This window comes from Podarcis tiliguerta (assembly GCF_965153285.1).
Source record: "Podarcis tiliguerta genome assembly, chromosome: 16".
In the NCBI taxonomy this organism is placed as follows: Eukaryota; Metazoa; Chordata; class Lepidosauria; order Squamata; family Lacertidae; genus Podarcis; species Podarcis tiliguerta.
This window is the reverse complement of record NC_139549.1, coordinates 6,042,137-6,185,582: the sequence shown is the minus strand read 5'-3', so window position 1 is coordinate 6,185,582 and position 143,446 is coordinate 6,042,137. Positions and strand designations below refer to the sequence as shown.

Sequence of the window (143,446 nt, the reverse complement as noted above, 5' to 3'; positions counted from 1 at the left end):
TGTCTCTGCCTAACTCTGGGACGCAGATGACACTGTGGTGTAAACCACTGAGCCTTGGGCTTGCCGATCAGAAGGTCGGTGGTTCAAATCCCTGCAGTGGGGTGATCTCCCATTGTTCGGTCCTAGCTTCGGTCAAAGTGCAAGTAGATAAATAGGTACCACTCCGGCGGGAAGGTAAACACCATTTCCATGCGCTGCTCTGGTTTTGCCAGAAGCAGCTTAGTCATGCTGGCCACATGACCCGGAAAAACTGTCCTTGGACAAACGTCAGCTCCCTCGGCCAGTAAAACAAGATGTGTGCCACAACCCCAGAGTCATCTGCGACTGGACTTAACTGTCAGGGGTCCTTTACCTTTACCTTTAACTCTGAAATGACTCCTACAATGAAATTCTGGAATCATGGCTTTGCAGGGTGTTGTTGGTTCATTCTGTACTTCACAAAACTCTTCCTTGCGGGAAGGTGCATTGCTCAATGGAAGTGCCCCTGCTCTGCATGCAGAAGGTCCCTGGTTCAATCCCTGGCATGTCCAGGTAGGACACAGAGAAAAATCTATGTCTGAAACCCTGGGGAACTGATAGCTGATAGCAGTTATTGTGGAGACAATACTAAGCTAAATGGGTTACAGCAGTGATTCCCAAATGTTTGGGGACACCGCTTCCTTGATTCAAGAAACTCATTCCTGGTGCTCCCTTTAAGGTAAAGGTAAAGGTACCCCTGCCCGTACGGGCCAGTCTTGACAGACTCTAGGGTTGTGCGCCCATCTCACTCAAGAGGCCGGGGGCCAGCGCTGTCCGCAGACACTTCCGGGTCACGTGGCCAGCGTGACATCGCTGCTCTGGCAAGCCAGAGCCGCACACGGAAACGCCGTTTACCTTCCCGTTAGTAAGCGGTCCCTATTTATCTACTTGCACCCGAGAGTGCTTTCAAACTGCGAGGTTGGCAGGCGCTGGGACCGAACAACGGGAGCGCACCCCACCGCAGGGATTCGAACCGCCGACCTTTCGATCGGCAAGCCCTAGGCACTGAGGCTTTAACCCACAGCGCCACCTGCGTCCCTTTAGTACCCAATAAAAATCATTATTCAAAAAGCAGTTTCTCCAGCTCATGAAATAAGATAGCAAAATGAAAGTCAAAACAGCGACAATCTATTGCACATTAATTCAATTAATTCAATTTATTTTAATTCATTTTTTTTAATGAACTAGCTTTTCAAAAATCAGATAGTTATTTACATTTCCAAGGGCAGGGTATAAATTCTATTGATAACAGTCAATAATAAGACACATTTCTTTTTTTAAAGTATATTTTTATTGGAGATTTCTTAGTTTACAAAAATATGTGCAATGTCTCTTTTTTCAAGTTATGTCAAGATCAGTTTCATTTGTTGCTAGACATTAGTGTTATCTACATTGTTAGGTTAGGTTTAAGAAAAGAGGAGGAAAGAGGGAGAGGGGGAACGGTGAGTGGGGTGGAGTCAGGTGGCAATGCTTCTGTTCTTGTACTTAGTGTAGGTGTGGGTTTTTGTCTCAGTGTCACTTGTGTGGATTCTCTTACTCACGTGGTGTAGTGGTTAAGAGTGGTGGACTCATAATCTGGTGAACTGGGTTCGTTTCCCTGCTCCTCCACATGCAGCTGCTGGGTGACCTTGGACTAGTCACACTTCTTCGAAGTGTCTCAGCCTCACTCACCTCACAGAGTGTTTGTTGTGGGGGAGAAAGGGAAAGGAGATTGTTAGCCACTTTAAGACTCCTTAAGGAGAGTGAAAAGTGGGATATCAAGTCCAAACTCCTCCCTCTCCCCTTGCCCTCCTCCACCTCCACCTCCTCCACCTCTTCTTCTTCTTCTTCTTCTTCTTCTTCTTCTTCTTCTTCTTCCTTTCTTTCTTTCTTTGGTGGTGAAAGGGGTTGGGGTAGCCTAGGGTGTGGTTGGTTGTCTTTTGTTTGCTGTAATGAGATTTGTTTTTGTGTGTGAATGGTGTGTGTGTGTGTGTGTGTGTGTGTGTGTGTGTGGATCAGGTTAGCCAGATTGATTCATATGGTGTCTGAGGATTCCTAATACGACACATTTCTGTATTATTGCCGCTGTTGTTGTTGTCATTGTCATTGGAGGCCAGCCTATTAGGGTAAATTGGGCAGTGCCCCATCAACCCTGTTTGCCTTCAGTCTTATTTACATGCAGTTTTTACACTGTAATGTGGATTTTGCTCTTCCTTGAGTCCTGATAGCTATAATTTTTAAAAATTCCCCATGAGCTTGTGTCCATCACATCACATCCACAACTGGGCTGCAGAAGGTGACCTGGTATTTTATGATGACTGATAACTGGGAAACACTGGCCTGCGAGCGCTCCAGTTGGAGAACAGCCTTTACCAAAGGTGTCACGGGCTTTGAAGACGCTCAAACTCAGGACGCAAGGGAGAAACGTACTAAGAGGAAGGCACGCGTGGCAAATCCACACCGTGATCAACTCCCACCACATGTCCCAACTGTGGAAGGATGTGTGGATCCAGAATTGGCCTCCAGAGTAACTTACGAACTTATTGTTAAAACTGTGTATTTTATGATGATGTGTAACATTTTTCGGAGACCCCATTAGTGGAATCTTTCAAGGCGTTGGAGGTGGCATTTATAAGTGGTCCATGTTTCACAAGCATACAGTAAGGTTGGTAGTACAATAGCTTTGTAAATAAGCATTTTGGTTTCCTTGCGAATGTCCTGGTCCTCAAACACTCTGCACTCAGGAGAAAGCTCCTGAGCCAGCCTAACAACATATGGGGGACTCAAGGTTGAAGAACACTGCTTTAACAAATAGAAAATCCCCCAACCTGATTTAAAGAAGAAGAAGGAACAAACACAAGCACCATCGACTGCAAAAATGGATGAGTGAATCGAAATCGTCCGAAGACCACAAAAATGAGTGGCACGTGTAAAAGGAGAGGGACATTTTGCAAAGGAGAAAACAAATTGCAGGAAGGTCTGATTGCTTTTGAAAGTGCAAGATGAGGTGGCAAGGGTTCTTTACAATCAAATGGTCTATACATTTTATGAAAGAATGAACTCAAAATAAAGAAATAAAAATATTTATTTTCTGAGAAAACTGATGCTACTAGACCCTGGAGGCACAATACCATCCCTGGATATGTTTCCCAATGATTTACAGAAGCAGAACTTTAGTTCTGCTACTAGTTGCGAAACCAGTTCTCAACAGGAAACCTGCGCCACGAATCCGAAGAGCATAAAGTTTGCAGTGAGTAAGGTCAGGTTGAGTCAGACAGCTAATAGAGTACACACTGAAAAAAAGGAGTATGTGAAAATTGCAAAACAAGGAAATGCAAAATATCCATTGAGCTCAGTCCCCAATATTAGCCTGAAAAGATAATGAGTCCTTCAAATCTCACATGTATCATATATACATACACACACACACACACACACACACACACACAGACACACACACATACACACTTACTTTATTTTTAAAAATATATTGACTTAATGTTGTTTATTTGTATTTAAAACTGTTTAAATGTATCTGATTTATTATTATTTAATTGATCATTATTTGTTTGTTTATTTTATTGCATTTATATCCTACCCTCATTAATTAATCCCCACAACAGCCTTATGACATAGGTTAGGCTGAGAAGCAGTGACTAGCTCAAGGTAACCAAGGGAGCTTCATGGCCAAACAGGGATTTGAACCCTCGACTCCCAGGTCCTAGTCTAACCTCCTCAACACAGTGGCTAATTAGATCCAAAAAAGTAATATTTGGGCAGATACCCAAAGCATTACAACAGATTGAAAGCAGCACAACACTGGAAGTATATATATATATATAATATATCAAATATATAAAAGGATGTCACATAGAGGAGGGAGAAAGGTTGTTTTCTGCTGCTCCAGAGAAGCGGACACGGAGCAATGGATCCAAACTACAAGAAAGAAGATTCCACCTAAACATTAGGAAGAGCTTCCTGACAGTAAGAGCTGTTCGACAGTGGAATTTGCTGCCAAGGAGTCTCCTTCTTTGGAGGTCTTTAAGCAGAGGCTTGACAACCATATGTCAAGAGTGCTCTGATGGTGTTTCCTGCTTGGCAGGGGGTTGGAGTCGATGGCCCTTGTGGTCTCTTCCAACTCTATGATTCTATGATTCTATGATTCTATGGACATTATACTTAAGCACAGAATTAGAAAATGTAATGAAAAGACCCATTTTTTCACGAACCTATTACATTGCTTTCTAGGTATTATTTTGTAATAGGTAAAAGTAATCATTACTGCTATGACCAGGGTTTTCTTCTTTCCCCAAATCATTCACATATAGTAGGTGATACATTTTCCCAGTTGTTAGCAGTTGATTCTATCTATTTGTTAGGGGTGGGGATCACTGCAGTATTCAACATCCATTGCCTTAACACTGTCCTTTGTATATAAAGACAGTGGTACATCGGGTAAAAGGTAAAGGGTAAAGGGACCCCTGACCATTAGGTCCAGTCGTGACTAACACTGGGGTTGCGGCGCTCAGCTCGCTTTATTAGCCGAGGGAGCCGGCGTACAGCTTCTGGGTCATTTTGAGGGAGCCGGCGTACAGCTTCCGGGTCATTTCGAACTGCTAGGTTGGCAGAAGCAGGGACCAAGCAATGGAAGCTCACCCTGTCACGGGATTCAAACTGCCAACCTTCTGATTGGCAAGTACTAGGTTCTGTGGTTTAACCCACAGCGCCACCCGCGTCCCTGGTACATCGGGTACCAAGAACTAAATTCTTTCCAGAGGTCTGTTCTTAACCTGAAATTGTTCTTAACCTGAAGCACCACTTTAGCTAATGAGACCTCCGGCTGCCCCCGCACCGCCGACGCCCAATTTCTGTTCTCATCCTGAAGCAAAGTTCTTAACCCAAGGTACTATTTCTGGGTTAGCGGAGTCTGTAACCTGAAGAGTCTGTAACCAGAGGTACCACTGTACATAAAAAAGCAGGTGACATGTTCCTTTTGGTGACAGCTGACTTGACCTCAGGTGGAGCGAGAACATCACACACAGGTGCTCTGATGATACAGTGAACCTGTGAATATCTTCCCAAGCCTATGGATGTTGGAGGAATGTGAGATTCCAAATGAAAAACTCAAAAAGAGGAAGAAAGGTGCCCTGAAGTCTTTGAGGTGTTGATCTCATCTTCTCCTATTGACTTATAAAAATGTACACACATTGCTAATTGGAACACTTAGATTAAAAGGAATGACCTCTAGCAAGAGAGCTCAGATGGTGTAACCATCTAGCGAGCAATCTTGCGCTGTTGAGTCACAATGGTGACGTTCAGCCGCATGGGTCCAATGAAACGGTCTATTCCCTTCTTTCGAGCATTTGAATTCATGAAGCCGTCCTTCTCAAGTGCCCTCTGGTGTGTGCTTGACATGAGGTTTACAATGTGATGAGCCTCAAATGCCTCTAATTATAGACCTTGGGAAAAGTCTCTTGAGGTGGAAGCTGTGAACGAACACGACGAACATGGGATTGGGAGATGGAAAGCGCAGCACATAGACATGTGCTTTGGGTAGTAATGAAGAACGTCTCCATTCATTGGCGGTGCCTCATTTCCTAGGGGCTGGGTGCTTAGTCCTGTATAAAAAGATCTTCCATTCCCAAGCTCTTCACTCGTTCCCTTGAATCTCCATTGTGCTTCCAAGTTCCGACTGCAGTACAAGGTAAGTTCGAATTTAATTGCCGGTTATTTAGATAGCATTAAACCTCTTACAGAAACCATATACATAATTAGAGTTATTGGGTAGATTTACGGGAACTACCTGCAGGACAAGATCCATCAGGTTTTCTTCGTTACTACTTTATTCCACTTCATTCCTTACAGAGATTTTTTTTTTTTTTGCAGTAGAAGGAATGAATTTGCAAAGAAATCCCTTTTCAGAATTTCATTCCTAATTGTAAATTGTTCTTCAGATATTATGACATTTAGCTTATTTGACTAAATGGTCACTTAATGCTGGATATCTCTTGTTGGCATTACAGACTAATAGACTTCAAGTTTCTATAGTCTATTGAGTTCTGTCTTAGCATGTTGATATGCGTTGGGCTCTCAGGCCACAGCTGAAATTACCATGGGGCTGTCAAGTATGGTTCCTGTAACTAATAATTTTCAGGAATTTGGAATATAATTGAAGGCATAACAAGAAGAGAAAAATGTATTGTGTGTTTCTCCATGCATGTATGGATGTGAGGACTGCATGGTTTGATTACTGAAACCAACTCTTCACTTTTTTCCAGCTCCACTCCATCAAAATGGCCTGTTGTCAAAACAAGTCTCAATGCTGTTCCAAGTGTGGCTGCTCCCCCTGCTGCTGTTCACAGAGTCAGAGCTGTTCCAAGTGTGGCTGTTCCCCCTGCTGCTGCCACAAGGCTAAATGCTGTTCCAAGTGTGGCTGCTCCCCCTGTTGCTGCCAAAAGTCCTCCTGCTGTTCCAAGTGTGGCTGTTCCCCTTGCTGCTGCCACAAGGCTAAATGCTGTTCCAAGTGTGGCTGTTCCCCCTGCTGCTGCCAAAAGTCCTCCTGCTGTTCCAAGTGTGGCTGTTCCCCTTGCTGCTGCCACAAGGCTAAATGCTGTTCCAAGTGTGGCTGTTCCCCCTGCTGCTGCCAAAAGTCTCAATGTTGTTCCAAGTGTGGCTGTTCCCCCTGCTGCTGCCAGAAGTCCTCCTGCTGTTCCAAATGTGGCTGTTCCCCTTGCTGCTGCTGCCACAAGGCTAAATGCTGTTCCAAGTGTGGCTGTTCCCCCTGCTGTTGTCAAAAGTCCTCCTGCTGTTCCAAGTGTGGCTGCTCTCCATGCTGCTGTTCCCAGTCTTGCTGTTCTCGATGTGGGTGCTCTCCTTGCTGTTGTCGCAAGTTGACCTGCTGCTCCAGGTGTGGCTGCTCCCCCTGCTGTTGCTCTTCCCAGTCCCGCTACTGCTGCCCCCGCTGCTGCAACCAGTCCTGCTGCTCTCCGTGCTGCTGTTCCCGTTGTCGTCGCAGCCCCTGCTGCCGCTGCAATCAGTGCGGCTGTTCCCCCTGCTGCTGTTGCAACCAGAGTTGCTGTGTCCCCTGCTGCTGCGGCCAGACCTGCTGCTCTACTTATCAGTACAAGTGCTGAACTCTTTAGAAACTGCTAACGGGGCCCTGGGTTTAAACAACAACAAGAAGAAGAAGAACAAGAAGAACAACATGTCAGGCCAGATCTGGGCAGGAAAACCCAGCATTCTGGTTGCTAGCTCAACACTCAGAATATAGGGATGAACGTCATCATAAATACAATACTTAAAGACATGCTGGTTACCTTCCCGTTGAGTGAGATGCCTCAACCTTTGTCACTGCCTCCTTCGTGTGAATTTAAGATTCTTCTCTTCAGAACATGTTGAAAACCTCTAAAAGTGCCTTGATATGTTCATGAAATATATATGGTGTTCTATGTTTTCCTTTCGGTGTATTGGGTGTATTTTCTCTCTCTAGCTCTTCCTTATGTCCACTAATAAAATTCTGCATTCCTGGCAGTGTCTTGTCTTGTTGATCATTGGCCTAACCCAGCCAGCTCTTTTTATCTTCTGGTTTAAAAGCTACCTTCCTGATCTGAAAGTTTTCTACATTCAGTGCAACATTCCCTCGTGGTTGCTAGCAGATCATGCATTTAGCAGGAGCCCAGATGCAGGAAGGTCCAACCCTGCATACTCAATGCACCTCTCAGTTTGATGATTATTGCTTTATTTTACCCTGCTATTCATCTAACTATCTCATGATAGTGCACAGGATTCCTCATTTTATCTGTGGTAGAGAAATCAAGGTGATCTTTGAATACGGGTTTCCCCAGTTTATGGTAAATATTCTAGATATTAATATACCCCTAAGGTCTTTACAACATAAAATATACATCCATGTGTGGGTGTGGGTGTCTAAAGGTATCATCACACACCCTCCATTGGAAGATTTGTAGTGCTGGATTTGCCTGGTATCAGGGTTGGATAGGGGAGCAAAAATGAAGGCAGGTTGCACAACAGCTCAATCCACAGTATTGGGGCTATTGCAGGGGTCAGCAAACTTTTCCAGCAGGGGGCCAGTCCACTGTCCCTCAGACCTTGGGGGGGGACGGACGACGACTATATTTTGAAGGGGGAAAAATGAATGAATTCCTATGCCCCACAAATAACCCAGAGATGCATTTTCAATAAAAGCACACATTCTACTCATGTAAAAACATGAGGATTCCTGAACCATCCGTGGGCTGGATTTAGAAGGCGATTGGGCCGGATCCGGGCCCCGGGCCTAGGTTTGCCTACCCATGGGCTATTGGGTAATGAGATAGGAAATTATTCGGTGATTTTGGAACAGGGTTGGAAAGGGACAGTTTTTTAAAAAAATACAAGAAAAAATAACAGAGATGAGAACAATATATGTTAACCAAAAATCATGTACAATGGAGCTTTGCCCAACTCCCTCCTTGCTATTCTGAAACCTTGTTTAAAAGCACCAGTTTGCTGTTCAGCAAAGGTTTCAGTAGAAAGTCTCTCCAGACACCTTTGCCACTTACTGGGTGGGTTCCACCACCAACTGTCCCTTGGCTTGCCAACAGAGACTGTTCCACCACACCTGCCTTCTATTACTTTTTAAAAAATATATTATTAGTTTTACATATAATCACATTACGTAACATTATATCCTCTTCTTATAACTCTTTGGCTCAACTCAGCCTGCCAACTTCCCTCCCTCCCACCTAATGGTTTACAAAATTATATTTTGCATCCTTGCATTTCACTTCCTCTCATATTCTTGTTATATCATTAAATTACTCCACCCGAATAAGTAACAATTTCATCTTACAAATCTTCAGATAAGCCTGCTAGTGATGTTAACTGCTTACAGTTGTCTTTCAAATATAATATCAATTTATTCCAGTCTTTTTGGAATATTCAATATTGCTGGTTCTGGATTCTTCCCATCAGTTTTGCCAATTCTACAAAGTCCATCAATTTCAACTGCCACTCTTCTTTTGTTGGTACTTTCCATTTTGGAGCTAACAAAATTCTTGCCGCAGTTGTTGCATATAAGAACAATTTTTTATCTTGTCTCTCGGTATCTCTTTACACACTATACCCAGTAAAAAAGCTTCTGGTTTTTTAACAAAAGCCTTCTATTTCTCCTTCATCCCAGGCCTTCTTGTCCTTACCACCCTTTCTTACCAACTTCCTCAGTAGCTATAAGCTTCAGTTTTGAGCTTTCCAGTGAAGAATCTGTTCTACAGCACTCCATGATCCTAGTTATGGTCATGACTCATTATCGTGCTCTAGCTGACCAACATACCCCAGGTATTTGTCATTCAACCGTACTGTAGGATGAGCATCAAGTGTTGGCCACGTAACCAATGTGTTCACCTCATAATCCTTCAGTGGAATTTGGTTTATGGGCTGGCAATATAACTCTGGAATAGGTTCTTTGATGTGTTGCTCAAATAACTAAAGCATTGGCCATTCAAGTCTGTGGTAGTGCCTGGGTTATGTGTTCACCACCACGTAATCAAAGAGTTGGTCATATACATTTTAATGAAGTGGTCAGGGAGAAACAGATGTAACTGGGTGGAAGGAAGGGAAAGTTTCAGTAGACACCAAGCAGGGTGCATAGCAAAACATTTGGGTGACAGACATTGGCTGTTCAAAAGTAGTCTTCTTCAGATTAGACCCATTGACTTTAATCGGCCTAAGTTATTCATGTCTATTAGTTTCAACAGGAATACTCTGAGTAGGACTGACATAGAGTATAACCCACTGGATTGCTGCTGACAAAGGCCTACTCAAAGTAAACCCATTGAAATGAATTGACTTAATTTAGCAATATTGATTAATTTCAGTATGTCTGCTTGAAGTGGGAGTAACATTGGATACTGCCCACTAATTCAGAACTCCAAAATTACTTTGATCTTTTGTTGATCTGGCTTTTTCAGGCTCATACATTGGTAGTAATAGTAGTAGTAGTACAATTTATTTCCTTCCCTTCACGCTAAGATCCCAAGGTGACTAACAACAATTAGAACATAGCCCTCTATGCACTGGCTTAAAAAAAACAGGAAAAAAGGAGTGTGATAAAAATCACTATAAGTTTTTTTTGTGATTCAATGATTTAATGTATTTTAAAAAATATATATATTTGATTTTCAAGTTTATACTTTTCAATAATTTTACAGTCATTTTAACATTTCAAGACTTGACTTCTTTCCCCCTCTTTCTGCAGTTTTTAAAATATATTTTTAATATCTTCTGCATATCCAAATTAATTTGTTCATTTATTCATCTACTTTAAATATATACTCTTATGAAACTGCAGGTTATAACAATAATCCTGCCAATGTTCTTATCTGTTTACAATTTATCTGTAAATATTCAATAAACCATTTCTATTCTTTTATAAAAAGTTTGTTACCTTGATTTCTGGTTATTTCTCCAGTTATTTAAAACATCTTTTTCAATTCATTAACCTTACTACAAGACCACCACATGATAAAAAGAGCATTCTTTCTCTCTACATTTCCAGCACTTATTTGATTTAGATTTATACATTTTTGCCAATTTACTCGGTGTTAGATACCATCAATATATCATTTTCATATAGTTATCTCTTTAAACCATAACATGCTATAACTTTTCTATCCATATTCCACAATGATTCCCATGCTTCCATGTCTATATCATGACCAATATCTATTGCCCAATGTATCATTGAGGATTTTACTTGCTTATCATTTGTCTCCTATTCCAATAATATTTTATACATTTTAGACAGTACTTTTACATTACATTCCAATAGGTCTCTCTTGAGTTATGATATTTGTCCCCCAAAGCATCATATCCCATCTTTCTTAAATACTTCATTCAAATGAGGATATTGTATCCACATGGAGACCCATTGAAGTTGATAGAAGTAACTAATTTAGCAGGGGTAGATATGGCTAATATCTTCTTCTTCTTCTTTGGTGATCACTCATAGCTGAGTAAGATTGTCTTCCACAAACACGGTTTTAACAATAAGTCCGTAAGTTACTGTGGAGGCCAATTCTGGATCCACACATCCTTCCACAGTTGGGACATGTGGTGGGAGTTGATCACGGTGAGGATTTGCCAAGCGTGCCTTCCTCTTAGTACGTTTCTCCCTTGCGTCCTGAGTTTGAGCATCTTCAAAGCCCGTGACACCTTTGGTAAAGGCTGTTCTCCAACTGGAGCGCTCACAGGCCAGTGTTTCCCAGTTGTTGGTGTTTATACTACATTTTTTTTAGATTTGCCTTGAGACAGTCTTTAAACCTATTTTGTTGACCACCAGCATTACACTTTCCATTTTTAAGTTCAGAATAGAGTAGTTGCTTTATGTGGCACCATGAGCAAGGACAAAATCTGGTGCCCACTTCTAAATATTTCTTCTTTTCACAACAATTCATTCGTTTATTATTTTGCAACTCTCTTGGCTTGGCCCTGTTCAGAGGAGCCACCTAGACAGCACTAGATTCAGCACTGGACTTAGATTCTTTGATTTCCACAGTTCTGCTTTCTACATAACTTGTAGTTGTCTACAATCCTAGGTGTTCATCACGTAACCAAAGGTTCAGGAACATAACCCCTACAGTAGCTTCTTAAACCTACATTGAACATGCTCTTTGCTCTTATACAGAGGGAAGAGATGAGACAGCAGGAAAAACAAAATTCTGTTGCATTAAGTGGTCTGAAATTTGTGTTATTGGATGGATCTACATGCTCTCCATAAAGAAGCTGGACCATAAAGAAGGCTGATCGCCGAAGAATTGACACTTTTGAATTCTGGTGCTGGAGGAGACTCTTGAGAGTCCCATGGACTGCAAGAAGATCAAATGCATCCATTCTGAAGGAAATCAGTCCTGAGTGCTCCCTGGAAGGACAGATCCTGAAGCTGAGGCTCCAAGACTTTGGCCACCTCATGAGAAGAGAAGACTCCGTGGAAAAGACCCTGATGTTGGGAAAGATGGAGGACACAAGGAGAAGGGGGCGGCAGAGGATGAGATGGTTAGACAGTGTTCTCGAAGCTACAAACATGAATCTGACCAAACTGCGGGTGGCAGTGGAAGACAGGAGTGCCTGGCGTGCTCTGGTCCAGGGGGTCATGAAGAGTCGGGCACGACTGAACGACTAAACAACAACAACATGCTCTCCATTCTCACCCAGAAGGAAGAGATTAAAAATGCCACATAGATTTCTGAAAGCAGATGAGGACATGAGTCTTTTGGTAGCAGCTGACATTTTCTTGTATGATGCAGAACGTGACACAGGCCCTCTGATGGTACAGCGAGAAACACAAAATTCTGCTGCTGGAAATCACAGGAGTGGAGGGTATTATTGTGCTTGAATCCTGCTTGCACACTTCCCATGGGCAGATCTGATTGACTACTGTGAGAATAGCATGGTGGGCTAGATGAGCCATTGAGTTGATCCAGTATATTCTTCTTACATTTTTATGGTATCATTTGGGGGAGGGGGTGTTACGATATTCTGTTCCACCTTAAGAGGAACAGGCTGTTGTGTGTCACATGCCTGTTTACACTCCAGCACAGCTTGCTGGGAACTTCCATTTGTGTATAGCTTTTGCTTATGCTGCTTGCTCTTGGACACGAAAGGGAAAAGACATGTTTTTCCTTTGTCCTGATGCTGAATAAACTGCTTGTAAATATGCTTTACACAGCCTCTATCTGCCCTTCTGTTGCGAAGAGTCTTTTACTCTGCTGGCTTGTATGCTCAGCTTCTGAAGACTTCTGAAGCTCAAGTCGCAGTTACATGCTGATCCAAGGACCACAGATCGCCTGGCAACCGGTCGGTGGGCTGGAGCGAGCTGGGGGCATGCCAAATGCCCCCACTTCCTTGGAAGCATCCCATCGGGGGGAAGGGCGCAGAAGAGGAGTGAAAAAAATACCCTGATGTCTTTGAGATGTTGATCTCACCTTCCCCTTTGACTTACAAAACTGAATATGTATTGCGAATCACAGCACCTAGATTAAAAGGAATTTATGAGCTCCAGCAATGAAGCTTAGATGGAATAACAAACTATTGAGCAATCCTGCGCTGTTGTGTCATGCCATATGGATCCAATGAGAAGGTCCATTCCATTCTTGCCAGTGTTGCTATTCAAGAAACCACCCTTTTGAAGTAACCTCAACAGAGTGTGTGCGATGTGAGGATAATAGCGTGATAAGCTTCAAATGCTGCCTAATTACAGACCTTGGGAAATTGCTGTCATCGTGGAAGATGTGAATAAACTCTACGAATATGTGATTGGTAGATAGTGCATGCAACACATAGACATGTGCTTTAGGTAGCAATGAAGCATGAGTTCATTCATTGATGGTGCTTCCTTGATGGTGCTCTTGGAGCTCTATAAAAGGATCCTCTGTCTCTGAGCTCTTTACTCGTTGACTTGAATCTCCATTGAGCTGACAAGTTCTGACTGCTGTACAAGGTAAGTTCAATTCAACTGCTGGGAAGCTGAAAATTTAGGTAGCATATAATGTCTTCCAGAACCCCAGTCCTGAAATTTTTGCTATTGGGTGGATCTACCAAAAATACTTGAAGGATCAGATCCATCAGGTTGTCTACTTTACTGATAGAATATGGGTTATTCCTTCAGCTAGGAATGTTCTTTGCTGCGATTGAGAACCATACATTTCTGATGGCAACTATTTAAATCTTCTGAGACTGTTCAGATAGTTTCTGAATATTGACCTAATACTGGATAGGCCAGATGTTTTCTATAGATGATAGTTGGCAAACAATCTTATATTTTATGAGAAAAAGTTACAGAGCTCACATATAATGGTGTGGCTTAGTTAGTTAGTTAGTTAGTTAGTTAACTGATGAAAAGGGTATTTCATGCCTGAAAACATATAATGGTTGGTATGCAATATTATTTGAATGGATTTGACAGCAACTATCCATATCTGAAGGCTACTTAAATAATATGGAACATATTGAAAGTGTTAAGTTGCTCAGGTTTCAAATTCAGAGGGAGTGAGGAGGGAATCACATTCAAACGATGGATTTTGATTGCATATTAAAAACGCAAGTGATAAACTTTGGGAATGTTCAGTAAAGATGAATTATGTGTTCCATTTCTACCTTCAGTTGAAAAAGCTAAAATATTATACGGGCATAATTAATTTAATTATAAATTATTTAATAATAGAATGAACAATTATAAGATAATAAAAATAAGGGTGAACCATAATGAAAGGGTCCCGAACAGAGAAGCACTCTAGGTAAATCATGACTTCCAAGTTGTACACATACTGAACAATGCATGGATGAGAACATATCATTGATGATTACAATAAATCCTTATTTGTTTCTTTCAGCTTTACTCCCTCAAAATGTCCTGTTGTGGAGGCCAGAGTTCCCGCTGTTCCAAGTGCGGCTGCTCCCTCTGCTGCTGCCAAAGTCATCAAGTCTGTTCCAGATGTGGCTGCTCTCCCTGCTGCTGCCACAAGCGCAGCTGCTGTTCTAGATGTGGCTGTTCTCCCTGCTGCTGCCAAAGCCGTCAAGCCTGTTCCAGATGTGGCTGCTCCCCCTGCTGCTGCCACAGGCGTCAAGCCTGTTCCAGATGTGGCTGCTCTCCCTGCTGCTGCCACAGGCGTCAAGCCTGTTCCAGATGTGGCTGCTCCCCATGTTGTTGCTCTAGCCGGGGCTATTGCAACCAGTCTCGCTATACTTGCCAGCAGTACAAGTACTGAGCACTTTAGAAATTGTTACCTGGGCTCTGGATCTGAAGCTTGATAGCAGTACTAACACCCAGAAGTGAATGCCAGCTTGCTGTTTGCCAGCTCAAAACCTGAGATCAAGGTCAAAAAATATGTATTTAATGCGTGCTTGTTGCCTTCCTGAGTTAACCTCATTGGGGTTGATGCTTCTAGTTTCATTCTCGCAACCTTCAGTAATCTGGAATTCTTCTCTTCAATCAGTCTCAAAAATCCAGATGAAAGAGTCTTTTTTCTTGAAATACTTTCATTTTCTCCATGGTGTCTGGGATATGAATGAATAAATCTGAATTCATGGTAATGCCTTGTGCTGTTGGTCTGGTCTGTCTTCCTTGTAATCACCATCCATCCATTCACCACCATCGTTGCTTATTAAAATTGTATATTGCCCTTCATTCAAAGATCAAAGGGTACTTCACAACATAAAAACACAAACTGAAAACACAAAATACATAATAAAACAAAGAAGAGTAAAACAATGCGATAACACACACACACTCAGAGAGAGAGGGAGAGGGAGAGAGAGAGAGAGAGAGAGAGAGATTCAAAAGGCCGTAGAATGTTAATGAACCAAACATCTGGTTAAAGAGATATTATCATTTTTTAAATTTCAGTGGGTCTCCTCTTTGTTGTCAACTGAGTCTCACCAACTCAGGAAATGATCAGCAATGCTCCTTGTACTGTTGGTCTGGTCTGTTTCCCATGAAATCACCACCTATTCATCATCATCATCATCATCATCATCATCATCATCAATTAATAAATTTGTATACTGCCGTTCATCCAATTCACAACATAAAAACACGAAATGAAAGACAAAATACACAATAAAACAAAGACAAAAGCAAAAGAAACTGATACTTGCCTCTGACAAACACATTTAAAAGGACATAGAATGTTAATCAGCCAAACACCTGGTTAAAGAGATCATCATCACCATCACCATCATCATAATTTATTATATCTACCCCGCCCATCTGGTTGGGTTTCCCCATCCACTCTGGGCGGCTTCCAACAGAACAGTAAAATACAATAGCCTGTTAAACATTAAAAACTTCCCTAAACAGATACTGTCATTTGTTAAATTTCAGTGGGTGTCTTTGGGGAATAACTTAGACCATATTCATGCAATATGTCTGATACACTCTGGTGCTATTTTGATAGTCATTGCTTCCCTCAAAGAAACCTGGGAGCTGTCACTTGTTATGGGTGCTGAGAGTTGTCAGGTCAGGAGACCTCTGTTCCCCTCCCAGAACTTCAATTCTCAGGGGAGTTTAACAATCCACTTTCCTGGGGAACTCAAGGAATTATAGCTCCTGGAGTGGAATAGGCTGTCCCATGACAAATCCCAGCACCCTTAAGAAATGACAGCTCTCAGAATTCTAGGGGGAACCTATGACTGCTAAAGATGTATCACAGTACTTGAAAAATATGGTTTGAATGTGGCCTTGGTTGAATACGATACAAAGGTCTTGCCGTGACTGTGAAATGGGATGACATTGGATGTCAGGGTTGGTTTATGAATGGGTGGAGAAACCTTCTCCAGCCAAATGGCTGCATTCCAGCTTGGGCAATTAATAAAACACAACTCTGGTGCCCTTCTGTGTACATAGGTCCCTGCTAATGCAACTCTGCCATTCCAGTTGGGGCAAAATTCCAATAAAAACATTAAACAGAAAACTTTTAAAAACACACACACACACACACACACACACACACCATACTCATATTCTGATATTTCAACTTGGAAAGACAATGGGAGATATTTTTCTAAATTCCCCCATACTCTGGCCAATCAGTTCTTTGCACTCATCAGCCAATTCCATCCCAATGCTGTGGCTATGGCAAAACCTCTCAACAAAGAAGGAGGAGGGAGAGAGAACCGGAATAAAGGGAAGCCACACAACTTTCCTCCTTGCAGAAAAGCAACTGTGACAAACACTTCTGAACCAAGATAAATCACTTACGTATTAATAACTTTATATTTTTATAAAGTTATGTATATACACCACTATTCATAAAAGAAATCACAGCAGTTCTCAAATGTACATAATACCATACAAAAAAAACCATATAGAAAGTCAAGCTGAGAGATCAGCAAACTCTTGTGGAAAGATTTATTCCTAATTGCCAGCCTCAGCCTGACAGAATAGAGAAGACTTCAGGAGGTGTTTAAAAGTTGAAACAGAAGGTTCCTGCTGAACTGGGCAGATAACACTAAAGGTTTGGTTTCCTGTTGTCAAGTAAGTCTTGCCAACTCAGGAAAAGAGCAACAATGCTCTCTCTACAGATGATCTTGGTGACTGAGATGAGATACCAGGGTTCAGATGGTCTCTGGACCTCAGCTGTACAGGGCTTTGTAAAGTAACACAAGGACCTTGAACCTGCCTTAGGGGTAGATGGGCAGCCAGTGAATATGCTGTGAGAATGGTATTACGAGATGCCTCCATGAGCCAGATGCCTCCATCGGCAATGTAGCGGGCACAATCTGCACCAGCTGAAGTTTCCAACCCAGGCCAAAAGGGCAGCACCACGTACAACAAGTGAGGTGGAATTAAATAACCTTTTAACCAGGGTGAAAGAGGAGAGCGCAAAATATAGTTTGAAGCTCAACATCAAAAAAACGAAGATCATGGCCACTGGTCCCATCACCTCCTGGCAAAAAAGGGGGAAGAAATGGAGGTAGTGAGAGATTTTACTTTCTTGGGTTCCATGATCGCTGCAGATGGTGACAGCAGCCACAAAATTAAAAGACACCTGCTTCTTGGGAGAAAAGCAATGGCAAACCTAGACAGCATCTTAAAAAGCAGAGACATCACCTTGCCAACAAAGGTCCATATACTTAAAGCTATGGTTTCCCCAGTAGTGATGTATGGAAGTGGGAGCTGGACCATAAAGAAGGCTGATTGCCAAAGAATTGATGCTTTTGAATTCTGGTGCTGGAGGAGACTCTTGAGAGTCCCATGGACTGCAAGAAGATCCAACCTCTCCATTCTTAAGGAAATCAGCCCTGAGTGCTCACTGGAAGGACACATCCTGAAGCTGAGGCTCCAGTATTTTGGCCACCTCATGAGAAGAGAAGACTCCCTGGAAAAGACCCTGATGTTGGGAAAGATGGAGGGCACAAGGAGAAGGGGATGACAGAGTACCAGATGGTTGGATAGTGTTCATGAGTTTGACCAAATTGCGGGGGGGGGGGGGGGGAGTGGAAGACAGGAGTGCCTGGCGTGCTCTGGTCCAGGGGGTCATGAAGAGTCGGACACGACTAAATTACTAAACAACAACAGCAACAATGACTTCCACTTGGGCAATGAAATTCCCCCCCTAACCACCCCTGTGTGTGACCAGCACCATCCTCAGATCTGCTCCACAGGTTGGGGAAAACCCCTGAAAATGTAAATAAACCCCCAGAAGAAGCAGAATGGCTGGTAATGATGGAAGTTAGAGTCCAGGAACACCTGGAGGACCACAGGTACCCTAAGCATGACAAACTGGAGGTGGGGGGCATCTTCTGCATATCTCAACATTTCAAAGGTAGTCAGAAAAAGAATTGTTTGTTTACTATGCTGCTAAGGCTCCAGAACTGAAGGTTTTAACCAGAACAATGAAAACGCTTGCTGAAAGGCTACACCATATTGTTACAATCCAATTCTTTTCACATATAAAGTCATGAGTTCCTAGATTTCACACATAACTTCCAGCTCACCTTCTGAGCATGGGTGTTAGGTGTGATAACCATGAGGTATTGCATCACAAGCACATCATTGGATCTTAGCCAGAGGGTTTGAGGTAGTACTGATGACAGTACTTGCGTAGAAGATTACTAAATTCAGGCTTGGCTTCATCTAACCAAAGTCCATCCGGTACAGAGTTCTGTTTTCAATAGAGGACAACAAGGTGCAAATATGTAGAACATGAAAGACACACACCCTTTCTTCTTGTTTGCCCATCCTCCTCCTTCTCAGAGATACACAACATTTGGGACAGTTTAGTGTAGAAGAAAGCTGTGATAGAGGTGACATGGCATTAAAAATGTAAAGGTAAAGGTAAAGGTACCCCGACCATTAGGTCCAGTCATGACCGACTCTGGGGTTGCGGCGCTGATCTCACTTTACTGGCCAAGGGAGCCGGTGTACAGCTTCCAGGTCATGTGGCCAGCAGGACTAACCCGCTTCTAGCGAATCAGAGCAGCCCACGGAAACACAGTTTACCTTCCCGCCGGAGCAGTACCTATTTATCTACTTGCACTTTGTGCTTAAAACTGCTAGGTTGGCAGGAGGTGGGACTGAGCAACAGGAGCTCAGCCCATCACGGGGATTTGAACCACCGACCTTCTGATCGGCAAGTCCTAGGCTCAGTGGTTTAACCAGCAGTGCCACCCGCGTTTATACATTGCATGGAGAAAGCCAATAGGGAAACTCATTTTCTCCTTCTCTTGTAATTCTAGTACTTGTGGACATCCAATAAGGCTGAATGTTGGAAGAGTCAGGCCAGATACAAGCATTTCTTCAAACTACACATAGTTAAACTATGGAATTCATTCGCACAGGAGGCAGTGATGGCCACCAACTTGGGTGGCTTTAAGAGAGGATTGGCCAGTAGCCATGATGGCACTGCTGTGCCTCCACAATTCAGGGCAGCAGTGCTTCTGAATGCCAGATTCTAGACACAACAGGAGGGGTGAGTCACTCAGGTGTTCAGATCCTGATGGTGAGCTACCAATTGGGAGATTGGGCTGGTTATTGTGAGAACAGGAAGCTGGACTGGATGAGCCATTGTTCTGCTACAGTAGTCTCTTCTGATGGGGAGAACCTGTGGGCAGCTGTTCTTGGGTTTCAATTCCCCACAGCTCCAGCCAGAAGGACTTCTCTTGTCCACTCCTTGCATTAATGTATTCATTCAAGTTGAGTGAAAATTTGGAAAAAGCTGGGGCCGTGTGTGAAATGCAGGACTGATTCATGTGCAGTCTGAGCAACCAGTCAGGCTGCTGTCAGCAACTTTCTAGGCCAGTTGTTGAGGAACGTACAATGACAAGGAATGTTCTTACCATCTGCTTTTTATTCAGTATTACAGAGAGAGGGGGGGCTTTAGAACCCAGCTTCTTGAATTATGGTGTTGTCCTAACTGAATCTCCCCCCTACCCCCGTCTTCCCACTTCCTCATTCATAGTATTCATCACCTCTACTACTGGTGCTGATGAGTGCCCTCTGTCTTTGAGCTCTTTGCTCTCCTACTTTCAAGGCTTGCTGGGTTCTGGGAGAGCGGGGTCTGGAATGCTTTCTAAGGACACAGTGTCTGTCAGCTGTCACTCCCTGGTTGTTGTTGTTGTTCTTCTTCTTCCTCCTCCTCCTCCTCCTCCTCCTCGTCTCTCATTATTCCCCAACTTTTCACCTTATCTGCCTATGAGCTGTGACCTCCCTCAAACCTCTGTTGTAATTCTGAACTATCTCCCTCTTCTCTGGAAGGGTCAGGTTGGGGAGGGGGTCTCCACCACTCCTCCTCTGCCCAGTCCCCAACACCTATCTTCTATCTTTGTGGACCGCCACAGCACTAAATCACAAGCACAGCACTAAATTCAGTGCTGGACTTAGAATCTTTGATTTGCATAGGTCTGTTCTCTATATATCTTAGTTGGCTACAATCCTATGTGTACTCATGTAACCCAAGCATTGGACATATAACCAATACAGCTAAGCCAACATTGACATGCTCGCCATCCTTACCCAGAGAGAAGCGGTTAAAAATGTCAGGTAGAATTGTGAAGGCAGATAAAGACACAAGTCTTTTGTTAATGGTTGGCTTTTCCTTGTAAGATGCGGAACAAGGCACAGGTCCTCTAATGAGACAGTGAGAAAGACAAAATTCTGTTGCTGGAGCCCAAAGGAGCAGAGGGTATTATTGTGATTGAATCCTGCTTCCACTTTTCCCATGGACATCTGGTTGACCACTGTGAGAACAGGATAGTGGACTAGATGAGCCATTGAGTTGATCCAGTAGACTCTGTTTATGTTCTTATGGTATCATTTGGGGGGTGAGGGGATGGCTCACAACAGAGGAGGTAAAAATACCCTGACGTCTTTGAGATGTTGATCTCGTCTTTCCCTTTTGACCAATCAGAATGGACACATCTAGCTAACCGCAGCAAATAGATTAAAATGAATTTCTGAGTCTAAGCCATGAAGCTCAGGCGGAATAACAAACCACTGAGCAATCCTGCGCTGTTGAGTCATGGGGACGGATCCGATGAGAAGGTCCATTCCATTCTTGCCAGTGTTGCTATTCAAGAAACCACACTTCTGAAGTTACCTCCACAGAGTGTGTGCGATGTGAGGATTATAGTGTGATAAGCATCAAATGCTGCCTAATTACAGACCTTGGGGAAATGGTGTCATAGTGAAAGATGTGGATAAACTCAATGAATATGTGATTGGTGGAAGCAACACATAGACATGTGCTTTGAGTAGCGATGAAGCATGAGTTCATTCATTGGTGGTGCTTCATTTTCGAGGAGGCAGGGCTCTTGGAGATCTACAAAAGGAGCATCTGTCTCTGAGCTCTTCACTCGTTGACTTGAATCTCCATTGAGCTGACAAGTTCTGGCTGCTGTACAAGGTAAGTTCAATTCAACTGATGGGAAGCTGATAATTTAGGTAGCATATAATGTCTTCCAGAACCCCAGTCCTGAAATTTGTGTTATTGGATGGATCCACTAATAATACTTGAAGGATCAGATCTGCTTGATTTTTGATGCGCTCTTTGCTGTGGTCGAAAACCATCCATTTCCCATGGCAACCATTCAAATCTTCTGAAACTGTTCAGATAATTTCTGAATATTGACCTAATACTGGATAGACAAACTCAAGGAAGTGTGAAATCCATGGGATTGTTCTGAGGGCTTTGTTCTGGATCTAGTCAGATTTTGAGCTTAAACGAGCAGATTAAAGTTGATACTGGACTTGTCCTAATTGGGTTGAAGTATCCTTGGATTGCTCCATATGCAATTGGATCCACCCAGAGCAATCTAGAGCTGAAAAGCGGGGAGAGGAGAGAAGGATGGGCAGCATGTAGAGAAAGACATGAGGGCCACCCCTGTGACCCTCCTTTCTAGAGATGGTTTCTATAGACGACAGTTGACAAACAATCTTACATTTTATGAGAAACGGTTACTGAGCTCACATGCACTGCTTATGTATTCATTCATTTTGGTAAAGCGTGTTCTCCTTCAGGGAGAGCACGTGTTGCGGTGGGGTCTACTGAGCCACCCCTCTGTTACCAGGCAGGGTCTCTAAAGATGGCCTGGGGCAGTGATTTGTTCACTGGGTTGCTGGGGTAAAAGTTATGTTGCAATTTTGGTGGGAGGGGTAAAAGGTTTTAATACTCTGCACGCAGCCTTGTACTTTCTCATTTGCTGTGTGCAACGGATCACCCGCCCTCCCACCCTAGGGTAAGGGGTTGTTGCGTTGACCTTGCGATTGCCTGTCATGGGGTCGTCTGCCTTTGAGCAGGGGCCTGGTAGGAATTTTTCCACCTGGCAAATTGGCTGGCTGGGTGGTTTTTGCCTACTGCGTAGCAAATCGTCACAACTTGTAAGGTTGTGGTTAGGCATTGGTTATAAATTGGTGGAGGAGGGGTTAGGATAGGCTGTGCCTGCCCCTCCATGGTTGCTGCGGAAAGGGAATTCCGTTAAAGGAATCCTGGGGCTTCCCATATTTTCGTCCAATCCCTGGAATGGGACTAGGGCCGGCAAGTCTTCGGGGAGCAGGCGACTGAGAGTTGAGGGTCTGTGTCTCAGCTCCAATTCCTCCCCGACTTGCTTTCCCCCACACTGTCTTTCGGTGGTGCCCGGAAGTCAGTTCTGTCCCCAGGTGGGGGGACAGATAGTCTTAACCAATGCCTAAACAACCACTCACGGTTTGTAATTGAATAAAGTTGTGGCCAAAATCATGCCAAAAAATCTTAAACAAAAATTACGTGTCTGTTGTGAGTTATTTGGTGGGTGGATTGGGGACCTCGACACGCAAATAATGGGAAATGGCATTGCATGCCTGAAAACATTAGATGGTTGGTGTGCAACATGATTTAAATGCATCTGAAAGCAAGTGGACATATCTGAAGGCTGCTTAAATAATATGGAACAGACTGAAAGTGTTAAGTTGCCCAGGTTTCATATTCAGAGGGAGTGGGGAGGGAATCACATTCAAACTATGGATTTTGATTGCGTATTAAAATCTTAAGTGGTGAGATTTGAGGATACCTGAATAAGAATGAATTATACATTCCAATTTGACATTCATCTGAAGAAGCTAAAATATCATATAGACATAAATAACGCTGAACAGAAAAGCACTTTAGGAAAATCATGACTTCCAAGATGCACATTGAACAATGCATATTGAACATACCGTGGTTTGATTACACCAAAGCCTTATTTGTTTCTTTTAGCTTCATTACTTCAAAATGTCCTGTTGTGGAGGCCAGAGTTCCCGCTGTTCTAAGTGTGGCTGCTCCCCCTGCTGCTGCCAAAGCCGTCAAGTCTGTTCCAGATGTGGCTGCTCTCCCTGCTGCTGCAACAGGCGTAGCTGCTGTTCCAGATGTGGCCGCTCTCCCTGCTGCTGCCAAAGCCGTCAAGTCTGTTCCAGATGTGGCTGCTCTCCCTGCTGCTGCCACAGGCGTCAAGTCTGTTCCAGATGTGGCCGCTCTCCCTGCTGCTGCCAAAGCCGTCAAGTCTGTTCCAGATGTGGCTGCTCTCCCTGCTGCTGCCACAGGCGCAGCTGCTGTTCCAGATGTGGCTGCTCCCCATGTTGTTGCTCTAGCCGGGGCTATTGCAACCAGTCTCGCTATACTTGCCAGCAGTACAAGTTTTGAGCACTTTAGAAATTGTTACCTGGACTCTGGATCTGAAGATTGATAGCAATCCTAATACCCAGAAGCGAATGCCAGCTTGCTGTTTGCCAGCTCAAAACCTGAGACATTGAGATCAATGTCAAAAAAATATATATTTAATGCCTGCTTGTTGCCTTCCTGAGTTCACCTCATTGAGGTTCATGCTTCTAGCTTCATTCCCGCAACCTTCAGGAAACTGGATTTTTTCTCTTCAATCAGTCTCAAAAATCCAGATGAAAGAGTCTTTTTCTTGAAATGGATGATGCTTTCATTTTCCCCATGGTGTCTGGGATATGAATGAATAAATCTGAATTCATGGCAATGCCTTGTGCTGTTGATCTGGTCTGTCTTCCTTGTAATCACCATCCATCCATCCATCCATCCATCCATCCATCCATCCATTCACCACCACCATCATTTATTAAATTTGAATACTGCCCTTCATTCAAAGATCAAAGGGTAGTTCACAACATAAAAACACAAACGGAAAACACATAATTCATAATAAAACAAAGAAGAGTAAAACAATGTGATAACACACACACACTCAGAGAGAGAGAGAGAGAGAGAGAGAGAGAGAGAGAGAGAGAGATTCAAAAGGCCGTAGAATGTTAATCAACCAAACGTCTGGTTAAAGAGATATTATAGGTTTTTTTTAATTTCAGTGGGTCTCCTCTTTGTTGTCAACGGAGTTTTGCCAACTCAGGAAATGACCAACATTGCTCCTTGAACTGTTGGTCTGGTCTGTTTCCCATGAAATCACCACCTATACATCATCATCATCATCATCATCATCATCAATTAATAAATTTGTATACTGCCGTTCATCCAATTCACAACAAAAAAACACAAAATGAAACACAAAATACACAATAAAACAAAGACCAAAGCAAAAGAAACTGATAATCCCCTCTGACAAACACATTTAAAGGACATAGAATATTAATCAGCCAAACACCTGGTTAAAGAGATATTGTCATTTGTTAAATTTCAGTGGGTGTCTCTAGGAATAACTTAGACCACATTCATGCAATATGTCTGAAACACTCTGGTGCTATTTTGATAGTCATTGCTTCCCTCAAAGAAACCTAGGAGCTGTCATTTGTTATGGGTGCTGAGAGTTGTCAGGAGACCTCTGTTCCCCTCCCAGAACTTCAATTCTCAGGGGAGTTTAACAATCCATTTTCCTGGGGAACTCAAGGAATTATAGCTCCTGGAGTGGAATAGGCTGTCATGACAACTCCCAGAACCCTTAAGAAATGACAGCTCCCAGAATTCTAGGGGGAACCCATGACTGCTAAAGATGTATCACAGTACTTGAAAAATATGGTTTGAATGTGGCCTTGGTTGAATACGATACAAAGGTCTTGCCGTGACTGTGAAATGGGATGACATTGGATGTCAGGGTTGGTTTATGAATGGGTGGAGAAACCTTCTCCAGCCCAATGGCTGCATTCCAGCCTGGGCAATTAATAAAACACAGCTCTGGTGCCCTTCTGTGTACATAGGTTCCTGCTGATGCAACTCTGCCATTCCAGCATAAGTTGGGGCAAAACTCCAATAAAAACATTAAACAGAAAACTTTTTTTAAAAAAATCACCCCCCCATACTCATATTCTGATATTTCAACTTGGAAAGACAATGGGAGGTATTTTTTCTAAATTCCCCCATAATTTGGCCAATCAATTATTTGCACTCATCAGCCAATTCCATTCATTTTTTTAAAAAAAAATAATTTTTATTAAGTTTCCATTTACCAAATTAAACATATCAAACCAATTAATCCAAATTATAACAATACACATCATATAATCCAATTATTTCCCAATTGAAATTTTTTGTGGTGGGTGCCCATGCTTCTTCATCGGCAGGAGTCCAATCCTTGAATATTTCTGCTGCTTTAATATTTACAATGATATTTTCGGTCCCTCTTCTCAGTCCTTGTTGTTACTCATTTTCCTTTTCATTCACCTCTAAATTATCTCCGCAAGTGGGTTAAAAAAGCAGTTATTTATATTTCTGTGCGGATTCTGTATTGCTCTCTCATGAATCACTCTCATCCAATACTCCAGGTGTTTCCACTCGAGCGGGCAATCACCATCTTGCCGTTCCGATGAAATACAGTCTAAAAGCCCGCTCGTTAACTTTCCAGACCTGCTGCATCATAAATTAGTCTTTTCCAGGAGGGCTGCCCCTTCCAGTTCACAATCCCATCCAGATAACAAATATTCGGCTCGCCCTCCCTAAGACCAAACTCCCTGCAACAGATGTCTGTCCTTCTGTATCAAATATCAATTCTTGCTGCGTCACAAAGAGAGCCTTTGTTTTTCCAAGTCCTTCACAGAATAAAACCTTTCAATTCATATTATTTTCCCCCACGCAGCTCATTTTTAACCCCATTTTCCGATTACTTATTGTGATGGATCTTCTGAGGGGGAGGGTTATTAGGTAATCACATGAAACAAGAAATAAAAATTCATTCCCCCCCCCCTTTCATTCCGTTGCCTTCCACATACCAGCATGTCTGTAGTACTTTGATGTAATCTTCCGTCTCAATCTTCTTCCTTTCAGTGGCCAAATTATTAGCAGATAAAACCTCCTGCCTCTCTCGAAGCATGTGTGTTAGCTTTCTCCAATTTTTTCCTTTTAAGTAACACAACTAGTTTCGCTCCTGGAAGCAGCTTCGGAAGAGTGCCAAGACCCGCCGAGGGTTCTGCAACCAGTGCCTCGCACCCCCTCCTTCTTCCGAACTTGGGGGTGATTTATGGCAACCACGGGTGAAAACTGCGTCTTTCCATTCCCTGGAGAGACGAGGGAGACTGATTTACTCCTCATAATCAGCCTCAAATTACCTCATGCGGGCTGGATAGATGTTAATATCCGCCATTTTCCAAGGCGCCCCTAGCGGCCCCCAGCCAATTCCAATCAAATGCTGTGGCTATGGCAAAACTTCTCAACAAAGGAGGAGGAGGGAGAGAGAGAACTGGAATAAAGGGAGGCCACACAACTTTCCTCCTTGTTCTGAAGCAACTGTGACAAACACTTCTGAACCAAGATGAAACACCTATTTTTAACTTTATATTTTTATAAAATTATGTATATGCACCACTATTTATAAAAAATATCACAGCAGTTCACAAATGTACATAATACTATACAAAAAAACCATATAGTCAAGCTGAGAGATCAGCAAACTCTTGTGGAAATATGTATTCCTAATTGCCAGCCTCAGCCTGACAAAATAGAGAAGACTTCAGGAGGTGTTTAAAAGTTGAAACAGAAGGTTCCTGCTGAACTGGGCAGATGACACTAAAGGTTTGGTTTCCTGTTGTCAAGTAAGTCTTGCCAACTCAGGAAAAGAGCAACAATCCTCTTCCTACAGATGATCTTGGTGACTGAGCTGAGATACCAGGGTTCAGATGGTCTCTGCACCTCAGCTGTACAGGGCTTTGTAAAGTAACACAAGGACCCTGAACCTGCCTCAGGGGTAGATGGGCAGCCAGTGAATAGCTTTAACAATGGTATTACAAGATGCCTCCATGAGCCAGATGCCTCCATCAGCAATGTAGCTGGCACAATCTGCACCAGCTGAAGTTTCCAACCCAGCCCAAAAGGGCAGCACCACATACAGCACATTGCAGTTTTCCAGCCTTGAGGTTACACACATGTGGTCATGTTTTCAGTTAGTTAGGAGCAAATGGCAGTATTCAACTAAATAATTGCATAGGTATAATGACTTCCACTTGGGCAATGAAACTTTCCCCCTAACCACCCCTGTGTGTGACCCGCACCATCCTCAAATCTGCTCCACAGGTTGGGGAAAACCCCTGAAAATATACATAACCCCCCAGAAAAAGCAAAACGACTGGTAATGTTGGGAGTTAGAGTCCAGCAACACCTGGAGGACTCCCAGGTCCTCTAAGCATGACAAACAGGGGGTGGGGGACATTTTCTGCATATTTCAAACATTTCAAAGGTAGTCAGAAAAATAATTGTTTGTTTACTATGCTGCTAAGGCTTCAGGAGTGAAGGTTTTAATCAAAACAATGAAAATGCTTGCTGAAAGGCTACATCATTTTGTTACAATCCAATTCTTTTCACATATAAAGTCATGAGTTCCTAGATTTCACACATAACTTCCAACTCATCTTCTGAGCATGGGTGTTAGGTGTGATAACCATGAGGTCTTGCATCACAAGCACATCACTGCATCTTAGCCAGAGGGTTTGAGGTAGTACTGATGACAGTACTTGCGTAGAAGAGCAATTACTAAAATCAGGCTTGGCTTCATCTAACCAAAGTCCATCCGGTACAAAGTTCTGTTTTCAGTAGAGGACAGCAAGGTACAAATAAGCAGAACATGAAAGACAAACACCCTTTCTTCTTGTTTGCCCATCCTCCTCCTTCTCAGAGATACACAACATTTGGGACAGTTTAATGTAGAGGAAAGCTGCGATAGAGGTGACATGGCATTACAAGTTTATAAAATTATACGTTGCATGGAGAAATCCAATAGGGAAAATCATTTCCCCCTTCTCTCATAATTCTACTACTTGTGGACATCCAATAAGGCTGAATGTTGGAAGATTCAGCACAGATACAACCATTTCTTCAAACCACACATAGTTAAACTATGGAATTCATTCGCACAGGAGGCAGTGATGGCCACCAAATAGGGTGGCTTTAAAGGAGGATTGGCCAGTAGCCATGATGGCGCTGCTGTGCCTCCACAATTCAGGGCAGCAGTGCTTCTGAATGCCAGATTCTGGACAAAACAGGAGGGGAGAGTCACTCCGGTGTTCAGGTCCTGATGGTGAGCTACCAATTGGGAGATTTGGTTGGTTATTGTGAGAACAGGAAGCTGGACTGGATGAGCCATTGCCCTGCTCCAGTAGCCTCTTCTGAAGGAGTGAACAGCTGTTGTTGGGTTTCAATTCCCCGCAGCTCCAGCCAGGAGGACTTCCCTTGTCCACACAATATACATTAATGTATTCATTCAAGTTGAGTGAAAATTTGGAAAAGGCTGGGGCCATGTGTGAAATGCAGGACTGATTCTTGTGCAATCTGAGCAACCTATTGTCAGGCTGCTGTCAGTAACTTTCATGGCCGGTTGTTGAGGAACGTACAAAGACAAGGAATGTTCTTACCATCTGCTTTTTATTCAGTATTACAGAGAGAGAGAAAGAGAGAGAGAGGCTTTAGAACCCAGCCTCTTGAATTATGGTGTTGTCCTGAGTGAATCTCCCCCCTACCCCCGTCTTCCCACTTCCTTATTTGTCATCTTCATCACCTCTTCTACAGAGTGCCCTCTGTCTTTGAGCTCTTTGCTCTCCTACTTTTAAGGCTTGCTGGGTTCTGGGAGAACAGGGTCTGGAATGCTTTCTAAGGACACAGTGTCTGTCAGCTGTCACTCCCTGGGTCGTCGTCTTCTTCTTCTTCTTCTTCTTCTTCTTCTTCTTCTTCTTCTTCTTCTTCTTCTTCCTCCTCCTCCTCCTCCTCCTCCTCCTCCTCCTCCTCGTCTCTCATTATTCCCCAACTTTTCACCTTATCTGCCTATGAGCTGTGACCTCCCTCAAGCCTCTGTTGTAATTCTGAACTATCTTCCTCTTCTCTGGAAGGGTCAGGTTGGGGAGGGGGTCTCCACCATTCCTCCTCTGCCCAGTCCCTGACACCTATCATCTATCCTTGTGGGCCATGTGCATGGGAATCACCAGCACAGCACTAAATTCAGTGCTGGACTTAGAATCTTTGATTTGTGTAGGTCTGTTCTCTATATATCTTAGTTGGCTACCATCCTATGTGTACTCATGTAACCCAAGCATTGGACATACAGTGGTGCCTCGCAAGACGAAAAGAATCCGTTCCGCGAGTCTTTTCGTCTTGCAGTTTTTTCCTCTTGCGAAGCATGCCCATTAGCGGATTAGCGCTATTAGCGCTATTAGCAGTTTAAGGGCTATAAACGGCTATTAAAGGCTTAAGGGATTAGCGGATTAGCTGCTAAAAGGCTATTAGCAGTTTAGCGCTTTAGAAAAAGGGGTTAGGGAGCGGAAAAAAACCTCAAAAATCACAAGATATTTTCGTCTTGCGAAGCAAGCCCATAGGGAAATTCGTCCTGCGAAGCACCTCTGAAAACGGAAAACCCTTTCGTCTTGCGGGTTTTCCGTCTTGCAAGGCATTCGTCTTGCGGGGCACCACTGTATAACCAATACAGCTAAGCCAACATTGACATGCTCTCCATCCTTACCCAGAGAGAAGCGATTAAAAATGCCAGGTAGAATTGTGAAGGCAGATAAAGACACGAGTCTTTTGTTAATGGTTGGCTTCTTCTTGTAAGATGCGGAACAAGGCACAGGCCCTCTAATGAGACAGTGAGAAAGACAAAATTGTGTTGCTGAAGCCCAAAGGAGCAGAGGGTATTATTGTGATTGAATCCTGCTTCCACTTTTCCCATGGACATCTGGTTGACCACTGTGAGAACAGGATAGTGGACTAGATGAGCCATTGAGTTGATCCAGTAGACTCTGTTTATGTTCTTATGGTATCGTCTGGGGGGGGTGAGGGGATGGCTCAGAACAGAGGAGGGGATAAATACCCTGATGTCCTTGAGATGTTGATCTCATCTTTCCTTTTTGACCTATCAGAATGGACACGTCTAGCTAACCGCAGCAAATAGATTAAAATGAATTTCTGAGTCTAAGCAATGAAGCTCAGGCAGAATAACAAACTACTGAGCAATCCTGCGCTGTTGAGTCATGGGGATGGATCAAATGAGATGGTCCATTCCATTCTTGCCAGTGTGGCTATTCAAGAAACCACACTTCTGAAGTTACCTCCACAGAGTGTGTGCGATGTGAGGATTATAGTGTGATAAGCATCAAATGCTGCCTAATTACAGACCTTGGGGAAATGCTGTCATAGTGAAAGATGTGGATAAACTCAACGAATATGTGATTGGTGGATGCAACACATAGACATGTGCTTTGAGTAGCGATGAAGCATGAGTTCATTCATTGGTGGTGCTTCATTTTCGAGGAGGGAGGGCTCTTGGAGCTCTACAAAAGGAACATCTGTCTCTGAGCTCTTCACTCGTTGACTTGAATCTCCATTGAGCTGACAAGTTCTGGCTGCTGTACAAGGTAAGTTCAATTCAACTGATGGGAAGCTGATAATTTAGGTAGCATATAATGTCTTCTAGAACCCCAGTCCTGAAATTTGTGTTATTGGATGGATCCACTAATAATACTTGAAGGATCAGATCCATCAGGCTGTCTGCTTTACTGCTTGATTTTTGATGTGTTCTTTGCTGTGGTCGAGAACCATACATTTCCGATGGCAACCATTTAAATCTTCTGAGACTGTTCAGATAATTTCTGAATACTGACCTAATACTGGATAGACAAACTCAAGGAAGTGTGAAAGAGAGCCAGTGTGGTGTAGTGGTTAAGAGCGGTAGTCACGTAATCTGGGTAACCGGGTTCGCGTCTCCGCTCCTCCACATGCAGCTGCTGGGTGACCTTGGGCTAGTCACACTTCGTTGAAGTCTCTCAGCCCCACTCACCTCACAGAGTGTTTGTTGTGGGAGAGGAAGGGAAAGGAGAATGTTAGCCGCTTTGAGACTCCTTAAAGGGAGTGAAAAGCGGGATATCAAATCCAAACTCTTCTTCTTCTTCTGAAATCCATGGGATCGTTCTGAGTGCTTTGTTCTGGATCTAGTCAGATTTTGAGCTTAAACGAGCAGATTAAAGTTGATACTGGACTTGTCCTAATTGGGTTGAAGTATCCTTGCTTTGCTCCATATGCAGTTGGATCCACCCAGAGCAATCTAGAGCCGAAAAGCGGGGAGAGGAGAGAAGGATGGGCAGCATGTAGAGAAAGACACGAGGGCCACCTCTGTGACCCTCCTTTCTAGAGATGGTTTCTATAGACGACAGTTGACAAACAATCTTACATTTTATGAGAAAAAGTTACTGAGCTCACATGCACTGCTTATGTATTCATTCATTTTCGTAAATAATGGGAAAGGGCGTTGCATGCCTGAAAACATTAGATGGTTGGTGTGCAACATTATTTAAATGCATCTGAAAGCAAGTGGACATATCTGAAGGCTGCTTAAATCATATGGAACAGACTGAAAGTGTTAAGTTGCCCAGGTTTCATATTCAGAGGGTGGGGGGGGGGGAATCACATTCAAACTATGGATTTTGACTGCGTATTAAAATCTTAAGTGGTGAGATTTGAGGATACTGAATAAGAATGAATTATACATTCCAATTTGACATTCATCTGAAGAAGCTAAAATATAATATAGACATAAATAACGCTGAACAGAAAAGCACTTTAGGAAAATCATGACTTCCAAGATGCACATTGAACAATGCATATTGAACATACCGTGGTTTGATTACACCAAAGCCTTATTTGTTTCTTTTAGCTTCATTACTTCAAAATGTCCTGTTGTGGAGGCCAGAGTTCCCGCTGTTCTAAGTGTGGCTGCTCCCCCTGCTGCTGCCAAAGCCGTCAAGTCTGTTCCAGATGTGGCTGCTCTCCCTGCTGCTGCCACAGGCGTAGCTGCTGTTCCAGATGTGGCCGCTCTCCCTGCTGCTGCCAAAGCCATCAAGTCTGTTCCAGGTGTGGCTGCTCTCCCTGCTGCTGCCAAAGCCGTAGCTGCTGTTCCAGATGTGGCCGCTCTCCCTGCTGTTGCCAAAGCCGTCAAGTCTGTTCCAGATGTGGCTGCTCTCCCTGCTGCTGCCACAGGCGTAGCTGCTGTTCCAGATGTGGCTGCTCCCCCTGCTGCTGCCACAGGCGTCAAGCCTGTTCCAGATGTGGCTGCTCCCCATGTTGTTGCTCTAGCCAGGGCTATTGCAACCAGTCTCGCTATACTTGCCAGCAGTACAAGTTCTGAGCACTTTAGAAATTGTTACCTGGGCTCTGGATTTGAAGATTGATAACAATCCTAATACCCATAAGTGGATGCCAGCTTGCTGTTTGCCAGCTCAAAACCTGAGACATTGAGATCAATGTCAAAAAATGTATATTTAATACCTGCTTGTTGCCTTCCTAAGTTAACCTCATTGAGGTTGATGCTTCTAGCTTCATTCCCGCAACCTTCAGGAAACTGGAATTTTTCTCTTCAGTCAGTCTCAAAAATCCAGATGAAAGAGTCTTTTTCTTGAAATGGACGATGCTTTCATTTTCTCCATGGTGTCTGGGATATGAATGAATAAATCTGAATTCATGGTAATGCCTTGTGCTGTTGGTCTGGTCTGTCTTCCTTGTAATCACCATCCATCCATCCATTCACCACCACCATCATTTATTAAATTTGTATACTGCCCTTCATTCAAAGATCAAAGGGTACTTCACAACATAAAAACACAAACGGAAAACACAAAATACATAATAAAACAAAGAAGAGTAAAACAATGTGATAACACACACACACTCAGAGAGATAGAAAGATAGAGATAGAGATAGAGAGAGAGAGAGAGAGAGAGAGAGAGAGAGAGAGAGAGATTCAAAAGGCCGTAGAATGTTAATCAACCAAACATCTTGTTAAAGAGATATTATCGGTTTTTTAATTTCAGTGGGTCTCCTCTTTGTTGTCAACTGAGTTTTGCCAACTCAGGAAATGATCAGCAATGCTCCTTGTACTGTTGGTCTGGTCTGTTTCTCATGAAACCCCCACCTATTCATCATCATCATCATCATCATCATCAATTAATAAATTAATAAACTGCCGTTCATTCAATTCACAACATAAAAACACAAAATGAAACACAAAATACACAATGAAACAAAGACCAAAGTGAAAGAAACTTATAATCCCCTCTGACAAACACATTTAAAGGACATAGAATATTAATCAGCCAAACACCTGGTTAAAGAGATATTGTCATTTGTTAAATTTCAGTGGGTGTCTCTAGGAATAACGTAGACCACATTCATGCAATATGTCTGAAACACTCTGGTGCTATTTTGATAGTCATTGCTTCCCTCAAAGATATCTGGGAGCTGTCATTTGTTAACGGTGCTGAGAGTTGTCAGGAGACCTCTGTTCCCTTCTCAGAGATTTCATTCCCAGGGGAGCTTAACAATCCATTTTCCTGGGGAACTCAAGGAATTGTAGCTCCTGGAGGGGAATAGGCTGTCCCATAACAACTCCCAGCACCCTTAAGAAGTGACAGCTCCCAGAATTCTAGGGGGAACCCATGACTGCTAAAGATGTATCACAGTACTTGAAAAATATGGTTTGAATGTGGCCTTGGTTGAATACGATACAAAGGTCTTGCCGTGACTGTGAAATGGGATGACATTGGATGTCAGGGTTGGTTTATGAATGGGTGGAGAATCCTTCTCCAGCCCAATGGCTGCATTCCAGCCTGGGCAATTCATAAAACACAGCTCTGGTGCCCTTCTGTGTACATTTGTTGTTGTTTAGTTGTTTAGTTGTGTCCGAGTCTTCGTGACCCCATGGACCAGAGTACGCCAGGCACTCCTGTCTTCCACTGCCTCCTCCTGCTAATGTAACTCTGCCATTCCAGTGGAAGTTGGGGCAGAACTCCAATAAAAACATTAAACGGAAAACTTTTTTTAAAAAAAATAATCACATCCCCCTCATACTCATATTCTGATATTTCAACTTTGAAGACAATGGGAGCTATTTTTTCTAAATTCCCCCATAATCTGGCTAATCAATTATTTGCACTCATCAGCCAATTCCATCCCAATGCTGTGGCTATGGCAAAACTTCTCAACAAAGAAAGAGGAGGGAGAGAGAACCAGAATAAAGAAAGGCCGAACAACTTTCCTCCTTGTAGAGAAGCAACTGTGACAAACACTTCTGAACCAAGATAAAACACTTACCGTACGTATTAATAACTTTATATTTTTATAAAGTTATGTATATACACCACTATTCATAAAAGAAATCACTGTAGTTCAGAAATGTACATAATACCATACAAAAAAACTATATAGAAAGTCAAGCTGAGAGGTCAGCAAACTCTTGTGGAAATATGTATTCCTAATTGCCAGCCTCAGCCTGACAAAATAGAAAAGACTTCAGGAGGTGTTTAAAAGTTGAAACAGAAGGTTCCTGCTGAACTGGGCAGATAACACTAAAGGTTTGGTTTCCTGTTGTCAAGTAAGTCTTGCCAGCTCAGGAAGAGAGCAACAATGCTCTTCCTACAGATGATCTTGGTGTCTGAGCTGAGATACCAGGGTTCAGGTGGTCTCTGGACCTCAGCTGTACAGGGCTTTGTATATTAACACAAGGACCTTGAACCTGCCTCAGGGGTAGATGGACAGCCAGTGAATACGCTTTAACAATCGTATTATGAGATGCCACCATGAGCCAGATGCCCTCATGGGCAATGTAGCTGGCACATTCTGCACCAGTTGAAGTTTCCAACCCAGCCCAAAAGGGCAGCACCACATACAGCACATTGCAGTTTTCCAGCCTTGAGGTTACACACATGTGGTAATGTTTTCAGTTAGTTAGGAGCAAATGGCTGTATTCAACTAAATAATTGCATAGGTATAATGACTTCCACTTGGGCAATGAAACTTTCCCCCTAACCACCCCTGTGTGTGACCCACACCATCCTCAAATCTGCTCCACAGGTTGGGGAAAACCCCTGAAAATATACATAACCTCCCAGAAAAAGCAAAACGACTGGTAATGATGGGAGTTAGAGTCCAGCAACACCTGGAGGACCGCAGGTCCTCTAAGCATGACAAACAGGAGGTGGGGGACGTCTTCTGCATATTTCAAACATTTCAAAGGTAGTCAGAAAAATAATTGTTTGTTTACTATGCTGCTAAGGCTCCAGGAGTGAAGGTTTTAACCAGAACAATGAAAATGCTTGCTGAAAGGCTACATCATTTTGTTACAATCCAATTCTTTTCACATATAAAGTCATGAGTTCCTAGATTTCACACATAACTTCCAGCTCATCTTCTGAGCATGGGTGTTAGGTGTGATAACCATGAGGTCTTGCATCACAAGCATATCACTGCATCTTAGCCAGAGGGTTTGAGGTAGTACTGATGACAGTACTTGCGTAGAAGAGCAATTACTAAAATCAGGCTTGGCTTCATCTAACCAAAGTCCATCCGGTACAGAGTTCTGTTTTCAGTAGAGGACAGCAAGGTGCAAATAAGCAGAACATGAAAGACACACACCCTTTCTTCTTGTTTGCCCATCCTCCTCCTTCTCAGAGATACACAACATTTGGGACAGTTTAGTGTAGAGGAAAGCTGAGATAGAGGTGACATGGCATTAGAAAGGTAAAGGTAAAGGTAAAGGTACCCTGACCATTAGTTCCAGTCATGAACGACGCTGGGGTTGCGGTGCTCATCTCACTTTACTGGCCAAGGGAGCCGGCGTACAGCTTCCAGGTCATGTGGCCAGCATGACTAAGCCACGTCTGGCAAACCAGAGCAGCGCACAGAAGCGCCGTTTACCTTCCCTCCAGAGCGGTACCTATTTATCTACTTGTACTTTGTGATTTCAAACTTCTAGGTTGGCAGGAGCAGGGACCGAGCAACAGGAGCTCACCCCGTTGCGGGGATTCGAACGACCGACCTTCTGATTGGCAAGTCCTAGGCTCAGTGGTTTAACCCACAGCGCCACCCGCGTTTATGTATTGGAGAAAGCCAATAGGGAAAATCGTTTTCTCCTTCTCTCGTAATTCTACTACTTATGGCCATCTAATAAGGCTGAATGTTGGAAGATTCAGGGTCGATACTACCTTTTCCTCAAACCACACATAGTTAAACTATGGAATTCATTTGCATAGGAGGCAGTGATGGCCACCAACTTTAAGAGAGGATTGGCCAGTAGTCATGATGGCATTGCTGTGCCTCCACAATTCAGGGCAGCAGTGCTTCTGAATGCCAGATTCTGGACACAACAGGAGGGGAGAGTCACTCCGGTGTTCAGGTCCTGATGGTGAGCTACCAATTGGGAGATTTGGTTGGTTATTGTGAGAACAGGAAGCTGGACTGGATGAGCCATTGCCCTGCTCCAGTAGCCTCTTCTGAAGGAGTGAACCTGTGGACAGCTGTTGTTGGGTTTCAATTCCCCGCAGCTCCAGCCAGAAGGACTTCCCTTGTCCACACAATATACATTAAGGTATTCATTCAAGTTGAGTGAAAATTTGGAAAAGGCTGGGGCCATGTGTGAAATGCAGGACTGATTCTTGTGCAATCTGAGCAACCTTTTCTCCGGCTCCTGTCAGTAACTTTCATGGCCGGTTGTTGAGGAACGTACAAAGACAAGGAATGTTCCTACCATCTGCTTTTTATTCAGTATTACAAAGAGAGAGAGAGGCTTTAGAACCCAGCCTCTTGAATTATGGTGTTGTCCTGAGTGAATCACCCCCCTACCCCCGTCTTCCCACTTCCTCATTCATAATATTCATCACCTCTACTACTGGTGCTGATGAGTGCCCTCTGTCTTTGAGCTCTTTGCTCTCCTACTTTTAAGGCTTGCCGGGTTCTGGGAGAACGGGGTCTGGAATGCTTTCTAAGGACACAGTGTCTGTCAGCTGTCACTCCCTGGGTCGTCGTCTTCTTCTTCTTCTTCTTCTTCTTCTTCTTCTTCTTCTTCTTCTTCTTCCTCCTCCTCCTCCTCCTCCTCCTCCTCGTCTCTCATTATTCCCCAACTTCTCACCTTATCTGCCTATGAGCTGTGACCTCCCTCAAGCCTCTGTTGTAATTCTGAACTATCTTCCTCTTCTCTGGAAGGGTCAGGCTGGGGAGGGGGTCTCCACCATTCCTCCTCTGCCCAGTCCCTGGCACCTATCATCTATCTTTGTGGCCCATGTGCAAGGGAATCACCAGCACAGCACTAAATTCAGTGCTGGACTTAGAATCTTTGAATTGTGTAGGTCTGTCCTCTATATAACGTAGTTGGCTACAATCCTATGTGTACTCATGTAACCCAAGCATTGGACATATAACCAATACAGCTAAGCCAACATTGACATGCTCGCTATCCTTACCCAGAGAGAAGCGATTAAAAATGCCAGGTAGAATTGTGAAGGCAGATAAAGACACGAGACTTTTGTTAATGGTTGGCTTTTCCTTGTAAGATGCGGAACAAGGCACAGATCCTCTAATGAGACAGTGAGAAAGACAAAATTCTGTTGCTGGAGCCCAAAGGAGCAGAGGGTATTATTGTGATTGAATCCTGCTTCCACTTTTCCCATGGGCATCTGGTTGACCACTGTGAGAACAGGATAGTGGACTAGATGAGCCATTGAGTTGATCCAGTAGACTCTGTTTATGTTCTTATGGTATCATTTGGGGGGTGAGGGGATGGCTCAGAACAGAGGAGGGAAAAAATACCCTGATGTCTTTGAGATGTTGATCTCATCTTTCCTTTTTGACCTATGAAAATGGACACATCTAGCTAACCGCAGCAAATAGATTAAAATGAATTTCTGAGTCTAAGCCATGAAGCTCAGGCGGAATAACAAACCGCTGAGCAATCCTGCGCTGTTGAGTCATGGCGATGGATCAAATGCGAAGGTCCATTCCATTCTTGCCAGTGTGGCTATTCAAGAAACCACACTTCTGAAGTTACCTCCACAGAGTGTGTGCGATGTGAGGATTATAGTGTGATAAGCATCAAATGCTGCTTAATTACAGACCTTGGGGAAATGCTGTCATAGTGAAAGATGTGGATAAATGCAACGAATATGTGATTGGTGGATGCAACACATAGACATGTGCTTTGAGTAGCGATGAAGCATGAGTTCATTCATTGGTGGTGCTTCATTTTCGAGGAGGCAGGGCTCTTGGAGCTCTACAAAAGGAACATCTGTCTCTGAGCTCTTCACTCGTTGACTTGAATCTCCATTGAGCTGACAGGTTCTGGCTGCTGTACAAGGTAAGTTCAATTCAACTGCTGGGAAGCTGATAATTTAGGTAGCATATAATGTCTTCTAGAACCCCAGTCTTGAAATTTGTGTTATTGGATGGATCCACTAATAATACTTGAAGGATCAAATCCATCAGGCTATCTGCTTTACTGCTTGATTTTTTATGTGCTCTTTGCTGTGGTCGAGAACCATACATTTCCAGTGGCAACCATTTAAATCTTCTGAGCCTGTTCAGATAATTTCTGAATATTGACCTAATACTGGATAGGCAAAGGGACGCGGGTGGTGCTGTGGGTTAAACCACAGAGCCTAGGACTTTCTGATCAGAAGGTCGGCAGTTCAAATTCCCATGACTGGGTGAGCTCCCATTGCTCGCTCCCTGCTCCTGCCAACCTAGCAGTTCAAAAGCACATCAAAGTGCAAGTAGATAAATAGGTACCGCTCCGGCGGGAAGGTAAACGGCATTTCCGTGTGCTGCTCTGGTTCGCCAGAAGTGGCTTAGTCATGTTGGCCACATGACCCGGAAGCTGTATGTCGGGTCCCTCGGACAGTAAAGTGAGATGAGTGCCGCAACCCCGGAGTCGGTCACGACTGGACCTAACGGTCAGGGGTCCCTTTACCTTTACTGGATAGGCAAACTCAAGGAAGTGTGAAATCCCTGGGATCGTTCTGAGGGCTTTGTTCTGGACCTAGTTAGATTTTGAGCTTAAGCCAGAAGCGGCTTAGTCATGTTGGCCACATGACCCGGAAGCTGTATGTCGGGTCCCTCGGACAGTAAAGTGAGATGAGTGCCGGAACCCCGGAGTCGGTCACGACTGGACCTAAAGGTCAGGGGTCCCTTTAACTTTACTTGATAGGCAAACTCAAGGAAGTGTGAAATCCCTGGGATCGTTCTGAGGGCTTTTGAGCTTTCAGATTTTCAGCTTAAACGAGCAGATTAAAGTTGATACGGGACTTCTCCTAATTGGGTTGAAGTATCCTTGGATTGCTCCATATGCAATTGGATCCACCCAGAACAATCTGGAGTTGAAAGGCGGGGAGAGGAGAGAAGGATTTGCAGCATGTAGAGAAAGACACGAGGGCCACCTCTGTGATCCTCCTTTCTAGAGATGGTTTCTATAGACAGTTGACAAACAATCTTACATTTTATGAGAAAAAGTTACTGAGCTCACATGCACTGCTTATGTATTCATTCATTTTGGTAAATAATGGGAAAGGGCATTGCATGCCTGAAGACATTAGATGGTTGGTGTGCAACATTATTTAAATGCATCTGAAAGCAAGTGGACATATCTGAAGGCTGCTTAAATAATATGGAACAGACTGAAAGTGTTAAGTTGCCCAGGTTTCATATTCAGAGGGTGGGGGGGGGGGAATCACATTCAAACTATGGATTTTCATTGCGTATTAAAATCTTAAGTGGTGAGATTTGAGGATACTGAATAAGAATGAATTATACATTCCAATTTGACATTCATATGAAGAAGCTAAAATATAATATAGACATAAATAACGCTGAACAGAAAAGCACTTTAGGAAAATCATGACTTCCAAGATCCACATTGAACAATGCATATTGAACATACCGTGGTTTGATTACACCAAAGCCTTATTTGTTTCTTTTAGCTTCATTAATTCAAAATGTCCTGTTGTGGAGGCCAGAGTTCCCGCTGTTCTAAGTGTGGCTGCTCCCCCTGCTGCTGCCAAAGCCGTCAAGTCTGTTCCAGATGTGGCTGCTCTCCCTGCTGCTGCCAAAGCCGTAGCTGCTGTTCCAGATGTGGCTGCTCTCCCTGCTGCTGCCAAAGCCGTAGCTGCTGTTCCAGATGTGGTCGCTCTCCCTGCTGCTGCCAAAGCCGTCAAGTCTGTTCCAGATGTGGCTGCTCTCCCTGCTGCTGCCACAGGCGCAGCTGTTGTTCCAGATGTGGCTGCTCTCCCTGCTGCTGCCACAGGCGCAGCTGCTGTTCCAGATGTGGCTGCTCCCCATGTTGTTGCTCTAGCCGCGGCTATTGCAACCAGTCTCGCTATACTTGCCAGCAGTACAAGTACTGAGCACTTTAGAAATTGTTACCTGGGCTCTGGATCTGAAGATTGATAGCAATCCTAGTACCCAGAAGTGAATGCCAACTTGCTGTTTGCCAGCTCAAAACCTGTGACATTGAGATCAATGTCAAAAAATATATATATTTAATGCCTGCTTGTTGCCTTCCTGAGTTAACCTCATTGAGGTTGATGCTTCTAGCTTCATTCCCGCAACCTTCAGTAATCTGGAATTCTTCCCTTCAATCAGTCTCAAAAATCCAGATGAAAGAGTATTTTTCTTGAAATGGATGATGCTTTCATTTTCTCCATGGTGTCTGGGATATGAATGAATAAATCTGAATTCATGGTAATGCCTTGTGCTGTTGGTCTGGTCTGTCTTCCTTGTAATCACCATCCATCCATCCATTCACCACCACCATCGTTTATTAAATTTGTATACTGCCCTTCATTCAAAGATCACAAGGTAGTTCACAACATAAAAACACAATTTGAAAACGCAAAATACACAATAAAACAAATACAAAAGCAAAGCAAAGTGATAACACACACACGACACACACACACACACACACACACACACACATTTTAAAAGCCATAGACGGTTAATCAATCAAAGATCTGGTTAAAGAGATATTGTCATTTATTCAGTTTCAGTGGTTCTCCTCTTTGTTGTCATCCAAGTCTCGCCAACTCAGGAAATTACCAACAGTGCTCCTACAGATGATTTCAGTGACTGAGCCGAGATATAAGGGTTCAGGTGGTCCCTAAGGCACCTCAGCTGTTCTTGTTGTCATTCATCGAAAACAATGGAGTGTGCTTCTTGGGCTGAAGTCAAACCATTATTTTAGCAACACATATGTGACCTCTCCAGGGTGCAAGCCTGGGCAGTTTGTATGGATATCCAGAGCTGCCCAGACAACAAACCTCCCTCATGTGGTCCAAAGCACATCAATATGCTTGGCATCAGCTTAGCTTCAGGAGTTCCCAGAAGGAGCTGTAGAGATTTCCATCCAACCTCTTATGGACTCTGGATTTGCGTAGGGTTTACTCTTTAGCCTTTTCTTCTGCAAAAGCAAAACAAAATGACTAGTAGTGATGGGAGTTAGAGTCCAGCAACATCTGGAGGACCACAGGTCCCCTACACATGACAAATGGGGGTGGGTGGGATTTATTGCCTGTTTCAAACATTTCAAAGGTAGTCAGGAAAAGAGTTGTTTGTTCACCAGGTTAAGGCTCAAGGAGTGAAGGTTTTAGCCAGAACATCTTATTCCTACAATCCAATTCTTTTCACATATAAAGTCACGGGTTCCTAGATTTCACACATAACATCTGAAGTCATGTTGCGTAAATAATATATTTATCCGCTGCAGTATCACTTGGAGTGCTTTTCTGGTCATCATATACCAGCTCACCTTCTGAGCATGGGTGTTAGATGTGATAAGCATGAGATATTGCATCACAAACACGTCATTGGATCTCAGGCAGAGTGTTTGAGGTAGTACTGATGACACTAATTGCCTACACGAGCAATTACTGAAATTAGGCTTGGCTTCATGTAACCAAAGTCCATCCATATGTTTGGCATCAGCTTGGCTTCAGGACTTCCCAGAAGGAGCTGTAGAGAATGCCATTCAGCCTCTTACGGACTTATTCTGGATTTGTGTAGGGTTTACTTTTTAGCCTTTTCTTCTGCAAAAGATATCCCAGAAAGCAGTAGAGGATCAGGATCAGAGTTTCCCTTCTCATACATAAGCTACCTTCCCAGGTTGTTGAGATCCATCTACCCCCACTTCTTTCTACAACACATGCAGAAACCACCTTCTTGACCCTTGGACCCACTATTTGTCTCATCTGCTCAATCTACTGGAGCCTGTCTTCACATGCAGGGGAAGCCCCTAACTCACTGAGGGTTTGAGACTTAATGGCTACTCTCACCTGGTTGAGCTGGCCAGTCAAAGCCTTGCCTGGGTTGCTGCCACATGCTAAAGAGTTTCTAGGAGCCACAGGTGAGAGCTAAGTACAGGGTGGGGACCAAAGGGGTGCCCCCTTCCCTAACACTCCATACACCCCAGGTGTTCAGGACTTTGTATTTTAATGTGAGGACCTTGAACCTGGCTCACTGGTAGACGGGCAGCCAGTGAATATGCTTTAGCAATGGTATCACATGTTAGTCAGATGCCTCCATCAGCCACATGCTCCCATCAGGCATCAGGCCAGCACATTCTGCACCAGTTTAAGCTTCCAAACCAGGCCAAAAGGGCTGCCCCACATAGAGCTCATTGCAGTAGTCCAGCTTTGAGGTTACAAACACATGGACTAAAGTGGCCCGGCTATAACTGTTTTAAGTAAGTTAGGAGCAAGCACCAGTATTCAACTAAATAATTGCATACGCATAATTACTTCCACTTGGGCAATGAAACTTTCCCCCTAACCACCCCTGTGTGTGACCTGCACCATCCTCAAATCTGCTCCACAGGTTGGGGAAAACCCCTGAAAATATACATAAACCCCCAGAAAAAGCAAAACGACTGGTAATGATGGGAATTAGAGTCCAGCAACATCTGGAGGACCACAGGTCCCCTACACATGACAAATGGGGGGTGGCATTTATTGCATGTTTCAAACATTTCAAAGGTAGTCAGAAAAAGAGTTGTTTGTTCACCAGGTTAAGGATCAAGGAGTGAAGGTTTCAGCCAGAACAATGAAAACACTGGCTGAAAGGCCACATCGTATTGCTACAATCCAAAATCATGCTGCATAAATACTATATTTATCTGCCACAATATCACTTGGAGTGTTTTTCTGGTCATAGGTGTTAGATGTTGTAAGCATTAGATATTGCATCACAAGCACATCATTGGATCTCAGCCAGAGTGTTTGAGATAGTACTGATGAAAGTATTTGCGTAGATGAGCAATTAATTAAATCAGGCTTGGGTTCATGTAATCAAAGTCTATCCAGTTTATAATATCATGCATTGTGCAAAGAAAGCCAATAAAGTTTTCCTACCTCTTTCATCATACTAGAACTCGTGGACATTCAGTAATGAATGTCGGATGACTTAGGAGAGATTCAAGCATTTCTTCCAACCACACATAGTCAAACTATGGAACTCGTTCCCACAGGATACAGCGATGGCCACCAACTTGGGTGGCTTCAACAGAGGATTTGAAAGAAATGTGGAGGATAAGGCTACTGATGGCTTCTAGGCATGATAGCTATGCTGTGTGCTCCCACAGAAGGCAGCAGTGCTTCTAAGTGCCAGTTGCTGGAAATTACAGGAGGGGAGTACCTGGAGTACTGTGTCCAGTTCTGGGCACCACAGTTCAAGAAGGACACTGACAAACTGGAACGTGTCCAGAGGAGGGCAACCAAAATGGTCAAAGGCCTGGAAACGATGCCTTATGAGGAACGGCTAAGGGAGCTGGGCATGTTTAGCCTGGAGAAGAGGAGGTTAAGGGGTGATATGATAGCCATGTTCAAATATATGAAGGGATGTCACATGGAGGAGGGAGAAAGGTTGTTTTCTGCTGCTCCAGAGAAGCGGACACGGAGCAATGGATCCAAACTACAAAAAAGAAGATTCCACCTAAACATTAGGAAGAACTTCCTGACAGTAAGAGCTGTTCGACAGTGGAATTTGCTGCCAAGGAGTGTGGTGGAGTCTCCTTCTTTGGAGGTCTTTAAGCAGAGGCTTGACAACCATATGTCAGGAGTGCTCTGATGGTGTTTCCTGCTTGGCAGGGGGTTGGACTCAATGGCCCTTGTGGTCTCTTCCAACTCTATGATTCTAGGATTCTATGGGAGAGTCACTTGTGCTAAAATCCTGCTTGTGAGCTTCCTATTGGGGCATCTGGTTGGCCACTGTGAGAACAGGAGGCTGGACTAGATGGGTCATGGTTCTGATCCAACAGCCTCTTCTTATGTGGGGAACCTGTGGACAGATGTTGTTGGACTCCAATTTCCTGCAGCTCCAGCCAACATGACCAAGAAAGATGGGAGTTGGAGTCCAACAGCATTTGAGGATCACATCCCTGCTTATCAGCACAATCTGAGGTCAACACTTTGCTGAAGACAGGGCTATTCTAATGTCTTTGGATAGTTTTTATTAAATTTTCTGTTTTATAATTTTTTTAAAAAAATAATGTTTATTGAAAGATTTTATGTTACAAAAAACATTACAACCATACTAGCACTAAATATAATCGAGAAATAAAAATTACCTACATCAATATTTAGTTTGTTATTTGTTATTTACCGTCTTATTTCCTCCCAAACATTCCATACAAAAACACACGTATGTACAGACACACACACACACACACACAATGATAATAATGAAAGTAAATATTTTCCCCTTTTATCTTACAAAATCTTTTCTTCAACTTAGACTTCCTGTCAAGTCCCTTCGCATATGTTTTATCTTACAATCGAATGCACACAAAACAATAAACCTTTCTATATAAATTTTCCAATATATTCTGAAAACATAATAAATCCTTAATTGTTGTCCACCTCCTTTTAGTTCCTTTATCACTCAAATGCTAGCATGGAGTCAAAGCTATTATTGTATTTTTTAACATATCTACTATAACTATCCTATTTTTCCACAAATTTTTGCTTTCAGTTCCTTCTGAGTTTGCTAGTCAATTGAGCCGTCTCCACCAAATCCTGTAATTTGATTTGCCTATCTGTTATTTTTGAAGCCTCGTGATCTTTCCATCCCTTGGCCACAAGTATTTGAGCCGCTGCAGTTGCATACAAGAATACCCCTCTTAGATTTTTTGGAATCTCTTTATCTAAAATACTTAATAGAAATGCCTCCGGTTTTTTAGTAAAAGTTATCCTCATCAACTTTTTAAATTCATCGTATATCCCCCCCCCCCAAATCTTAATCCTTTCACACGTCCACCACATGTGGCTCGTGTCACCGTTATTTCCTCCACATCTCCAACAAGCATTTGCCAATTTTTTATACATTCTTGATACAGTGGTGCCCCGCAAGACGAATGCCTCGCAAGACGGAAAACCCGCAAGACGAAAGGGTTTTCCGTCTGCAGAGGCACTTCACAAGACGAATTTTCCTATGGGCTTGCTTCGCAAGACGAAAAATGACGAAAAAAAACGAATTTTTTTTTTGCTCCAAAACCCCTTATTCTGAATCGCTAAGCTGCTAAAATCATTTTAGCAGCAAAACCGCTAATCCCCCCCCTAAAAAAGCCGTTTTTAGCCCTTTTTTAGCCAATGGCGCTAATAGCGCTACTACGTCAATGGGCTTGCTTCGCAAGACGAAAAAACTGCAAGACGAAAAGACTCCCGGAACGGATTCTTTTCGTCTTGCGAGGCACCACTGTAATCTGTTTTACAATTTAAAGTACAGTGGTACCTCAGTTTACGAACTTGATTTGTTCTGGAAGTCCGTTCTTAAACCAAAGCCATTCTTAAACTGAGGCACGCTTTCCCTAATAAGGCCTCCCACCACCAGTGTCCTTCCACCGTTCGGCTTCCATTCGTAGACCGAGGTAAAGTTTGCTAACCGGAACACTTCTTCTGGTTTTGCAGAGTTCATATACCGAATAGTTTGCAAACAGGGCTGTTCTTAAACCGAGGTACTGCTGTACTCATTTTTACATCCTTAAGATATCAATGACTTCCCATCTTCTCTTTACTTGGTCCTTTTTACATATCATAAATCCCTGCATATTTTGGTTCTTCTAATGTTCTTATACTGCCTTTGAACTTGGCAGTTCCATTTAGACCTCACTAATAGATATTGATAGATGTTTGCACCTCCATTAATTTTTCTCCCTTTTTTTCCCCACCAGCTAGTTCAGTTGCCATTGCCACGTCACCTGGAAGGAGTTCTAATATGGATTCTGCTCTCCTTTGCATCCTAATTGCTGTTATTCTTTAAGATGACATTTCCCAATGGTCAGATCATGCACTCGTGTTGCAATATGTCCATCTCATCACGCCTACTACCAGCCTTCAGAAGGTGAGATGGCATTTTATGATGCTCCAAATGATGAGGCAGAAGATAGGTTGCTCAGATTCCACATGAATCACTGCTGCATTTCATACATGGCCCCAGCCAGGTGTTTCCAGGTGTTCATCCGATTTGAATGAATGCATATGTGCATGGAATGGACCTGGGGTCCCCAAACTGAAGGCCCATGGGCCGGATAAGGTCCGAGGGACTACTTTATCTGGCAACCCCCGCCACCCGCTGCCTCCACCCGCTCTTACCCGTGCTGCGCTGCATGGCTGCCCACTTCTGGATCGGAGAAGCACTGGAAATAGCTTGTGCATATGCATAAGCATTATTTTCACATGCGCAAGTGTTATTTCCAGTGCACATCCGGGTCAGAGGAGGCCCATGCACATGCGCACAAGCTATTTCTGGTGCTCCTCCAACCCTCTGGGGGGGGGGAATAGATTGTAATCCCCAAAAAGGGACACACACTTCAGGGTTTGACGCGGTTGTAATCCAAAACAGTTGCAAACCAAGGTACCACTGTAGTCCACAGGTTTTGTGAACTAATTCAGTGAAGTCAACTACGTTGTTTATTCCAAGCACTGCGTCATCCACAAGAGACTTCAGTTGATGGGCACCATTGAGCAACTCACCTGATGTTATACTGCATCATTCTTACATACTTCTCTAAGTGTGTTCCACTTTGATGTCAAAATCATCAGTGTATTAAACCGGGATAGCATTAATCACCCACATTTTTAATTAATGAGAGATATTTAATGAGATATATTGATCAAGCCAAGTATCTTAAACTGGAAGGTGGCAAACCAGAGAGGATATGAGCCTTTCATCAAGAATTAGTGGCTTTTTGGAGCTACTTCACTTCCTCTAGGAAGTGTTTGCTGTGCCATATAAAAGGTCCCTGGTCCACAGGCTCTCCACTCATCCGTTAGAACTTCTTGAGCACTTCCAAAGTTGGCCAAGGTAAGCTGATTTTGCTGATCTCTTTTGATGCAAGGAAAATATATATTTGATGGAATTTGGTCGTCCCTTCATTCCTTCATACATTCCTTCATTGTCAGCCAGTGTGGTGTAGTGGTTAAGAGCGGTAGTCATGTAATCTGGGTAACCGGGTTCGCGTCTCCGCTCCTCCACATGCAGCTGCTGGGTGACCTTGGGCCAGTCACAGTCTCTCAGCCCCACTCACCTCACAGAGTGTTTGTTGTGGGGGAGGAAGGGAAAGGAGAATGTTAGCCGCTTTGAGACTCCTTAAAGGGAGTGAAAGGTGGGATATCAAATCCAAACTCTTCTTCTTCTTCTTCTTCTTCTTTTTGCAAATTCTTAAATTCATGTTGTCTCCTCTGGGAAAGCAAGTGATTTTTCAGTGTTCACTATTTGTTGTCGAGAGGGAGGCTGTCCCTCAGCTCTGTCTCAGTTCCATTTTGTCCCATACCAGGGCCAAAAATAATCTTGTTGAAAGAATAGGTCAAGTATGGAGAACCTGTGTCCCTCCAGGTACTATTAGATTCCCACCATCCCTGAGAGCATTGGAATATAGGGGCCAATGCTTTTGCTACTCATAGTAGACTCATCCAGAGTTACAGACATGCCTAACTTGGGTCCATTTGTTTCAGTGGACTGAGTTGGGTGTAACCCTGGGATTTTATTTTTATTACATTCATATCTCACCTTTCATCCAAGTAGCCCAAGTTGACATACATAGTTTTCCCTCTCCCCATTTTATCCACACTGATACAATGTCTAGACCAGCTTCATGACTGAGTGGGGACAAGAACACTAGTCTTCTAGGTCTTAGTCCAACAGTCTACCCACCCCACCCCACTGACTCTTGGAATTATTATTATTATTATTATTATTATTATTATTATTATTATTATTTCTACCTCACCCATCTGGCTGGGTTTCCCCAGCCACTCTGGGCAGCTTCCAACAAAGTATTAAAATACAGTGATCTGTTAAACATTAAAAGCTTCCCTAAACAGGAATGCCTTCAGATGTCTTCTATAAGTCTGGTAGTCGTTCTTCTCTTTGACATCTGGTGGGAGGGCGTTCCACAGGGCGGGTGCCACTACTGAAAAGGCCCTCTGCCTGGTTCCATGTAACTTGGAAGAAGAAAGGGTAGCTGCTTTGAAACAGGAACAAACTCTTGGGACAAGCTATATGGGCAGGAATTAAAGATTTCTCTGTGGTTGCTTGAACTTTGAGATGGAGGCAAGGGCAACATGTCAAGACATAGAACTAGTGGTCAGGGGAATTGAATGAGTCACTTGGGGATTTAGCGGAGAGTAATAGCACCCTGAAGGGACACGGGTGGCGCTGTGGTCTAAACCACAGAGCCTAGGGCTTGCAGATCAGAAGGTCGGCGGTTCGAATCCCCGCGATGGGGTGAGCTCCCGTTGTTCGGTCCCTGCTCCTGCCAACCTAGCAGTTCGAAAGCACGTCAAAGTGCAAGTAGATAAATAGGTACCGCTCCGGCGGGAAGGTAAACAGTGTTTCTGTGCGCTGCTCTGGTTCGCTAGAAGCGGCTTAGTCATGCTGGCCACATGACCTGGAAGCTGTACGCCGGCTCCCTCGGCCAATAAAGCGAGATGAGCGCCGCAACCCCAAAGTCGGTCACAACTGGACCTAATGGTCAGGGGTCCAGTTACCTTTACCTAATAGCACCCTGCTTGGCCTAATTCAACTCTCTGTAACTCTCCTTCCCAATCTTTCTTTCCAGGTTTACCCTTCTCCTCTCTAAAGATGAGCTGTTGTCGCTGCTGCAGAGGTCGTGGTTGCTGCTGTTGCCGGAGGCCCAGTCCAAGACTGGTCTATTATGTCAGCAGACCCAACCAATGCTGTTGGGTCACCCGGTATTCCTATTCTTCCTGCTGCGCTCCTAGGGCTCAACTCCCCATCCGGCAGTGTTGCCCCCCAGTGAAGAAATGCTAAAGGAACTCCATCAGCAGTCCTGTATGTCTCAGTCTCAGCAGCTGAGAGTAGAAGGGCATAATTTGCATTCCCAGTTTGACTACTTTCTGGATTATCTGCTGTACCACATTAGATGCCTGAAGCCTTTTCCCCGCCTCCACACTCTAATTGCATTATGTTCTTCCCTTCTCGTGTTATATAATTGCGGGTCATTGTTTTTCTCCGTGTCGTTGTTAGCCTGACTTACAGTTCTTTAGTGATTCCTTTCTTTGCATGTATTCTACACTTAAAGGCTGAAACTGTCATTCCATAGGAAACTGTAGTTCTTTTGCAAGACGGCCCTAGCTTTCTTCACCAGAGAAACCTCGGCAACCTCAACAAACTCCACTTCCCAACATTATCCATAGAACCTCATAGTATAAAACCAGCAGAGGTTCATAGCATAGCCAAAATGGCACCATACAGTTCGTGTTGGACTACAACACCCATCATCCTTTAACCATGCTGGATGGGACTAATGAGAGCAACAACATCTGGTGTGCACCAAATCCAGCCACATCTGATCGGCATTATGCTGGCTACAGACATACTCAGTGTTTCAATCTCCTAATGCAGCAACAATAAAACTTCCGAAATTATGTATGTTCCACTTGTCTTCTGTTTTATTTCCCCTGAATCTCTTGTTTCCATCACAGTTCCTAGATGCTACAATGCACATAGTCTCTTGGGCTTGGCCATAGGCCTTTGGCTTTGTCAGGACTGTCCCTGCCATTAGGCAGTGAGGAAGCTGCCTCAGACAACAGAGGGTGAAGGTGTGTGAGGTGGGCAGACATCCCACCTGACATTTGTCAGCTTCTGCAGGTAGAATTGGGTGGGTGGGTGGCTACTTCTCTTATCCTGACAAATGGAATTCCATCTCCAAGCACACATTTTTATGCTCTAGAGCAGGGGTCCCCAAACTAAGGCCTGTGTGTCAGAGAAGGCCCAAGGGACTTGTTTATCTGGCCCGCAGTGACCCCCACTGCCCACTGCCACAGCCCACTCTTACCGGCACTGTTATGTACTGAGTTGAATAGGATCCAAACTGCAGCAGTCTGATTGGTCCTAGAACAATAGGATTCAGAATGCAGCAGTCTGATTGGTCCTAGAACAATGCAGCAGTATGATTGGTTGGCAGGAACCACCCAATCATGCTCCAGAAAGAAGTGAATCCACAACCTGATTTGCTTACAGTAGAATTCCGGAATTAGCCAATCATGTGCAGCCCATTGTGTAAATAATGTATATAAAGCAGATACTTTGAGGGGACATTCACTCATTCCTCCTCACAACTATGAGCTGAATAAAGAGCATGAAATCACTTTGCGACTCTGAGTATATTTCAGGCACTGCGCTGCACGGCTGCCCACTTCCGGGTTGGAGGAGCACCGGAAATAGCTTGTGCACATGCACAAGTGTTATTTGCGCATGCACAGCCGTTATTTGCACATGTGCAGGCATTATTTCCGGTGCACATCTGGGTCGGAGGAGGCCCGTGCACATGCGCACAAGCTATTTCCAGAGCTCCTCCAACCCAGAAATGCAGTGGAAATAGCATGTGCGCACGCATGTGTGCACACGTATGGGCACACGCTCCCCCACCCTCCGGCCCGCCATGTGATCTGTGCCGGAGACACTGGCTGAGGCACGGTAGGTTTTCTGGCCCCTGCTCTAGAGGAGTTGTTAAAACACAACTCACCAGCCTCCAGATCCATTGCACTTCTAGCCGAGAGGGATGACAGTGTCCTACTTTGCTGTGTGGCAAACATGTTGCAAAACAAGGTGGCGTTCAGGCTGGACACAAGGCAAGGCAGGATATAGGTCAGCCTAGATGCAGGCTTGTGGAAAGGGAAACACAGAGCTCTGAAGTTGTTCCACTGAAGAATAAGCTGAAACTGAGCCCTTGCTCATTAGGTACAGATGAAATGTGAGCACCACCACACATGGTGCGAGATTCTGCTCTACTTAAAGGGGCAAAGCTTCTGTCTGCGACACATTAAGGATGGTCCAGGTCTTCTAGCATCTTCTAAAATGGAGTCCTTAGAAGCCACATTCTTGAGCTGGGCTTGCAGAGAACACTGGCATCACAGCCAGCTGAGCAAGAGGAATCCAACTCCTGGTCCCAGACAGAGTCATAGCAGTGGCACAGCTCAGGCGTTCTCTTCTAATGGGAGGCATAGCAGAAAGCCAGTGGCACCTGGTGCTGCCCATTGGGACTAGTAGGACAGAGAGGCCACCAGGAGTAGGAGGAGCTAGAGGGAATGACAGGAAGTGTCACGCTCTGTGTGATGGTAAGGCAACAAAAATATTTTCAGAGTTGCTGAGGGCTGAGAAAGGTTGGTGATGCAGTGCCCCATTTGCCCTGATGGATTCAATACCACATATCAGTGTCTAGACTGTACACAGGGCTGGCACCAGGTGGTGGGTGGTAGGGAGTGGCGAGTGGAGATGAGGCTTTGGAGGCAAAGTGAGAATGAAGTAGCCACCACAGGCATCAAACTTAGGTTATCACAGAAGGACAGGAGGGGGAAACCCGGTTGGTTATTTAATTACGAATGGGGGAGGAATTTAATCTTTCTGCAGAAATTTTCAATACTAATTCTTCCCCTTTAATTCTTTTTTGGAGCGGGGAGGAGAGAAAGGGCTCTTTATTGTTTAGATTTATACAAGACTAGAGATATACAATTGAGAAGATAAGCATCAGGGTTTGGTGCTCCAGGAAATTTGAGCGATGTCAACAACCTCATTATCAAGGAGGAACACCACAACATCGCAAAACATTTTTAATGTGTTTGCTCAGACTGTGCAACTGTTTGAAAGGGAAGGTTCAGGTTCGACAGCCAAACCTTTGTTGCTTAGTCCAAGAGTGGGGAACCTCAGGCTTGGAGGGCAAATGCAACCCCCAGGCCTCTCCATATTTAGTTTTAAGATATATTTATATGCCGCTATGTCATAAAAAAAATATATCGAAGCTTTCTATAGCAATGAAGCATAAAACACTGCCATAAAAACCACATAAAGATTAAAAACTGACACCCATGAACCATTGTGGAAGGATGTTTCCTAAATTGCCTGGTGTAATGACCGCTCCCCACATCAAATGGGGGGTGCCTTTTGCGTGGTTGCACACACACACACACACCGGATCCCAGTGCGGCTCCTGGTCATTCAGGCTGGCTTCATCCTCCCCGGGCTGGATACCTGGAGGTCTCTGCCAACCTTAGCCAATCGCCCAATCCTGCCCGGGGAGGCGTTGCCAGGGGATCGACCAGGTAAGGGGAGGGACCACCCTGCCCACACAACAGAAGGTGAATCTTACCTGCAAAGCGTCAGTTGGCTCCAGAGCTGCTCCCACCCTGCCCTCCCTCAGTTAAGTCCTCTCTTGCAGGTTAACCTCTTCTCCACAGGTACGCGGGTGCTGCTACATCATGGTCACTGTTGAAGGGCCGGAAAGGAATTTTCCTGCATTGGCAGGTTTTGCCTTTCCTGTAGCAAAACGTCACAACTTTGGCGGTTTCAGGCCTTGGGCGGAATCCTTTAGTCTATCTTCCTAAAAAGGGGGGGGCGTGAAGTAGTGACCCACACCCCCTTGCAGCTGTGACCCTAGGGTTCCCCATTAAAGGGGTCTTGAGGGGAGGCATTGGCCATAAGCCGAGAGGTTGTCATTGCTCTCCCCCCCAGTGGCGGTGAAATGGAGGGTGGACTCTCTGCTTGAACATATGTTCTCCAGAGCCAGCCCAATCCCTACACATTCTGGATATGTGTTCTGGTGTTCCCCAGATCCCCAGCTGGGGACTGGGAAAGATAAACGCCCAATGCCTGAGCCAAGGTCTCCCTACATCTGAAATTTAAGAAAGTTGTGCCCAATTTTAATCCTATAGCACGTTGTCAGGGGTTGCCTGGGGGTTGGGGGGACTCTGCCTGTCCATGTAATAGTAAAGTTTTCAGCTTGTATTTAAAGTTGGCACAGAAGGCACCTGCTGAATATCTATGGCAGAGCATTACACAGGAACGGGTGAGTAAAACTAAAGGCTTGGGTTTCTTGTTGTTGTCAAATGAGAGCCACCAGCTTGGTGAATGGCAATCTCAATGATTGAGCTGGAATATAAGGGTTTAGGTCAGGGGTCAGCAAACCTTTTCAGCAGGGGGCCAGTCCACTGTCCCTCAGACCTTGTGGGGGGCTGGACTATACAGTGATACCTCAGGTTAAGTCCTTAAATCATTCTAGAGGTCCGTCTTAACCTGAAACTGTTTTCCACCTGAAGCACCACTTTAGCTAATGGGGCCTCCTGCTGCCAACGCATCACCGGAGCACGATTTCTGTTCTCATCCTGAAGCAAAGTTCTTAACCCGAGGTACTATTTCTGGGTTAGCGGAGTCTGTAACCTGAAGCGTATGAAACCTGAAGCGTATGTAACCCGAGGTACCACTGTATTATTTTTGGGGGGGGGGGATGAATGAATTCCTTTGCCCCACAAATAACCCAGAGATGCATTTTAAATAAAAGAACACATTCTACTCACGCAAAAATATGCTGATTCCCAGATCATCTGCGGGCCGGATTTAGAAGGTGATTGGGCTGGATCCGGCCCCCGGGCCTTGGTTTGCCTACCCATGGCTTAGGTGATCTTCCCCACACTCCTAGCTGAAACTACCTTCACTGTCAGAAGCAACATGGTTCTGAAAACCAGTAGCTGGAAGTAGCAGGAGGGGAGAGTTCTCTTGAGCATAAGTTCTGCTTGCATAGTTCCCCTGGTTGGCCACTGTGAGAACAGGATGCTGGACTGGGTAGACTATTGAAAAATCCATCAAAGTACTTCTTATGTTCCTATGCAGCTCAAGACCAGGTAACTTGAGAGACAGCCTTTCCCATTATACACCCAGTAGATCGCTGTGATATGTGGGAGAATCTTTCCTGCAAGTTGCAAACACCTCAAAAGCCCTCTCAGCAGTAACCTGGAGCAGGGCTTTGAGAGTGGCTGCTGTAGAACAGCATTCCTGGCAAGACGCAACAGGCACCCCTTTTCTGTACTTCCTGGAAACAGTTAAAGATGCTTTTGTTCCAACAGGTTTTCCCAGCTGGATAAATGGGTCTCCACCATGACCTTGTATGGTCTTCTTTTTAAATACGCTTGTTGTTTTGCATTTCTAATCACCTTACGTGCAAATCGCCCTGAGTCAGTGGTTTAGAAGATGATTAATAAATTAATTGCAAGAATAATAGGAATGAGAATATTCTTAGGAAACCATTGTGGGGGAGAAATGAGAGAGACTCACAAATGACAGGCTACAAGAATATCAAGTCATCATATAAGTTTATTGAACTATGATTGAAAGGACCCCAGGCACCAAGAAGAAAATGGGAACACCGCGCCTGACCTTAAAAAGGCTCCCCCTTTCACAGAAAAGATTAAAGGGAGGGGAAGAAGGAGAGATAGAGAGAGAGAGAAGGGGGGAGGTTCAAAGCTTTAGGTGCTTAATTCAGCAGGGCGACTCTGTCAAAGATGTAAATTCCACCTGGCAGCTTCTGTCGAGACTGCATTCCTTAGCATTTCTTGGAGCAACATCCTTTGGTACTGCAGCATGGAGGACAGCAGGGGGCGCAGCAGGTTTGGCAGCAAGGGATGCTACAACAGGACTGGCCGCAGCCCTTGGAACAGCCACAGGAGGACTGACAGCAGCCCTTGGAACTGCCACAGCAGGACTGACAGCAGCCTTTGGAACTGCCACAGCAGGACTGGCAGCAGCCCTTGGAACTGCCACAGCAAGACTGACCGCAGCCCTTGGAACTGCCACAGCAGGACTGGCAGCAGCCCTTGGAACTGCCACAGCAGGACTGGCAGCAGCCCTTGGAACTGCCACAGCAGGACTGGCCACAGCAGGACTGACTGCAGCAAGGGGTGCAGCAGGATTGAGAGCAGCAAGGGACGCAACAGGACTGGCCACAGCAGGACTGGCCACAGCAAGGCACAGCGCAGCAATCGTTACAGCCCATGTTTTACGGAGTGGAGGTGAAGCTGAAATGGAATAAAAAAAGGCATTGCATATATTAGGGGCAAGCTCCCTGGTGTTTTTTTTATGGATAACCATTTCTTGCATGGTTTTCCCAGGGTGTTGCAAATACTCTCCAAGACCCCCACACATACCCAACACAATTTGCTTTTTTTTTTTTTGTTCCTCTTACTGCTCCATCTTTGGCATTTATTTATATGTTAAAGAAATGGAATGGAGATTCTTATTGACTTACACACAGTCCAGTCAATCAGGGATCATATGGGCAACACAATGACAATACAAACCTTTTCATTTTGAAGAAAGGCCAAAGAAGAACAATCAGAAGAACAAGAAGAACAAGTTTTTTGCCACATTTTTCAGGTCCCCAAGTTGTTGTGAAACTCAAAGGGAGAGTTTAGCAGGGTTCCCCCCCCCCATTCTTTTCATTAAAACATGCTTCGTATTCCAGCTCAAGCTTACAAAAAACAAGCAAGCTTCACCTGCATCTTTCTTCACCTGCAGTAGCAATCTTTTTCTAGTGGGTAGGCTACATATTTGAAACCTTTAATGTGTCACGAGCAGTCATGTTTCAGTAGCTTTGCAGGACTGGTTTGCAAGGCATACTCAGACTACCATGGTATTGTTGGCATACTCAAAGATGAGCGTTTTATCATTAAGTAAGTATAAGGTATACCCCCTAGTGAAGTAGAATGCACAGTAAATTGCTAGCAATATTTTTTCCCAACCAACATAACCACTCTACTGGTAGCATTTATAATTTAGGGCAAGGGTGGGGAGCCAGTGGCTTCCAGATATTGTCAGACCACAACTCCCATAATCCTGGCCACTCGTCATGCTGGCTGGGGCTGATGGGAGTTGTAGTTCCGCAATATCTGGCTACAGATTCTTCACCCCATCCTCAGTGCTCTATAACTGCCACCTAATTTTTTTTTAGAGCAATTGATGAAAGTGGAAACCAAAACATATTGCTATAATAATTTTTAAAATTCTGTTCTATTGGTAGTAAAATTAATAAAAGGTAAAGATAAAGACCCCTGGACGGTTAAGTCCAGTCAAAGGCGACTGTGGGGTTGTGGCGCTCATCTCGTTTTCAGGCCGCGGGAGCCGGCATGTGTCCACAGACAGCTTTCTGGGTTATGTGGCCAGCAAGACTATACTGCTTCTGGCACAATGGGACACCCATCACGGAAACCTGAGCACACGGAAATGCCACAGCGCCGCAGCGGTACCTATTTATCTACTTGCACTGGCATGCTTTCGAACTGCTAGGTTGGCAGGAGCTGGGACAGAGCAACGGGAGCTCACCCCGTCGCGGGGATTCAAACCACCGACCTTCTGATTGGCAAGCCCCAGAGGCTCGGTGGCTTAGACCACAGCGTCACCCGCATCATTGTATAATAAATGTATGTTTTTGGTGATCACCTGTATCCTGCCAGGATCCTGAACAATCTTGTCTGAAGTGATGTTTGGTGCTTTCATTTTCCCAACCCCCCCTCCTGTTATAATGAGACTACTCAATATTGTTAACAAAATTCACATAGGGGTTGTTTGGTCATGGGAAGTTGCCTTCTATGGTCAAATTCCCCACCATTGTAGATCTCCTTTGCTACCAAGCAAAGCTCCTACCAATTTGATGCATTTAACTATGTCTCATCTGAAGTAGTCTCAGAAAGGAAGTTTGCTGACCATTTTGTAAATTCTTTTTCAATCTTCTCCTGAACCGTAGGAGAATCTGAGTCCTTTTCTGGAGAATATATGGCGATGTGGCCTCCCCATTTTTGCTAGGGTGGGTGCAGTTTTGGACCCACTGCTCAACTAGGGCAGATCCACACCATAAACACATTCAGAGCACATGGCTTCCTTCAAGGAATCCTGGGAACTATAGTTCACTAAGGGTGCTGAGAGTTGTAGCACTGTGAGGGGGAAATCAAAGTTCCCTGTATTATTTGGGGGAAGTCATGTGCTTTAAATTGTGTTTCAAATGTGCTCAAAACGTGGATCTGCAGTTTAATGTTGTAATTTACCATTTTTAAAAAATCAATAAAGATTTTGTATCCAGTCTGCTTTGTTTGCAGTTGGTTAGACAACAATGTACAATCATCTTGAATTCATCCAGATTTGCTTGTGGGGGTTTTTTATACCTATTCTCACTTGTTACTTCTTCATTCCACACTTTTCTCAGGTTCTGATGGTCATTTTTACCCAGTGGCGTAGCGTGGGGGGTGCAGGGGGGCCGGCCGCACCGGCCGCAACATCTGGGGGGGGCACGCTCGCACTCGCAGCTCTCTGCCCCTACCTGGCTCACTCACTCTCTCTCACTGCAGTGCTGGCTGTGCGGATCCGATCCGAGCCACCGGGTCGCCGCCCACTGTGGTGGGGAGGGTGCTAGGCATGCGGTGTGGTGCGGAGAGAGAGCGAGGGACTATCTGGGGGAGGGACAGTGCAGCGGGGGGGCACTAATTACTTGCCTTGCCCCGAGTCTGACCATTGGCCCTTGTATTCCCTACATTGAGTGGCTGTGGCTCTCCAGGGTTTCATAACTGGGGACTATTCCCAGTCCCACTTGAATATACTAGAGACTGAACCTGGGACCTTCTGCATACAAATTACTTGCCTTGCCCCGGGTGCTGACAACCCACGCTATGCCACTGTTTTTACCATTTTTACCATTCTTAGCAGAAGCAATAGGCTTGGCCCCTTCCTATTTTGGTCTCTGGGTCTTAGCCCCCTGGTTCCCTCATCCATCCCAACAAACTAACGGTGGATTTTCAGTGGCTGAGAATTCCACACATGCACAGAATGGGTTGTAGGAATCCAACACTGGCTTTGCTCAGAATAGACCCACGGAAATAAATGACCACAGCTAACTTAAGGGCATTTATTTAAATAGGTCTTCTCTGAGTAGGGCTGAAACAGAACACTGGGCATTTCACCATTCAGAAACTACATGGAGAAGTTCAGAAATTCACTTTCATTCAGAAGGACTTTGTACCGGAGACACTTTTGTAAGAAAAACAAGAAAATAGGAATGAACAGTTCTCAAAATGGGAGGGTAAAGTTGGAGGACTCACCCCACACTTAATTTTTGCTCTGTGCTTTCAAGGTACCATTCCACGCTTTCCTTGTCTGTGTCCAAAAGCCTTTGTTTTGCCCCCTCCCACCTTTCCCAGGAAAACCCGCTATTTTAATGCTGAATTGGAACAAATGAGAATTTGGGTTTTCTGCAGATTGCCATTTGCTCTGATTCAGCCCTAAATCTCAGCAGCATAAGAGTCTTAGCATTCACACTGATGTTATTCTCCCTGCGATGTAATGATGCAAAAGTCTCAAGAGTTTTCTCACTTTCTACCAACCATCTTACGTTCTATCAATGGTTATCAATTCACAATCAATGTGATATCGTGAACAACAACACACTTTATCAGTTGGCCACAGGTGCATCAAAAACCAATTACAAGACCCAAAGCTCACCATTTCCAACATGAACAGAGTTAAAATATAGGGTTGGTATATCTAAATTGAGGACAAAAGCAAATTGAGATACAATTAAATTAATGAAATCCCTTAATGGATTTCTGAAAGAGAAATAGGAAATCTCCCAACTGATTCCATTCTTGTTAGATGTCAGCAATGAACAAAAGCAGCAAACTTTTTAAATATCATTTAAAAAAGAAACTTAATTTTAAGTGAGAGTTTGCATCCTACAGAAGGTCATTAGTTCATAACCAATGGAGGACAGGAACACTGGAAGGTGCCTTATACTGAGTCTGACCATTGGCCCTTGTATTCCCTACATTGAGTGGCTGTGGCTCTCCAGGGTTTCATAACTGGGGACTATTCCCAGTCCCACTTGAATATACTAGAGACTGAACCTGGGACCTTCTGCATACAAAGCAGTGGCTCTACCTGCGAGTTGCAAGAGCCAGCTTGGTATAGTGGTTAAGAGCGGTAGACCCATAATCTGGTGAACCGGGTTCGATTCCCTGCTCCTCCACATGCAGCTGCTGGGTGACCTTGGGCTAGTTACACGTCTCTGAAGTCTCTCGGCCCCACTCACCTCACAGAGTGTTTGTTGTAGAGGAGGAAGGGAAAGGAGATTGTTAGCCACTTTGAGACTCCTTCGGGTAGTGATAAAGTGGGATATCAAATCCAAACTCTTCTTCTTCTACTACTGTACTTCTCCAGCAGAGAACAGACTGGTCATTAACTTTAGCACCCACTTACACAACAGTCTCATAATATGAAGGAATAGCTTCCATTCTGTCAAAGGTTATTCCTACCCTCTCTTTTTCCAAGTCATAAGAATCGATAGAACTTCTCTTACCTTACTGGGAGTGGTCAGTGGAAGGACAATGAAGTCAAGTGAATGAAGGGCTGAGGAGCTGGAGTCCTTTTATATAACTCTGGGAGCTCTTTCCGAAGGAAGTGAGACAGCTTCAAAGCATGCCCAGTTCCTCTGGCCATCAAAATGCATTTACATCCCGTGTGCCAACATCCGGTCCGTGATCCTTCTTGGTCCTCACTGTATTTGTGATGAACAAAGTCTATTTGTGGTCTATTATTAAACTTAGTTTCGTCTAATAACACTGTAATTTGCTCATGTGTCCGAGAGGCACTCAGAGGATTAATTTAAAAGGGAGAATATCAAGGATGCTGGACATTTTACTAAGCTGTCTTCCGGGATCTGATGACGACAGACCCGGATTCACGAGCCGGAAGGTCTCATCTTATGCTTATCCCACTGGAGACATACGGGTTTAATGTTACTATTGGCCTCCCATCAAATCACAGAATCCATGTGACATATAGTACTAAGTATGCTTACTGAGGAAGACATTTGGCACCCAGCAAAGTCAGGTGGGCTACCTAAGATACCAGTGAGGCTTCAGTGGCACTGGTGACCTTAAAATAATAACCCTGATCTTATGACGATGGATCCCAAGAATGGTTTGAAGCAGGGAATGGTCACTCAAGGACCAGATACAGCTTCCCAAAGCATTACCATCACCAAATTTCTGCCTGTATGGGGTGCATGTGATGTTGGCCATACTCAGGGCACATACACTGAAATGAATGGACATGACTCACTTGGATGAATTATTTTAATAGGTCTGCTCTGATTTGGTCTTAGTTGGATACATTCCCATTGGTTTAGCTCAGTGACTTCTGTTTGATTCATACCTGTAATGGTTCTAGGGGTTGCTCGTGCGTAAGCTGGTGCAAACACCTGGCTGGATTGCCTGAGTGAACCTTTTCTGTCCGGACAGCCACTCACCCGTGGCTGTCTCAATCGCTGGCAGAATCCGTCAGTGGGCATTTCTTAAACTTCTTCCAGCAAAGAAGCTCTTTGACACCTAGTCTTCTCCTACTCTCTCTGCGCTAAAGCCTTCTGCGCAAGGAGGGTGTAGGCAGCAGAGGACCTCTACTCTCCCCAGTGGTCCCCGGCAAGGAGTCATGGGACCGCCTCGCCGCTTCCCCCATCTGCCCCCCTTCTCCACTGGTGCTACGCTGATTCTCTTCCCCAGAAGATGGGCTGCCTCTTCCAATCCCGGGACGCTCTCCGGAATCCCTCTGGATAGATAATTCTGTTTCTAATTTGTGTCGATTTCATTTGTGTCCGTAAGTAACTTCCAGCATTGTTCTGATTTTTGTTGTTGTTTAAAACCACACGCACCCAAATTGCATTATTTTCAACACACTTTTCCTCAAAAAGATGCATTTTTGTATGCATCTTAAGCTAAAACATATGTGGTGGATTCATCAAAGTCATTGCAATTGTGCAATGAAACTCTGCTTCCACACACACCAAATTTGCTCCACTAGGATCAGACAGCTGGTTCACCTTGTATCCTGAAATGACTTCTGGTCAAAGGTGGGAACCATAGGGTTGCTATTAGCAGATGTTGGCTTTAATCATATGCCACAGCACAGCGCCCTTTTAATGAAATGATGTGAGCGCTGGCAAGGAACACAGCAACAGACAACATAGAGGATGAACATCTGCCTCAGGAGCTACTCAACACCTGTCATTCCTAAGTGGTGCCTCATTGCCCAGGGAGGGCCAAAGGGAACTTGAGAAAAAGAGCTTGCAATGGAGACGTCTTCATTCACTCATTGCCCTAATTAGATCTTAGATCTGGGATAACTGCTGCCCTCCAGAGTTTTGGACACCATTGGTCATGCTGGCTGTTCCCTGCTTCTGATCTAACTAGCCCATAAGACCATTGGGTCAGGAGTCTGAAATGACTTCTCTGCACCATTGCATCCATCAATACTGTCTACCCTAAAGATGGGGAACCTGTGTCCCTCTAGAGATTGTTCGACTCCTGACACCCATCAAACTTCACCATTGGCTTTGCCGACTGGGGTTGATGGTATCTGCAGTTCAACTATATATGAAGGGACACAGGTTCCCCAACCCTAACACAAAGAACTCTATCCTTCCATAAGACCATTCAGAATCTAAAGTCACTTTCCCGTACCACTGCCTCCATCAGTACTGTTTACTCAGATGATGAGGAAACTGTGGCCTTCCAGAGGTTGGAAACATTGACAAAAAATAATTTTTGAGCAATTTGCTATATCACAAAGCACATCTCACTGGTTAAATGCACATTTGTCCATAAAATAGTTACAGCTTTTTATTGCATGCCCAGGCAGAGACCCCTGACCCCAAGAGCCACCTAGAAGAAATGAATGGTTATGGGATTAAATTGGCCACAACTTTATTTAAGCCTACAGATGTAGGAAGACCTTGGCTTAGGCATTGGGTGTGTATCCCTCCCAGTCCCCAGCCAGGGATCTGGGGCACGTCAGGGTAATCAGGTCTGTCTGGGAAGTGGGCGGCTCTGGAAAATGTTTGTTTACACAGAGTGCCCGCCCCCATTTTATCGCAATACTGGGGAGTGCACTGACAACCTTTCAGCATATGGCCAGTGACTCCCCTCCGACTCAGCCAACGGAATGCTCTCAGGTAGGCTCCACCCCTTTTAACTACACAAAGAGCTCCGCCTCCCCCCGCCACAGATAGGTTCATTAGAACTGAGTTTGGTGGGAACCTCAAAGGGCTGTAACTTAGGGACATGGACCAAGAACTTCTGCTGTTGTCTCAGGAAACGGGGTGCTGCTCGCAGCCACGCAAAGGGTGCCCTCCGGTTGATGGGAGAGCGGTCATTACAGTGGGTCCCTTCCAACTCTACAATTCTATGATCCTATGATTATTTTAAAGTCAGACTTGAAATTGGTGTGTGTTTAGTCATATACAAAGTCGAAGAAGATGGCTGCCAAGCTTGAGCTCCACGTCAGTATTGTGTTATTTGTGCTATTTTAGTAGTGTTTTATTATTGTTTTAAGTGATAAGGAAGATTATTAGCTGAAGGAAACCTGCTGTGAACTTTTACTGCAGCTGAGTGAGTATAACTCCCTAAGGGAAAAGAACGTGACTAGAGAGAAATCCTTGGGAGGAAAGAAAAATCGCTTACCTGATAAGGGCCTGGAGAGGCCTTGGAACCTCTCCTTATTACTGAAAACTGCCTTGCGGAGAGCCCTGCGACAGAGCTAATGATCCTAGTTTAGCTTATTAAGTTTTTAACTCAAAGTTTTAAGGTACTGAGACCCTGAAAGAAGATATATATATATATATATATATATATATATATATATATATATCCTTTTTAAGTCTCTTGATTATTACCGGGGGAGCACCAGAGCCTCTGCGTTTAGTGTTTAGTGTATATTATATTTCTTATGGGAAACCTATGACCACTGGAAATAATTGGTAGGGAGTCAAAAGTTTTTTCTAGAAATAAAATCCTCAGGCTCTGGATGGAGGTTAGAAGCTCATCTGACGCCCATTCATTTGTTCTTCTCAACATAATCCTTTTCAAAGCAATCCTATAAATGACTCCTTTGGACAGGAGGCAGAATGACAGGGTTAACTACTGTTGAATATCTTTAATCACATACATTTAAAAATGAAGGATGTCTACACAGTCAAGCATGCACGCTGGATGACGGTGCGGTAGAGGCCAACCATTGAGGATTAAGGGAGACGTCAGCATTCTTGAGTCATGCCTCATTGCTGGGGGAAGGTTCTACAGAGCCATATAAAAAGGCCCACCCCCAGCAGTTCTTCACACAATCATTGGATCCAAAAGACACACCGACTCCTCCTGCTGAACAAGGTAAGTCAATGAGCAGAGTTTGCTCATTGTTGTTGCTTTCTTGACCACAGGGGAGCTAAGGTCTCCCAACGACTCTGATCTTGCAAAGGCACTAGCTCGCACCATTGATTTTATGCTTGGGAACCATTCTGGGCCTCTTGCCACATTATGAGCAGACTATCCCAGGGTTTAGATAAGGTAAAAAGGTAAAGGGCCCCTGGATGGTTGTTGTTTAGTCGTTTAGTTGTGTCCGACTTTTCGTGACCCCATGGACCAGAGCACGCCAAGCCCTCCTGTCTTCCACTGCCTCCCGCAGTTTGGTCAAACTCATGCTGGTAGCTTTGAGAACACTGTCCAACCATCTCGTCCTCTGTCCTCCCTTTCTCCTTGTGCCCTCAATCAGGGTCTTTTCCAGGGAGTCTTCTCTTCTCCAAAATATTGGAGCCTCAGCTTCAGGATCTGTCCTTCCAGTGAGCACTCAGGGCTGATTTCCTTAAGAAATGGATGGACTTAACCTGGATGGTTAAGTCCAATCAAAGGCGACTATGGGGTTGTGGGACTCATCTCGCTTTCAGGCCAAGGGAGCCGACGTTTGTCCACAGACAGCTTTCCGGGCCATGTGGCCAGCATGACTAAACCACTTCTGATGCAACGGAACACTGTGATGTAAACCAGAGCGCATGAAAATGCCGTTTACCTTCCTGTCGCAGCAGTACCTATTTATCTCCTTGGACTGGCGTGCTTTCGAACTGCTAGGTTGGCAGGAGCTGGGACAGAGCAATGGGAGTTCACCGCATTGTGGAGATTCAAACTGTTGACCTTCTCATCGGCAAACCCAAGAGGCTCAGTGGTTTAGACACCCGCGTCCAAGGGTTTATAACAAAGCAGCATTCCAAACTCTGTCTATCCCGTATTATTCCTCAAGTAAAACCTTGAAGATGTAAAGCCACAGAGACTTCAGATCTAAACTTCACTAAGAGCACTGCTGAGCATAGAAACATTAAGTCCAAATCCTACTTTTGCCAGTCTCCACAATGCAGGGCACTGACATGTAGATAGTTTAAGGTGTCTGAGGATGATGTGGTTGGTTCAAGGGCAATGTCTTCTTCCCTTTCAGCGCTGTCTACCTTCCCCACTGCAAATATGTCGTGCTGTTCCCAGTGTGGCTGCTCTCCCTGCTGCTGCAAGCCGTCCTGCTGTTCCCCCTGCTGCTGCTGCTCCCCCTGCTGTGGCTGCTCCCCCTGCTGCTGTGGTCAGTCTTGCTGCAGCGGCTGCTGTGGAGGACAGTCCTCCTGCTGCTGTCCCCCCTGCTGTGGGTCTTCCTGCTGCGGTTCCACATGCTGCTATCCCAAGCAATGCAGGTGCTGAAGGACCCCAGTGGATGCTCTGAAGGCAAGCAGGTGTCTATGGCTTGTGGTCCAAAGCCACCACCATTACCAACACTATCAGCATGATAGCACTGGTTTCAGTGACCTATGGCTGACTCCTTGCTGAGCTCAGTATCTCAAATCTGTACCTTCCTCCCCCTCCCCATACACTGTAGATTCCTCTCATCTTTCTTTACCCTTCACAATGAAATTCCCCAAGGTATTTCTAACGGTGTCCTCATGACCACCTCAATGAGTGGGATGCTCACTTTTCTGCCTCTTCTTTTCTCCTTCCTAACTCCTCTATTGTTGTAGCATGTACTTGCCCGCATGACAATGAATAAAATGCTAAACTATCATACATAGTCTTATTTTAATTTGTTGCATGCATACAAATCTCCAAAAGTGTGCCTGCGAACTCAAGTGCAAAAAATATTGGGTATTAAGGTGGAGAAGTAAGTGAAATACAGTGGTACCTTGGTTTATGAACTTTATCCGTTCCAGAAGTCCATTCTTAAACCAAAGTGTTCTTAAACCAAGGCGTGCTTTCCCATAGCAGAGGGGGACTCAATTTACAAATGGAACACACTCAACAGAAAGCGGAACATGTTCTGCTTCCAAGGCAAAGTTCACAAACCAAAACACCTACTTCCAGGTTTGCAGCATTCTTAATCCAAATTGTTCATAAACTAGACTGTTCTTAAACCAAAGTACCACTGTATTTGGATAACAAATAAGAATGCTAATCTGATCCAGAACAATTAAGTGGTTGTGTGGAGTAAGATTAGACAAGATATGGATACATGGGGAAGGATGAAACTCTCTTTATTGGGTAGGATTTTGGTGGTAAAAATTAAGGGTGGGGAGATCTTCCAACAGTTCAATGTGCATAAGGAGTGTATGCTTTAGATGCAGGCCATACCAGTTCCAATGTATTGCATATTCAACTTGAGGGATCCAGGACCTGGGTTCTTGAAGAGCTGCTCCTAGCTGACATAAATGATGCTGGGCTAAATGGACAAACAATGTGAATGTGCTGCGAAGGAGCTTTGTATGGTCTTTCACACTTATGATATGTATTGAGGGTCCTAAGGCCGGATGGGGATTCCTCTTCAGCTTTCTGCAGGTTCAGAACCCTACGGTCAGGAAGGCAGAAAGAAGGAGGAACGTGTGGCTCAACTGAGGGTGGGGCAAGTGGTCGATGTTGAAAATAAAACTGGTTGGCTTATAGGTTGTATGTCTGTATTTATGTGTATTTATGTATGTAGCAGAGTTATAAAGCTTGAAATCAGGAGCTTCTTGGAGCCACTCCCATCACGTTTTCCCACATCAATTGCATTGCTAAAAAGGTAAAATAAAATACTCCTATTTGTAAAATTGACAACGAATTTAACAATCTGTTACTAATTCCTTTATATCTCCAAACCTCCTTAGTTTTAAATCCTGATCTATTTAATTTAATAATTATTTATAATTTGCCCAATCATTTCTCATATTCCTTTTTTTAAAAACCAATATCACTTCAAGTGGAGAAAGCCACCATGGTATTTTGTGTTCCAATATTTTTTTTGTATTTATCCCATACCTCATACACCGGTTTACTTGTAACACGGTTCAGAAAGACTTTATGAACTTTAACCTTGTCATACCACAAATAAGCGTGCCCATTGGGTGTAAATTTATGACTAAGAGATGAATGACTCAGATTGGCCAGGGGCTGAGGCTTATAGGCTTGTTGGGTTATATCCAATATTAGATGGCTCAGAGTAGATCTATGACTAACTTTGGATCATTAGATTCCAAATGCTTTACTTTGTGTAGAACAGAGTTGAATATGACCTATTGGTTCCCTAAATCATTTGGTTGAATCTAGAGGGCTGTAGGGCCCTCAGGAATGGGAAATATTCAGTGGCTGGTCAGCCCTGTGCATATTTATGGGCATGGAATCAGAGGTGTAGTGTCAGGTTTGGTAAGTCTCTCCCAAACAAGACACAACCTTCTGGCAGTTTTATTACTTTCAGATTTATTCAGCAATTACAGTAAAAGCTCTGCAAACATCCGCCTTGTCTAGCATCCATTCCGGCGTCCATTCCGGCTGAATCGAACACCTGGGAAGAATCAAACTCTGGAGATGAAGGATTGACAGTACAAAGGGAGCCAGAGTCTGACTCTAGAAGTGAAAGATTACAGCCACAGACAGAGCAGGAGTGGGTTACTTTGATGCCCCTTTACCAAGAGTTCCTAAACTTGGAGAGCTCACAGGCAGAGGGAGGGGAGGAGATAGAAGTCATTGAGGGGGTTGCTATGCAACCAGGAGGGAGACAGTGTTTGGAGGAATTGTCGTTTGGTAACCGGCGGGGGGCAGTTCACCCACCTTCTCCTTGAACCAGAAGAGCTGAAAGGGTTAAGATGTGATGGAAGTACAAAAGAGGAAGGACTGGACTTTGGCGCCCTACATGTTGCTACAGGGGCGGAGAATCAGAGTGACCAACTCTTAGCTAATGGCAGCAGGCCCAGAGCTGCTCTCCGGATGTAAATTGTAAATAAACGTACATAAAACTGCCAGAGACTCATTAATTCTTATTGGAGCTTGCTTGCCCGCCTGAGATCAGTGTGTTGAATTGTTTCTTTAAATGTAAAGGTTCATCATTGTTTCACCCGATGTGTATATCTTTAAGGGCCAGAGCAAGGGCCAGAGCAAAATAACGAGATCCAGCTTTATAGCTGTGAAACATAGCAGGTGCTGCTGAGTTGCATTGATTAAGCTGTGTCGGGAATTGGCTGCAGTATATAAGGAGCAGCACCTAGCTCTGCCATTACCCTGGGGGATGGGTTGGTGGTTGGGTCGTGTTTGTTTGTAGATGTATTTAGTGTATAAGGAGTTTTTGTTTTTCTTATTAAAACCTTGTTTGAGTTATTTTTGAGTCCCTTTTTAATGCATGGTCTCCCCAGCAAGCTCTCTGCAGCGCTACCGTACTGCAAAAAGCCAACACAGTGTTTGTGTGGATATGTGTGGAAACCAGCCTCCTGAATATAGATAACATTTGCATCCATTGTTCTGCTCACTTTTGTCTCTGGGGCTGCCCATGTGACCTCAGAGATTTTGCTCAGAAGAGAATGAAGACCCCTTGGTTGCAACCTTCTGCATTACTTCATGAGCTACTGCAATTTCCCACGTGTCAAGGTGAAAGAAGGCAAGAAGATGACATAGATGCTTTGGGATTTTTATTACTTGTTGTGAATTCGGTTAGATTTTGTATCTGCAGAGGAGCGATTCAAAGAGAAGAAAGGAAAGAGAGATGATCCTATGATAAAGAGAACTCATGTGGCATGCCTCCTGAAAGGACAACAAAGTAAAGAGGAGAAGAATTTAGGGTTCAACAAGGAGGCAGGTGCAAATGTAACACTTAGGCACTGGTGGATTCGAGGCATCAGGCAGTGCTGATGAGGCAGAAGGTCTCAAGACTGAATTTCTTCAGCACCGGCCTCTTTGCCTAGGGTAGCAGCAAGAGGAACCGCCACTGCTGCAGCCACCTTGGCTAGGGTAGCAGCAAGATGAACCGCCACTGCAGGAGCCTCCTTGCCTAGGGCAGCAGCAAGAGGAACCGCCACTGCTGCAGCCACCTTGGCTAGGGTAGCAGCAAGAGGAACCGCCACTGCTGGAGCCTCCTTGCCTAGGGCAGCAGCAAGAGGAACCACCACTGCTGCAGCCACCTTGGCTAGGGTAGCAGCAAGAGGAAGCACCACTGCTGGAGCCTCCTTGCCTAGTGCAGCAGCAAGAGGAACCGCCACTTCTGGAGCCACCTTGCCTAGGGCAGCAGCAAGAGGAACGACCACTGCTGGAGTCTCCCTGCCTAGGGCAGCAGCAAGAGGAACGACCACTGCTGGAGCCACTACTACCAGAACCACAGCAGGGGCAGCAGCAACAGGGGCAGCAAGGACAGCAGCAGCAGCAAGGACAGCAGCAGCAGCAAGGACAATAGCTGCAGCAGCAGGGGGAGCAGCCACAACAGGAGCAGCACGACATCTCAGCAATGGAGAAGGAAGGCAGAGCTGAAAGAAATGAAGGGATTCTCCATTAAGCAAACAGAACATCCTCAGGCATATTGGAAACACATTAGATACACGTTCTGCATTAGGTAGACCAATAGAGACATGATTTTCAAATATTGCCCTCCCATCTCAGCGATCCTAGAAGTGCATTTTTTGTTATTACACTTTTGCCTGGGTTCTTTTTTTATATATTTATTTTTAATTGATACACCAAAAACGAAAAAGACAAGACAAAAAAATACAAACAAAACAGCGCTAAAGACAATCTTAGTTACAAATCAATGAAGCAAAAAGTCGTCCTTGGAATATAGACTCAACCTCCTGTCCATTCCTTATTTCAATTATCTATTATTTGTTGCCAATACACGTTTTTATCTAATTATTGAATTATCTTAGATTTCGGATCTTAAATCTACTACTAAAGTTATTAAAACGCTGCGACAGAGTATAAGCTACTGTAGTTGTTTTCCAAATAAACTTCGAAGACTTCCCATTTTGAGATCAATTCCTGTTTTGATTTGTTTCTTGTTTTTTCTGATAAACTATCTAACTTCACTTTTGCTTGGGTTCAATATTATCCTGGCTACATTATCTCTACCTTTCTACTTGATTGTTCGCAGGCAATCTAGAGCATTGTAGCTTTATTTGTTCAATTTTTATTCATTAAATTTGTATACCCCCTTCATCATCTGAAAACGACAGGGTGGTTCACAGCATAAAAATACAAAATGGGGGGGGGGGGGCGATACATAACAAAACAGAAACAATCAAATAACTTCCATGCAACAAACCTGTTTAAGAGGCCATAAAATGTTTAATCAGCCAAAGGCCTGGCTACAGTAGAGAAATGTTTTCACCTGGTCCCTTAAGATATGTAATGAAGGCATCAAGCTATTGCTTAGGGCCCCGCTCTCTTGGCCCCCCCCCCAAAAAAAAATTTAAAGGAACAAACAACTGGATGTACATTTCCAAAATAAAATAAAACCTACATACAGCAACAGTGTTTTGTGTTGTGTAGGCTCCTATGATGTAAGTCATGGGCCTCGCCTGCTAACCTGCTTCCTAAAATATCACTGGTTTGCTCCTTTCTATATATAGGGTGCCTATATTCTGCATGGACTGGTTGCATGGCAACACATGCAAATGGGTTTAGATACCTATTAGGTCCATAAATTACCATATAGCATATATTCAACACAAAAAACAGCGACAGCTGGACATATAAAGGGCCCCATTACCTGCAGTAGCTTAGGGCCTCATCAAACCTAAATCTGGCACTGAGATAGTCCCTGAGGTGCTGCAGTCCTGAGAGATTTAAAGGTTTATACGTCAAAGCCAGAACTTTGAAATGGACCCAGAAACTAACTGGTAGTCAGTGCAGTTGGGCCAGGATTGATGTAATATACTCAAACCACCTTGTTCCAATGAGGAACCTGATGTAAGTCTTGGATTAGAATTGGAATCTATACAATTATGCTTCCCTCTACATCTCCTCAAAGGGCAAAATATCAAGATATCAAAATATCAAGAAGGACACTGATAATAGTCAGGCTGTGCAAAAGCAGAGTTGCAAGAATACTATCTCAATAACCTTTGCTTCCCCTCAAATAAGGACACAGCAGAAATGAACAAAACTGGAATAGGGCTTACCTGTAGTAGAGTTTGTTGTGATTATCAGATCCAACGAGTGAGTGAATAACTCCTGGATTGCGGATCTTTTATAGAGATCTGTGCATCCTTTCCCAAGTGATGAGGCACCACACAAGAATGACGAGGTCTCCAAATATTGTCCTCCACAACACCATCATCCAGTGCGTAATCCTGGACTGTGTTCCTACCCTTCATTTTTGAGTGCATGTGATTAAAGCTATTTTGCAGTAACTAACACTGTGATTCTCCATCCTGTCCAAAGGGGGCATTTATAGGGCAGCCTTAAAGAACAATTATGTCGAGATGAATGGAGTTTGTATGCATTTGTCCCTGAGATCCAGAGCCTAAGGATTTTGTTTTGTTTTGTTTTGTTTAAGATTATGACCTTATTTTTTTACTACCCTCCGTAGCATAATAAAGCACTTGGGATGATGACTCCAGGCCAGTCTTGTTTAAGGTTTACCTCTTTTTTTCTTCATAATTTGTGGAGGTAGAGGAAAAGGAGGGGTCTCTGAAGTTCAGCGTGAGTTCTGGCGTGAGGGGAGATTCTTTTTCTAAGTGACGCATTGGAGGTTGATGGCGTATGGTGACAATTTTTTCTCAGCGATTCAGGAACAGGGAACCACATGACTGTGGGGCTAATTAGGTGTTCCAATTCAGCCCATGGGGCCTCCACCCCCCAACTGCACCCACCTGCCCCACACATGACCTCAAAATCAAGAGGAAGCACAGCTGTCGAAACAAAATCAGAAGCCTTTGGGCTTACAATGGTTCCTAGGCCAGAGTTGCTTGAGATAATCTTGGTTCATCTGATGAGTGATGACAGCAAGCCTGTGGTACATAAGCTGATTGATGATTCATGCAGGGATGCCAACTTGAATAAAATGTTGGGGGGGGGGTAAGCCCTGCCCTGCATAATCAATCACATGACACGGTGCTTGGACACTATTTGAATGGCAAAGCACATCAACTTTGGGGGGCGGCCCCCTCAAATATTTTATTGGGGGCCTGAAGACCTCTAGGAGTTGGCTCCTATAGATTCAAGGATGGAAGAATATATCAGTTGGATTGCCCTCTGTTTCTCTATTTTTCTAATCTTATGTTCATTTCCACATCTCTCTCATGAACCTTAATCAGTGAATTTCTATCCACAATCACAAATCTGCAAATTCCTTTTATTATTGGTCTTTCTCTCTCTCTCTCCTAGATTACCATATCCATTCCTACCCACACATTTCTTAACAGGAGAAATGCACTGCAAGACACAGAGAAATGTGAATTTCAAGGGACGGCTGCATTTTGATTCATGTACCCTTTGAGGAAGAGGAAATGTGGCAGTTTTGTCTTTAAATCTGCATTTAAACTTCATTATTTCTGTTCTGCACACACTTCTTTGTCCTTCACCATAACAAAACAAGAGGCATTTTTGGACCCTTAAGTGGCTTAATGACAGCAAGCCTGAGATACAGTGGGCTCTGAACCAAGGATGGCTGCCTGTCAACTTCAAGTTCTACCCCGATCTAACTTTTTACAATCTTTTTTCCAGTTCTCCGCATTCCTACATCAGTTTGTTTCTTTTTTTCTTTTATTTAAGTTCTTGGTGAATTCATCATCAAATTTATCCTAATATACACATTTTGGGGAAAGAATCCCTAACTAATACAATTATTTTTGTATGTTATTTTAATGAAAACTTTAGCCTTGTATGTGCATTTTTTGTACATGTTTATTTACTGGAGCACTGCACTGCAACATTCAGAGAGGCACACATTTTGAAGAGCGGCTGTGTTTCAAGTCACATATTGCTTCCTGAAGGGAAGCAATTTGATGGCTTTCCCTTTAAATGTGAACTGAATTAAATTTCTCCCCCATTGCCCACCCCTCTCTATCCTATTATGTATTAGATACGGTCAAAGACCACCTCACATAACATAACTAAACAAAAACAGCATTCATAAAGATAAAATATACAATTGGAGCAGATTGCAGCAATAGCTCATGAGTTAAAATTGAGATATATACATACACCCATACAACTGAGATTTGGGCTACCATAAAAAAATTGACCCTGAAGTGCCCCAAAAGGCAACTTCAGCATTTCCCTAGTAAACTATTTTATTCTAGAGGATGATCTGTGCCTACAAATCTGGGCACAGAATCTGGCTACCAGCCAGGTTGTCTTATGATCTTTGCCTAAGAGGAGAGAATGAAGTTTAGACTTGTCTGAAAGATTGGTGAGCCTCTTCAACAAAGGATCAATGGTGTCTCTATGGATAAAAAGGACACCTCAAAATATATGTTCTGGGCTTCCTATTTCCCCTAATGGGCAGGCACAAAGTCTCTGTGCGTATGGGACCTTTCTATAGGAGCCTTCCAGAACCGGTGAGGGCAAGGCCAAGCTTCTAGCAAGCGTAAAAGCCCTTCTTGCGTTTCTGGATGTGAGGAAATAGAGATATGTTGCTGGAGTGGCTATATATCTCCTGTTTTCTATGATTTTATAACCAGGGACCCTTGTATAGTCCTGTTGTCTCTCTATGTCCATGATTCTTTGCCTAACCACGGATCTAGCTTATCCTATTATGTATTTATTTATGACTGGAGAAACATTAGATAAAAACCAGCATATATGCTGCTCCCCATGCGGCTAAACATTTATGTATGATATCTATTTCTGAGTGCTCTGCAGCTGGTTCACAGGCAAGATCTTGCTTTCCTTCAGTTCTGCCTTTCTTCCCCATCACAAAGATGCCATGCTGTTCCAGGTGTAGCTGCTCTCCCTGTTGCTGTGGTGGCTGCTGCAAGCTGCTGTCCCTCCCTGCTGTGGTTCTGGTTATTGGGGCTGCTCCAAATGCTGCTATCCCGAGCAATGCAAGTGCTGAAGAACCCCGAGGGATGCTCTCAGTGCAAACAGGGAGCTGTCAGCTTGACAAATTACCCCACACCACCACCTCCACTATCAGTGCTTGCCGACTTCTGACACTCATTAATTTCCCAAGTTCAGTGCCTTAAGCATTGCACCTGCCTCCTTTGATGAGCAGCAATTTCTTCTCACCGTCTCCTTAGTTCCCTTTGATGTGCTTGAGAAGGAGAATTGCTTGTCGTACATCTGAAAGGCTCATCATTTTGGAAGATGCAGCACTCTCTCTTCCCTTTCATGTGTTTGAGTACCTCTCTTGTTTACTAAAAGTATAGATGGCAGATATATACAAAAATCCAAACCACAGTGCACAGAGTTGTTGTATTCCTCTGCTGTAAGATGGAGGTAGGTGATATAAATCAATGAATGAATATTATTATTTTCATGTGGAAAGTAACACCATCAAGCACTGGCTTCTAAAGGGCTGTTGGGCTGGGCAAGGCCAATAGCCAAATCCTTGGCTAGTAACCTTTCATTGCACATAAAATAAGAAGAAAGTGTTCTAGGTCAGTGGCAGAGCACATGATCTTCCAGGTTCATTCTCCAGAAACTCTGCTTGGATCATTCCATGATATATTAGCAGATGTGGATCTTGGCAGATCCATCTTAGCAGATGGATGATTCCATGACATCTTAGCAGGGAAGAAGTCCCTCCATCTGATATCTTGGAGAGCTACTCTTGGAGAGCTGTGAGAGACTTCATGGGTTCTACTGCTTACCCAACATTTAGTTTCCTCAACTGAAGACTGTTAATTGAATTGAATTGGAGACTAGAACATATGGCTTTATTTACACATATATACTACCTCAGCCCCTTCATGGATCACTGCCTTGTCGTGGCGAAGGGGCTCGAATAACTCAGAGAAGCTATGAGCTATGCCGTGCAGGGCCACCCAAGATGGACAGGTAATAGCCGAGAGTTTAGACTAAATGTGATCCACCTGGAGAAGGAACTGGCAAGCCACTCCAGTATTTTGCCAAGAAAACTCCATGGACATAAAAAAGGAGAAGCTTTGAGAAGAAAGTGAGAGTTTCCAAGACATGCTATGGTTCATGGGGTCACGGAGAGTTGACCATGACTAAGACGACTAAACAACAACTACTACTACCTCAGCATGGGATTGCGGGGCACACAGCATTAACACTCCACAGGTCTTGTCTCTCTATCATCTTGATCCTTCTGGGATAGTTTATTCACCTTTGGTCCCCACCCCGCACTCAGCTCCCATTTATGTCTCCTAGAAGCTGTCAGTGTGTGACAACAGCCACATTCCATGAATGGCAAAGATTGGCCAGCTAAACCAAGTGAGTGTTTCCAATGAGGCTCAAACCCTCAGTGAGTTAGGGACTTCTCCTGCATGCAGAAACAGGCTCTGGCACTTTGAGTGGGCCCAATGGACAAGAAGGCAGTTTTTGTATGTCCTCTGGAGAGAAGTGTTGGGCAGATGGTGTTCTCCAACCTGAAAGGTGGCCCATCTAGGAGAAGATAAGCCACATGACCTGTGCAAGAGCACAGCTGCCCCAAACTGGATGGACAGTTAAGGGGTATGTATTATGTTTACAATGCATGTGCTCTGCCACTGGGCTACAGCCCTTACTCAATACTGTATGTGCAAATGGATATACGCAAAGGGAGAGAAATTGAAATTGACGTATCTTCCTATCTCTTGACCATAATCTAGTCCACCGCACCGTAGCCTTGTTGCCATCAGTAATCTGCTGATCTGAGATGACTTCAAGGCTCTCTTGCCCAGGGTCAACTGGAACTCCCTTAAGGCTTCTTATTGTGCTTTGGCAGGTGCATTTTGACCTGACTCTGGTGTCATGTGTGCGACACATATATGCGATTGGAGAGAAAGGCCCCTTGAGCTGAATTGGAACCCATAGTTGATCTAATTAGGCCCATGGCCCAGTGGTTCTCCACTCTGGAATTACAGAGAAAAATGTTGCTGTCACAATGAGTAATCAGCTTCCTATGGATTACTTTTTTAAAAAAACAAAAAAACCCGCACACCCAAAAAATCCAGGAGATCACCCCAGTTTCAGAGACCTCTCTTTTTGCTCCATCCCCACAAATCATAAGGAAAACACTAAAGGCTTTTACAAGATTGGCTTTAAATCGTTATAAAAAGTACTTTTTATATATCTTACACAGGGCAATAAAGCAAAAAAAAGGTAATAATCTTATAAAACAAAACTCTTAGGCTTTGTCTCTCAGGGAGAAATGCACATGGCGTCTGTTATCCTCAACATAATTGGGTTTTTAAAAAATAAAACACTATAAATTTTTGTGTTTTACCATGTGTTTTGATGCTGTGAACTGCACTAGGATCTACAGATGAAGAGTGGTCTCCAGATTTAAAAAATAAATAATAAAGGCCTCCCCCTTTGGGACAGGATGGAGAATTACAGTGCTACTACTGCACAATAACTTTAATAACATACATTCCGAAATGAAGGATATGAACACAATCAAGGATTACGCACCGGATGATGGTGTTGTGGAGGACAGCACATGAAGACCTCGTCATTCTTGTGTAGTGCCTCATCACTTGGGAAAGGATGCACAGATCTCTATAAAAAGACCCGCAACCCAGGAGTCCTTCACTCACTCATTGGATCCAACATCCACAACAAACTCTGCTACTGAATAAGGTGAGCTCCGTTCCAGTGCTTATTCATTCTGGGTCTGTCCTTGTTTGTAGGGAAGTGAAGGTCTCGAGGAGGTACTCTTGCAACTCTGGTTTTGCATTTGCACTGCCTTTCTGATTATCGCCTTCTTGGTAAGAAATATTACCAAGAAATATTACCAAATATTACCATATTCTTGGTAAGAAATATTACCAAATATTACCAATATTATCTTACACAGGGATACCTGAGGAGATGTAGCTTGAGGAAAGCCTAATTGTATGGATGCAAATTTTGATCTCTCTTGAATGCAAAGAATCTAATGTCTCAAGAAGGTCTTTCGGACACACATCGTTTTATCCAAAATGTGCATTTATTCACACAAATTGAGCTTGCCTTAAGGCTTGGATACAGCTTTTAGGACTGGAAATAATGCTGAATATTGTCTTGCGAAGAATCTAAAGTAGTCCATTTTCTCTCTCCTGACCAAGCATGCCATTTGATGCATTATAGGACTTTATGGGCTCAGAGACAATCCTCTCAGATACACTACGCTCAGATCTAATGAAGTGTCAAAAGAAGCTCTGATGAGTTCTCTTTAAGTGTTACATCACTTGATGCAATGTGTAGTGAAGATACATACTGGAATATTACTCACCCTTTAAACACTTACATTAATGAGAGAACCAGCATGATCTGTGGCTCTCGGCAGACAATAGAGTTCACGAAAGACCTGCTGTGCTATTGCTGAAATGGCTCTGGGCAGCCAGCCTGAGCAGAGATTGACACCCAGCGCTCTGGATTGTCACAGGCAATCAAGTAAAAGGGCAGAGGTGCACAGGGCAATATCACAGCTAAGCAGAATTGCAACATGAGCAATCAAAATGCACTTGTAGGCTCACCGGGAATGAAAGCATGTCTCTGCTGGTCTTCCTAAAGCAGGGCATGCATCTCATGTGCTTTTTAATACGCCTGAGGATCCTGCGGTTGCTTAATGGGAAACCCCTTGATTTCTTTCAGCTCCGCCTTCCCTCTTCGTTGCCAAGATGTCGTGCTCTTCCAATTGCTGCTGCTGTCCCTGCTCCTCCAATTGCTGCTGCTGTCCTTGCTGCTGCAAGTGCTGCAGCTGCCCGTGCTGTTGCTGCTGCCCATGCTGCTGTTGCTCCCACTGCTGTGGTTCTGGTTCCAGCGGTTCCAGTGGTTGCAGTGGCTCTTGTGGTTCCAGTGGCTCTTGCGGTTCCAGCGGCTCTTGTGGCAGCTCTCGTGGATCTTGTGGATCTTGCCGTTCTTGTGGTTCCCAGGGCTCTGGTGGCTCCGGTTCCAGTTGCTGCTATCCCAAGCAATGCTGGTGCTGAGGAACCTCTGAAGTGTTGAGCGCTGCTATCTCCTTGGTGCTGGCCGACGTCTTCGATTCACCCATCTTTGTGCCTTGCGTTCACACCTGCCTCCACTGATCAGGCCTGGTTTCTTCTCACATCCTCTTTATTCCACTCCGTCGTCCTTCCAGGAGGCATGCCTGTTGCGTAATCTTTCTCATATTTGGTGGATGGGATGATCTCCTTTTTTCCTTTCCTCTCTTTGAATAGCTGTGGATACAAAATATAAATGTATACATGGAAGCTAATAAAAAAATCCAAAGCATATACATCGTCTTCTTGCTTTCTTTCACCTCAATATGCAGGAGATTGCAGTAGCCCCATCAGTTAAAGCAGAAGTTTGGAACCTTGGCGGCTTCCTTCTCTTCTGGGCAAAATTCCCGAGGTCCTATGGTGGGCACTTAATTCAATTCAGTGGAATGCTCTCCTCAGGGAAGCTCACCTGGGGCCTTCGTTACATATCTTTAGGCACCAGAGGGGGTGGAAATCCTCTTCTCCCAGGCCTTTGGCTAATTAAACAATATATGGTCTTTTAAACTGTAGAAGGGGTTGGTTGGTTGGTTGGTTGGTTGGTTGGTTGGTTGGTTGGTTTTTTTGGATACCATGTTGCATATCGTTGTGTTTTTCTATTGTAACTCACTCCATGATCCTCAGATGAAGGGTGGTACTGTATAGAAACAATAAGAGCAAGAGCAAGAACAACAACAACAACTCTATACATATCCACACACCCTTTCTCTATTCTCCACTGAGGTATGATCAGAGTTAAAGAAAACATTCCACCCATGCGAAAACATCAATTGTGGGCTGAAAGGGATGTAATTTGGGGGAAGAGGATGTTTGGGTGGAGGAATTGTGAGGAGAGACTCCTGGTGTCCAACTAGAGAGGCCTAGATCAGCCTTTCTCAACCTGTGGGTTCCCAGATGTTGTTGAACTACAACTCCCATCACCCCAGCCAGCAAGGCCAGAGTTCAGGGATGATGGGAGTTGTAGTCCAACAATATCTGGGGACCCACAAGTTGAGAACCGCTGGCCTAGATGGTCTGACATTATCCATCTAGGTTCACCAGTGCTAACAGATCTCAAGCCCTGATATCTCCAGCTGAAGGACATGTACCCTGCTTGAGTCATTTGTGGAATACCACTTACCTCCATCTGCGCATAAAATATTGGGGAAAGGACATAGCTCCGTGGGTGAGCACATCCATGGCACACAATAGACTAGCATGTAGGTATGGACTACATGCAAAGCAAACATGTGTTGGCTGTACACATTGAGCTGTAGCAGCTTCCTTCTGTTGGCCACACATTAAGGGAAGAAATAAACCAAGTCTATAGTTCACTATTTTATTGGTTGTCATGCAGGCAGTTACATTCTACAACAGCAGAAGAATTAGAAGCGAAACAGAGAGAGTAAATAGAGAGTCACACACATTGAGATGGTCAAGATGGCATTATTTGAAATGCCTTGTTAGAGATGGGTCATGAGAGAACATGCAAGTGAATTAAACAGAGAAGACAAGAGGAAGACAGAAGTTAGGATGTAATAAGGAAGTTATAGAAAGAGAATCTGAGAATTCATCAAGTAGAGTGCAAGGAGTCAACCAGCAGCCCTTGAACCCGGAGCTCATGTGTGGCAAGATGATTCCTGGGACCATCAGTTGTAGACTCCTGTTTCCATGGAAGGCTTCCATTGAGGTTATTCAACACTTGCACTGCTTAGGATAGCAACCACAGCAGGAAGAGCCGCAACAACCAGAACTGCAACAGGGGGAAGAGCAGCACTGCTTGCAACAGCAGGGGGAGCAGCAACACTGCTTGCAACAGCCGCAACCGCAGCAGGGAGAACAGCAACACTGCTTGCAACAGCCACAACCGCAGCAGGGAGAACAGCAACACTGCTTGCAACAGCCACAACTGCAGCAGGGGGAACAGCAACACTGCTTGCAACAACAGGGGGAGCAGCCACACTTGGAACAGCACGACATCTTTGTGGTGGAGGTGGAGAGGTGTGTTGGAGCTTCAGGAAATTAAGGGATTCACTGTTAACTGAGCACTGCATATTCAGACCTCTTAAATACGCCTTACGTTCTGCACTAAGGGAACCCGTGTAGATAATGTTTCTCCATTTGGTGAACCTACATATGCATTTCCACTACATTACGTGAAGATTCACATGCAATATCTCAGCAAAAAGCCAACTTCCTGACAGTTTTAATCAAGTGACCTGTCTGGACTAGAATCTGAATTCCTGTTTCACTATAAAATATTGGAACACTTCTCATTTTGTGTGCAGGAATTGCTGGGCTATCTGATCAAGACCTGAGTTCCCCTGCCATCTGTTTTACTGACTAAATGAAGAGAATGCTTCCCAGCTTTTTAAAAATCTTTAACTTTATCTCTCTCTCTCTCTCTCTCTCTCTCGCTCTCTCTCTCATTAAGTTTTCTGCTTTACAATTTAAAATACCCATTTTACATCCTTAAGATATCAATGACTTCCATTCTTCTCTTTCCATGGTTCATTTTGCATATCATAAATCCCTGCACATTTTACAAAAACTGTATCATTAGGTAGTCCATTATTGCATCCATCATAACTTATTCACACTGTTGAATTTCTCTTAATGCTGCCAACGTTTTCAGCTGTATGCAATTATTTCCCATATATTCAATAAACGTTTTCCAACCTTCTTTAAACGTATGTTCTTCTTGTTCTCTTATTCTGTATGTTAAGTCTGCAAGTTGTGCATATTATCTTCTTTGGTTGGGACCTCACTTGTTTTCCATTTTTGGGCTAACAAAACACCAGCCACAGTAGTAGCATATGTAAATAACCCTTTTTGACACCTGGGAATTTCAGTCTGAATTATCCCCAACAAAAAGGATTCTGGTTTGGGGAGGAGCGAGTAGTTTAAATTTTTTTTTTTCCAATTTATTGTGGATCATTTCCCAATACTCTTTTACCCTTTTACAAGTCCACCATAAAATCTTTAACTTTGGACCATCTTCAGTTCCTCTGAGTGAGAATATGCCAGGCAAGGTGCTCAGACCTTAAACTCTGAAAGAATCCAGGCCAATTCGGGGTGCTGCTAGCTGAACTACCTGCTCAAGACATTAGCTCCTTTGCAACTGAGAACACAGTAAGTGCAAACAAACATTAGAACTGAACTTACCTTGCTCGGTGGTATTGGATGCAGTGAGTGAGTGAAGAGTTTCAGGTGATGGACCTTTTATATATCAGTGGGTGCCATTCCACAAGCAATGAGGCACTGCTCAAAAATGGCAAGGTCTTCATTAACCCATGACGCTGACCTCTGCCACGCACCAAACATCCTGCATGTGATCCCTGACTGTCTTCGTAACCTTCATTTTGAAAAGGGATGTGATTAAAACTATGTTTTGGAAACACTGTAATTCCCGGCCATTATTAAAGGGGCACTTATGGGATTGCTTTATAAACAATTAGGCTGAGTTGAATGGGATTATCTTGTTTTGATCCAAGGCCTTTTATTACTGGGGGAGAGGGACCTCCTGTAGCCACGTAGTGCCCCTGCCCCACACCGAAGCCAAGTGGGGCCATGCAGTACCGCACAGGGGGGAGCCCTGTTGGCATACAACCAAGGAAGCGGGGGCAATTGGCAGGCCCCCAGATGGCTCTATCCCACCAGCCGGTGTACTGGACGAACTCCAGTCCTTGGTGCAACATGAATCAGCGACCCAAACTTCAAAAGCTAGGGCACACTCTAATCAGCAGAGATAACGCTATGCAACAGAAGTGGCAGGAGAGGCTGTTTGAGCATATTTACAAGCAGTTTATTCAGCATACATCAGGACATAAGGAAAACATGTCTGATCCCTTTCGTGTCCAAAAGCAAGACAGCAAAAGCTATACACAAAACGGAAGTTCCCAGCAAGCTGTGCTGGAGTGTAAACAGGCATGTGGCATGCAACAATCCACACGTCTGTCCTTAAGGTGGAACGGAGTATCCCAACATGCCTGGCAAGGCAACATAGTACTTGGCTGACATGAACCAGGTACCCCACGCTGGTGCCTCCATTATGACATGGCCCCGTGTTCCTCTCCTCGAGTGTTGGTTCTTCTGACACCAGGAGACAAGCGCTGGGCCACACTGCAATGGGGGTTCTTGCTGAGGCCATGTGCTTCACACCCTCTTCAAAAATCTGCACCTGAGGCCACGGCCCTTGACATCCTATGGCCTTCTCACATTTCCCCAGGCTCAACATACCTGACATTTGTTTAGGGACAGAACTAGCCAAACCGTATAGAAATATATTTGTGTATGCGACTACCATGGCAAGAATGTTTGTTGTTTGGTTTTTGGTTTTTTTTGCCCCAAAATGGAAAGAATAAGTCCTGGAGAAAGAAGAATGGATACAAAAATTTGTGGAATAGGCAGAAATGGTGAAACTTATCAGAAAAAAAGAAAAGAAATCAGGATAGCAAACTTTTTATACAAGAATGGAAACGGCTTATTGAATATTGACAAAGGAATTGTAACAGATAAGAACATTGGCAGGATTATTGTAATAACCTGCAGTTTTATAAGAGTATACTATAAGAGTATAAGACTGCCTCCTCTTTCTTTTGTAGGTGTTTTAAAGGCCATTCTGACCTAGTGGCTTTGAGAGGGGTCCTACCATGTGGGGATGTTGTCAGAGATCCTAGAATACTCCAGTTCTATCATACTTTATGATGTAATAATAATAATAATAATAATAATAATAATAATAATAATAATTTTTATATGCCGCCCATCTGGCTGGGTTTCCCCAACCACTCTGGGCGGCTGCCCAAAGAATATTAAAAACATCAAACATTAAACACTTCCCTAAACAGGGCTGCCTTCAGATGTCTTCTAAAAGTCTGGTAGTTGTTGTTCTCTTTGACATCTGGTGGGAGGGTGTTCCACAGGGCGGGCACCACCACTGAGAAGGCCCTCTGCCTGGATCCCTGTAACCTCACTTCTCACAGAGAGGGAACCGCCAGAAGGCCCTCGGAGCTGGACCTCAGTGGCAGAATGATGGGTGTGGAGACGCTCCTTCAGGTATACTGGGCCAGGCTGTTTAGGGATTTAAAGGTCAGCAGCAACACTTTGAATTGTGCTCGGAAACGTACTGGGAGCCAATGTTGGTCTTTCAGGACCAGTGTTATGTGGTCTTGGCAGCCACTTCCAGTCATCAGTCTAGCTGCCACATTCTGGATTAGAGTTCACCTTCAAATGTAGCTCCACGTAGAACACATTGCACCACTTTGGTGAGATAGTCCACAGGCAGATAGGGTCTCAGCATGTAAAATACCGTTACATGTGCTATGGGAGGGAGGGAGGGAGGGAGGGAGGGAGGGAGGGAGGGAGGGAGGAAGGAAGGAAGGAAGGAAGGAAGGAAGGAAGGAAGGAAGGAAGGAAGGAAGGAAGGAAGGAAGATTTCCATGCCTCCAAGTCCACAGTCGGAAAACTAAAATCCTTAGGCATTATATCACATGAATAAATTCATATGATGATGATTCATCTCAACATCATTGGATTTGGAAGCAATCGCATAAGTGCCCTATTTGGACAGGGTAAGAATTACAGTGTTACTACTAGAAAATATATCACGTGCATTTTAAAATGAAGGATTTGAACACAGTCAAGCATTAGGCACGGGATAATGGTGTGGTAGAAGTCAACCACTGAGGATTAATGAAGACCTCATCATTCTTGAGTAGTGCCTCATTTTGCAGGGTGAACGGTGTGGCCAGCTGTATAAAAAGGCCCACCATCCAGAAGTTCTTCACTCACTCATTGGATCCAATACCCACACACCAACTCCTACTACTGAAACTGTAAGTTCTGTCCCAGTTATATATCTGTTCCTTTTTTCTTGATTGCAGGAGAATAGAGCTCACACCTTTGATTTGATTTTTGCTGACAAATCTGAGGGCAGTGTCAAAATATGTTCTACTCAGAGAAGACACGTTGCAAATAATGGTCATGATTTAGGTCCATTGATTTCAATGGGTCTGCTCTAAGCATAATCCTAAATTCAGTTTTTAAGGTTTCCAATTTGCTTTGTAAATTCCTTGTGAAAATTCTTCTGCATCATTCTTTTCTTAATTTACATGCAATTGTGCCTAATTACTACTTTTTGCCTATTATTTCCATTAATATGTGCATTTTTGTGTACATTTTAAGGCAACATATATGATTTTGATATGCATTACTTGGTTAGAGAACTATATTGTAAAATTTGAAGAAGTGCAAATTCCATACAGCGGCTCCATGTCAGTTTGCCTACTGATTTGAGAAGTATGGATCAGTTTAAGTTGCGGTAGGAACTGGATCAAACTTCTCTCTCTTCCTTTGTCCCTTTATGGTCCTAAGGAGGTTTATATAAGATTATTTAACTAGTTGACTATAATATGCCCTGCTTTACTATGAGAGCATCCAGGATGATCCAAAGAACTGTCTCTTCATCTCCCATCTTATCTTAGGTTGCATCATGGGATAGGATGGTCTCGGGGTCATGCAATTATTTAACATTGTCCTCAGGCAATCTTTGGAGACACCTTAGTTCAAAAGCCATTGAATTTCCTAAGGAGACCCAGAGACTGTGTATCTAACACGACCAATGCATACAACTTATAATACTTTAACAATAATTCACCCTTTATATAGGCGGGTGCATTATAGAAACATCCTTGCCTGTGACTCCTGGTTGAGGAATTGGGGACAAAACGCATCTGTGTTGTTGTGTAGTGGTTGAGAGCGGTAGTCTTGTAATCTGGGGAACCGGGTTCGCGTCTCTGCTCCTCCACATGCAGCTGCTGGGTGACCTTGGGCCAGTCACACTTCCTTGAAGTCTCTCAGCCTCACTCACCTCACAGAGTGTTTGTTGTGGGGGAGGAAGGGAAAGGAGAATGTTAGCCGCTTTGAGACTCCTTAAAGGGAGTGAAAGGCGGGATATCAAATCCAAACTCTTCTTCTTCTTGTCCAATTTGCACAGTGTCCCTGGACATCCAAGCTAAGCAAAATTCAAGGCACAGTATGCTGAATTACCTAGTGTGGATCAAATTGAAGGATGGAGATTTATAGCCAATTGTCAGGGAACTGCCATCAGTGCCAGAGGGAGAGAGCAAAATCCAGAGGGATTCCGGAGAGCGTCCCGGGATTGGGAGAGGCAGCCCATCTTCTGGGGAAGAGAATCAGCGTAGCACCAGTGAAGAAGGGGGGCAGATGGGGGAAGCGGCGAGGGGGTCCCATGACTCCTTGCCGGGGACTAGCGGGGAGAGTAGAGGTCCTCCGCTGCCTATGCCCTCCTTGCGCAGAAGGCTTTCGCGCAGAGAGAGTAGGAGAAGACTAGGCGTCAAAGAGCTTCTTTGCTGGAAGAAGTTTAAGAAACGCCCACTGAGGGATTCTGGCAGCGATTGAGACAGCCACGGGTGAGTGGCTGTCCGGACAGAGAAGGTTCACTCAGGCAATCCAGCCAGGTGTTTGCACCGGCTTACGCACGAGCAACCCCTAGAACCATTACACCAATGCAATGTCATGCAGAAACCTTTGGGCACAAGAGCAGCCCAGAATGTCCGTACAGAGCAGCCGAGTGGAGAAACATTATGAGCAGAATCAAGTCTGGTCTGGTCTGCAGAGCACGTTTAGTAAGTGTCATTAATGTGTCTGAGGACATTAAGGTTGGCTAATGGGAAGTCCCTTTGATTTCTTTCAGCTTCGTCTTCCCTCCCCATTGCTAAGATGTCGTGCTGCTCCAACTGCTGCTCTCCCTGCTGCTCTCCTTGCTGCTGCTGTTCCCCCTGCTGCTGCAGATCTTGCGGTTGTGGTTCTGGTTGCTGTGGCTCCTGCGGCTGTGGCTGCGGTGGCTGTGGCTCTTGCGGCTGTGGCTGCGGTGGCTGTGGCTCTTGCGGCTGTGGTTGCGGTGGCTGTGGCTCTTGCGGCTGTGGTTGCGGTGGCTGTGGCTCTTGCGGCTGCGGTTCCGGATGCTGTGGTCCTTGTTGTGGCTGTGGTTCCGGTTGCTGTGGCTCTTGTGGCTGTGGTTCCGGTTGCTGCTATCCTAAGCAAGGCTGCTGCTGAAGATGTTCAGTGAAGTGTTGAGAGCTGCTACTCCATCAATGCTGGCTGACTCCTGAGATTCATCAGTGCCTGTCTCTTAAATTTGCACCTGCCTCCTTGTTCACCCCTGCATTTTCCTCATCTGTTTACTTTCTTAGCAATCATGCAAGGCCCCCCAATAAGACGGGCATGAACGTTGACCTGTCAAATCTACCCATATGGCAAGAAATGAGATATCTCGTATCTGTTGCATGGTCTTTCTCATCTTGGTGGATTAGGTGCTCTCTCCTTTCTTTCATCTGTTGAAATACCTCCTCTGTAGTCACAAAATCCAACTGCATGTATAGCAGTTAATAAAACCTCCCAAAATATCATGCATGGTCTTCTTGTATTCCTTTTCTCTAAAATGCAGAAACTGATTTATAGCGCCCTTGATGCTGGTGCTTCTGGGGGGTGGAGAGCAGGCAGGGGCAAGGCTGGCGCACATCCCAGTGGCGTGGTGCGCCACCCACAGGGGCATGGTGGGTGTCCTTGGGTCGTGGCACACTGCGGGACACGCCGCCTGTGGGGGCATGGCACCCAGCACAGGCAGGGGGCAGCTCCAATGGCACCCCACCGGGATCGCGCTGCCGGGGGCGGTATGCTCCCTCCACACTCCTCTTCCTCCGCCACTGCTGTGGGTTTTCCTGCTGTGGTTCCAAATGCTATCCTAAGCAATACAAGTACTAAAGAACCCTAAGGGAAGCTTTGAAGGCAAACAGGGGGTCTACAGGGTTCAAGGAACAATCCCACCTCTGTCGGCACTGGGATGCTGGTTGATTCCTTGCACTCACATTGCTGACCTCAATCCCTCAAGCTGTCTTCAGAGGCAAGAAACACCACGCCACATCACCACCCATGTCGGTCGGCTCCTCACACCTATTAATTTGCCAAATGCCTTTGGCATGGCACCTGCCTCCTTTGTTCATCGCTACAGCCACCTCCTTTCGTTCCTCTTTGATGTACTTGAAGGATGTATGACTGCCATCAACCTGAAACATCGTTCTCATTATCATATTGGTGAATGATACAATTTCTTTTCCCAGCCAGGACTTTGAATACCGCCTCTGTGGACACAGAATCTCACTGTAACCATGGCAAATAAATAAAAAACCCACCCCAGGGTGTTATTATTGTTGCATTTCTTGGGTTTAAAGTTGGGTTGGGTGTGAAACGCTTAAGTTAAATGAGTATAGCATTTTTTTGCAGTTTCAAACACTGGTTCACTCAGTCATAATCTCTAAATGAATGACTTCAAGAAGCTTGTTTGGACAGGGAGTAAGTTCCTGCCTCTGTTTTTGATCTGGGAGAATGGCTTTTATTCATAGTTGACCGTTCTGGTCTTAATGGACTCATAGTTTGAAACCGTCTTGCTTACATTCTACCTCGACCGTCAGAGCTATTAAACCTCTGAAGTTAAGTTGTTGGGAATCACAGCTGGGCAAGGTGTTTCTCAAAGGCATCTACTTGGCCACCGATGATAGAAAATCACCCACAGTCTCTTCTGCTAGGGCAGTGAATGTTCTTATGCCCTGGGTGCACACAGTCCAACCTTCAATCCTTGGTGTCTCCAGTTAAAGCCAGGTTGGCTAGCCTGCTATTGAACTACAACTCCCATCAGCCCTAGCAACTAGAATGGCCTGTGGTCAGGGAAGACGGGAGCTGTAGTCTAACAACGCCTGAAGGAACACAGGCTAGCCACTCCTAAGTTAAAGGGTCACAAACAGAAGGAGGGACTTCTTCCCTGCCAAAACAGGCTTTTTGAAGATTAATGATGGCTAAGGGGAAATATCCACCATAAATAGGTACATCTGGGTCCTTTGTTTAGCTGAGTAATGTTGCAAAGGCCTTTTGCCAAAGGGCTTCTCTCACATTGCATGGACAGGCGGAGTCTCCCCAACCCCCAGGCGACCCCCCCAAGCGGAATAATGACTCAAGACAACGTGTTATGGGATTAAAATTGGCTACAACTTTATTGAGTTTCAGATGTAGGGAGACCTTGGCTCAGGCATTGGGCATTTATCCTTCCCAGTCCCTAGCCGGGGATCTGGGGGACATCAGTGTTATCCAGAATGCGTAGGGATTCGGCTGGCTCTGGAGAACATATGTTCAAGCAGAGAGCCCACCCACCCGTTTCACTGCCACTGGAGGGGAGAGCAATGACAACCTCTCAGTGTATGGCCAATGCCTCCCCTCAAGACCCCTTTAATGGGGAACCCTAGGATCACCGCTGCAAGGGGGTGTAGGTCGTTGCTTCATGCCCCCCCCCCTTTTTAGGAAGATAGACTAAAGGATTCCGCCCAAGGCCTGAAACCTCCAAAGTTGTGATATTTTGCTACGGGAAAGGCAAAACCTGCCAATGCAGGAAAATTCCTTTCCGGACCTTCGACAGCGACCCTGATGTAGCAGCGCCTGCGTACCTGTGGAGAAGAGGTTAACCTGCAAGAGAAGACTTAACTGAGGGAGGGCAGGGTGGGAGAAGCTCTGGAGCCAACTGATGCTTCACAGGTAAGATTCACCTTCTGCTGTGTGGGCACAAGGTGCCCCTACCTGCCCGATATCCTGGCAACGCCTCCCCAGGCGGGATTGGGCGATTGGCTGAGACTTCCAGGTATCCAGCCTGAGGAGGGCAAAGCCTGCCCACACTACCGGGAGCTGCACTGGGATCCGGGGGGCTGCGCACGACCATGCAAAAGGCGCCCCCCATTTGATATGGGGAGCGGTCATTAAAATGCATGTCATTAATTTCCTTAGCAGTGAGATATCGGAAAACAGGCGTGGCTAATGAAATGTATAATTTCTTGCTTGTGGAGAAGGAGTTTGACCATAGCGGGGTCTGATGTCTCTGGGCTCTTCTCCAGTTTTTCCAAAGGAAAACCTTCCTTTATTGGAAGGAACTGACTTCCAATCCCATGGAGTTTTCTCTGGATGGTGCAGCAGATGTGGGTGTCACTCATGCTTCTTCTGAAAGGAAATATTCTGCGGAGGGTGGGATACAAAAGTGGGAGGGCGAGTGAAAAATGATCCCATCTTCATCTGATGAACGTTGGAGGGTATGCCACCATCTTATTATGAATATTTTAATATCTCCTTATTCTATATCCTCTGGAATTGATCTAAATTTTAAATTCCCAATTTTCCTGATCAACCGCTTTTTACAATATCATAGAAGGGTTTGGATTTTTAATGAAATTTTCACACAGTTCCATAGCTTCATTTGCAGTTATTTCTATTGCTTGTGTCTTCTGGGTTATTTTTATTATTATTATTGATCTTTAATAATGTCAAAGGCTTTTTGCCATTCTACAAGTGAGCAGGCAAAAAGATTTTGTACTTTGACATTAACTGCTTGCATCTTCGCTGTTTCAGGAGCTATATTTCCTAGTCCAGATTTTGTCCCGACAAAATAGCAAGCCAAAAAGAGAGGACTCACAGTTCTGGAGGATGCTGTTTGCTGCTTTCATTTGCAAAATCAAATATATATTTAGAAAGATTTAAAGTTCAGGTTAATCTGTTGACATCAGTTGCAAAGAATTGGTGGGGTGATATATGTTCCTTTGGGCTGTTCAGTGCACACATGACCCTAGCAGATATTTTCACCTAAGTTTGATTTCACCTGAGTTGGTGACGCTCATTCGACAACAATAAGAAACTGCGCCTTCAGTGTCATTGCCCCAGGTCTGTGGAGCACTCTGCCAGTATAGATTCTGCAGGTGCCTTCTGTGTAAACTTTTAAATGCTTGCTGGAAAACTTTTCTATTCTATGCAGGCAGTTAAGAATACAGTGGTACCTCAGGTTAAGAACTTAATTCTTTCTGGAGGTCTGTTCTTAACCTGAAACTGTTCTTAACTTGAGGTACCACTTTAGCTAATGGGGCCTCCCGCTGCTGCTGCCGCCGCCGTGTGATTTCTGTTCCCATCCTGAAGCAAAGTTCTGAACCCAAGCTACTATTTTTGGGCTAGCGGAGTCAGTAACCTGAAACGTCTGTAACCTGAAGCGTCTGTAACCCGAGGTACCACTGTACATCTTACAACAATAGTTACCTCATTTCCGATTTTAACTTTTTTGTATGGTTTTTACTGTATGCTTTTTTAAGTACTGTCATTGTAAAGTACTGTGATTTCTTAAAAACAACAAATCAGCTGTATGTATTTTAAAAATTAAATAAAGGATATTTTTAAAAATTGATTTTTTTTTTTTTGCATTGCATTTTTGTTAAGCTGCCTATTGTGTTTGAGCAGGATTTAATTCCTTGCGAGAGAAAAAAATGAATAGTGACCTTGCTAGATGGAGTCACTCCAACCTGATTATGGAGCTTGGCTCATTCTCTCTCTCTCTCTCTCTCTTTCTCTTTCTCTTTCTCTTTCTCCCCCTCATGCACATGAACACACACATTTGCACACTCTCTCGTTCTCGCTCTCTTTAAGTAAAAAGTAGTAAGTGAAGATCCTGCGTTAGTGATTTGTTGCTTTATTATTTGCCATGCAGGCAAGGAGATTCTACAGCAATAGAGGAGTTAGGAAAAGAACAGAAGAGGGGGAAATGAGACAGCCCCCAGTGACACCACTGGAAATGCCTGATAGTCAAAGAGACAACAAGAGGGGTGGACAACAAGAGGGGTAAACAACAATAAAGGGGGAAGGTACATAGGTTGCAGCGCTGAGCTCAGCAAGGTGAGCGCAGGGAGTGGTCCGAGAATCCATTGCTTGTGGTAGTGGTGGCGGCGATGCCTTGCACTGGGTTTCTTCAGCACTTGCATTCCATCGGGGAGCGGCTTGAGTTCTCACGGAAGGAATCCAGAGGAGCACGTGGAATCGCAGCAGGACGGGCAGCGGGAGCAGCGGGAGCAGCGGGAGCAGCGGGAGCAGCGGCACTGACTGCAAGAGCAGTGGCACCAGGCGTACTGGTCTCAGCATCTTGGGTATCAGCAGCAGCTTCAGCAGGAGGGGTGGCAGCGCTGCCTGCAGCAGCATCAAGGGCAGCATCAGTGTCCACAGCAGCAGGGGAGGGGTAGCAGGTGTAGAAGCAACAGTGCCCGCAACAGCAAGGGTGGCAACAGCACTGGTGGCAGCAGCAAGGGCAGCAGCAAGGGGAGCCACAACAGGGGCAGCAGCACTGGTGGCAGCAGCAATGCTGGCAGCAGCAGGGGCAGCAGCAGTGCTGCTGGCAACAGCAAGGGGAGCAGCAGCACTGGTGGCAGCAACAGGGGGAGCCGCAATGGGGACAGCAGCACTGGTGGCAGCAGCAATGCTGGCAGCAGCAGGGGGAGCAGCAGTGTTGCTGGCAACAGCAAGGGGAGCAGCAGCAGTGGTGGCAGCAACAGGGGCAGCAGCAGCACTGGTGGCAACAGCAGGGGGAGCAGCACGACATCTTTGCAATGGGGAAGGGAGGTGCAACTGAAAGAAATGAACCAGTCAGACACATCAAATTCCTCATATGTTGAAAGAAAGAGGTGGTTTCTCTCTGCCAGATTTGAGACTATATTATGAAGCGCCCTGTCTATGTTGGTTAAGGGTTTGGATATTGTCGGCTGCCATTGTCCAAGGTTTTGATCTGATGTCTCCATGGCTATCCATCTAGAGCAGTGTTTCCCAGCCTTGGGTCCCCAGCTGTTTTTGGACAACAATTCCCATCATCCCTGACCACTGGGCTTGCTAGCTAGGGATGTTGGGATTTGTAGTCCAAAAGTAGTTGGAGACCCAAGGACAGGAAACACTGAGGTAAAGCCTTCTTCTTGAGAACCAATGTGGAAGCACGGAATCTGGATTTTTGCCTGGTTATACCCTGGGCTATTTCCCACATTATGTAGGAAGAGAACCAGGGTCAATAACAATCGTAAAACTAATAGTGTAAGCCTTTGAGAAAACCAGGATTATTGGAGTGCTGCTCAAGATCTTAGTTCTCCTGCAATCAAGGAAACCTCAATACTAAACAAACCTTGCAATAAGACTCACCTTCTTCAGCAGGTGTTGGTACGGATGTTTGATCCAGTGAGGGAATGAATCTCTCCTGGATGGTGGGACTTTTTATACATCTCGGTGCATCCTTCCCCAATGAGTGAGGCTCTACTTAAGAATGACTAGGCTTTCATTAAAGTTCAGCAGTTGGCCTCTGTCACACCAACATCCAGTGTGTCATCTTTGCCTGTGTTCACATCCTTCATTTTAAACTGTGTGTAATTAAAGCTATTTCCCAGTAGAAAATCCTTAATTCCTACCCTTCAGTTCTCACAGCAGCGCTTCAAAATGAATTACATCGACATGAATGGAAATCATGTGAATTTCTTCCCGTGATATAGTGCCTAAGGATTTTTAGACTTGCTGCTGGGGAGCACGGAAATCTTTTTATCACGATAGTTATCTATATTTTTCTTTCTTTGTATTACACATGGCACATATAAGGCACCTGGGGATATTGAATATCAGACCATGACCTGATAAACCAGGGTTCAGTTCCCCACTTGGTTATGAAGATTGCTGGCTGTGACATCGGGCCAGTCACTGCCTCTCAGCCTGAACTAACTGAGGAATGAGAGAATCAAGGGTGGGATATACATGCAACCTAGACAGCATCTTAAAAAGCAGAGACATCACCTTGCCGACAAAGGTCCGTATAGTTAAAGCTATGGTTTTCCCAGTAGTGATGTATGGAAGTGAGAGCTGGACCATAAAGAAGGCTGATCGCCAAAGAATTAATGCTTTTGAATTCTGGTGCTGGAGGAGACTCTTGAGAGTCCCATGGACTGCAAGAAGATCAAACGTATCCATTCTTAAAGAAATCAGCCCTGAGTGCTCACTGGAAGGACAGATCCTGAAGCTGGGGCTCCAAGACTTTGGCCACCTCATGAGAAGAGACAACTCCCTGGAAAAGACCCTGATGTGGGGAAAGATGGAGGGCACAAGGAGAAGGGGATGACAGAGGACGAGATGGTTGGATAGTGTTCTCGAAGCTACCAGCATGAGTTTGACCAAACTGCGGGAGGCAGTGGAAGACAGGAGTGCCTGGTGTGCTCTGGTCCAGGGGGTCACGAAGAGTCGGACACAACTAAATGACTAAACAACAACATACATGCAACAAACAAACTAATAAAGTGTTTTTTGTATGTCATAAAGTATGGTGAACCCAGATCACTATTCTTCTACTTTGCAGTTGTAGCATGTATCTAATAGCTTTACAAATATTTGCGATGAGATGGATTAATGTAGGAAACATCACACGTGTTTCTCACAATGGTCAAGAGCCTAAGGGTTTTATTAATGAAAAACCTCCTGACTTCTCACCAGTTGTCTCCAGAGGTCATCTGTTTCACCGTAATAAATTTAATGAACGGCTGAACACACGTAAATGGCATGTCTCACTTAAATGAGAGAGAATGTAACCATTTTAAGACTGGACATGGGTTGAGCAATTAGGATGGGATTTTGCGATCCAGCACATGGCTTTTAAAAGCACATGATTAAATCAAATAAATGAGTAATATTCGGTGTTATGTTGGAGGGGATGCCAGGAAACAGGGAATTATGTTCACATGTGGTGGGGGTGTAAATATGTACAATTGTTTTGGCAAAGGGTGTTTAAGGAGATAACAGAAATCACTGGGTTAAAGCTGACCAAAAGTCCAGAGGTAGCATTATTAACAATTTACAATGGGGTGGAAGGTACGTAGGCTGTGAAGGACTTGCTCACAAATTTACTGACAGCTGCACGAATTATTATGGCTAGTAAGTGGAAGGGGCAAGCAGAATAAAAAATGGAAGAATGGTATAAAGAGGTCATTAATGATAAATTAACTTGATATGGAGGGTGTTTGTTGAATTTGTATTGTTAAAATGGAAAGGGGTCAGACTATTTGAGATGTTGGATAGTTACAATGGAATGGTCTCAGTGGTGGGGCACATATTTTTATTCTTATTTATTTATGATTATTACTTCATCAAAATAAAATAAAAAAGTTTTAAGAAAGCACATGATTAGAGGGACTCAAATTTGGACAACTTTAACATGTTCTATACTGGGCTTCCCTCCATGAATATTTGGGAGTTTGATTTGGTGGAAGACAAATCCGTAGGCTCAAGTGGATTAAAAAAACGCTCATTCCAGCATTGCTTCAGTACTCTCGATTGCTGCTTTTTCCCTGGGCACAGTTCAATGGTCTGGTTTTAACTTTTCATTATGAGCATCTACTGCTTTGTTTGACTCAGAAAGTATCCAACGGTTTCTTTGCTGAGGTGCAATCAAGAGACTGACTTCTGCCCATGTTCACATTCCTAGGTTGGCTTCCTTTGGTCTCCAAGATCAATTCAATTCTGGTTTTGAATCACGACGTGCATTTTATCACTCATGAGAGTAGCAAATAACCAGACTTGTGCAACAGTGATGGAATGAAATCAGGCCAGATCTTTCTTGACAGCAGCAGGCTGTCAGGAGTGTGTGCAGGAGCCAGGCCCTGTGACCAGTAGGGCTTCGCAGGACTGGGGCCTTCCTAAGTTTGTTCTGAAGAGGCAAGGCGCAGCTGCACAGGTGAGGCCACTTGGTAACTCACAGCACCTGGTGGCAAGAGCCGGGAAGGGATATAAAGTCAGCATTTCCCTTCGGCTCTTTGCCACAGCAACACGTTCCCTGCCTTGCTGCGTTTGGCTCCTTGCTTCTCGGCCCTCAGACCCTTGACTTCGTGACTCCCTGCTTCCTGACCCTCAGACCCCTGGCTTCTGGACTCTCGTTCCTGCTCCCACCCCACCATCTTGCCCCCGGTCCCAGTGTCCTCAGCTGGGACTTCAATCGCCCATAGACTGGACTGTGACACAGGCAGGGCAAGGGTTGGAATGTCATTTGGGCCAGGATCTGTTAATCTTTCCACAAGAACCCCATGTTGATGAAATGGGCCCACCAGGTTCGGACCACCCCAAACCCATTCCATGGGAGTCAGCCAGTGTTGAACCTTGCTGTGGTGCAAGTCAAGCAAGCAAGGTATCACTGAGTGACCAGGGTGCAGATTCCAATCAGGCAAACGACGTTTTCCCACCTAACAAAGGCAGGCCATAATTTCACTGAGAGAAAGGGGGGGCGTCAACCAAGTGCCAATCTAGTTGAGAGGGGGTGGGGAATCTTTTCTGCCCCTGTCAACCAGTGACCCAAAATTGCTCAGTGAAAGCTCTAACCTGAGGGTGGGCGGGCAGGAAGCTCTTGAGGCAAAAAGGACCTGAGCTCCATCGGAAGCAGCCTCACATAGGCTTTACCCTCCCCATTGTAAGGGATCACAGGACAGCTTTTTCCCATGAGCTCATCGCATGGGCAAGATACTGGACAAAATCTTGCCCCATATTTTGCTGCAATCTATGAGTCCCTGCATGAAGGAAGGATGTGGCAATGACATGCCAAGGATAAGTTGGTTCTAAGGGTGAATTGAAGGGGTGATAAATTGAGAGCCAGTGTGGTGTAGTGGTTAAGAGCGGTAGTCTTGTAATCTGGGGAACCGGGTTAGCTTCCCCGCTCCTCCACATGCAGCTGCTGGGTGACCTTGGGCCAGTCACACGTCTCTGAAGTCTCTCAGCCTCACTCACCTCACAGAGTGTTTGTTGTGGGGGAGGAAGGGAAAGGAGAATGTTAGCCGCTTTGAGACTCCTGAAGGGGAGTGAAAGGCGGGATATCAACTCCAAACTCTTCTTCTTCTTCTTCTTCTTCTTCTTCTTCTTCTTGACACAGCCATGGGGTTCCAATGTAGACACATCTTTTGATCTGGGCAGTGTTGACCATGTGATTACTATCAAGGACAATTTATGTTCATCCCAAGTTTTGACTTTGTTAGAGAACTCAACAAAGTTTGAGGCTTCAGGAAATTAATTGTGTTAGTTTGGGCCCAGTTCTCCAATCTGTTGGGGGCATTTTGAGTCTTCTGTGGCATTAGCTACCCTTCCCAGTTTGAATTAGCATCCCCTCACTTTCTTCACCCAAGGCATTTGTAAAGATGTTGAACAACAACAGGCCCAGGACAGAACTCTGCAGAACTCTACTTGCATTTCCCACCCCCCACCCCTGCAGGATGTTCTGGAAACATTAGCGAGACTCTTTAGATATGATCAGTCAACTAGCTACGAATCCATTATGAAGTAACTTGGTCCACCCCACATTTTATCAGCTTCCCCATCAAAATATAATGGAGGGCTTTGTCATCTGAGAACTTCTGTTTGCAAAAGAGCTTTCCTACCACTAAGCTACATGCCTTCCCTTGGGGTCCTTTTCAACACTAAATTCTATGAATAGCTGGCCACAGATTCTCCAGCCTGTCCTTAAAGCACTATAATTGCCATGAGGGGCTTTGTCAAAAGCCTAACTGAAATCAAGACACACTATGACCACAGCATTCCCCTGATCCACCAAACTTATACAGTGGTACCTCGGGTTACATACACTTCAGGTTACATACACTTCAGGTTACAGACTCCGCTAACCCAGAAATAGTACCTCAGGTTAAGAACTTTGCTTCAGGATGAGAACAGAAATCGGGCAGCAGTGATGCAGCAGCAGTGGGAGGCCCCATTAGTTAAAGTGGTGCTTCAGGTTAAGAACAGTTTCAGGTTAAGAACGGACCACCGGAATGAATTAAGTTCTTAACCCGAGGTACCACTGTAAATCTAATAAAAAACGAAATGAGATTCAACTGGCATGAATTGTTTTTGAGATATCTTAGTTGCATGTTAAGATCCCCAGGAGCTTCCCAATAAATAAAGACACAATTGACACGGAATTTAGTTTTAGGTTATTGGCATAATTTTGGCCACAACTTTATTGATTACAGATAGTGAGTGGTTTGTAGAGAGGGTGGGTGGGTGATCCGGTGCACGAAGTGAAAGAGAAAGCTCTACGCAACGTGCAGTGGTATATAAAGGTCCCTCGGTTAATACACAAAATTCCCCATTGGCTAGATCTGCCTAGCAACGAGGGACCACCAATTGGGTTGTTGTGGCTATTCAATCACTCCCACCCACACAAACAGTGAGGTAAGTCCTGATGATCTCACCACAACACGTGCCCTCTGTGAGGAGGACTCGATTAATCATAGAATGCTTTTCTAAGTGTTCACAGACCGACTATTTAATTATATGTTAAATAGGACTTTTCTAGGACTTTTCCTGGTACTGCTCTCAAGCTGACCAGTCAGCAGTTACCTGGGTCTTCTTCTGACCTCTCCCACCCCCCTTTTGAAGATGGGAACAGCATCTGCCCTTCTCTAGTCTGCAGGGACCTCATGTTTTCTCCAAGAATTCTCAAAAATTACGGACAAAGTCTTTGCGGTTATATCTGCAAGCTCCTTCAGTATCTTGGGCACAGCTCATCAGGCCTTGCCACTTTTTAACCCATTTAAAGTAGTGTTCCCTTGCCACCACTTTTGCTACCTGAGCTGCAGCTCCCTCTTTGCACCATTTATCATGTTTGCAGGTTGAGTACAGCTTTCATTTTAGGTGAGGAGGAGAGCAACATAGGTGTTGAGCAGTCCTGCTTTGCCTCTGCCACCCAATAGCTTTTCTTCATCTTATCCATGCTCAGGAACTACTACTTGCGTGTCCTTCCTCTTCTTCAAACACAGCCAAAGAAGCCTCTGTTATAATTCTTAACCTCTCTAAGAAGACTGTGCTCATTCTGAGCTTCAGCCTGCCTGACCTTTATCCTGCAACAGTTCACTACTTGTGTATTCCCTTCCTTTATGATTCCTCCTTTCTTCCATTTAGCACACATGCCCTTCTGGAATCTCAGCTCATCCATTTACACTTAGACATCCACACTGGTTTCTTTAGATGCCTCCAACTTTTCTTTCTTATTGGTATTCTCTGCATTTCTGCCTTCAATATTTCACCTTTAAGAAACTCCCATCCCTCCTGGACTCCCTTCTTTTTGAGTTTTTCTGACCATGGGATCTCAGCCAGCAGTTACTTTAGCTTTTTGAAATCAGCCCTCTTAAAGCTCTTAAAGCTAAAGTACATGTCCAAATACATCCAGATTTCCCTTGTCTGTGTGTCATGAAACCCAAGAGGACATGATCCAAGGTCCCCAGTACTTCCAATTCAAAGATCAATTCCTGCCTATTGGTGGCGACCAGGTCCAATATAGATGATTCCCTGGTTGCTTCCTTCACCTTCTGGACAATGAAATGATCAGCAAAGCAACAGAGGAATTTGAGAAGAGATCTCAAAGTAGATGGGGTGGTCGAAACAGTTGCTTTCATCAACGTTATCAAAATATATTTGGCTGGATCCACAAGTAGCACTCAATATGATGCAGTTTAAATTATCACGTCTTCCCTTTTATAGCCATCCAATCAATGTGGTTTGAAGGAGGAAAATCAGGGATGCCAACTTGAATAAAATATTGTGGAGAGCTAGATATGCCCCACCCCACATGAATGCACACACACCATTTGAATGGCAATGCCCCTCAACTTGGAGGAGCCCACCCCCCTAAAATATTTTCTTCTGGGGGCTTCATAGGAGTTGGTTCCTATGAGACAGTGCCTCCTGCAGATAGCACCTATCAGGAAATCCCTACCACACATTGATTTAATCAGGTTTTGTTGTGGCAGCACCTATTTTTGGAACTCTATGCCATTAAATACCATACTGATGCCTTTGATGGGCATCTGTCCCAGAACTCAGACAAAGGACCTTGCTCTTCCTTGTGTTCACTACACCCATTAATTCAAGGAGAGATAATAGCCAATGAACCTGGATGTTATGTGTGTCATAAATGTGTCCTTCCAATGACATATGGCCCCCTATCCAATACTGTATGTGAGATGGAGATGTGCTGCCCAAGAACTCAGCTTCTGATCCTTTCTAGGCAAGCAGCCCTTTAGCTGGAGAATCTTGCCAAGCAGATGACTTATGCAGGATCTATGACACATTCCCCATCTCAAGGCAAAGGAACACAAGAACACTCTACTGTGCTTTAGAATCTTTATTAAATGCCATATGAACATATTTCTCCCCCGTAGAGGAGTTATTCAAAGAGATGAAAAGAGAATGAACCCCAGGACCACCATGATGATAAAGAGAAGACAACTGGCATGCCTCCTTGAAGGAGAACAAAGCAAAGTAAGAAGGAGATGAGAAGAATCCAGGGTTGTAGAAGGAGGCAGGAAAAAACTTAAGGCACAGAAACAGATGAATCCAAGGAGTCCACCAGCATGGAGGAGGCAGCAGCTCTCAACCCTTCACTGAACGTCTTCAGCAGCAGCCTTGCTTAGGATAGCAGCAACAGGAACCACAGCCGCAAGAGCCACAGCCACAGGAACCACAGCCGCAAGAGTTGCAGCAGCAGGGGGAACAGCAGCAGCAGCAAGGAACGCAGCAACAGGAAGGACTGCAGCAGCAGCAGCAGGGGCAGCAGCAGCACTTGCAGCAGCAGGGAGAGCAGCAACAATTGGAGCAGCAGGACATCTTAGCGGTGGAGAGGGAAGGTGGAGCTGAAAGAATCCAAGGGATTTCCCATTAAGCAAACAAAACACAATGTTAAGAACACCTTAGATATCCAAACATTACAGCTTAAGACCAATGTGAAATGTATGTTTAAAGTTTGCTACACATTGCATCAAGGAAAGGAATGCGTAAACTGGCCTCTTCTGAGTCTCCGTTGGGAACTCACTGAAAGTCAGCTAAACACATCTGAGAGGATTCTCTCTGAGCCCCCAACATCCTGTTAGGAAACAGATGACATGCTTGGCAGGAAAAAAGACTATTTTAGATCCTGTGCAACACAATACTAGGCAAACGTTTTAGTCCTACAATGCTGAAAGAATACAGGCCTAAATGCAGGATCCCAACTTCTCTTTGAATCAATAAAGACATGTGTTGTAAGAAATGGGGTTTCCAAGAGAAAAGTAGGTTTTGAATTCGAATCAGCATCTAAGAAATTATGCTTTTCTCCATGCACAACTCCCCATGTGGCAAGAGGCCAGGATTGGCCACCAAGAATATGAAATATAATGAACCAGTTTCATTGCAAAACCAGAGCTCTTAGACTACATCCTCAAGACCTGAAGCTCTCTTGAAATCTAAGAAACCAGAAGAATGAAGACAGAACATACCTTTTTCAGTGATAAAATTCGTGTGGATGTTGGATCCAGTGAGTGAGTGAAGAACTCCTAGCTGTTAGGCCTTTATATACCCCTCTGTGAATCCTTCTGCAAGCAGTTATGCACCACCCAATGATGACGAGGTCTTCATTAGAAGTCCTCTACCACACAATCATCTGGTGCGTGACTCTTGACTCTGTCCACATCCTTCATTTTTAAAGGCAGGCTATTAAAGCTATTTGGCGGTTGCAACACTGTAATTCCCAGTTCTGTCCAAAGGGGGCACTTATGGAATTACTTTAAATCAATTATGTTGAGATGAACAGGAACCATATGTGTCAGGAACCATATGTGTTTCTCTCTGAGATTTGGTGCCTAAGGGTATTAGCTTTTAGATTGTTGACCTGTGGACACAACCTTTAGGCGATTCTTTCTTAGTACATCATGCAACATGTACTCAGGGCAGGCCCATTAAAGGTCATAGACATGGCTAACTAAGGTTTGTTCAATGCTTCTACTCCAAGCAGAACTTCTGGATACAAGCCAATTACTTTTGCACAGCTCAGATGTCTGGTGCAAATTAGGCTGTGATATTCTTTCTGTGTGACAGAATCATGGAGGACAGTCACCAGAGGCAGCCCAAATGTTTTGCAGTAGTCTAGGACTTAATTTTTGCTGTAGTAAACATTTGTGAAAGCCACATATTAAATAAAAAAAAAATGGGACTGCTACTGTTCACCCTCATGGTCAGCTAACCAAACAGCCACAATATGGTTGCTAATGCTATTCATGTTTGCTCATTGCTGATAAATATGTGTTATGATGATCAAATAACAAGTCCCATGAATCCAAACGTCAGATCCTTTGAGCTTGGGGCTGGAGGTAGAGTCAGAAGATCCGACGGTATTTCCTGGTAAAAGAAGGTGTTGGATCACAATGAGAAACTCCCATGGCACCCATTCATCTCAGCGTAATTATTTTTCAAAACTGTCCCATAACTGCCCCTTTAATCAGGGCTAAGAATTACAGTGTTTCCAGAATGCAGTTTTAATCATATTCTTTAAAAGGTGTGTGTGTGTGCGCGCGCGCGCATCAAGGTCATGCTCCAGATGACGGTGTGTGGCAGCATCAAGGTTTAATGCAGACCATTTAATTCTTCAGTTGTGCATCATGGATTGTGAAAGGGTTGACAGAGGTATATAAAAAGGTCCACCTTCTTGGAATACTTCATCAACACACTGGATCCAATATCCTCACAGCACCTCCTATACTGAACAAAGGTAAGCTCGTTCCAATATTTATGCATTCTTCCTATTTATTGCAGGGGAGCTGAAGGTCAGAGGGAGGCCAGTGACTCTGGTCTTGTGAAATGCATCTGAATCAAATGCACAGAGGAGCCAACAGTCTCACAATTTGGATTCTGTTAGCATTTCAGATTTCAGCATCTCAACCGGCATATTTTAATACATAGATGAAAAGTGGTTTAAATAACAGAATCCTTGTAGGTTCTTTGGGTTTTACCTGATGGGATCATCTAATTATCTCTTCACCATATCTGAGTGATGGACGCTACATTTTCATAATTTGTGTTTTTGCGGACTGAACATTTACCCTGCCTCTGGGCTGTTGAATGGACTCCTTATTACAGTAGTGACTTCCCTCGAGATATAAACTTCTTCTCACATCAACTGAGGTGGAATATTTCACCCATGATATATTTCAAGCATACATGTAAAATTACTGATATCTACAACAAAAAGGTAACACGTTGAAATAACAAGGGATCATGTCATATATATCAATCTGAGAGAATCAAGACTGCTTGTAAAGCCCTTTTGTTTTAACACATTTGAGTTTCCTCTTAGATAAAGGGGGAATTGGCCCAGATTTAGTGTGAAGGTAAAACCAATATTGAATTCTTGGTTGGAAAGAATGTTCCATTTCAACACTCAACAGAGAGACATTTCTCCCATATTTTATACGACATGCAAATCTTTGTGTAATGTAGACAAATATTTTTAGCTCCCTCACGAGTAGGAGAAAAGGTATGTGAAATATGCAGTGCTTAATGAAAAGTAAAATGTGTCTTTACCACATCTGACAATGTGGCGCTTGGTTAACTGGTGATCCCTTGATTTCCTGCAGCTCAAGCTTCCTTCTCTTCCTCAAGATGTCCTGCTGTTGCAAGTGTGGCTGCTCCCCTTGCTGCTGCAAGCAGTGCTGCTGTTCCCCCTGCTGCGGCTGCGGCTGTTGCAAGCAGTGTTGCTGTTCCCCCTGCTGCTGCTCTTCCCCCTGCTGTGGTTCTGGGTGCTGTGGATCTTCCTGCTGTGGCTGCAAATGCTGCTATCCTAAGCAATGCAAATGCTGAAGAACCCCAAGGGAAGCTCTCAATGTTTACAGGGAATCTACAGTTTATAGCCCATTGAGTCCACCACCATGAGTACTGACTTCAAGGGCTACCATTTGATTCCTTACATTCAGGCTCTCTCTGGAATGTCCTTCTTTATCTCAAGTTGTGTCTTCCTCTCCTCTTCTTGTTCTGTACTCTTTGACTCGCCTGGATGTTCTCCTAGGAGCCATCTCTAACAAGGCATTTCCCATGGTGCCATCATGACTCTCTCAATGTGTGTGACTCTTTCTCTTTCTCTCTCTTCTACATTTCTAATTCTTCTTTTATTATACTATCTACCTGCTTGCACAGCAACTAATAAAATGGCAAACCATCTCCTAAAGTCTTGTTTTGTCTTCGCCTTAAATTGAATTGAGGGGAGGCTCAATGTGTGTGAGCAGCTCCTGCTTTGGATGTACATCATACCCCATCCCCATTGATGGCAATGAATGATCCAGGGGGTTGGGGAAAATGGACTGCCACTTGAGTTATTGAAGGGCTACTCCAAGATGACGTAGGTAGATGATTCTGGGGTAGGTGGGCCAACCATGTCATTGGACCATTCACATATATGGCATAGAAGCAATAGCAGAGCAACTGTTCTGTAAACAGAATGCCCAAGTTTCAACCATTGACATCTCCAGTTAGGAAAATCTCAAGCAGCAGTGTTGCCCACTTTCAATCTCTGCTTGCATTCTTCCTGAAGACATCTCAATGGAGTCGCTGTAGGACACTGTACAGTAGTGAGCTAGTTGGTCATTTGGAGGGGTCTACTTCTGTCCTTATGACTGTGTTCCAGGTCATTTAAGAACATACAAACATGGGGTTGGACTAGATGACTCTTGGCTCCCTTCCAACTCTAAGATTCTATGATTCTAAGAAGAGCTTGCTCAATCAAATCAATGGCCCGTCTAGTCCAGCATCCTGTCCTCACAATGGCGAGCCAAATGTCTATAGCAGGCATGTCCAACAGGTGGATTGTGATCACTGGTAGATCATTGGCTCCCCAAAAAGTAGCTGAACAACTGTGGCTCTCCTAAAAAAGCTCAACATTTTACCTCCTCCCTGAAAAACTCAACAACTTTGACTCAAACACCCCAAAAGGGGGAAGATCACTGCCAGTTATTAACTCTGTGAGTAGATCGCAGTCTCTTGGGAGTTGGCCACCCCTGGCCTACAGCACACAATCAGGACACAAACACCAGAGCACTGTGGTTTCTAGCAACTGGTATTAAGAACCATTACTGCCTAAAACTTGGAGACACAGCACAGCCATTGTGGTTAGTAGCTCTGGGAGCTTCCACCTCCATGAATTTGTCTAATCCTGCTTTAAAGCCATCTAGGTTGGTGGTCAACACTGCCTCCCATGGGAGCACCTTTCATTGTTTTAGCTATGAATTGTTTTAGCATGAAGACCTTCTTCTTCTCTGGGATCTTCCAGCAGTCAGCTTTTAGACAATGAAAGGTAAAACACACACCAATACACACATGATCTTACACTACCCCAACTGATGGGAGGCTGGGAATTTACCTGGTAGGCTGAGGATCAGTAGACTCAAATGGCTTCTAGTTCAAATCAGCCTCAATATCCCTCCATCCTTCAATTATTTAACAAAAAAAGTACTCTCAAAATTCCAATATTCTACCTATTTTGCATGGAGGCATTTCATTATAAGATGGACACTGACTGGCATCAGCTCTCCGGAGATGAACTTAGACCTTACTGCATGCAAAATAGCTGCTCTACCACAGAGCTTTGATCCTTCCTTCCTAAATGCCCTTTGGGGTTTCCTCCCAATTCTATATTCCTCTAATTCTATGATTCTATTATTCTATGAATTTCTGGTGGCAGGTTCTCCATCATCAAAACACCACAGCTGCCATGGGGGACTTTTTTCCAAAGCTTTAGTAAATCAAGGTACACTATTTCCACAGCAGCCTCGTGATCCACCAAGCTAATAAATCTATCCAAAAAAGAATTGAGATTCACCTGGCATGAACAATTTTTTGAGAAATCCATGTTGGGTCTTAGTAATCGCAGCATCCTTTTCTATGTATTCATAGGCCAACTGTTTAATTATCTGTGCTAGAATCTTTCCTGGTATCGATGTCAAGCTGACCAGTCTGTAGCTACTTGAGTCTTCTCCCCCCCCCCCCAAACTGTTTGAAGTTGGGAGCAGCATTTGAACATCTCATGTGCAGAGACCTCTTGTTTTCTTAAGAATTCTCAAAAATTCTGGAGAGAGGCTCTGTGGTTATATCTGCAGGCTCCTTCAGTACCCTTGGGCACACCTCATCAGGCCTTGCCAATTTGAATCCATTTAAAGCAGCTGGGTGTTCCCTTGCCACCTCCTTTCCTACCTGAGGCTGCAGTTCCTTCCTTGCACCTTTTATCCTGTTGTCACCAGGCTGAGTTCTGCTTTAATTTGAAGTGAAGAGAGGGACAATGCAAGGGTTGAGCAGTTTCACCTCCTTCACCCAATAGCATTTTTTCCCCCTCTTCACCCAGAGGACATACGGCTTGCTTGTTCTTCCTCTTGCTTTGCTTGTTCTTCCACTTGCTTCAAACTTAGCTGAAGAAACTTCTTTTATTATTTCATTCTCTCTTGCAAGACCGAAGTCATTCAGAGCTTTTGCTTGCCTGACCTTCATCATGCAACTGTTGGCTACTGGTGCATCCCCTTCCTTCATGATTTATCATTTCCTTCATTTAGCAGACATGCCTTTCTGAAATCTCATCTCATCTATAAGATACTTATGCAGCCCACTGAGGCCTCCAACTTTTCTTTCTTGTTGGAAATGTCTGGAACTTGTTGGGATTCTCTGCCTTTGTGCCTTCAATATTTCACCTTTAAGAAACTCCCATCCCTCTTGGACTCCCTTCTCTTTGAGTTTTTCTGGCCATGGGATCTCACCCATTTTCTAATACATCCAGATTTCCCATGTCTCTGTGTCATGAAACCCAAGAGGACATGATCACTTCCTCCCAAGGTCCCCAGTACTTCTAATTCAATGATGAATTCCTGCCCATTGGAAAGGACTAGGTCCCCTTATTCCTTCTTTCACCTTCTGGGCAATGAAATGATTAGTGTGGAAACTGAGGAATTTGTTGGATGTAACGTTCTTGGGAGTGATTGAGTGTAAACTGTTATCCAACAGCCTCCTCTCACCCCAATTTAAGGGAAAGATGAACCAAGACTATAAGAGATGCTTTGTCATTTTATTCGTTCTCATGAAAGCAGGTAGATTCTACAACAGCAGAAACATATCAGAGAGAGAGAAAAGAAAGAATCACACACATTGAGAGTGTCATGAAGGCACCATTTCAAATGCCTTCCTTGTTAGAGATGGCTCCTGGGCGAATGGCCAAGTGAATCAGGAAGAGGAGTGCAAGGAGTCAACCAGCAGCCTTGAAGCCAGAGCTCCTGATGGTGGAATTATTCCTTGGACTGTATGCTGTGGACTCCCAGTTTGCATTCAGAGCTCCCCTTGGGATTCTTCAGCATTTGCATTGCTTGGGATAGCAGCATTTGCAACCACAGCAGGAAGACCCACAGCACCCGGAACCACAGCAGGGGGAAGAGCAGCAGCAGGGGGAGCAGCAACACTGCTTGCAACAACAGGGGGAGCAGCAACACTGCTTGCAGCAGCCGCAGCCGCGACCCCAGCCACAGCCACAGCAGGGGGAACAGCAGCACTGCTTGCAGCAGCAAGGGGAGCAGCCACACTGGCAACAGCAGGACATCTTGAGGAAGAGAAGGAAGCTTGAGCTGCAGGAAATCAAGGGATCACCAGTTAACTAAGTGCTACATCATCAGATGTGTTAAAGACACATTTTACTCATAGTTTGCGTTAAGAGCTGCCTATTTCACATCATTTTTCTCCTACTCGTGACACAGCTGAATTAATTCCCCTATATTAAGCAAAGATTTGCTTGCTCTATAAAGCATGGGAGAACCATATTCCACCTCATTTAATATTAGAAGAAGTTTATATCTCTAGGGAAGTCACCACTGCAATAAGGAGTCCATTCAACAGCCCAGAGGCAGGGAAAATGGCCAGTCTGCAAAAATACAACTTATGAAAATGTAGCATCCAGCACACAGATATGGTGAAGAGATACGGTAATTACAGGGTCCCATCAGATAAAACCCAAAGAACCTACAAGGAGTCTGCTATTTAAAACAGCATGGATCTATGTACTAAAATATGCTAGTTGAGATGCTGAAATCTGAAATGCTAACAGAATCCAAATTGTGAGACTGTTGGCTCCTTTGTGCATTTGATTCAGATGCATTTCCGAAGACATTTCACAAAATCTGAAACACTACAAAAATCCAGTTTTGAGAATTTTAACAGATTGATTTTTCAAGACCAGAGTCACTGGAGTACCTGCTCTGAATTTTAGCTTCCCTGCAATGAAGAAAATAAGAATGAATAAATATTTGGAAACAAGCTTACCTTTGTTGACTATAGGAATTGGTGTGTGGATATTGGATCCAGAGAGTGAATGAGGAAATGCAGGATTGTGGTCCTTTTATATGGCTCTGTGAACCTTTCCGCAAGCCATGGGGCTCTACTCATGAATGAGAAGCTCTACATTAAACCTTGACGTTGGCCTCCATCACACATTATTAGCTGGTGCGTGATCTGTGACTGTATTCACAACCTGTGACTGTATTCACAAAGGGGCATTTATGGGATTGGTTTTAAAACAATTATGCTATGATGAACGGAAATAAAGAGAGCTTCTCATTGAGATCCAGCACTTTTTTTTTTAGCCAGGAAAAATCCTCCAGATCTTCTGATTCTACATCTTGCCTCAAGCTCAAAGCACCTGACGTTTGTATTCACAGGTCTTGGAATTTGATCCTCATAACACATATTTATCAGCAATGAGCACAACTGAATAGCATGTGCCATCTTTTATTTTTCTTAAAAAAGTAACTGAGCAGCACAGTGAATGGTAGCAGTAGCACATGTTTTTATTTAATAAGTAACTTTAACAAATGTTCATTAAATTAAAACTTAATTACTAGACGAATACAAAACAGAACACCTCAGCGTAATTTTGACCTGACATCTGAACCATGCAAAAGCAATTGGCTTGCATCCAGCTGAGTTCTACTTAGAGTAGGAAAGTCTAAGTTAGCCATTTCTATGGAGTTTAATGGGCTTGCTCGGAATAAGAATTGCAGTGGCTGCTACCCAGTGAGCTTAAAACAACTATCATCCTAAATCATTGTTTTATTAAAATCGCTTTATACATGTTGCATGCTGTACTAAGAAAGAGTGGCCTAAATGTTGTGTAAACAATCTGAATACTAAATCCCTTAGGCACCAGATCTTTCAGAGAAGCCCGTATGATGCCTGTTCATCCAAACATATTTGATTTCAAGCAATCCCATAAATGCCCCCTTTGGACAGAAGGGAGAATTAGAGTGTTACTACTGCAGAATAGCCTTCATCACCTGACTTAAAAGGAAGGATGTGGACACAGTCAAGGATCACGCAGCAGATGATGGTGTGGTAGAGGCCCATATTAAGGTTTAATGAAGACCTTGTCATCATTGCGTGGTTCATAATTGCTTGCGGAAGGGTTCACAGAGGTGTATATAAAGGCCCACCATTCAGGAGTTCTTCACTCATTCACTGGATCCAACATCCACACCAATTCTGACAACTGAAAAAGGTAAGTTCACTCCAATTATCTCTTCATTCTTTCAGTTCCAGGAGAGGTATAGTCTTGAGGATGTAGTCTAGCAGCTCTGGTTTTTCAATGCAACTTGCTCACTATTTATCTTACTCTTGGTGACAAATCTTGGCCTCCTGCCACATGGGGAGTTGTGCATGGACAAAAGCTTGATTTCTTAGATGCTAATTCAAATACAGAATTTACTTCTCTCTTGGAAATGAGGGATTCAAGATCTCAAAAAGGTCTCCTGGATACAAAACATGTCTTTACTCATTCACAGAGAAGCTAGGATCTTGCCTTCAGGCTTCAATTCTCTCAGCATTTTAGGACTAGAAATTTGCCTAGTATCATCTTGCACAGGATCTAAAATGGGGGGCGGGACGGGGGGTTTTCTGACCAATCACACATTTCATATTGATCTACAACTACAATGGCTGAATATAATTCACCTGTCAAACATGTGTGTTCATGAGGAAACCAGCATGGCCTGTGGCTCCCGATGGAGAAGGAGGTGGTTCCTGAACAATCTGTTGTGCAATTCCTGAAATGGCACAGCACACCTGACCTGAGCAAGAATCAAGGATCAGTGCTCTAGATAAGCAGAAGGGTAGAGATGCATAGCCAAGACAATACTGCATCCCATTTTGCTAACCAAAATGTACTTTTAGGATCACTCAGAGGGAAACATGATGTGGAAATTATGTCTTTTCTTGTCACCTGAGTGCAGAGCATCTGTCTACAGTGTTTTAACATGCCTGAGGATGTTGTTTACTTAATGGGAAATCCCTTGCTTTCTTTCAGCTCTGCCTTCCTTCTCCACCGCTAAGATGTCCTGCTGCTCCAATTGTTGCTGCTCTCCCTGCTGCTGCAAGTGCTGCTGCTGCCCCTGCTGCTGTTGCTGCACTCCTTGCTGTTGCTGCACTCCTTGCTGCTGCTGCTGTTCCCCCTGCTGCTGCAACTCTTGCGGCTGTGGTTCCTGTGGCTGTGGCTGTGGATCTTGTGGCTGTGGTTCCTGTTGCTGCTATCCTAAGCAAGGCTGCTGCTGAAGAAGTTCAGTGAAGGGTTGAGAGCTGCTGCCTCCTCCATGCTGGAGGACTCCTTGGATTCATCTGTTCCATTGTCTTAAGTTCATTCCTCCCTCGTTCTACAACCCTGGATTCTTCTCATCTCCTTCTTACTTTGCTTTGTTTTCCTTCAAGGAGGCATGCTGGTTGTCTTCTCTTTATCACCTTAGTTGTCTAGGGAGTCACTCTCCTTTCATCTCCTTGAATAACTCCTCTGTGAAAACAAAACCTTTCCCTGTGGCCATTAATAAAATTTCTAAAGAATGGTACAGATCGTTGTTGTGTTCCTTTGCCTTGAGATGCAAAATGCGGCATAGATCCCTGAATAGGTGGTCTGCTTTGCATTCTTCAAGAATCTCCTGCTTAAGGGCTCCCAGCCTAGAAAGGATCACTAGCTCAGCTCCTGGAGAGCATCTCTCCATCTCACATACAATATTGGAAAGGGGCCCACATCTCATTGGGAGAGCACATGCATGGCACCCTGTTAGGGCTGGTTCAGCTGTGGTTCAGCCCCACTAAAGAGTGGCACATTCATGATTAAGTAGCCATGGAGATGTCTTTCAAGCACAGCACATCTCTTTTGGCTATATTCATACCTTTCATTTAAATGACATTTATTTGTGGTTGCTGTTTTTAAAAAAATGTCTACTCAAAGCAAATTACAGAAATACAATGGTACCTCGTGATGTGAACGGGATCCGTTTCAGAGCCCCCTTCGCATCCCAAAGTGAACGTAACCCATGTCCGCGCATCTGCACATGCGCGGGTCACATTTCAGTGCTTCTCCACATGCGTGTGACAGCATTTTGACGGTCTGTGCATGCGCGGCGAAAGCCAGAAATAACGTGTTCCGTTACTTCCGGGTCGCCGTGGAGCGCAAACTGAATTTGCCTAACCCGAAGCGTATTCATCCCGAGGTATGACTGTATACATTTAAAATAAGTATAACAGAAGCCCAGAGATGGAAAAAAGACAAAGTCCCCACCAGAGAAGAGTAGCGAACCAAGCTGATGGAATGCACTGAGATTGAAAAGATGACTGGAAAACTCAGAAACCAAGAGGACAAAAGCTTTATAAAAGAATGGGAAAGATCTATAAGTTATTTAGACCACCACTGCAAACAGATGGAAACAAGAGCAGGATTTTGACTCACTTGTAGTGTATAAAATATTAAGGACAATATGGTTTGAAGTAAAAATTGGAGTACAGATGCACTTGTAGACGCTCAAAACAAGACTCCATGGAGGGAAGAATCTAGATTCGGAGAATCTCCTTATACAGAGATGTTCTTATTAGTTTGTGTTTATTTGTACTTTGGTTGTATAAAACCAATAAAAATGATTTATATAAAAAATAAGTATAACAGCAATTAAAGAAAGAGGAATATGTATAAAAAATCTGACTCAGCCTCACCCTACTAAAGGATGAGCAGAATATTAAGGTCCGATAGTGCAGGTGAATGAAAAAAATATTTGCCTAAAAGCAAATAGTGATGGTGTCAGGGATGCCTTCTTGGGGAGAGCTTTCACATAGGGAGAGCTGCCACTGGGAAGGCCTATTCTTCTGTCTCCACCCTCCACAGCTAGCACAAGGTGGGGGCACATGGAGAAGGACCTCATGTGATGGATGCATGGTCTGGGCAGAGGCACTCCTTGAGATACTTGAGTCCTTTATTGCATGGTTGCCAGGAGCACATTTCTGGAGCAGGTCAGCTATAAATCACATGGTGTAAGTAAAGTTAACTCTTTATTGGACGAAACAAGGAAGTTGTGGTTGGTTCACAGCAGATCTCGTGATTCCTTGTAGACCTGCCATCTCTCCACATGACAAGCATGCTTTCAGGAATGAGCCAGCTCAAAGTGAGGGTGTAGTGAGCAGGACTATCTACCCCCCCCCCCCCGACCATTCCTCCAAGACAGCGGCAAGACTTGGCCAGGAAGGGGGAGAGATCTCTAGTTGTTGCAAATCACAAGCCGAACAGTAAACCTGCCACCACCTCCTTTCCTGGACCACCCTTGAATGGGGTTCAAGGAGTCACTTTACCGTGACGCAGACAGAAATTCAACAGGTAGGTGTCCAAACGGTAAGTCACCAGTTTAGCTTCCCCTAGCAAGGCACAGAGTACAAAAGACAAAAAATCCTTTTCCAAGTTTATTGAAAAAGCCACTCAAAAAGTTGCACATTTCTTAGAAGGTTACAAACAAAAAAATAAAAACATTGTAAAATATAACTAGCTAAAACCATACTCACACAGCAACAATATTTCAAAGCACAGTGAGTAGTCAAGAGTCCTTTCACTGGTCAAACGCCCCCAGGCGAAATACCAGGGCAAGATGTTCTGCCCTTTGCATCTGAATTCCCAAATTCTTTATCCTTGAAAACCCATGTGGAGGATAGGTTAGAGACCAATCATTTCTTTAGGTTAATTGCGTGTCCAGGTCCCCAGGTCCACCCCAAATAACTGACAAGCACAGGGAGTAGTCAAGAGTCCTTTCACTAGTCAAACACTCCCAGGCAATAAACCCTCCTTTTTAATTATCTACCCTCACTGTGTTCTCAAGCTGGGAACCTGGACTCCTGACAGAATGACCCTTTTCTAAGTTCTTTGCATTAGTTGGCAAAGGAAGGAGCCGATAATGAAAGAACAAAAACAGCTCCCCACGGCTGTGCAGGTGGGTGCAATCGAAAGACAGAACCCGCCTGCAGATCCTTATCAGGTACTTTGGCTAACCAAGTTGGAGCAGTGGGAGGGGGGCAGTCCAGGCAGCTGATGGAGGTATATGGAAGGCAGACGTCCAAGAGCCTCATACTCCCCCCCCCCCCGATTTTCAGGAAGTCCTTCAGAGATGTGGCCTTCAAAACAGCCTGCTTGTATTTCCTAAGCCTCCAAGGGGCTGAATTCCACGTTGATAAGGACAGGGTGTCATTCCTCATTAGCCTAGTAGTAGAAGAAGAGGAGTTTGGATTTGATATCCCGCTTTATCACTACCCAAAGGAGTCTCAAAGCGGCTAACATTCTCCTTTCCCTTCCTCCGAACAACAAACACTCTGTGAGGTGAGTGGGGCTGAGAGACTTCAAAGAAGTGTGACTAGCCCAAGGTCACCCAGTAGCTGCATGTGGAGGAGTGGAGTCGCGAACCCAGTTCCCCAGATTACGAGTCTACTGCTCTTAACCACTACACCACACTGGCTCTCAGTAGAGGCAGGGGCTCAGCACTTTGTGACTCCCTGAGGTTAAGCAATGATGGAGCACTTGCCAATTAGGATGCTTTCATAAAAATGATGGGCAGTATTTATCTAGATCCTTTACCAGAAGAGGCGCTTGCCCAGAAGCTCATGAGCCTCAGACAGGGAAACCAGACTGTGGCAGAGTAGTGGGCCGATTGTCAAATGTACTTCCAGCAACTGGGATGGGAGAGAAAAATCGATGCTTGCATTATAGAAGGTGGGTCTGAATGAGCAGATTCGGGATGAACTGGCCGGTATGCCCCTACAGACTGCGCTGCAAGGAGATAGGAAAACCTCCTTGCAGCAAGGACTGAGATTACAGGAGCACGCCATGGTATGCCGAGGAAAGGGAAGAGGACATGATCATTTCCTTCCAAGGTCCCCAGTACTTCCAATTCAAAGATCAATTCCTGCCCATTAGTGAGGACCAGGTCCAATGTAGATGATCTCCTAGCTGCTTCCTTCACCTTCTGGGCAATGAAATGATCAGTGAAGCAACGAAGGAATTTGTTGGGAATTATATTCTTGGGAGTGTGTGAGTTTCAACAGGTATCCAAAAGCCTCCTCTCACCCCAATTTAAGGGAAAGATACACCAAAATATAAGTGATGCTTTATCATTTTATTAGTTGCCATGCAAGCAGGTAGATTCTACAACAGCAGAAGGTTTAGAAATGTAGCAGAGATAGAAAAGAGATAGAAAAGAGAAAGAGTCACAGACATTTCAAATGTCTTCCTTGTTAGAGATGGCTCCTGGGCGAATGGCCGAGTGAATCAGGAAGATGAGTGCAAGGAGTCAACCAGCAGCCTTGACGCCAGAGCTCCTGATGGGGAATTATTCATTGGACTGTATGCTGTAGACTCCCTGTTTGCATTCAGAGCTCCCCTTGGGGTTCTTCAGCATTTGCAGCCACAGCAGGAAGACCCACAGCACCCGGAACCACAGGAGGGGGAACAGCAGCAGCAGGGGGAGCAGCAACAGCTGGGGGAACAGCAGCAGCAAGGGGAGCAGCAGCACTGCTTGCAACAACAGGGGGAGCAGCAGCACTGCTTGCAACAACAAGGGGAGCAGCAACACTGCTTGCAACAGCCACAGCCGCAGCCACAGCAGGGGGTACAGCAGCACTGCTTGCAGCAGCAAGGGGAGCAGCCACACTGGCAACAGCAGGACATCTTGAGGAAAAGAAGGAAGCTTGAGCTGCAGGAAATCAAGGGATCACAAGTCATCTAAGTGATACATTGTTAGATGTGTTGAAGACACATTTTACTGGTGCTTTGCATTCAGAGCTGCCTATTTCACATCGTTTTCCTCCTACTCATGACACAGCTGAAATAATTTCCCTATATTCAACAAAGATTTGCTTGCTGTATAAAGCATGGGAGAAACATCTGCCTGATGAATGCTGAAATGGACCAATTTGTCCAAACAAGAATTCAATAGTGATTCTGCCTTCATTGTAAATCCAGGACCATTTTGCTTTCTGTGTTAAGGGGAACTCAGAGTTTTCCTCAAGTATAAAATAAACAACAGCCGAGAGGAAATCCAGATTCTATCATAGCTGGATGCATATTACACGTGGGCTGGTTATATCTATGTGTTACATTTTTTATGCTGCTGACATTCTAAAGCATGGTACAGAGTCTTGTTCTGTTCCTTTGTCTTGAGATGCAGAATGTGGCATAGATCCCTGAATTTAGATACATTTTAGATACATATGTATGTATCTAAAATGCATGAAATATTCTTCAGCTGATATGAGAAAAAAGTTGATATCTCCAGGGAAGTCACTACTTCATAGTTGCCCTGAGAACTCCAGTTAACAGCCCTAAGACAACTTAAATGGGCAGTCTCAGAACTAAAAATTGCAAATCCATGAAACAGATATGAAGAGATAATTTGATGGTACCATCTACTTTGGCCTTTGCCGTGCCAACAAACCTATAAAAAGTCTGTTATAGAAAACACTTTAGCTCTATGAAATAAAATATGCCGGTTGAGATGGTGAAATCTGAAACACTAAAAAAAATCCAGTTTTGAGACTGTTAGCTCCTGTTCGTATTCTGTTCAGAATGATTTTTCAAGACCAGAGCCACTGGAGTACCTGCTCAGAATTTTAGTTTCCCTCCAATGAAAAAACCAAGAAGAATGATTAAATATTTGGAAACAAGCTTACCTTGGTTGACTACAGGAATTGGTGTGTGGATATTGGATCCAGAGAGTGAATGAAGAACTCCAGGGTTGTGGTCCTTTTATATGGTTCTGTGAACCCTTCCACAATCCATGAGGCACTAATCATGAGAAGCTCTACATTAAACCTTGACGTTGGCCTCCATCACACATTATTAACTGGTGCGTGATCTGTGACTGTATTTACAACCCCTATTATTTATCTATATAAATACAGAAAAAATTAAAACTGCATTCTGGAAACACTGTAATTCTCAGGCCAGATGAAGGGGCAGTTATGGGATTGGTTTTAAAACAATTATGCTATGATGAATGAAGATAATGAGAGCTTCTCATTGAGATCCTGCACTGGTTTTTTAGCCAGGAAAAATGCTCCACATCTTCTGACTGTACTTCCTGTCTCAAGCTCAAAGCACCTGACGATTTTATTCCCAGGTCTTGGAATTTGATCTTCATAACACATATTAATCAGTAATGAGCAGAAGTCAATAGCAGGTGCCATCTTTTATTTTTTAAAAGGAGCTGAGCAGGACAGTGAATGATAGAAATTGCACATGTTTTTATTTAGCTTTAACAAATGTTCATTACATTAAAAAATAATTGCTAGACAAACACTTGGGCTCCACAGCCTAATTTTCACCTGACATCTGAACCACGCAAAAGCAATTGGCTTGCATCCAGCTGAGGTCTACTTAGAGTAGGCAAACCTAAGTTAGCCATTTCTATGGACTTTAATGGGCCCGCTCTGAGTGTGACTAGCAGTGGTTTCAATCCAGTGTCCTTAAAATATCTATCATCCTAAATCATTGTTTTATTAAAATCACTTTATACATGTTGCATGCTATACTAAGAAAGAGTGGTCTAAATGTTGTGTCTACAGGTAAACAATCTGAAAACTAAATCCCTTAGGCACCAGATCTTGGAGAGAAGCCCATATGATGCCTGTTCATCCAAACATATTTGATTTCAAGCAATCCCATAAGTGCCCCCTTTGGACAGAAGGGAGAATTAGAGTGTTACTACTGCAGAATAGCATTAATCACCTGACTTTAGAAAGGAAGGATGTGGACACAGTCAAGGATCACGCACCAGATGATTGTGTGGTAGAGCCCCATATTAAGGTTTAATGAAGACCTTGTCATCATTGCGTGGTTCATAATTGCTTGCGGAAGGGTTCACAGAGGTGTATATAAAGGCCCACCATTCAGGAGTTCTTCACTCACTCACTGGATCCAACATCCACACAAATTCTGACAACTGAAAAAAGGTAAGTTCACTCCAATTATCTCTTCATTCTTTCAGTTCCAGGAGAGGTATGGTCTTGAGGATGTAGACTAGCAGCTCTGGTTTTTCAATGTAACTTGCTCACTATTTATCTTACTCTTGGTGACAAATCTTGGCCTCCTGCCACATGGGGAGTTGTGCATGGACAAAAGCGTGATTTCTTAGATGCTAATTCAAATTCAGAATTTACTTCTCGCTTGCAAATGAGGCATTCAAGATCTCAAAACGGTCTCCTGGATACAAAACATGTCTTTACTCATTCACAGAGAAGCTAGGATCTTGCTTTCAAGCCTCAGTTCTCTCAGCATTTTAGGACTAGAAATTTGCCTACTATCATCTTGCACAGGATCTAAAATGGGGAGCAGGGCGCGGTTTTCTGACCAAGCACACATTTCATATTGATCTACAACTATGATGGATGAATATAATTCACCTGTCAAACATGTGTGTTCATGAGGAAACCAGCATGGCCTGTGGCTCCCGATGGAGAAGGAGGTGGTTCCTGAACAATCTGTTGTGCAATTCCTGAAATGGCACAGCACACCTGACCTGAGCAAGAATCAAGGATAAATGCGCTAGATAAGCAGAAGCGTAGAGATGCATAGCCAAGACAACAGTGCATCCCATTTTAGGATCACTCAGAGGGAAACATGATGTGAAAATTATGTCTTTTCTGGTCACCTGAATACAGAGCATCTGTCTACAGTGTTTTAACATGCCTGAGGATGCTGTTTGCTTAATGGGAAATCCCTTGAATCCTTTCAGCTCTGCCTTCCCTCTCCACCGCTAAGATGTCCTGCTGCTCCAATTGTTGCTGCTCTCCCTGCTGCTGCAAGTGCTGCTGCTGCCCCTGCTGCTGCTGCTGCACTCCTTCCTGTTGCTGCGTTCCTTGCTGCTGCTGCTGTTCCCCCTCCTGCTGCAACTCTTGCGGCTGTGGTTCCTGTGGCTGTGGCTGTGGATCTTGCGGCTGTGGTTCCTGTTGCTGCTATCCTAAGCAAGGCTGCTGCTGAAGAAGTTCAGTGAAGTGTTGAGAGCTGCTGCCTCCTCCATGCTAGTGGACTCCTTGGATTCATCTGTTCCTTTTGTCTTAAATTTATTCCTGCCTCCTTCTACAACCCTGGATTCTTCTCACCTCCTTCTTACTTTGCTTTCTTTTCCTTCAAGGAGGCATGCCAGTTGTCTTCTCTTTATCACCTTGGTTGTCCAGGGAGTCGCTCTCCTTTCATCTCCTTGAATAACTCCTCTGTGAAAAGAAAACCTTTCCCTGTGGCAATTAATAAACATTCTAAAGCATGGTACAGAGCCTTGTTATGTTCCTTTGTCTTGAGATGCAGAATGTGGCATAGATCCCTGAATAGGTGATTTGCTTTGCATTCTCTAACTATCTCCAGCTGAAGAGATCCCAGCCTAGACAGGATCACTGGCTGAGCTCCAGGGGAGCTTATCTCCATCTCACATACAATATTGGAAACGGGGCCATATCTCATTGGGAGAGCACATGCATGGCACCCTGTCAGGGCCGGTTCAGCTGCGGTTCAGCACAGAGACTCAGAGAGGGTCAGTAAAGTTAATGAGATATGAAACACAAACAAGAGGTCTCCACTGGTAGGACTAGCCTGATGAAACAGTTGCCAGAACTGAGGATCTGAGCCTCCTATGCCTCTTCCCCAGGCATCTGCCTTCCCGACAGTCACAAACTCATTTGAGGAGGGGTTCTCTGAACCTTTCGTTCTGCTGCATGTAACACCCTCCTCATTCTTGGAGACAGGGGAGGAGGAGAGAGGAAAATAGTGGAACTGGCAGGTTGCTGTGGATCTGTCACAGGCTCAGCCTCCTCCTCCTCCTCAGCTGCCTTACTCTAACTTAAAACTGTGGCTAGCTCAGCCTCCAGCCTCTGTCCCCGTTCTTTCTCTGAACTGTCCTGTATCCCACCATCATTGTCCTGGCTCAGAGGCTTCCAGCTCTGATGTTCCCCTGGTGGGGGGTCCTTCCCCACTGACTGTAGCCTCCCACCATTCCTCCTTATCTAGCCAGGCCCTGATACACATCCGAGGATCACTAGCTGGTATCTCTCCTTGATAAACACACAAGACATAACCGGCTGTACTTTTCCATAAATAAGGTATACTATTCCTTGGATCAAATTGTAGATTCCAACGAAAGTTCATCGAAAAAAGCAGAAGACCCAGTGGATCAGTTCACTCTCTGGTCAGTTCATGCATAAAGTCCATACATGTATAAGAGTCTATTCCACCTGTCTGTTCATAGAGTCCAATAATCCACATGAAGGGTTGTTACAGTTCCACAGAACCCTTTCAGAGAGTCTAAGACAAGGATTTCCGGAATATTAGCCTTGTTTCACCATCCTAGGCTTCATCAGTAGAACAGGCTGTAGGTAATGCAAATAAATACAATATCGTAATCTCACGCATTTTTACAGCAATATTAATATACAAAACCATAAACAACTGTACATACCATATGTCATATTACAGGATAGTGTATCTTATCTCTCCTTGAACAAATGGATGAATTGAGGATGGGGAGAAGCAATTCCCATTGTCTGAAGTCTAGAACAGTTCTCCATCAGAGGCACCTGTCTGGTGTGTAGAAGGAAGGAGTTTTAAAAACAGAACACTAAAAACCTGATTAAATTGGTGTGTAGTAGGGATTTCCTGATAGGTGTTATTTGCATGAGACTCTCTCCTGCAAACCTCTTTGATTGGATGGCTATGAAAGGGAAGAGATTATACTCTGAAGCCCAGCATTCTGAGTGCTACTTGTGGATCCAGGCTAATGTATTTTGAGAACATTGAAGATAGCAACTGATCTGACCACCCCCTCCTCCTCCAAGATCTCCTCTTTTAGCCCATGGATTTCTTCACCCATGTATATGAATTTTGCCTCCCACTAGGAAGTAAACTATACTCTAAGTTCATCAACACTGGGGTGCTAAATGACTCCATACCTCAGTGGGATATCCTAGCTTTCTTTGCAGCAATTACGAGACCCTTGGCAAAAGAAGAGCTTTTGATAGACCTCCTTGGGACCTTGACTCACTCTGTCCATCACAGCTGTGAGTCTGGGATTGTCCTTTGATTCACTAATATCTCAATTATTTCCATAAGTGCTGCCATACAGCTAACCTTGTTGTCTAGTATGAGAAACCAAATATGGCATTCTCTGAGTGAGTGAAGAACTACCAGGTGGTGGACCTTCTTGTGCAGCTCTGCGACTCTTCCCCCTAGTAGTGAGCCATTACTCAACAATGCTTATATGTCCATTAAAACACGGCATGGGCTTGCACTACAACATCATCTGGTGTATGATCCTTGACTGTGCACACCCCCTTCATTGGAGCTGTTTCTTTATAGTTAACCCTGTAAATCTCACTCCCTAGCCACTGATTTCTTTAGATGCCTCCAACTTTTCTTTCTTGTTGGTATTGTTTGCATTTGTGCCTTCCATATTTCAGATTTAAGCAACTCCGATCCCTCCTGGACTATCTTCTCTTTGAGTTTTTCTGACCATGGGATCTCACTCAGCAGTTACTTAAGCTTTTTGAAATCAGCATTCTTAAATCCAGAGTACATATCCATATACATGCAGATTTCCCATGTCTCTGTGTCATGAAACCCAAGAGGACATGACCACTTCCTCCCAAGGTCCCCAGTACTTCTAATTCAATGATGAATTCCTGCCCATTGGAAAGGACCAGGTCCAACATAGATGATCCCCTTATTACCGTACTTCTTCCTCCCCCTGGGCAATGAAATGATCACTGAAGGTACAAAGGAATTTGTTGGGAATTATATTCTTGGGAGTGTGTGAGTTTCAACAGGTATCCTAAAGCCTCCTCTCATCCCAATTTAAGGGAAAGATACACCGAACCATAAGAGATGCTTTTCCATTTTATTTGTTGCCATGAAAACAGGTAGATTCAACAACAGCAGAAGGTTCAGAAATGTAGCAGAGATAGAAAAGAGATAGAAAAGAGAAAGAGTCACAGACATTTCAAATGCCTTCCTTGTTAGAGATGGCTCCTGTGCGAATGGCCGAGTGAATCAGGAAGATGAGTGCAAGGAGTCAACCAGCAGCCTTGAAGCCAGAGCTCCTGATGGTGGAATTATTTCTTGGGTTGTGTGCTGTAGACTCTCTGTTTGCATTCAGAGCTTTCCTTGGGGTTCTTCAGCATTTGCATTGCTTGGGATAGCAGCATTTGCAGCCACAGCAGGAAGACCCGCAGCACCCGGATCCACAGCAGGGGGAAGAGCAGCAGCAGGGGGAGCAGCAACACTGCTTGCAACAGCCACAGCCGCAGCCACAGCAGGGGGAACAGCAGCACTGCTTGCAGCAGCAAGGGGAGCAGCCACACTGGCAACAGCAGGACATCTTGAGGCAGAGAAGGAAGCTTGAGCTGCAGGAAATCAAGGGATCACCAGTTAACAAAGAGCTAAATCGTCAGATGTGTTAAAAACAAATTTTACTGGTGCTTTGCATTAAGAGCTGCCTATTTCACATCCTTTCCTCCTACTCGTGACACAGCTGAAATAATTTGCCTGTATTAAGCAAAGATTTGCTTGCTGTATAAAGCATGGGAGAAACATCTGCCTGATGAATGCTGAAATGGACCAATTTGTCCAACCAAGAATGCAATAGTGATTCTGCCTTCATTGTAAATCCAGGACCATTTTGCTTTCTGTGTTAAGGGGAACTCAGAGTTTTCCTCAAGTATAAAATAAACAAGAGCCTAGAGGAAATCGAAATTCTATCATAGCTGGATGCATATTACACATGGGCTGGTTATATCTATGTGTTACATTTTTTATGCTGCTGACATCAATTATTATATATATGTATGTATCTAAAATGCATGAAATATTCTTCAGTTGATATCTCCAGTTGATATAACTACTTCATAGTTGCCCTGAGAACTCCAGTTAACAGCCCCAAGATGGCTTAAGTGGTCAGTCCTCGGAACTAAAATTTGCAACTCCATGAAGAGATAATTCGATGGTACCATCTACTTTGGCCTTTACCATGCCAACGAACCTATAAAAAGTACGTTATAGAAAACACTTTAGCTCTATGAAATAACATATGCCGGTTGAGATGCTTAAATTTGAAACACTAACAAAATCCAATTTTGAGACTGTTCACTCTTGTGTGCATTCCATTCAGAACGATTTTTCAAGACCAGAGCCACTGGAGTACCTGCTTATAATTTTCGTTTCCCTCCAATGAAAAAAAGAAGAAAATGATTAAATATTTGGAAACAAGATTACCTTAGTTGACTATAGGAATTGGTATGTGGATATTGGATCCAGAGAGTGAATGAAGGAATTCAGAATTGTGGTCCTTTTTTATGGCTCTGTGAACCCTTCCGCAAGCCATGAGGCACTAATCATGAATGAGAAGCTCTACATTAAGCCTTGACGTTGTCCTCCACCACACATCATTAGTGCGTGATCTGTGACTGTATTCACAACCCCTATTATTTATCTATATAAATACAGAAGAAATTAAAACTGAATTCTGGAAACACTGTAATTCTCAGGCCAGATGAAGGGGCAGTTATGGGATTAGTTTTAAAACAATTAGGCTATGATGAACGGAAATGATGAGAGCTTCTCATTGAGATCCTGCACTGGTTTTTTTAGCCAGGAAAAATGCTCCAGATCTTCTGACTGTACTTCCTGCCTCAAGCTCAAAACACCTGACGTTTGTACAGTGGTACTTCGGATTAAGTACTCAATTCATTCCTGAGGTCCGTTCTTAACCTGAAACTGTTCTTAACCTGAAACACCACTTTAGCTAATGGGGTCTCCTGTTGCTGCCGTGCCACCAGAGAACAATTTCTGTTCTCATCCTGGAGCAAAGTTCTTAACCCAAGGTACTATTTCTGGGTTGGCGGAGTCTGTAACCTGAAGCGTATGTAACCTGAGGTTCTACTGCATTCACAGGTCTTGGAATTTGATCCTCATAGCACATACCGGTATTTATCAGCAATGAGCAGAAGTCAATAGCATGTGCCATCTTCTATTTTTTATTTCTTAAAAGGAGCTGAGCAGGACAGTGAATGATAGAAGTTGCACATGTTTTTATTTAATATGTAGCTTTAACAAATGTTCATTACAGTAAAAAATAATTGCTAGACGAACACTTGGGCTCCACAGCCTAATTGTGACCTGACATCTGAACCATGCAAAAGCAATTGGCTTGCATCCAGCTGAGTTCTACTTAGAGTAGGCAAACCAAAGTTAGCCATTTCTATGGACTTTAATGGGCCTGCTCTGAGTGTGACTAGCAGTGGTTTCAATCCAGTGTCCTTAAAATATCTATCATCCTAAATCATTGTTTTATTAACATCACTTTATACATGCTGCAGGTTGTACTAAGGAAGAATGGCCTAAATGTTGTGTCCACTGCTAAACAATCTGAAAACTAAAACCCTTAGGCACCAGATCTTTCACAGAAGCCCATATGATGCCTGTTCATCCAAACATATTTGATTTCAAGCAATCCCATAAATGCCCCCTTTGGACAGAAGGGAGAATTAGAGTGTTACTACTGCAGCATAGCCTTCATCACCTGACTTAAGAAAGGAAGAATGTGGACACAGTCAAGGATCACGCACCAGATGATTGTGTGGTAGAGGCCCATATTAAGGTTTAATGAAGACCTTGTCATCATTGCGTGGTTCATAATTGCTTGCGGAAGGGTTCACAGAGGTGTATATAAAGGCCCCCCATTCAGGCGTTCTTCACTCACTCACTGGATCCAACATCCACACCAATTCTGACAACTGAAAAAAGGTAAGTTCACTCCAATTATCTCTTCATTCTTTCAGTTCCAGGAGAGGTATGGTCTTGAGGATGTAGACTAGCAGCTCTGGTTTTTCAATGTAACTTGCTCACTATTTATCTTACTCTTGGTGACAAATCTTGGCCTCCTGCCACATGGGGAGTTGTGCATGGACAAAAGCGTGATTTCTTAGATGCTAATTCAAATTCAGAATTTACTTCTCGCTTGGACACAAGGGATTCAAGATCTCAAAAAGGTCTTCTGGATACAAAACATGTCTTTACTCATTCACAGAGAAGCTAGGATCTTGCGTTCAGGCCTCAATTCTCTCAGCATTTTAGGACTAGAAATTTGCCTACTATCATCTTGCACAGGATCTAAAATGGGGGGCGGGACGGGGGGTTTCTTACCGAGCACACGTTTCATATTGATCTACAACTATGATGGTTGAATATAATTCACTTGCCAATCATGTGTGTTCATGAGGAAACCAGCATGGCCTGCGGCTCCCGGTGGAGAAGGAGATGGTTCCTGAACAATCTGTTGTGCAATTCCTGAAATGGCACAGCACACCTGACCTGAGCAAGAATCAAGGATAAATGTGCTAGATAAGCAGAAGGGTAGAGATGCATAGCCAAGACAACAGTGCATCCCATTTTAGGATCACTCAGAGGGAAACATGATGTGAAAATTATGTCTTTTCTGGTCACCTGAATGCAGAGCATCTGTCTACAGTGTTTTAACATGCCTGAGGATGTTGTTTGCTTAATGGGAAATCCCTTGAATCCTTTCAGCTCCGCCTTCCCTCTCCACCGCTAAGATGTCCTGCTGCTCCAACTGTTGCTGCTCTCCCTGCTGCTGCAAGTGCTGCTGCTGCCCCTGCTGCTGCTGCTGCACTCCTTCCTGTTGCTGCAGTCCTTCCTGTTGCTGCAGTCCTTCCTGTTGCTGCGTTCCTTGCTGCTGCTGCTGTTCCCCCTCCTGCTGCAACTCTTGCGGCTGTGGTTCCTGTGGCTGTGGCTGTGGATCTTGCGGCTGTGGTTCCTGTTGCTGCTATCCTAAGCAAGGCTGCTGCTGAAGAAGTTCAGTGAAGTGTTGAGAGCTGCTGCCTCCTCCATGCTAGTGGACTCCTTGGATTCATCTGTTCCTTTTGTCTTAAATTTATTCCTGCCTCCTTCTACAACCCTGGATTCTTCTCACCTCCTTCTTACTTTGCTTTGTTTTCCTTCAAGGAGGCATGCCAGTTGTCTTCGCTTTATCACCTTGGTTGTCCAGGGAGTCGCTCTCCTTTCATCTCCTTGAATAACTCCTCTGTGAAAAGAAAACCTTTCCCTGTGGCAATTAATAAACATTCTAAAGCATGGTACAGAGTCTTGTTCTGTTCCTTTGTCTTGAGATGCAGAATGTGGCATAGATCCCTGACTAGGTCATTTGCTTTGCATTCTCTAAGTATCTCCAGCTGAAGAGATCCCAGCCTAGACAGGATCACTGGCTGAGCTCCAGGGGAGCTTATCTCCATCTCACATACAATATTGGAAAGGGGGCCATATCTCTTTGGGAGAGCACATGCATGGCACCCTGTCAGGGCTGGCTGTGGTTCAGCACTGAGACTCAGAGAGGGTCAGTAAAGTTAATTCTCAATTCGAGATATGAAACACAAACAAGAGGTCTCCATTGGCAGGACTAGCCTGATGAAACAGTTGCCAGAACTGAGGATCTGAGCCTCCTATGCCTCTTCCCCAGACATCTGCCTTCCCGACAGTCACAAACTCATTTGAGGAGGGGTTCTCTGCACCTTTCATTCTGCTGCATGTAACACCCTCCTCATTCTTGGAGACAGGGGAGGAGGAGAGAGGAAAATAGTGGAACTGGCAGGTTGCTGTGGATCTGTCACAGGCTCAGCCTCCTCCTCCTCCTCAGCTGCCTTACTCTAACTTAAAACTGTGACTAGATCAGCCTCCAGCCTGTCTGTCCCCCTTCTTTCTCTGAACGTTCCTGTATCCCACCATCATTGTCCTGGCTCAGAGGCTTCCAGCTTTGATGTTCCCCTGGTGGGGGGTCCTTCCCCACTGGCTGTAGCCTCCCACCATTCCTCCTTATCTAGCCAGGCCCTGATCCACATGTAACATCCGAGGATCACTAGCCGGTATCTCTCCTTGATAAACACACAAGATATAGAATAGAATCATAGAAGAATCATAGAATCATAGAGTTGGAAGAGACCACAAGGGCCATCGAGTCCAACCCCATGCCAAGCAGGAAACACCATCAGAGCACTCCTGACATATGGTTGTCAAGCCTCTGCTTAAAGACCTCCAAAGAAGGAGACTCCACCACACTCCTTGGCAGCAAATTCCACTGTCGAACAGCTCTTACTGTCAGGAAGTTCTTCCTGATGTTTAGGTGGAATCTTCTTTCTTGTACTTTGGATCCATTGCTCCGTGTCCGCTTCTCTGGAGCAGCAGAAAACAACCTTTCTCCCTCCTCTATATGACATCCTTTTATATATTTGAACATGGCTATCATATCACCCCTTAACCTCCTCTTCTCCAGGCTAAACATGCCAGCTCCCTTAGCCGTTCCTCATAAGGCATCGTTTCCAGGTCTTTGACCATTTTGGTTGCCCAACCGGCTGTACTTTTGAATAAATAAGGTATACTATTCATTGTATCAAACTGTAGATTCCAACGAAAGTCTCATAAAGTTCAACGGAAAAAGCAGAAGACCCAGTGGATCAGTTCATTCTCTGGTCAGTTCATGCATAAGGTCCATACATGGATAAGTGTCTATTCCACCTGTCTGTTCATAGAGTCAAATAATCCCCATGAAGGGTTGTTACAGTTCCACAGAACCCTTTCACAGAGTCTAAGACAAGGATTTCGAGAATATTAGCCTTGTTTCGGCATCCTAGGCTTCATCAGTAGAACAGGCTGTAGGTAATGCAAATAAATACAACATCGTAATCTCACGCATTTTTACAGCAAGATTAATATAAAAAACCATAAACAACTGTATATACCATGTGTAATATTACAGGATAGTGGATCTTATCTCTCCTTGAACAAATGGATGAATTGAGGATGGGGAGAAGCAATTCCCTTTGTCTGAAGTCTAGGACAGTTCTCCATCAGAGGCACCTGTCTGGTGTGTAGAAGGAAGGAGTTCTAAAAACAGAACACTAAAAACCTGAATAAATTGGTGTGTAGTAGGGATTTCCTGATATTTGCATGAGACTCTCTCCTGCAAACCTCGTTGATTGAATGGCTATGAAAGGAAAGAGATTATACTCTGAAGCCCAGCATTCTGAGTGCTACTTGTGGATCCAGGCTAATGTATTTTGAGAACATTGAAGATAGCAACTGATCTGACCACCCCCTCCTCCTCCAAGATCTCCTCTTTTAGCCCATGGATTTCTTCACCCATGTATATGAAGAAGAGTTTGGATTTGATATCCCGCCTTTCACTCCCTTTAAGGAGTCTCAAAGCGGCTAACATTCTCCTTTCCCTTCCTCCCCCACAACAAACACTCTGTGAGGTGAGTGGGGCTGAGAGACTGTGACTGGCCCAAGGTCACCCAGCAGCTGCATGTGGAGGAGCGGAGACGCGAACCCGGTTACCCAGATTACGTGACTACCGCTCTTAACCACTACACCACACTGGCTATATGAATTCTGCCTCCCACTAGGAAGTGAACTATACTCTAAGTTCACCAACACTGGGGTGCTAAATGACTCCATACCTCAGTGGGATATCCTAGCTTTCTTTGCAGCAATTACGAGACCCTTGGCAAAAGAAGAGCTTTTGATAGACCTCCTTGGGACCTTGACTCACTCTGTCCATCACAGCTGTGAGTCTGGGATTGTCCTTTGATTCACTAATATCTCAATTATTTGCATAAGTGCTGTTATACAGCTAACCTTGTAGTCTAGTATGAGAAACCAGATACGATATGGCATTCTCTGAGTCAGTGAACAACTACCAGGTGGTGGACCTTCTTGTGCAGCTCTATGACTGCTCCCCCTAGTAGTGAGCCATTACTCAAAAATGCTCATATCTCCATTAGAACGTGGCATTGGCTTCCACTACAACATCATCTGGTGTATGATCCTTGACTGTGCACACCCCCTTCATTAGAGCTGTTTCTTTGTAGTTAACCTTGTAATTCTCACTCCCTAGCCAAAATGGCACTCATAGGGATGAATGGACAAGATGAGTTGCTCGGTCAGTCCAGGACCTTAGGCACAGATGAGGAATGTGTGGCCCCTCCAGATGTTTCTGGACTACAATTCTCGCCATCCTTTATTGCTGGCCATTCTGGCAAGGTCTGATGGGAGTTGAAATCCTACAATACCCTGGTGGCCCAATTCCCAATCCCAAGCCTATGAATTTATTTCAGAACTGAAACATTGATTCCTCAACCTGCTCGGAACATCTGGCATTGGATTTCTCTGCTCATGTGCTTGTTTTCTCTTAATAAATATATTCATCACTGCTTAAAAAAAAGTATTATTACTGCTGCAACTAGGTTGTATCTAATGATGTATGGAGACAGATATATTTGCCACATGAATAGTTAGTCACAGTCACTGTTAACGTTCTTCTACAGTTCAGCTTCTGTTATTTCGTTCTTCATCTGTCTGCTATGGCCAAAACTAAAGCAGTTAATTATGCAAATGACTTCAATACATTTAAATAGAAACACAATGTTTCAATAAAAAATTAAATTAAGTAATGTTTGTGGACTAAATAAAAGCTTGCAAATACACTCATATTCATTAGGGTTGTTTCTCACAGCATCAATAAAAAGGATAACGGCACGCTTCTACACACTCACAAACAACACCCCTCAGAAATCTTCCTTTTCCGTTTCCAGGAAACATCTGTTTGGACACTGTGGGACACCAGCTGCTGAACTAGATAGACCCACCCCCCTACCTAAGTCTGATCTATTTTGTCCTTCAACATTCTGTGACAGAGTGTCAGCAACTGAGCAGGGGAGGAATGGTGGAGACCGCTTCCCCAGCCTGACCCTTCCAGAGAAGAAGACAACTACAACATCAACTGGTGTTGACTGTGCACACACCCTTCATTAGAGCTGTTTCTTTGTAGTTAACCTTGTAATCCTCACCCCCTAGCCAAAATAGCATCCATAGGGATGAATAGACAACATATGAGTTGCTCAGTCAGTCCAGGACCTTAGACAAAGATGAGGAATGTGTGGCCCCTCCAGATGTTTCTGGACTACAATTCCCACCATCCTTTATCACTGGCCATTCTGGCAATGTCTGATGGGAGTTGGAATCCTATAATATCCTGGTGGCCTAATCGCCAGTCTCAAATCCCCAGTTCTCTTAGAACTGAAAGCTTATTGATTCCTCAGCCTGCTCAGAACATCTGGCATTGGATTCCTGTGCCATGGACTCTCTCCCTCTTAATATATAAAATCATTGTAAACATTTATTAATACTGCTGCTGCTACTGCTACTGCTACTACTACTACTTGTAATGATCTCAGGCAGGCAAGCAAGCTCCAGTAAGAATTAATGAGTCTCTGGCAGGTTCATGGCACCTTTATTTACAACTAACATCCAGAGCATGGCTCTGAGCCTGCTGCTCTTAGCTATGAGTTGGTCACTCTGAGTCTCCGCCCCTTTCTCAGAATGAAGGGTGCCAAAGTCCAGGCCTTCCTCTCTTGTACTTCTGTTGCATTTTTACCCTTCAGCTCTTCTGGTTTGGAGAGAAGGTGGGTGAACTCCCCACCCCCCCGCTATCAAACGAAGATCCCTCTAAACATTGCCTACCTCCTGATTGCATAGCAAGCTCCTCAATGTCATCTATCTCCTCCCCTCCCTCTGACTGCGAGCTTTCTGAGTCTGCTGCTCTATCTGAGTCTGGGAACTCTTGGTGAAGGGGGGCTGAATTAACCCACTCCTGCTGTGTCTGTGACTGCAATCCCACATCTTGAGAGTCAGACTGTGGCTCCCTCTGTACTAGCATTCCTTCATCTCCAGAGTCAGACTCTACCCAGGCATTCAACTCAGCCCCTCACACTACTATTACCATAGGTTAGATCTAAGGACCCCCATTTTTGTCTGATCTAGCATTTTTCTTCCAGGGCTCTGTGACAGAGGGCTCTTGCTTCAATTCACCTGAAGTTCCCCACAAAGTGAGGCACCACTAAAGAGTGGTTTGCAAGACAGAACCTCCTGCAGATTGGGCCTATCAAGTAATCCCTACTATACATCAATACAAACTGGAACGTGTCCAGAGGAGGGCAACCAAAATGGTCAAAGGCCTGGAAACGATGCCTTATGAGGAACTAAGGGAGCTGGGCATGTTTAGCCTGGAGAAGAGGAGGTTAAGGGGTGATATGATAGCCATGTTCAAATATATAAAAGGATTTCACATAGAGGAGGGAGAAAGGTTGTTTTCTGCTGCTCCAGAGAAGCGGACACGGAGCAATGGATCCAAAGTACAAGAAAGAAGATTCCACCTAAACATTAGGAAGAACTTCCTGACAGTAAGAGCTGTTCGACAGTGGAATTTGCTGCCAAGGAGTGTGGTGGAGTCTCCTTCTTTGGAGGTCTTTAAGCAGAGGCTTGACAACCATATGTCAGGAGTGCTCTGATGGTGTTTCCTGCTTGGCAGGGGTTTGGACTTGATGGCCCTTGTGGTCTCTTCCAACTCTATGATTCTAATTAAATCAGGTTTTAGTGATCCAACACCAGATCTCAGGCAATGGGTCTTGCTGCTCCTGGTTTTTCCTACATCCATTTATTCAAGGAGAGATAACAGCTAGCGAACCTGGGATGTTATATGTGTCATACATGGGCCCTTCCAATGAACTATGGCCCATTTCCCAATATTGTATGTGAGATGAAGATGTCCTCCTCAAGAGCTCAGCTTCTGATCTTTTCTAGTCCAGCAGCCCTTCATCAGGAGATGCTTGCAAAGCAGATGACTTATGCAGTGATCTATGACACATTCCCCATCTCAAGGCAAAGGAACACAAGACTCTGTACTATGCTTTAGAATTTTTATTAACTGCTGTATACATAGATTATTTTCTCCACAGTGGAGTTATTCAAAGAGATGAAAAGAGAATGACACCCAGGACCACCATGATGATAAAGAGAAGGCAACTGGCATGCATCCTTGAAGTAAAAAAAAAGCAAAGTAAAAAGGAGATGAGAAGAATGAAGGGTTGAAGAAGGAGGCAGGAATAAACTTAAGGCACAGAAACGGATTAATCCAAGGAGTCCACCAGCATGGAGAAGGCAGCAGCTCTCAACACTTTACTGAACTTCTTCAGCAACAGCCTTGCTTAGGATAGCAGCAACAGGAACCACAGCCACAAGATCCACAGCCACAGGAACCACAGCCGCAAGAGTTGCAGCAGCAGGGGGAAGAGCAGCAGCAGCAAGGAACGCAGCAACAGGAAGGACTGCAGCAGCAGCAGCAGGGGCAGCAGCAGCACTTGCAGCAGCAGGGAGAGCAGCAACAATTGGAGCAGCAGGACATCTTAGCGGTGGAGAGGGAAGGCGGAGCTGAAATAAAGCAATGGATTTCCCATTAAGTAAACACAACGTCCTCAGGCATATTAAAACACTGTAGACAGATGCTCTGCATTCAGGTGACCAGAAAAGACATGATTTTCACATCATGTTTCCCTCTGAGTGATCCTAAAACTACATTTTGGTTAGCAAAATGGGATGCAGTATTGTCTTGGCTATGCATCACTACCCTTCTGCTTATCTAGAGCATCAATCCTTGACTCTTGCTTAGGTCAGGTGTGCTGTGCATTTCAGGAATTGCACAACAGACTGTTCAGGAACCACCTCCTTCTCCATCAGGAGCCACAGGCCATGCTGGTTTCCTCAAAACATACATGTCTGACAGGTGAATTACATTTAACCATTATAGCTGTAGATCAATTTGAAATGTGTCCTTGGTCAGAAAAAACCCAAACCTATTTTAGATCCTATGCAAGACAATAGTATGCAAACATTCTAGTCCTAGTCTGACAAACTTGAGGCCTGAAGGCAAGATCCTAGCTTAATTATGAATGTATAAAGACACGTTCTATAAGAAATGGTGTACCCAGAAGACCCGTTTGAGATCTTGCATTCTGCATGCCCAAGAGAGAAGTAAATTTTGAATTTGAATTAGCATCTAATAAATCACGCTTTTCTCCATGCACACCTCCCCATGTGGCAGGAGGCCAAGATTTGACACCAAGAGTAAGATAAATAGTGAGCAAGTTGCATTGAAAAACCAGAGCTGCTAGACTACATCCTCAAGACCATACCGCTCCTGGAACCAAAAGAATGAAGAGATAGTGGGACAGAACATACCTTTTTTCAGTTGTCAGAATTGGTGTGGATGTTGGATCCAGTGAGTGAGTGAAGAACACCTCAATGGTGGGCGTTTATATACACCTCTGTGAACCCTTCCGCAAGCAATTATGAACCACGCAATGATGACAAGGTCTTCATTAAACCTTAATATGGGCCTCTACCACACAATCATCTGGTGCGTGATCCTTGACTGTGTCCACATCCTTCCTTTCTAAAGTCAGGTGATTAAGGCTATTCTGCAGTAGTAACACTCTAATTCTCCCTTCTGTCCAAAGGGGGCACTTATGGGATTGCTTGAAATCAAATATGTTCGGATGAACAGGCATCATATGGGCTTCTCTCAAAAATCTGGTGCCTAAGGGATTTAGTTTTCAGACTGTTTACCTGTGGACACAACATTTAGGCCATTCTTTCTTAGTACAACCTCATAGAATGTATAAAGTGATGTTAATTAAACAATGATTTAAAATTATAGTTGTTTTAAGGTCAATGGGTAGCAGCCACTGCAAGTCTTATTCCGAGCAAGCCCATTTAACTCCATAGAAATGGCTAACTTAGGTTTGTTAATTTCAGTGGGCCTTCTCTAAGTCTAACTCATCTGGATACAAGCCAATTCCTTTTACACAGCTCAGGTGTCTGGTACAAATTAGGCTGTAATGTTCTTTCTGGGTGATTGAAAGCTGGAAAACAGTCATTAGATATAGCTCAAATGTTTTGCATTCGTCTAGCAATTAATTTTTTGCTGTAGTGGACATTTGTTAAAGCTACATATTAAATAATAACATGTGCAACTGCTACCATTCACCCTTTAATCCAGGCTGAGAATTACAGTGTTTCATGAATGCACTTTTAATTTCCTCTGTGTTTATATATATAGATGAATAATAGGGGTTGTGAATACAGTCACAGATCACGCACCAGCTAATAATGTGTGGTGGAGGCCAACGTCAAGGTTTAATGTAGAGCTTCTCATTCATGAGTAGAGCCCCATGGCTTGTGGATGGGTTCACAGAGCCATATAAAAGGACCACAATCCTGGAGTTCTTCATTCACTCTCTGCATCCAACATCCACACACCAATTCCTATAGTCAACAAAGGTAAGCTTGTCTCCAAATATTCATTCATTCTTCTTGTTTCCTTCATTGCAGGGAAACGAATATTCTGAGCAGGTACTCCAGCTCTGGTCTTGTGAAATGCATCTGAATCAAATGTACAGAGTAGTCAACTGTCTCAAAATGGGATTATGTTAGTGTTTCAGATTTCAGCGTCTCAACTGCCATATTTTAATACATAGATGAAAAGTGGTTTGAATAACAGACTCCTTGTAGGTTCTTTGGGTTTTACCTGATGGGATCATGTAATTTTCTCTTCACCATATCTGTGTGATGGACGCTACATTTTCGTAAATTGTGCTTTTGCAGACTGGCCATTTTCCGTGCCTCTGGGCTGTTGAATGGACTCCTTGTGGCAGTACAGTGGTACCTTGGTTTGCAACCGTTTTGGATTACAACCATGTCAAACCTGGAAGTGTGTGTCCCTTTTTTGGATTACAACCCCATTTTTTATTACAACCACATTTTGGAGGGGGGAGGCCCCATTGGCGTAAGCGTGCCCTGGGTTACAAACTGTTTTAGTTTACAACCGGACGTCCGGAACGAATTAAGGTTGTAAACCAAGGTACCACTGTAGTGACTTCCCTAGAGATGTAAATTTCTTCTCATATCAACTGAGGTGGAATATTTCACCCATGATATATTTCAAGTATACAGCAGGCAGATGTTTCCCCAATGCTTTATAGAACAAGCGAATCTTTGCTATATACATAGGGAAATTATTTCAGCTGTGTCATGAGTAGGAGGAAAACGATGTGAAATAGGCAGCTCTTAATGCAAAGCACCAGTAAAATGTGTCTTCAACACATCTGATGATGTAGCACTTACTTAACTGGTGATCCCTTGATTTCCTGCAGCTCAAGCTTCCTTCTCTTCCTCAAGATGTCCTGCTGTTGCCAGTGTGGCTGCTCCCCTTGCTGCTGCAAGCAGTGCTGCTGTTCCCCCTGCTGTGGCTGCGGCTGCGGCTGTTGCAAGCAGTGTTGCTGTTCCCCCTGTTGTTGCAAGCAGTGTTGCTGCTACCCTTGCTGCTGCTCTTCCCCCTGCTGTGGTTCCGGGTGCTGCGGATCTTCCTGCTGTGGTTGCAAATGCTGCTATCCCAAGCAATGCAAATGCTGAAGAACCCCAAGGGGAGCTCTGAATGCAAACAGGGAGTCTACAGCATACAGCCCAAGGAATAATCCCACCACCAGGAGCTCTGGCTTCAAGGCTGCTGGTTGACTCCTTGCACTCATCGTCCAGCTATTCTCCTAGGAGCCATCTCTAGCAAGGCATTTGAAATGTTGCCTTCATGACACTCTCAATGTGTTTGACTCTTTCTCTTTTCTCTCGCTGCTACATTTCTAAACCTTCTGCTGTTGTAGAATCTACCTGCTTGCATGGCAACAAATAAAATGATAAAGCATCACTTATATTTTGGTGTATCTTTCCCTTAAATTGGGGTGAGAGGAGGCTTTTGGATACCTGTTGAAACTCACACACTCCCAAGAATATAATTCCCAACAAATTCCTTCGTTGCTTCACTGATCATTTCATTGCCCGGAAGGTGAAGGAAGCACCTAGGAGATCATCTACATTGGACCTGATCCTCACTAATAAGCAGGAATTGCTCTTTTAATTGGAAGTACTGGGGACCTTGGAAGGAAGTGATCATGTCCTCTTCCCTTTCCTCGGCATACCATGGCGTGCTCCTGCAATCTCAGTCCTTGCTGCAAGGAGGTTTTCCTATCTCCTTGCAGTGCAATCTGTAGGGGCATCCCAGCCAGTTCATCCCAAATCTGCTCATTCAGACCCACCTTGTATAATGCAAGCATTGATTTTCTCTCCCATCCCAGTTGCTGGAAGTACATCTGAAAATCGGCCCACTACTCTGCCACAGTCTGGTTTCCCTGTCTGAGGCTCATGAGCTTCTGGGCAAGCGCCTTTTCCGGTAAAGGATCTAGATAAATACTGCCCACCATTTTTATGAAAGCATCCTAATTGGCAAGTGCTCCATCATTGCTTAACCTCAGGGAGTCGCAAAGTGCTGAGCCCCTGCCTCTACTGAGAGCCAGTGTGGTGTAGTGATTAAGAGCAGCAGACTCGTAATCTGAGGAACCGGGTTCGCGTCTCCGCTCCTCCACATGCAGCTACTGGGTGACCTTGGGCCAGTCACACTTCTCTGAAGTCTCTCAGCCCCACTCACCTCACAGAGTGTTTGTTATTGGGAGGAAGGGAAAGGAGAATGTTAGCCGCTTTGAGACTCCTTAAAGGGAGTGAAAGGCGGGATATCAAATCCAAACTCCTATTCTTCTTCTTCTACTAGGCTAATGGGGAATGAAACCCTGTCCTTATCATCGTGGAATTCAGCCCCTTGGAGGCTTAAGAAATACAGTTAGGCTCTTTTGAAGGCCACATACTCTGAAGGCTTTCCTGATAATCTGGGGTTACGAGGCTCTTGGACGCGGCCTCCCACATACCTCTGTCAGCTGCCTGGACCCCCCCCCCCTCCTTCCAACCTGGTTAGTGGCAGCTTCAACTCCTGATTTTGCTGCCAAAGAACCTGATAAGGATCTGCAGGCGGGTTCTGTTCTTCGATTGCACCCACCGACACGGCCATGGGGAGCTCTTGTTGTTCTTCCATTATCGGCTCTTTCCTCTACCAACTAATGCAAAGAACTTAGAGAAGGGTCATTCTGTCAGAAGTCCAGGTTCCCAGCTTGAGAACACAGTGAGGGTAGATAATTAAAAAGGAGGGTTTATTGCAAAAACCAACAGATAGCTCTGGATGGCTCTAACAAAGCCTCTGGCATCATTACTCATGATGGCCCTTCTGAAAATTCCTTTGTTTGTAGTTTAGTTGTGTCCGACTCTTCATGGCCCCATGGGCCAGAGCACGCCAGGCACTCCTGTCTTCTACTGCTTCCTGCAGTTTGGTCAAACTCCTTCCGGTATCTAAATAATATATTGAAACAACGCCCCTTGTGTCTTTTGTTTTGCTTCCTATCTAGAAGCCCTCCCATTCGCCGACTCCTTGGAGAGATTGGAGTAGTGCCAACCGCTTCCTTTTTCGATAAACTGTCTCCTTGTCTATCCGCGCCCATTTGAGCTTCCAGCACGCTTTGGCAGTGTTCTAGCCTGGTCTCAGCTACTGTCTTAACAGCTCGCCCATCAAGGTCAGGAAGAGCAGATTTCTGCAGCTGCCGGCTCTCCCCTGCCTGCCTAACATCAAAGCCTCCCTGTTCCTGGCTGCTTTCTGCATTGGGCTGCAAACCCTCTGTAGTGAAGTTGCTGGAGGGTGGAGACAGAAGAATAGGCCTTCCCAGTGGCGGCTCTCCCTATGTGAAAGCTCTCCCCAAGAAGACATCCCTGTCACCATCACTATTTGCTTTTAGGCAAATATTTTTTTCATTCACATACACTATCGGACCTTAATATTCTGCTCATCTTTTAGTAGGGTCAGATTTTTATAATACATATTCCTCTTGCATTAATTGCTGTTATACTTTTTTATATATATAAATCATTTTTATTGGTTTATAAAACCAAAGTACAAATAAACACAAACTAATAAGAACATGCGGAACACAGGTGGCGCTGTGGATTAACCACAGAGCCTAGGGCTTGCCGATCAGAAGGTCAGTGGTTCGAATCCCCCAACGGGGTGAGCTCCCGTTGCTCGGTCCCTGCTCCTGCCCACCTAGCAGTTCAAAAGCACGTCAAAGTGCAAGTAGATAAATAGGTACCGCTCCAGCGGGAAGGTAAACGGCGTTTCCGTGCGCTGCTCTGGTTCTCCAGAAGTGGCTTAGTCATGCTGGCCACATGACCCAGAAGCTGTACGCCAGCTCCCTCGGCCAATAAGCGAGATGAGCACCACAACCCCAGAGTCGGTAACGGCTGGACCTAATGGTCAGGGGTCCCTTTACTTTTACTTTAATAAGAACATCTTTGTATAAGGAGATTCTCTAAATATCAAGACATCCCTCCATGGAGTCTTGTTTTGAGCGTCTACAACTGCATCCATACTCCAATTTTTATATCAAACCATATTGTCCTTAATATTTTTTTACACTACCAGTGGGTCAGAATCTTGCTTTTGTTTCCATCTTGTTTACATTGGTCTCCTAAATAACTTAGACATTTTCCCCATTCTTTTATAAAGCTTTTATCCTCTTGGTTTCTGGGTTTTCCAGTCAGCTTTGCCATCTCACTCCATTCCATCAGCTTGGTTGCTATTCTTCTCTGGTGAGGACTTATTTCCAACTCATTTGTCATTTTAATGAAAGGTGAGGATATAGCCAAAGGAGATGATTAGATGTGCTGTGCTTGAAAGACATCTCCATTGCTACTTAGTCATGAATATGCCACTTTAGTGGTGCTGAACCGCAGCTGAACCAGCCCTGACAGGATGCCATGCATGTGCTCTCCCAATGAGATATGGCCCCCTTTCAAATATTGTATGTGAGATGGAGATAAGCTCTCTAGGAGCTGAGCTAGTGATGCTTTTGAGGCTAGGAGCTCTTCAGCTGGAGATACTTAGAGAATGCTAAGCAGATCACCTGTTTGGGGATCTTTGCCACATTCTGCATCTAAGGGCAAATGAACACAACAAGGCTATGTACCATGCTTTAGAATTTTTATTAATTGCCACCGGGAAAGGTTTTCTTTTCACAGAGGAGTTATTCAAGGAGATGAAAGGAGAATGACCCCCAGGACCCCCATGATGATAAAGAGAAGACAACTGGCATGCCTCCTTGAAGGAAAACAAAGCAAAGTAAGAAGGAGATGAGAAGAATCCAGGGTTGTAGAAGGAGGCAGGAATGAACTTAAGGCACAGAAACAGATGAATCCAAGGAGTCCACCAGCATGGAGGAGGCAGCAGCTCTCAACACTTCACTGAACTTCTTCAACAGCAGCCTTGCTTAGGATAGCAGCAACAGGAACCACAGCCGCAAGATCCACAGCCACAGCCACAGGAACCACAGCCGCAAGAGTTGCAGCAGCAGGGGGAACAGCAGCAGCAGCAAGGAACGCAGCAACAGGAAGGACTGCAGCAGCAGCAGCAGGGGCAGCAGCAGCACTTGCAGCAGCAGGGAGAGCAGCAACAATTGGAGCAGCAGGACATCTTAGCGGTGGAGAGGGAAGGCGGAGCTGAAAGGATTCAAGGGATTTCCCATTAAGTAAACACAACATCCTCAGGCATATTAAAGCACGTGCTCTGCATTCAGGAGACCAGAAAAGACATGATTTTCACACCATGCTTTCCCTCTGAATGATACTAAAACTACATTTTAGTTAGCAGAATTCCAACATTTCTGCTGGGATGCAGTATTGTCTTGACTATGCATCTCTACCCTTCTGCTTATCTAGAGCACTGATCCTTGATTCTTGCTCAGGTCAGGTGTGCTGTGCCATTTCAGGAATTGCATAAGAGATTGTTCAGGAACCACCTCCTTCTCCATCGGGAGCCACAGGCCATGCTGGTTTCCTCATGAACACACATGTTTGACAGGTGAAATATTCAACCATTATAGTTGTAGATCAATATGAAATGTGTGCTTGGTAAGAAACCCCCCGCCCTGCCCCCCATTTTAGATCCTGTGCAAGATGATTGTAGGCAAATTTCTAGTCCTAAAATGCTGAGAGAATTGAAGCCTGAAGGCAAGATCCTAGCTTCTCTGTGAATGAGTTAAGACATGTTTTGTATCCAGAAGACCTTTTTGAGATCTTGCATCCCTTGTGTCCAAGAGAGAAGTAAGTCTTGAATTTGAATTAGAATCTAAGAAATCATGCTTTTGTCCATGCACAACTCCCCATGTGGCAGGAGGCCAAGATTTGTCACCAAGAGTAACATAGATAGTGAGCAAGTTGCATTGAAAAACCAGAGCTTCTAGGCTACATCCTCAAGACCATACTTTTCCTGGACCTGAAAGAATGAAGAGAATTGGAGTGAACTTACCTTTTTTCAGTTGTCAGAATTGGTGTGGATGTTGGATCCAGTGAATGAGTGAAGAACACCTGAATGGTGGGCCTTTATATACACCTCTGTGAACCCTTCCGCAAGCAATTATGAACCACGCAATGATGACAAGGTCTTCATTAAACCTTAATATGGGCCTCTACCACACAATCATCTGGTGCGTGATCCTTGACTGTGTCCACATCCTTCCTTTTTAAAGTCAGGTGATTAATGCTATTCTGCAGTAGTAACACTTTAATTCTCTCTTCTGTCCAAGGGGCCATTTATGGGTTTGCTTGAAATCAAATATGTTCAGATGAACAGGCATCATATGGGCTTCTCTCCAAGATCTGGTGCCTACGGGATTTAGTTTTCAGATTGTTTAGCAGTGGACACAACATTTAGGCCATTCTTTCTTAGTACAACCTGCAGCATGTATAAAGTCATGTTAATAAGACAATGAGCAAGCCCATTAGAGTCCATACAAATGGCTAACATAGGTTTGTCTACTCTAAGTAGACCTCAGCTGGATGCAAGCCAACTGCTTTTGCATGGTTCAGATGTCAGGTCAAAATTAGGCTGTGGAGCCCAAGTGTTTGTCTAGCAATTAATTTTTAATGTAGTGAACATTTGTTAAAGCTAAATAAAAACATGTACAACTTCTATCATTCACTGTCCTGCTCAGCTACTTTAAAAAAATAAAAGATAAAAGATGGCACATGTTATTGACTTCTGCTCATTGCTCATAAATATGTGTTATGAAGATCAAATTCCAAGACCTGGGAATAAAATCGTCAGGTGCTTTGAGCTTGAGGCAGGAAGTACAGTCAGAAGATCTGGAATATTTTTCCTAGCTAAAAAAAACAACCAGTGCAGGATCTCAATGAGAAGCTCTCATCATTTCCGTTCATCATAGCATAATTGTTTTAAAACTAATCCCATAACTGCCCCTTCATCTGGCCTGAGAATTACAGTGTTTCCAGAATTCAGTTTTAATTTCTTCTGTATTTATATAGATAAATAATAGGGGTTGTGAATACAGTCACAGATCACGCACCAGTTAATAATGTGTAGTGGAGGCCAATGTCAAGTTTAATGTAGAGCTTCTCATGATGAGTGCCTAATGGATTGTGGAAGGGTTCACAGAGCCATATAAAAGGACCACAATTCTGAATTCCTTCATTCACTCTCTGGATCCAATATCCACAAAGCAATTCCTATAGTCAACAAAGGTAAGCTTGTTTCCAAATATTTAATCATTCTTCTTGTTTTCTTCATTGCAGGGAAACGAAAATTCTGAGCAGGTACTCCAGTGGCTCTGGTCTTGCAAATTCATTCTGAACGGAACATGCACAGGAGCTAACAGTCTCAAAACTGGATTTTGTTTTAGTGCTTCAGATTTCAGCATCTCAACTGGCACATTTTATTTCAAAGAGCTAAAGTATTTTCTATAACGGACCTTTTATAGGTTTGTTGGGACGGCAAAGGCCAAAGTAAATGGTACCATCGAATTATCTCTTCATATCTGTTTCATGGATTTGCAATTTTTAGTTCTGAGGACTGACCATTTAAGCTGTCTTTGGGCTGTTAACCGGAGTTCTCAGGGGAACTATTAAGTAGTGACTTCCCTGGAGATATCATATCAATTGAAGAATATTTCATGCATTTTTGATACATAGATATATAAAATAATTGATGTCAGCAGCATAAAAAATGTAAGACATAGATATGCGTCCAGCTATGATAGAATCTGGATTTCCTCTAGGCTCTTGTTTATTTTTTACTTGAGGAAAACTCTGAATTCCCCTTAACACAGAAAGCAAAATGGTCCTGGTTTTACAATGAAGGCAGAAACACTATTGAATTCTTGGTTGGACAAATTGATCCGTTTCAGCGTTCATCAGGCAGATGTTTCTCCCATGCTTCATACAGCAAGCAAATCTTTGTTGAATATAGGGAAATTATTTCAGCTGTGTCACGAGTAGGAGGAAAACGATGTGAAATAGGCAGCTCTTAATGCAAAGCACCAGTAAAATGTGTCTTCAACACATCTGATGATGTAGCACTTACTTAACTGGTGATCCCTTGATTTCCTGCAGCTCAAGCTTCCTTCTCTTCCTCAAGATGTCCTGCTGTTGCCAGTGTGGCTGCTCCCCTTGCTGCTGCAAGCAGTGCTGCTGTTCCCCCTGCTGCGGCTGCGGCTGCGGCTGTGGCTGCTGCAAGCAGTGTTGCTGCTCCCCCTGTTGTTGCAAGCAGTGTTGCTGCTCCCCTTGCTGCTGCTGCTCTTCCCCCTGCTGTGGTTCCGGGTGCTGTGGGTCTTCCTGCTGTGGTTGCAAATGCTGCTATCCCAAGCAATGCAAATGCTGAAGAACCCCAAGGGAAGCTCTGAATGTAAACAGGGAGTCTACAGCATACAGCCCAAGGAATAATTCCACCATCAGGAGCTCTGGCTTCAAGGCTGCTGGTTGACTCCTTGCACTCATCGTCCAGCTATTCTCCTAGGAGCCATCTCTAGCAAGGCATTTGAAATGGTGCCTTCATGACACTCTCAATGTGTTTGACTCTTTCTCTTTTCTCTCGCTGCTACATTTCTAAACCTTCTGCTGTTGTAGAATATACCTGCTTGCATGGCAACAAATAAAATGATAAAGCATCACTTATATTTTGGTGTATCTTTCCCTTAAATTGGGGTGAGAGGAGGCTTTTGGATACCTGTTGAAACTCACACACTCCCAAGAATATAATTCCCAACAAATTCCTTTGTTGCTTCACTGATCATTTCATTGCCCAGAAGGTGAAGGAAGCAGCTAGGAGATCATCTACATTGGACCTGATCCTCACTAATAGGCAGGAATTGATCTTTGAATAGGAAGTACTGGGGACCTTGGAAGGAAGTGATCATGTCCTCTTGCCTGTCCTCAGCATACCATGGCGTGCTCCTGTAATCTCCGTCCTTGCTGCAAGGAGGTTTTCCTATCTCCTTGCAGCAAAGTCTGTAGGGGCATCCCAGCCAGTTCATCCCGAATCTGCTCATTCAGACCCACCTTGTATAATGCAAGCAGGGATTTTCTCTCCCATCCCAGTTTCTGGAAGTACATCTGAAAATTGGCCCACTACTCTGCCACAGTCTGGTTTCCCTGTCTGAGGCTCATGAGCTTCTGGGCAAGCGCCTTTTCCGGTAAAGGATCTAGATAAATACTGCCCATCATTTTTATGAAAGCATCCTAATTGGCAAGTGCTCCATCATTGCTTAACCTCAAGGAGTCACAAAGTGCTGAGCCCCTGCCTCTACTGAGAGCCACTGTGGTGTAGTGGTTAAGAACAGTAGACTCGTAATCTGGTGAACCGGGTTCACGTCTCCACTCCTCCACATGCAGCTACTGGGTGACCCTGGGCTAGTCACACTTCTTTGAAGTCTCTCAGCCCCACTCACCTCACAGGGTGTTTGTTGGGAGGAAGGGAAAGGAGAATGTTAGCCACTTTGAGTCTCCTTTGTGTAGTGGTAAAGCGGGATATCAAATCCAAACCCCTATTCTTCTTCTTCTTCTACTAGGCTAATGAGGAATGACATCTTGTCCTTACCATTGTGGAATTCAGCCGCTTGGAGGCTTAGGAAATACAAGCAGGCTGTTTTGAAGGCCACATCTCTGAAGGCCTTCCTGAAAATCTGGGGGGGGGGGGGTATGAGGCTCTTGGACGTCTGCCTTCCATATACCTCCATCAGCTGCCTGGACTGCCCCCCTCCCACTCCTTCCAAACTGGTTAGCGGCAGCTTCAACTCCTGATTTTTGCTGCCTGATAAGGATCTGCAGGCGGGTTCTGTCCTTCGATTGCACCCACCGACATGGCCATGGGGAGCTGTTGTTGTTCTTCCATTATCGGCTCCTTCCTTTGCCAACTAATGCAAAGAACTTAGAGAAGGGTCATTCTGTCAGGCGTCTAGGTTCCCAGCTTGAGAACACAGTGAGCGTAGATAATTCAAAAGGAGGGTTTGTTGCAAAAACCAACAGATAGCTCTGCATGGCTCTAACAAAGCCTCCGGTATCATGCTTCATGGTGGCCCTTCTGAAGATTCCTTCCGGTCTCTGAATAATATATTGAAACAACGCCCCTTGTGTCTTTTGTTTGGCTTCCTATCTAGAAGCCCTCCCACTCGCCGACTCCTCGGAGAGATTGGATTAGTGTCAACCCCTTCCTTTCCCGATAAACTGTCTCCTTGTCTGTCCGCGCCCATTTGAGCTTCTAGCGCGCTTTGGCAGTGTTCTAGCCTGCTCTCAGCTACTGTCTTATCAGCTCGCCCATCAAGGTCAGGAAGAGCTGATTTCTGCAGCTGCCGGCTCTCCTCTGCCTGCCTAACATCAAAGCCTCCCTGTTCCTGGCTGCTTTCTGCATTGGGCTGCAAACCCTCTGTAGTGAAGTTGGGAAATCTTAGTATGTCAAACGCTGGTTCATGCAGGATTGAGGCATGGTGGGAGAGATAAAATAGTGGCCTTCTGTGGAATGGGTGTTTAGTCTCTTTAAAGGTGAAACTCCCTCTCTCTAGAAGTGTGAGTCAATTACCACTTGACTCTAGGCAGGATGAAGTATTATCTGATTTTCCAGACCCTGGCACAGCTGGGGGCCTGAGTGTGGATTGGGTTGTAAAAAGGGCACAGGAGGCTATCAAGTAATTTACAGTTTAGGAGCTGGTATGTGTAAGAGGGGACACGGAGTGGCGCTATGGGTTAAACCACAGAGCCTAGGACTTGCCGATCAGAAGGTCGGCGGTTCGAATCCCCGCAACGGGGTGAACTCTCGTTGCTCAGTCCCAGCTCCTGCCAACCTAGCAGTTCGAAAGCACGTCAAAGTGCAAGTAGGTAAATAGGTACCACTCCAGCGGGAAGGTAAACGGTGTTTCCGTGCACTGCTCTGGTTCGCCAGAAGCGGCTTAGTCATGCTGGCCACATGGCCCGGAAGCTGTACGCCGGCTCCCTCAGCCAATAAAGCTGGATGAGCGCCGCAACCCCAGAGTCGGTAACGGCTGGACCTAATAGTCAGGGGTCCCTTTACCTTTACCTATGTGTAAGAGAGGCCTGGGAATGGAGGAAGAGCCTTTTGATCTTAATGTCTCTAAGTCTAAACAAAGTTCAGCTGTGCTGGTCTCCTGACAATCAGGAGATATAGTCTCAGCATACGGCCATTGGTAATTAACCTAAAGAAATGATTGGTCCCTAACCTGTCCTCCACATGGGTTTTCAAGGATAAAGGATTTGGGAATTCTGATGCAAAGGGCAGAACATCTTGCCCTGGTACTTTGCCTGGGGGTGTTTGACCAGTGAAAGGACTCTTGACTACTCACTGTGCTTTGAACTATTGTTGCTGTGTGAGTATGGTGTTAGCTAGTTATATTTTACAATGTTTTAAATTTTTTGTTTGTAACCTTCTAAGAAATGTGCAACTTTTTGAGTGGCTTTTTCAATAAACTTGGAAAAGGATTTTTTGTCTTTTGTACTCTGTGCCTTGCTAGGGGAAAC

At 44.3% G+C, this 143,446-nt stretch overlaps 20 long non-coding RNA genes across 20 annotated transcripts; 13 read left to right on the top strand and 7 right to left on the bottom strand.

The window, feature by feature from the left end:
• Window positions 1–4,990: 4,990 nt before the first annotated feature.
• LOC310665932 lies at window positions 4,991–7,160 on the top strand. Its single transcript, XR_014505723.1, has 3 exons — window positions 4,991–5,701; window positions 6,276–6,599; window positions 6,747–7,160. It is a non-coding gene; the product is annotated as an uncharacterized lncRNA (long non-coding RNA).
• Window positions 7,161–13,396: 6,236 nt separating this feature from the next.
• LOC310665954 lies at window positions 13,397–15,084 on the top strand. Its single transcript, XR_014505730.1, has 2 exons — window positions 13,397–13,492; window positions 14,385–15,084. It is a non-coding gene; the product is annotated as an uncharacterized lncRNA (long non-coding RNA).
• A 6,141-nt stretch (window positions 15,085–21,225) lies between these two features.
• On the top strand, window positions 21,226–23,988 carry LOC310665953. The gene is made up of 2 exons (XR_014505729.1): window positions 21,226–21,395; window positions 23,226–23,988. It is a non-coding gene; the product is annotated as an uncharacterized lncRNA (long non-coding RNA).
• Window positions 23,989–30,497: 6,509 nt separating this feature from the next.
• On the top strand, window positions 30,498–32,907 carry LOC310666240. Its single transcript, XR_014505796.1, has 2 exons — window positions 30,498–30,802; window positions 32,098–32,907. It is a non-coding gene; the product is annotated as an uncharacterized lncRNA (long non-coding RNA).
• A 5,465-nt stretch (window positions 32,908–38,372) lies between these two features.
• LOC310666245 lies at window positions 38,373–40,944 on the top strand. The gene is made up of 2 exons (XR_014505802.1): window positions 38,373–38,562; window positions 40,181–40,944. It is a non-coding gene; the product is annotated as an uncharacterized lncRNA (long non-coding RNA).
• Window positions 40,945–47,275: 6,331 nt separating this feature from the next.
• On the top strand, window positions 47,276–50,137 carry LOC310665931. Its single transcript, XR_014505722.1, has 2 exons — window positions 47,276–47,552; window positions 49,309–50,137. It is a non-coding gene; the product is annotated as an uncharacterized lncRNA (long non-coding RNA).
• Window positions 50,138–63,699: 13,562 nt separating this feature from the next.
• LOC310667187 lies at window positions 63,700–65,441 on the top strand. The gene is made up of 2 exons (XR_014506186.1): window positions 63,700–63,736; window positions 64,833–65,441. It is a non-coding gene; the product is annotated as an uncharacterized lncRNA (long non-coding RNA).
• Window positions 65,442–68,292: 2,851 nt separating this feature from the next.
• On the bottom strand, window positions 68,293–70,870 carry LOC310666347. The gene is made up of 2 exons (XR_014505886.1): window positions 70,786–70,870; window positions 68,293–69,135 (listed from the first exon to the last, which is right to left on the bottom strand). It is a non-coding gene; the product is annotated as an uncharacterized lncRNA (long non-coding RNA).
• Window positions 70,871–76,109: 5,239 nt separating this feature from the next.
• LOC310665922 lies at window positions 76,110–77,976 on the top strand. Its single transcript, XR_014505715.1, has 2 exons — window positions 76,110–76,357; window positions 77,354–77,976. It is a non-coding gene; the product is annotated as an uncharacterized lncRNA (long non-coding RNA).
• Window positions 77,977–90,270: 12,294 nt separating this feature from the next.
• On the bottom strand, window positions 90,271–91,827 carry LOC310666346. The gene is made up of 2 exons (XR_014505885.1): window positions 91,771–91,827; window positions 90,271–91,212 (listed from the first exon to the last, which is right to left on the bottom strand). It is a non-coding gene; the product is annotated as an uncharacterized lncRNA (long non-coding RNA).
• Window positions 91,828–98,749: 6,922 nt separating this feature from the next.
• On the bottom strand, window positions 98,750–100,013 carry LOC310666256. Its single transcript, XR_014505817.1, has 2 exons — window positions 99,894–100,013; window positions 98,750–99,272 (listed from the first exon to the last, which is right to left on the bottom strand). It is a non-coding gene; the product is annotated as an uncharacterized lncRNA (long non-coding RNA).
• A 5,463-nt stretch (window positions 100,014–105,476) lies between these two features.
• On the bottom strand, window positions 105,477–106,774 carry LOC310665913. The gene is made up of 2 exons (XR_014505711.1): window positions 106,732–106,774; window positions 105,477–106,040 (listed from the first exon to the last, which is right to left on the bottom strand). It is a non-coding gene; the product is annotated as an uncharacterized lncRNA (long non-coding RNA).
• Window positions 106,775–107,921: 1,147 nt separating this feature from the next.
• LOC310665906 lies at window positions 107,922–109,298 on the top strand. The gene is made up of 2 exons (XR_014505705.1): window positions 107,922–107,962; window positions 108,767–109,298. It is a non-coding gene; the product is annotated as an uncharacterized lncRNA (long non-coding RNA).
• A 3,851-nt stretch (window positions 109,299–113,149) lies between these two features.
• On the bottom strand, window positions 113,150–114,467 carry LOC310665893. The gene is made up of 3 exons (XR_014505694.1): window positions 114,430–114,467; window positions 113,304–113,453; window positions 113,150–113,237 (listed from the first exon to the last, which is right to left on the bottom strand). It is a non-coding gene; the product is annotated as an uncharacterized lncRNA (long non-coding RNA).
• Window positions 114,468–115,668: 1,201 nt separating this feature from the next.
• LOC310666353 lies at window positions 115,669–117,025 on the top strand. The gene is made up of 2 exons (XR_014505890.1): window positions 115,669–115,710; window positions 116,493–117,025. It is a non-coding gene; the product is annotated as an uncharacterized lncRNA (long non-coding RNA).
• Window positions 117,026–122,499: 5,474 nt separating this feature from the next.
• Window positions 122,500–123,894, top strand: LOC310665930. Its single transcript, XR_014505721.1, has 2 exons — window positions 122,500–122,542; window positions 123,326–123,894. It is a non-coding gene; the product is annotated as an uncharacterized lncRNA (long non-coding RNA).
• A 5,656-nt stretch (window positions 123,895–129,550) lies between these two features.
• LOC310666257 lies at window positions 129,551–130,936 on the bottom strand. Its single transcript, XR_014505818.1, has 2 exons — window positions 130,883–130,936; window positions 129,551–130,075 (listed from the first exon to the last, which is right to left on the bottom strand). It is a non-coding gene; the product is annotated as an uncharacterized lncRNA (long non-coding RNA).
• An 879-nt stretch (window positions 130,937–131,815) lies between these two features.
• LOC310666258 lies at window positions 131,816–133,407 on the top strand. Its single transcript, XR_014505819.1, has 2 exons — window positions 131,816–131,983; window positions 132,856–133,407. It is a non-coding gene; the product is annotated as an uncharacterized lncRNA (long non-coding RNA).
• A 3,186-nt stretch (window positions 133,408–136,593) lies between these two features.
• Window positions 136,594–137,987, bottom strand: LOC310666251. Its single transcript, XR_014505808.1, has 2 exons — window positions 137,934–137,987; window positions 136,594–137,125 (listed from the first exon to the last, which is right to left on the bottom strand). It is a non-coding gene; the product is annotated as an uncharacterized lncRNA (long non-coding RNA).
• Window positions 137,988–139,119: 1,132 nt separating this feature from the next.
• On the top strand, window positions 139,120–140,593 carry LOC310667186. The gene is made up of 2 exons (XR_014506185.1): window positions 139,120–139,165; window positions 140,033–140,593. It is a non-coding gene; the product is annotated as an uncharacterized lncRNA (long non-coding RNA).
• Window positions 140,594–143,446: the final 2,853 nt, after the last annotated feature.